This window comes from Ailuropoda melanoleuca, chromosome 1 (genome assembly GCF_002007445.2).
Source record: "Ailuropoda melanoleuca isolate Jingjing chromosome 1, ASM200744v2, whole genome shotgun sequence".
NCBI lineage: Eukaryota > Metazoa > Chordata > Mammalia > Carnivora > Ursidae > Ailuropoda > Ailuropoda melanoleuca.
The window spans coordinates 67,240,692-67,351,599 of NC_048218.1; the positions used below are offsets into that span (position 1 = coordinate 67,240,692).

The window sequence follows — 110,908 nt, forward strand, 5'->3', positions numbered from 1 at the left end:
CCCCCCGTTTCCCCACTCCCCGGCTCCCAGCTCACCAATCACATCATCTGAGAGGGGGGCACCCCTCCTCCTGTGTTTGACGCTTCACAGTATTTAGTGCATTTTGTAAACTATTGATTCCCTGAGTCCGCATTGATCATTTTCCAGCATAATCTTAGTTGTGGGGGAGCTGCATGTGTGAGAAAATTAAATTTACCGTACATTAGTTTTAAGCATTCATGTTTCAGATGGATCTTCTATTCAGAACTTCTGCTACCATTTGCTCTATGCTGTGCTGCCTGCCACAGGGGAACAACTTTGCTGTCACTCGTCAGAGGTTTGGTCCTCCAAAGGGGATCGTACTTCGGCCATCCATCCCTCAGGGAGTAGTGGTTCCCAGGGTAGCGCCACAAGGGGAGGACTCTCAGGAGCAGGACTGAAGCGAGGGCAGGAAGTGGGACAGAGGAAGTTACGTGCAGGGTCTTATCTCTGTCCAACAAGCAGCCCATTTAAGACACAACAGAGGGGCCCCTGGGTGGCTCAGTTGGTTAAGCATCTGCCTTGGGCTGGAGTCATGATCTTGGGGTCCTGGGATCGAGCCCCATGTCTGCCTCCCCGCTCAGCAGGGAGTGTGTTTCTCCCTCTGCCCCTCTCCCCCGGATGTGCACGCTCGCTCTCTCTCTCAAATAAATAAAATCTTCAATTTAGAAAAAAGACACATCCGAAAAGTGAGCAAGAAACAGGCAAGGGGCTGTAGTGACTGATACCCTTTGGAAATCTTTTACATTGGTGTGATAATTTTCCTATTTTGCCCTTTTCATTGACATCTATAGAACAATAAAGGACGTTCTGAATACCAGGAATAATTTTGAGTACATGAATACATACTGAATCTCCGTTGCCCTGTGTTGGGACTAGTTCTGTTTTCCCCAGACTTGGGGGTTTTCTGCGCCCTCCTTCCCATACACTCAGCAGCCCCTCCACTGAAGGCTGACTTTTCTCTGTTCCAGCACTGCTCACTCATTTACAAACCCTACGTGTCTGTCTCCCGCTCTGGGCCAGTGAACTCAGCAAGAGCAAGACCCTGCCGCACTCTTCTTTGTGGCCCAACGCTCTGGGCTCTCAGGGCTCGAGTGGTGTTCAGCACTCGGCCACTGAATGAATGAATGCGTGGCGGGTGGCGTACAGAAGAAAACAAGCAAACACATAATAACCAGCTGCATTTTTACTTATTCAAGCCGGTCAGGCCCCTGGCCTCCTGCCCACTGTAGCTCTGACTGTACTGACCAGGCAAAAGGAAAGCCTTTCCCCCTCCAGCCTCCGCAGACACCTCCTCATACATGAATTTTCCTCAGCACTGCAGGGGAGAGGGGAGGGGAGAATGGCTGCAGTGGGACCCCGCTTGGTCCCCGTGCGCCAATCAATTCCTCCAGAGAAAGGAGGCAGCCCTTGAGAGAGGCAAGCGGCGGCAGTCACCGTGTCCCGTTCTGCAGCCAGACCTAGCTGATGGGGCAGAGCCGGCCTCTGCCAGGGGGCGGCTCTGAGCCACCTCACCCTACTTGCCCCTCCCCTTGGTTAGGTAGGAGAAGTTTGGAAGCTGCAAAGGTCTGAGTCAGCTGATTAATTCCAGAAACCACCAACTTCAGCCATCAGCTCTGACGTGAACGGGAAATGGCGGGCATTTTTTCCACTCTTGAGATTTTCCCTTTGTAAACAACCCAAAACTGGAGATCACAAGTGAGGTATTACCTCAGAGGTCCTCTCATCCAATGCCCTCATTCCCTCATTTTCCTGAGAAGGACAGTGAAGGCCAGTGAGGCAGTTAACTTGCCCACAGTCACGACTAACAATGGGTTAGTAGCAGAGCAGCGGTCAGGACAAGAGCTCTCGCCCCAAACTTGGACTGAGGGTGTTAAAAACAAAATTCAACTGAGTAAATTTAAAGATCAAATTGGCTTTACTCAATGATTCATGAATCAGGCAACATCCCATCTAGCAAATACAAAGGAGCTCCAAAGAGCTACACAAAATGGAAGGCTCTTCAAAGAGGCAGAAAGAGGAAGAGAGAGGTGTATTATTTCAGCCAAGGTCACCTCCCTTTCGGGGAAAGGTGGAGGTCTATCACGCACACTACCTTACTACTGCTGACCGGAGAATTCCAGGTTGACTGGTTAAAGGTCACATTCATGGGAAAGACTAAACTGCAATTAGGTTAGGTACAAAGTCTTGGTTTGCTGATATGGGCTTAGTACAAGTGACTCCATTTGGGGCCTGGTTTTGTTTTGTTTTTAAAGATTTTATTTATTTAAAGAGAGAGCACAAGCAGGGGGAGAGGCAGGCAAAGGCAGAAGCAGACTCCTCACTAAACAAGGAGCCCGATGCGGGACTTGATCCCAAGACCCTGGGATCATGACCTGAGCGGAAGCCAGACACTTAACTGACTGAACCACTCAGGCGCCCAAGAGGTGCCTGTTTTTTAGTAAGAGGTAGAGAGTACCTGACTGAGCTTCTTCTGAAGGCCATCGAAGCTTATCAAAGAAGGCATTTCCTTCTGGAGGAAGTGTGGAAGGAGGCATTTTTCTTTTCCACTTGAGAAGGGGTGAGGTGGCTGCTGACATGGCCACGCACCCTGCTGCCATGTTCCTTCATCCTGAGTGACTGCATGGGGCACCTACCAGTCCCTGAATCTGGCGAGTTCCGTTGGAACAGAGGCTCAAGCAGAGAACTAATGAGGGTCCTGAGGGCAGGTACAGAATCCTGCTTGGGATTACAGGGAAGTCTGGGCTGGGTGTTGACAGCTGAGCAGGAGTATGCCTGGCGGGGAAGCCGGAAGAGCTTTCTACTTAGAGCTCTAGGGGCCGGAAAGGGCAAGTCTCGGAACTGGGAGGAGTTCAGTGTGGAGAAACGCAGGCTTCTGGGAGAGAGAATGGGGCGGTAAGTCTAGAGGGGGAGACTGGATGTAATGAGTTTTGTAAACCTGACTATGGCGGCTGGATTTTATCCCATGGGAAATCAGGAGCCACCAGAGGTTGTTTTTTTTTTTTTTTTAAGATTTTATTTATTTATTTGACAGAGATAGAGACAGCCAGCGAGAGAGGGAACACAAGCAGGGGGAGTAGGAGAGGAAGAAGCAGGCTCATAGCGGAGAAGCCTGATGTGGGGCTCGAGCCCATAACACCGGATCACGCCCTGAGCCGAAGGCAGACACTTAACCGCTGTGCCACCCAGGCGCCCCTCCGCCACCAGAGGTTTTTAAGGAGGGGAGAGATTTTTAAGGATTACTAGGGCTGTGCTGTAGAGGACAGAATAGTAGTTCGGGACACAAACTGATGAGGGCCATTCCTAAGGCAGAGTTAGTTGGACTTGTCAAACTGGACACAAGAGGTAAGAAAGAAAGAAGTGCAGAGATTCGCAGGCCTCTGGCTTGTACAAAAGTTCTTTCTTATTCTCTGATGGTTTCTTTATTATAGATACCATCCTGTTGACATTTTATGTAAGCAGTATTATTTTGAATCTCCAAGGTTACCAGCCAGAACCTTTCACCTCTTTGCTTTCTCCCCGTTTGTTATTCCTGTTTCCTCCTGGGTCTTTGTTTTTAAGTTTGTTGCTTTCATTTTGAGGCTTTCTGAAGCTGTCTGATGATCCTTATTCATTAGTATTTCAATAATTTAAATTTAGAATTCTGGTGAGTTTTTTTCCCTTAACATTTTTATTTATTTATTTATTTAGAGAGAGAGTGCGCTGGTGAGCTGGTAGAGGAGCAGAGGGAGAGAGAGAATCTCAAACAGAGTTCCACACTCAGCGTGGAGCCTGATGTGGGGCTTGATTTTACAACCCTGAGACCATGACCTGAGCCAAATCAAGAGTCAGACGCTCAACTGATTTTCCACAAACTTCCTCCATGCAGCCCAGCTGCTTCAAGGGAGATTCACTCCACCCCCAGATCCAGGGTGGACCTAAAGCTACTTCTACAAGAAACACACAAATGGCTTCCTAAAGCCTTGAGACCTAACAGTGACCCTTATTGAAAGTCTCTTGAGATAGTAAAGGAGGAGTTATGTTAAATTACATTAAAACTTGCTAAAAATTCTCTTTGCGCATCTACATTTCCCCAGCATCCTACTCCTCAAAGCAGCTTTTTCCCTTCTTTTCCCCTTGCTTCCTTCAAAACTCCCTGCTCATTTAGGGTTCCCCCTTTCCTCCCCTTCCAGATCTTTTCTTTCCTTCTCAGGATGGCTCCAAGATCTTTCTTTCTTTTTTTAAAGATTTTATTTATTTATTTGACAGAGAGCCAGTGAGAGAGGGAAAACAAACAGGGAAAGCGGGAGAGGAAGAAGCAGGCTTCCAGCGGAGCGCGATGCAGGGCTCGATGCGGGGCTCGATGCAGGGCTCGATTCCAGGGAGCTGGGATCACGCCCTGAGCCGAAGGCAGACGTTTAACGACTGAGCCACTCAGGCGCCCCCTCCAAGAGCTTTCTTATGCAGAGAAATCTTTTGCTTCTCTGTCATCTCTGCCCATAAACTTGCTCTGAATACAAAGAATCCCCTTTAAAGCAGGGCACAGAGGAAAAGGAAAGGAAGATCTGGTAATGAGAGCACTTTGAGTTCTGGTGTTTTAGTATCTGCCACACACGCATGTGGCATTTATATGAAATGGATAGAAAGGGGTAGGAGGGATACACGGCACACCGTTAATGATTTGGGGAAGGAAAGTGAAGGCAAAATCCAAGGGGCGTTCCTTTATAAACTCCTGTGATTTAAATCTTTCACATAGGGAAATAAATTCAAGTACTGCTTAAATAATTTTTACTTAAGTGTGGAAAGTCACTCTTTGGTACCCTTCCAAGTGGGGATGGGGGTTGGCAGGAGGAAAGTTCTTTTGATATTTACACATCCTTGTTGAAATGTTGCAATGAGCATCAATTACTTTTACAATTAAAAAACAAGCTATTTAAAAGAAAAAAGCAATTATGATATTATGTAATAAGCATAGGAACACAGAGGAGGAGCCCTCGTCCAAACAGGAACGGTAGTGAGAGCAGGAAGAGGGAAGAATTTACCCAGGTCAAGAGGTGGAGTGGGTGGGGGGTTAAAGGCCACAGAAACACTGTGGAGAGAAGCACTAAGGCATGATATATTTTGGGCAAACATGACATTGTCATGTCCTGGAGTCATACTGGAAAGTGGTGGAGGTGGGTAGGGGAAGAAGAGGGGTGGCAGGAAATGATCCATTTAAGCTCAGCCATCAGGCATGGGCGAGGCTCATTGGTTATCAAATGTTTAGAAAATAATATTAACTGAACAATACAGGATGTAGCTCTCTTTTTGGCCTTGCAGTTCATATTCAGCTATACACGTCATTTCACCTCCACTTCTTAATTTTATTTAAAAATTTTGAAAAATTATGGGCACCTGCGTGGTTCAGTCGGTTGAGTGTCTGACTCTTGATTTGGGCTCAGGTCAGGATCTCAGGGTCATGAGATAGGGCCCCGCATTGGGCTCTGTGCTAGGTGCGGAGTCTGCTTAAGATTTTCTCTCTCCCTCTCCTTCTGATCCTGCCCGTCCCTCCCTCTCTAAAAAAAAAAAAGAAAGAAAAAATTGAAAAATTGGGGCACCTGGGTGGCACAGCGGTTAAGCATCTGCCTTCGGCTCAGGGCGTGATCGCGGCGTTATGGGATCGAGCCCCACATCAGGCTCTTCCGCTATGAGCCTGCTTCTTCCTCTCCCACTCCCCCTGCTTGTGTTCCCTCTCTTGCTGGCTGTCTCTCTGTCAAATAAATAAATAAAATCTTTAAAAAAAAAAAAAAGAAAAAATTGAAAAATTAATACATGTACTTAGTACAGAAATTAAGTGGCACAAACGGGTACATAATAGAAAGAAGTCAGCCTTCAGCTTTTCATCTCCAGTCCATTGCTTTCCTACCTTGAGTCAACCATGATAAGATTTTTCCAAAATTGGAATTACTTGTTTTTAGAAATGTTTCAGCCTGGTATCTGGACTGTACCATATTATCCCAATTTGGAAGAAGCTACATACAATGCAGACCTATCTAAATGTCTTGAGTCAGCAGAACAGGTCTAAAGAGAATAAGTATAACTTTCCCCAAAGTTCACCTACACAGAAAATTCAGTTTCAAATGTTTAAGAGAAATATGCCTATTTTTAAGAGTAAACTAGGTTAAAATTATAAAAAGTTAAAAATTCTCATGGGTCAGACCTTACAGCTAAAAGCTTGCCCAAAGTAATGAAGTAAAGATTGAAACCCAAGATTCCTGACTCCCTGCTTAAGTACTCACTCTTTTATTGCACTTCAGGGTAGTTCTGGAAACCAGGACAATCGGAAAGTAACTGTGAGGTGCCTGGGTGGCTAGCTGGTTAAGCGTTTGACTCTTGATTTTGGCTCGGGGCTCAGGTCATGATCTCAGGGCTGTGAGATCAAGCCCTCAGTAGGGAGTCTGCTTCTCTCGCTCTCCCTCTGTCCCTATCCCAGCTCTCAAGCTCACTCTCTCTAAAATAAATAAATTACTCTTNCTCTTAAAAAAAAAAAAAAAAAGAAAGTAACTGTTATAACAACTGTGAATGGAAATATAAATCTCAAGTTACCTCTGCTTTTAAATAGCCAAGGGAACATGGATACCTAGCTCTGGGCCCTATTTAACTAGAATCTTAACATAACAAAAATAAAGTTTTTCAGAGTATATTCTGTATGATTCCATTGTATGAAGTCCAAGATAAGCAAAACTAATATTCTGTGATAGAAATGAGAACAGTTACCTCTGGGAGGGCAGAAGATTTGACTACAGAGGGGCCTGAGGGAACTTTCTGAGTTAAGGGAAAAGTTCTATATCTTGATTTGAAGTGGGTATTACATGGGTATATACGATTGCCAGAACTCACTTGAATTGTACACTTAAGGTACATACACTTTATTGTTGATAAATTAAACTTTGATTAAAGAGAATTTGAATGAAATGAAATTCATTTGAAAATCAAGTGAAAGTTGCTCACTAGGAGATGCAGTTTTTGGCCTAAGACAGAGCCAACCAGTCGTCTACTTTAGTCCTTTGAGTATGTTTGTGATTGACTTAGTGACTCACCAGTGATTCACTGTGCACCAAAGGAAGGAATGGGCTCAATAAATGTGGAGACTTGGAACATTTTTGTGTCATTTCTTCAGTATGTCTGAGCTCTGCAGGAATTCATCAAGCTTTTAGCCGTGATCTGCTCTCACAGTTGGCATGCTAATACTTTATATATTTCAGAGATGATTTTGTAGTTAAAGCCCATCCATCATCATGTTGAGCTTCCAAACACCTAATATTAGGTAGGTAAAATAGGTATTATTATTGATTTTACAGTTTGTGAAAATAAGGTTCAGAAAAACCAAATAATTTGCCCAAGATCCCACAGCTTTTTTTTTTTAATTCAAAATACTGTTGTGTTTTTTTTTTTTTCCCTTCCCTGCAATTATTAAAAGACAGAGCAGAAATGTTAATTCAGGGGGCGCCTGGGTGGCACAGTGGTTAAGCGTCTGCCTTCGGCTCAGGGCGTGATCCTGGCGTTATGGGATCGAGCCCCACATCAGGCTCCTCCGCTATGAGCCTGCTTCTTCCTCTCCCCACTCCCCCTGCTTGTGTTCCCTCTCTCGCTGGCTGTCTCTATCTCTGTCAAATAAACAAAATATTAAAAAAAAAAAAAAAGAAATGTCAGTTTAGGTTCAAGGAATTTGAAATTCTGTATGTAGAATTTGTTCCATTATGTCATTTCAGAAAAATCTAGGTCTCTCAGAGTGAGAACTAGATTCAGAATGACAGTACTGGAGAATACTGTGACTTCTAGGAACACAGTGAATTGAATATCGTGATGTAGGGCCAGAACTAGGATAAGGCAAACAAAATACTTAGGCCCCCAAATTTAAGAAGGTGATTTCAGGTTCAGGCAAATGCCAGTCCTGCATGGTTGTTAACATTACTTTGTTATTACCAATTTAAAAATAAGGAAACTGAGTCTTAGAGGAGGTTAGACTGACTTGACTAATGTCTCACAAACAGTAAAGAGCAAAACCAAAAATTAAGAAGGCATCTTTAGGCTTCAAATTCTACTAAGCCTACTCTTCAATAATGCTTTGTGATTTAGCCATAGGAGGATTAAGACGATGAGGTTTTTAACTGATTATACATTTAATAAACAATCGACCAGATGGCTTCCAAATTCAAGTTCAAACTTAGGCAACAGTACCCATCTAACAATTCCTGATTAAAAACTCTCACCAAAGTAGGAATGGAAAGGACATCCTCAAATTAATCAGAGTTTCTATGAAAAACCTACAGGTAACATCATACTTATAAAAGACTGCTTTGCCCTAATATCAGAAACAAGGCAAGATGTCTGCTCTTTCCACTTCTCTTTCATTTTGTACTGGAGGTTCTAACCAATGCAATAAAGCAAGAAAAATAAATAAGGCATTCAGATTGAAAAAGAAGAATAAAACTCTATTCAAAGATGACAAGAACCTCTATGTAGAAAATCATAAGGAATCTACAAAAAAGCTACTAGGCATAATAAATGAGTTAAGCAAGCCTGTAGGATACAAGCTCAGTATACAAAAATAAATTGTACTTCTTGTATATATCAGTGACAATTAAAAATTGAAAATGTTTTAAAATGTTATAAAACATATGAAACACTCTAGAATATTTTAAGAAATTCTAGAAACAATCTAGAAATAACTCTGATATAAGATATGTAAACCTGTAGAATAAAAACCACAAGATACTCCTGAGAGAAATTAAAGAAGACTGAAATAAGTGGAGCTGTGTTCATGGTTCAGAAGACTCAATATTGGTAAGATGTGATTCCCCCCTAATTGACCTACGGATTCAATGAAATTGCAACAAAATCCCAGGAGGCTTTATTGTAGAAATTGACAGGCTTATCCTAAGATTTATATGGAAAAGCAAACTAGAATAGCCAAAACAACTTTGAAAAATAACAAAGTTGGAAGACTTAACACTATCTGACTCTAAGATTATGAAGTTACAGCATTTGAGACAGTGCAGTGTTGGTATAAAGAGAGACAAACCAATTTGATGTAACAAAATAGGGTCCATGGTAGACCCATACATTTATGATCAGTTCATTTTAGACAAAGGCTTAAAGGCAATTCAATAGACAAAGGGTAGTCTTTTATTTTTATTTTTTATTGAAGTATAATTGATATACAATATCCTATTAGTTTCAGGTGTTCATCATACTGATTCATTACTTTAAAAAAATTTTTTTAAAGATTTTTTAAATGTATTTGTCAGAGCAAGAGAGAACAAGCAGGGGGAGTGGCAGGCAGAGGGAGAAGCAGGCTTCCTGCTTAACGAGGAGCCCAATATTAGACTTCATCCCAGGACCCTGGGATCATGACCTGAGCTGACGGCTCAGACGCTTAGCCACCCAGGCACCCCTGATTCATTATTTTTGTTACTGAAGTTATTTAATTTTGTATTGTCATTACTTTAATAATTTAGCAAATATGTTTTATAAATCTTTTAAATTTGCTGATTCCTTAGTTCTATACATTACAAAATTATCCCCACAATAAGTCTAGTTACCCTCTGTCTCCATACAAAGCTATTACAATATTATTAACTATATTCCCGATGCTGTACATTTCATCCCCATGACTTGTTTGATAACTGGAAGTTTGTACCTCTTAATCCCCTTCACCTACTTCACCCACCTCCCAACCCTTTCTCCTTCTGGCAACCATCAGTTTGTTTCCCGTGTCTATGAGTCTGTTTCTGTTTTGTTTATTTGCTTTTTAGACTCTACATATAAGTGAAACCAAAGATACTTGTCTTTGTTTGTCTGACTTTTATACATCCGACTAGAGATATGGACACTTAGGTTTCTTCCACATTTTAGCTATTGTAAATAAGGCTGCAGTGAACATAGGGGTGCATATATCTCTCCAGTGTAAAGGATAGTCTTTTAAATAAATGGCATGGAAAACACTGGATACCCATTGCAGAAAAACAAAACCAAAAAATTTTTGAGACATTTTGCACCACATTTAATCAAAAACTAACTCAAAATGGATTATATGCCTAAATGTAGGAGCTTAAACTATGAAACTTCTGAGAAAATATAGGAGAAAATATTTGTGACCTTGGGTTAGACAGATCTTAGAGAGGACATCAAAAGCATGATCCATAAAAGAAAAATTTGATAAATTGGACTTTATCAAAATTAAGAACATCTGCTCTTTGAAAGACACTGTTCAGGGGTGCCTGGGTGACTCAGTCGGTTAAGCATCTGCCTTCAGCTCAGGTCATGATCCCAGGGCCCTGGGATTGAGTCCTATATTGGGCTCCCCGTTCAGCAGAGTGTCTGCTTCTCCCTTCCCCTGCTCCTGTATGCTTGTGTTCTCTCTGTGTCTCTGTCTCTGTCATTCTCCCTCTTGAAAGAAAGAAAAACACTGTTCAAAGAATGAAGAGAAGCCACAGATGGGAGAAATTATTTACAAACCAAAGGTAAAGGTTTGTATCCAGTATATATAAAGAAATCTCACACCTCAATACAAAAACAACCTAATGAAATATGGGCAAAAGATTTGAACAAACATGTCACCAAAGAAGGTATACAGGTGGCATTTAAGCACATGAAAAGATGTTCTGCATCACTAATCATTAGGGTTGTACAAATTAACACCATAAGGAGCTACCATGATACACCTATTAGAATAGCAAAAATTAGAAAGACAGTCCATATCAAGTGTTGCCAGTGACGTGACGCACCTGGAACTCTTACGCACTCCTGGAGGGAGTGTAAAGAGGTAAAACCATTTTGAAAAATCACTTGTAATTTCTTAAAAAATTAAAAACATATGCTTACCATTTCACTCCTACATATGTACCCAAGATGGATGAAAGCATATGTCATACAAAGACTTGTATGAGAATTTCACAGCAGCTGTGTATGTACTAGGCCAGAACTGAAAATGACCCAAATGTCTATCAACTGGTACATGAATAAACAAATATTGTGGTATAATCCAAACAATTAATTACTATTCAGCAATAGAATGGAATGAACCACTCATACATGGAACAACATGGATAAGAAGCAAAATAATTATGCTAAGTGAAATAAGCCAAAATAGACCATTCTGTTTTCCATTTATTCTAGAGAATGCAAACTAATCTATGACATAAAGCAGATTAGTGGTGGAGTGGACTGAATGATGGTAGCCTCCAAAATATATGTCCACATCCCAATTCCCAGAAACCGTGAATGCTACTTGCTTGGAAAAAGGGTCTTTGCAGATATAATTCAGGATCTTGAGATGAGATCATTCTGGATTATGCAGGTGGGATTTAAATTTAATATGAAGTGTCCTTGTGAGAGGAAGGCAGAAAATGATTTGAAACAGACAGAAGAGAGGCAGACCCTGAGAAGGGGACAAAATGTGACCACACAGGGAGAGACTGGAGTAACTGGCCACGAATCAAAGAATGCCAAAAGATACCAGAAGCTGGAAGAAGCAAAGAATGGATTATCCCCTAGAGCCTCTAGAGGGCATGGTGGTGCTGACACCTCGATTTCAGACTTCTGGCCCCCAGAACTCTGAGTGACTAAACTTCTGTTGTTTTAAGTCGCTCAGTTTGTGTAATTATTATGGCGGCCTCAGAATACCAATATTCCCTGATAGGAGACAGGAGTGGGGGGAGGGGAAGGTGGGAAGGAGAGATTACAAAGAGGCAAGAGTAAACTCTTGAGAATGATAAATATTCTCATTATCATGATAGTGGTGATGTTTCATGGGAGCATACACACATCAGAACTTACAAAATTGTATACTTAAAAATGTGTAGTTTAAGTCCATTGCACATTAACAAAGCTGTTAAAAAGGAAAAAAAAAATAAGACATAAAGGGCCTAAAACAAGACTCCACTTGGAATGTACTGGCCTTTTCTGAGTAGTCCACGTAACACTGATACATGGTGTATTCTCGGGAAACTGATCAAGACAGAGATCCACCGTGTGAAGCACAGCTGAGTAACCTCAAATATGACAACTGGGAGCACTAATATTCAAAGATATGAAATATTGCTATATGCAAGAAAAAACACTCTTATAGGAGCTCCATTAGAACTAGGACAGATCTGGTACAAAGAACTTGCTAAAGTCAGTGTTGTCCACAGATAAAATAGCTGTTGGAGGAGCTAGTTCCTGGGAGACTACCCAGATATCGTAGAGTGGGCACGTCTCTGACGCTTTCCTCTGTTGGCGCCTGTTTTTCTTGACTTCTTATCTTTTCCAATGCCTGCTTTTCTCTCTCCTCTGATGTGTTGCTGGAGCATATGCTTTTAATAGTTTCCAGAAAAGGAACAGCTAGGACAAAATTGTGTTTTGTTTTTTTTTTTTAAAGATTTTATTTATTTATTCGACAGAGATAGAGACAGCCAGCGAGAGAGGGAACGCAAGCAGGGGGAGTGGGAGAGGAAGAAGCAGGCTCCCAGCAGAGGAGCCTGATGTGGGGCTCGATCCCATAACGCCGGGATCACGCCCTGAGCCGAAGGCAGACGCTTAACCGCTGTGCCACTCAGGCGCCCCGGACAAAATTGTTTTAGAATCTCGCCTGTCAGATTTGTCTTTTGGCTGGGGATAAAATTCTAGGCGAAATTGGAGGTATTTCCCTTTTGCCTTCTAGATTTCAGTGATGTTGAGAAAGCCAATGCTATTGTTTTTAGAATCTTCTCTTTATCCTTAGTGTTAAGAAATTTCATAATGCTATGCTTTGGTTTGGGCCTTTTTCCCCCCAGTAGGCTCCATGCTCAACATGGGGCTTGAACTCACGACCTTGAGATCAAGAGTCGCATGCTGTACCAGCTGAGTCAATCAGACACCCCTGGGCTTTTATTTTCCCCTTACTATGTAGGATATTCATGGTACTCTGCTTTGGGTTCATGTTACCCAGTTCTGGAAAACTGTCTTCTACATATATGTGTATATATTTTCCACTATTTTTCCTTCCATTGGTTTTTAATTCCTTGCCTGGTCACTAGCTGTATATTAGACTTCCTGGATTGCTCTTCTAATTTTCGTATTTCTCTCCTGTGGTCCATCTTTTGTCCTTTTGTTCTATTTGCCAAGAGCTTTTTCTTACTTATCTTCTAGAACTTCAATTGAGTGATTAATTTGAACTGTCATATTTTAAATTTCCAAGACGTGGTCTTATTTCCTGAACAGTCCATTTTAAAGATAGCATCTTGAGGGCGCCTGGGTGGCTCAGTGGCTAGGCATCCAACTCTTGATCTCAGCTCAGGTCTCGATCTCAGGGCTGAGTTCAAGCCGTGCACTGGGCTCTACACTGGGTGTGGACCCTACTTAAAATAAATAATAAAATAAACTCTTTTAAAAAAAAGATAGCATTTTGCTTATGTTTCATCAGAGTAGGATCATCTGCTCCCAGTCTGAAGATGTATTTTTTTCTGAAGTTATTTCCCAAATTATGTTTCCTCAAATTTTTTCTTCCTGTTTGATCTCTTTTATTCATGTTGGGCTCTTTCCTCTTACGTCTGCTGATTATTAGCTGTTAAAATGAGATATAATTGTCTATAGATACAATGTGTTGGTGGAAGGATGGATGTGTGTAGTTTCTTGGGGAAAAGGTGGAGGGTTATGTTGTAGGAGTTGCTCACCTGGCTTTAATTAATAGGGTTGTTGACTGAGAATTTTCTTGTTGGTGGACCCTCCAAATATACCTGTAGGACTTTTTTCTGGAGTCGTGCTCCCAAAACCGGTATTTTAATCTCTTGCCTGAAGGAGTAAGTCTGACTGCCAATATTTTGGGAATTGGACAGGGGAAGGGGCTGTAAGGTCTCATCAATAAGCACATAGACTTTTAACTTGTTCCTCATTCTCAGTATTATCAACTTGTGTCCCTGCATTAGAAACCTCTCTCGTTCAATCTCTAGTCTTATAGGGTGGAACAAGGGTTAGTCACCTTGTTGCATCGTTTGGGAATTCTTACGTAGACTTTGAGCCAAACCCCTTGTTTTTTTAAGAATTTATTATTATTATTTTTTAAAGTAAGCTCTACACCTAATGTGGGACTCGAACTCATGACCCCCAAGATCAAGAGTCACATGTTCTATTGACTGAGCCAGCCAGATGTACCTCCCCGCCCCCCTCTGCAGCCCCTCATTTTCAACTCATTGACTAATTGCCTTCCAAAGTACCTAGGTACTATGGTATCTTTCTGGGGTTTGGAAAGACCAGTTAGCCATGTCCATGTCAACAACCCATTCCTGGGAGTTTAGGTTTTGGTTTCTTCCTTCATCTAAGTCTGTAAGGGTAGGGATACTATTTGTCACATCAGAATCCAATGTACCATCTGGCCCCAAAGGAACACTTCACAGATGTTTGTTGAAGGTCTAGCTAACTGAATTGAAGTGAGCACTAAACTTTCTGAGCATTAATTTCGGCATCTGCAAAGCTGGCATAGCCATCCCTGACTGTAATTTCACAGTGTTTCTGTGAACCTCAAACAGTGAAAACATATGAAAACACTTTGTAATATGGAAGAACTTCTTGTGCAGCTTGGCTTTTGGACCAAGGAGGGATCTTATGCCACTATATTTCATTAGAATTTTCATTTTCATGTGTATGAACTTGTATTTTACATCCTCATCTGGTAGAATCATCTTCTCCTTCTCCCACCATCTCTGGTGAATTATAAATCAGCTTCCACTCACTGCAGTAGCTCTAAGGAGCCCCTCCCAAGTATGGATTCTGGAGTGATCACACCAATTTGTCTTTCTCTGAGGGGGAAAACACTGAATAGAAGTTGGCCTTCATCTTAAGGCAATATTTTAACAAAATTTCATCCTTATCTAGTTAATTAATAAATCCTTTAAGAACTAATCTGTAGAAGCTGGTTCATCAAGTATCAGATATTTATAGTTGAGACTAATGTATTAGTACTAGGATTATGGAGTGAGAAATTCAATACTTTTTTTCATCTTATTTTTGGTTGCAAGTAGACATCAGAGGTGATGTTGGTCACAATTGAAGAGTACAGTGAATTGATACATAGATGCCATATCTCACCCAATACACAATCTAAAACTTACTTTTCAGGGCTTAAAAACTGTCTATTCACAATGCAATTAATTAGCATATGATTGTGTAGCTTAATATAAATATTTGACAGAAGGTATAGGGTGGTGGTATCACCATGGCAAAAAAAAGAANTTAGCATATGATTGTGTAGCTTAATATAAATATTTGACAGAAGGTATAGGGTGGTGGTATCACCATGGCAAAAAAAAGAAAAAAAAAAAGCCCAAATATGTGGCCAGAACACGGTCTTTCTGTCACTTCTGGTCTTGGACTTTTTTTTTTTTTAAAGATTTTAATTTATTTATTTAACAGAGAGAGAGAGGGAACACAAGCAGGGGGAGTGGGAGAGGGAGAAGCGGGATTCCTGCCNAATTTATTTATTTAACAGAGAGAGAGAGGGAACACAAGCAGGGGGAGTGGGAGAGGGAGAAGCGGGATTCCTGTCGAGCAGGGAGCCTGATGCGGGGCTCGATCCCAGAATGCTGGGATCATGACCTGAGCTGAAAGGCAGACGCTTAACGACTGAGCCACCCAGGTGCCCCTGGTCTTGGACTTCTTAACACATAATTCCCAATAGCCAGAAGAAAAGTGCATCTTTAAAAGTTTGACCTAAAAGAAAAAGATACAAATAAGTAGCAACTGCTACAAAGACTCATTTCTCTGGCCAATTATCAACAAGGTGTGAATAAAAAAAATGAAACAGAATAAGCCTCTAGCTCTCTCTAGTAGATAAGGTGCAGTGGGAAGTCAGACAGAGACAAGGTAATTACCCAAAAGCAGTATTAGTTCACTCTTGTCAAAGAAGCAATCCAATATCATGAGGAGATTTCAATTACACATAAATGTATTGTTTTCCTGAAGAATTTTTAAAATCGTATTTCAGTAATTCTTAAAATGATTCAACAATTCAATGAAATAAATAGGTATTCAAATGGTTCAAAGAACAAAACAAAAATCTCTAGTTTAATTTTACACTCTTGCTCTATTTCCAGTATATTTAAATTAAACATTTTAGTCTTTAAAAACTCTTACTGAATCTACTTCCTTTTCTCCCTAAGAGGTTCCTGAAAATAAGAATGTCAAGAGAAAAATCAACATCCCTCTCAAATGAACAGGTGCTAACTCTCCTAAAAATAAACCTTCTACTTCTCTCCATTCATGAAACAGACAAAGGCATTATTGTTCTCTAGTTTTATTATTTTTCAATCTTCCCAACACATGAACAATTAAGTCATTTTGAGATTTTTCAGTGCATTTCACAGCAAAAATGAACAAGGGAATCATTAAAATGGTTGTACATAAACCAGTTATTTTCTTATAATTTACAATTTGTTGAAAAAATTATTGTTTTGCTGTTTTCATCCTATAACCCCTTCAATAAAACACAATTTATCAGAGCACAAAGCTTAAACTTCTTGTGATGATGCAAGAGATACAGCCACCGACATGGCTGATGAATAACAGGTATGTTACACACACTGATTGGAAGACCACATCAGAAGAAACAGAGTAAGGCACCACTCTTGGAAAATTAAGGTAGCTTGCAGTAACAAGTGTGGAGCACCGTTAAGTAGGTGCTCAATAAATACTTGAATGAATGATGAAAGCCATAATTAGCACTATCCTTTTAATTGCCAGCAATTCTTCAACCTCAATAAAATACTTATTTAAAAAAAGATTTGTACCTGAATACAACTTCCTGATAACCTTTTATTTCATATTCTTTCTTCAGCATTTGAGTTTCCTTGAAAAGAAAAGAGAACCATACCATACATGCACTCAGCCACATATGTAACTTCTGAATTACTGACAAATATGAATAGCTGTTTTAAATTTGAGTGAACAGAGGTAAGATGAAGCATACTTATCCAGAGGGATAGCACATAATACTGGATATTAACCTACAAGTGAAAAAAAGGTAAGGAAAAAAAGTAACAGTTTTATCCTTTAACGTTTGCTATGTTCTTTAATGACTCAGTTCTTGAGAAAGGCCAAAATCTCATCATATTGACATGAACACATTTAAAAAAATTGTCTCTCAAGTGTAGTATTTAATAAAACTAGGTATTGAAAAATGTTCTGAAATTTTTCAAGTCAATGTTGTTTTCAAGTATATTAAAATGCTCAGAAGAAAAATTCTCCATGGTTATAATTCTAATCAATTTATAAATATACTTTTTAAAAGAGAGTTCCAACAGAGGTGGATAATGGATAAGCTCCTCAGACACAGGCACACAGTCTCTTGGAAGGAACAGAATGCCTTGTTACTACAACCTGGTTGACTTTTTAACACTGATTTCAGGCACAATGGCTGAATCCACTTCTGGGTCATCGTCCTCCTCCTCTTTGTAATAAGAGTAGTGAACACTTCAGTTACTGATAGAAAGCAAAGCACAAACTCTGAAAGAGACTTCACTTTTCACTAAAAAGAAATCACTGAGTTCTCACTGTTGTGTCTATCTGCTGCCCCCATGCAAAAAGAGGGGATTCAAACTTAGCAGGGACTGGATAAAAGATTAATCACCTAATAACTCCCGTGAAAGGTTTTCAGATGATATTGCTCGTGTCACATGAACAGGTTGGTGAGAGGCCCATCGTGCTTCTTCGACACTTTGGTCTTGCTGCAGTTCTACGGTGCCTTGACAGCTACATTCGTGTTTAGCTAGATTCAGTCTGTGCAATCGGGAAGTAGGTCACTCAGTGCAATGACTCCGTTCTGGGAGGGTTTAGGGTCAACAGAGAAGAAGTTCATTTGGTCGGGTGTTAGTGTGTGTCACTCTGCTGGTTGTGCTGTTGGAATTATTTTCCAAAGGGGTTTATGATAAACCCAGCCGTCTCCCTGAAACAAGTAAAAAAGTAAATCAAAGAACGATTCCTCTAATGTTTTCACAATCAGTAACCCAAACTAGAGGCAACACCTTCACTGATGTGGAATTCTACTCTCACATTTAAAAACAAGAGTTTTTGTGACAGAAAAAAAAATCTCTGTGCTGAAGACATTAAGTCATACCAGTGGTTTAGCTAGGATTAGGGGAGAAGTTCTGGTCCGGGGATACCTAGTTGATGCCCGATGATCATTTGTAGCAATTCTGCCAATTTTGCCAAGACAATGCAGACTGAGCACAAAGAAATGGTCATCAAGGTACTAGCTGTTCTCTCCACCTAACTGGCATCTCTAGTATCTGAGTACTGTTTTCTAGTTCTTTCCTGACTCTACTCTCCTTAGTTTTCCCTGGCGCTTGTGAACAGAAGGATATTGCAAGGAGATCAGGTTAGAGTCAGAGAATGAACTAGAACCAGGGGAAGAGCAAGTGAGGAAAAGAAATGCATGAAGCCGTATACGGGGGTGCAGGACTTGACACAGACTGGAGTTCAGTGTTCACAAGACTAGACGAAGTAAGTCAGACTGGAACCCGTCCTTAATGCATAGTTCCTCCAATCTATTTATATTAAAGAATATTTTAAAAATATTCTTAAATATATATATTCTATCTTGTTCGTAAAATGACTTAAGGCCAGCAATTACTTGGCTCCTAGTGACAAGGCTTCATTCGCTCCTTGACTGCATTTTAGTGGGACTAAAGCACTCTTTGAGCACTCTTCTTGACTAGGCCTCATCCATGGCCTACCGAGCTCAATTTTAGCAAATAACTCTGGTAAGCCAGTTTACCAAGAATCCCCCGACCCCAAATTCTTGATTTTGAAACTCTTCTTCTCCCACCCTTGATATCTAATCAAGTTCCTCTCTCCCTACCTTCATCCTCTTCTCTATTACAATAGTTCTGAATGAAGAGTTCCTTGACGTTTTTAGTAAGTATCAAAATAATTTTCCTTTAACAATAACAACCATTAGGGGCGCCTGGGTGGCTCAGTCAGTTAAGCATCTGCCTTCGGCTCAGGTCATGATCTTGGGGTCCTGGGATCAAGCCCCATGTCGGGCTTCCTGCCCAGCGGGGAATCTGCTTCTTCCTCTCCCCACCATGCTCTCTCTCTCAAATAAAATCTTAAAAAAAAAATAGCAACCATTATGTTGTTTATATTAAATCACCTGGTTGATAATTCTCAACTCCTTATAGTCCTGTTCCTTGAAAAAGATATCAACTAATCACATCACAGAATGCTAGAGTGGTAGTGGCTCTTAATAATATCTGTCCAAGAATAAATGAGAAGTAGCGACTTTACATGTCATGTTATTAGCAAGCATCAGGGTGCCTATCTTTTAAAATTTCATTAATTGTACCTTTTTAAGATTTTATTTTTAAGGGATCTCTACACCCAATATGGGGCTCAAACTCACAACCCCAAGATCAAGAGTTGCATGCTCTACTGACTGAGACAGCCAGGTGTCCCTGTATCTTTTAGCCCTTATAGCTCCCTGCTCTTGACTCCCAAAGTTCACTTTTAATGATTTAGAGTTCCTCCCTTAGAAATTCTCCTCCTAGAATCTGCTCCCGGTACATCTGCTTTCTTTGAAATGAAAAAAATCCAAAGTTACCAGACTATCACTGAATAATAACTACAAAATTTTATTTTTTCATATAAAAGAATAGATATGTAAAGTACTTTTCCCTTTATTATTCCTATCCATGAAAATGGCCAGTACTTTTAATAGATACTCAATGATTAGAAAAATGAAGGTAATGAAGCTACTATAATAAACTATGGATTTTTAGGGTTAATAACAATCCAAAAATCAAGATCAAATTACTTTTTGCAAATTCCTTCCTGACAGACCAATATTAAGGTTCAGTGGGCTTCTTTAGACTTGGCTATCGACAAGAAAACGTTTCTTTTTTTTCTCTCTTTTAAAAAAGATTTTATTTATTTACTTTTAGAGAGAAGAGAAGAGCACCAGCGGGGGTGGGAAGGGGCAGAGGGAGCAGCAGTACCCCGCTGAGCAGAGAACCCAATGTGGGATTTGATCCCAGGGATCATGACCCAAGCTGAAGGCAGATGCTTAACCGACTGAACCACCCAGGAGCCCTTTTTCTTTCTCTTTCAGTAATCTCTCCACCCAATGTGGGGGCTCGAACTCATAACCCTGAAATCAAGGGTTGCATGCTCTTCTGACCTGAGCCAGCAGGCACCCCTGACAAGAAAACTTTTCTTGATATCTCACCTTACTCTAAGTTCTACTAAAAAGTAATAAACAAAACAAAACAAGAACCTTTAAATTTAGATAAGACTCCAAAAATTTTTTAGTCCAGCTGCAAAATCAGGGCATCAAAGTCTTCCACATAAGCCATGGTCTCACACAGGACAGGTGATGCATTACTATAAAATGTACTCCCTTGTTATTATTGGATGTTTTTGATTGTTGTACAATTCCTTCCTAAGCTAAGCTTAAAATTCCTGGTAGGTTGGACCTACCTTAGGTGACTGCTATGCAAACTGATAAAAACTTCTACGTGAGAAAGCTAATACATATCCGAAGAAGTTTACAACAAAGGCCCTAATTTTCGGTTTTCTAGGCTAAACACCCCACTTCATTCTTTCTTCCTTAAATGTTGCAAAGATTCTAGTCACTTCACCACCTTTGTGTAGCTAATTAATTTTCTCATGTCTCCCTTTAAAATGTCTCTCGGGGTGCCTGGGTGGCTCAGCCGTTAAGCGTCAGTCTTCGGCTCAGGTCATGATCCCAGGGTCCTGGGATCAAGCCCCCATCGGGCTCTCTGCTTGGCGGGAAGCCTGCTTCTCCCTCTCATACTCTCTTTGCTTGTGTTCCCTCTCTTGCTCTCTGTCAAATAAATAAAATATTAAAAATAAATAAATAAATAAAATGTGGTCTCTGGAGGTGAACAGAGTTTCAGTGTCGTTCAAAAGGCAATAAATTATAAACTGTATAATCTCTACTGTGATTGGAGATTATGTTAGCATTTTTATTTGTGGTCAATTTAATCCCAAAATCTACTTCATCTGAATTGCTGGTAAACTATCTTAACTTTGGCAAGCTGTGAAAAGCTCACGAAAAAGCTCATGGTTAAGCTGGACTAGTTTCAGAAATAAAGATGTATAAGTGATAACAATTCAAGAAAGCCTAGTAAGCCAAAGTTCTCACTAAGTAGATAATGACTTTTAGTCTGAAGACATGTAGGACAAACCTCTTTAATAAAATATTTGGTTTTCCAGGGTGTGCCTGTTTCAGTTCGATGCCTTTCTTCAGTCCTCTGGCGTTCTTCCAGGGTACGTTTATGCTCTGTGGCTTTATCAATTTCAGATTCCCTCAGAGAGTCTGTCACATCTTTCCACAATCGCCTGTAATTAGAAAAACCACACATCTTACAAGTGTTCTTTAAAAAAGTATAATTAAATAGTTGATGCCCTTAAAATTAACAGTAATTTTTGCAAATGATGTTTCCTGAATCAGATATATAATTTCATGTTTGTGAGTTACAAGAACACAGAATATTATGGTGCTGATACTAATGCCCAAGATGCTGCTGATTCTACTTTTTCTTTTCAAATTAAAAATAATTTGTATTTTACCAAGTAATAGTAAGATTATTTTTAAGAAACTCAGGAAATAATAAGCAAAAAGATAAATACATTTTTTAAAAGCTAAAAGGTAAAGAGACAACTTCTACTTCTGGATATGATGAGGCAATGGGGACCAGACTTACCCTCCTGCCTTTAATCAGCTAGGAAACCAGACAAAATGTATTGAAACAATGGAGACTGCAGATACTGAGCAAAAGGCAGCACAGGACAGTGATTCCTGGGAGCAGGGAAATAAATGAGGGGAGTCTTATGGGTGCTCCAACTCACTGGCTAGAGTTTACAGGCACAGCAGAGGGACAAAAGCTCAACTAACTCCAAGCAAAAGAAAACTGCCCAGACAACTCGTTGGGAAAAAGAAGAGTCTGTTCAACAAACGGTGCTGGGACAAATGGGTATCTACAAGCAAAAAGAGGACCTCAGCCCTTAAATCATAAGAAAACTTTTACAAGAACACATAGGAGAAAATCTTTGAGTCTGGGTTAGGCAAAGATTTCTTAGATACAATACCAAAACCATGATCCATATAAGAAAACACTGATAATCTCATCTTGAAAAAATAAAAACCTTATACTGAAAAAAACCCACTATGAAAATTTAAAAATGAGCAACAGACAAGGAAAAAAGATTTGCAAAACATTCCAATAAAAAATTTGCATTCAGAATTCATGAACTCCTGCAACCCAGGAAGACAATCACACATTTCACCAAAGACGATAAACAAATGGGTAATTAATTAGCACATGAAAATATGTTCAACATCATTAGTCATTTGGAATATGTGACTGAAAACCATAATAAGACTATTTCATACCAACTAGAAGGGGTGTAATGCGTATAAGGCAGGCAATAACAAGTGTTGATAGGATGTGGAGAACTAGAACACTTATACATTGCTGGCAGGAATGTAAAATGGTTAGCCATTCTGGAAAATAGTTTGGCAGTTTCCCGAAAAGTTAAATATAAAACTTCCAGACAACCCAGCAATTCCAGTTTCAGATATTTATCCAGAGAAATGAAAACATATCCACCCAAAGATTTGCACGAGAGTGTTCATAGTGGTATTAATCATCATAGTCCAAAACTGGCTATGTCTATCAACTTGTGAATGGATAGACAAAATGTGGTTCCATACAATGCAATACTATTCAGCAATATAAAAAATGAACTACTGATACATGTTGTATCATAAATGAACCTCAAAAACATTATGCTAAGTGAAAGAAGCCAGACATAAGATATCACATATTACATGATTCCATTTATCTGAAGTGTTCAGAAAAGGCAAATTTATAGATGGAAACTACAGTCCCTGAGACTGGGGATAAGAATGAAATGGACCTCAGCTGTAAATGGAAATGAGGGTCTTACGGGAGGATAAAGATTGTGAAACTGATTTATGGTGATGACTGCACTGCTCAGGGAAGTTGCTAAAAATCACTGAATTATACACTTGAAACAGGTGAATTTTATAATATGTAAAATACATCTCGATAGAGTATTTATTTTAAGATTTTATTTATTTGTCTGAGAGAGAGAGAGCGAGCGCAAGAGCAGGGGGGACCCTGCAAGGACCCTGATGTGAGACTTGATTCTAGGACCCTGGGATCATGACCTGAGCCGAAGGCAGATGCCTAACTGACTGAGGCATCCAGGCGTCCCATCTTGATAAAGTTTTTAAGTGGCAATTTTAGTATTATAGTATTAAAGTAGAATTCAAAGCAAGAACTATCACCAAGGATAAAGATCATTTCATAATGATCAGGGCTCAGTGCATAAGAGGACATACAATCCCAAATGTGCATGTGCCTAATACAGAGCTTCAAATAACATGAAAACTTACAGAACTACAAAGAGAAATATTCAGTTATAATTGGTAATTTCAAAAACTGATCTCAATTACTGATCTCAACTGATGGAACAAGTACACAGAAAATTAGTAACACAAAGTACTAGAAAGATACTAACAACCCACTTGAGGTAATCGATATTTACAGAATACTGTCATCTAACAGCAACAGAATACACATTCTTGTCAAGTGCAATGAAACATTTACCAAGACAGAATATATTCAGGGTCATAAAACCAAAGCTCAATAAATCTGAAGGATTGAAACCACACCAAGTATATCCTTCGGCTAAAACGAAGTTAAATTAAAAATCAACAATGGAGGGGCACCTGGGTGGCTCAGTCGTTAAGCGTTTGCCTTTGGTTCAGGTCATGATCCCACAGTCCTGGGATCGAGCCCCACATCGGGCTCCCTACTCAGCAGGGAGCCTGCTTCTCCCTCTCCCACTCCCCCTCATGTTCCCTCTCTAGTTGCGTTTCTGTCAAATAAATAAAATCTTTTTTAAAAAATCAATAATGGAAAGATAGCTGGAAAATTTCCAAATATTTGGAAATTAAACATTACTAAATTACTTCATGAGTCCAAAAAAAAAAAAACCAAGGAAAATCAGAAAGCACATATCAAAAGTTCAAAAGTTGTGAGATATAGATAAAGCAGACCTAGAGAGAATATATTAAATATTTATAAATATTTAATTTCCTAAAAGAAGAAAAACTGATGGCCTAATCGGGTCAAACCACGGTTGGCTGTCCACTTTTGTGAATAAATTTTTATTGTAACATAATTATATCTATCTATCCTTTCACTGTCTGTGGCTGCTTTCATGCTTCAGTGGCAGAGCTGAGGGGTTGTGGTAGAGACTATCTGGCCCAATAGGCCTAAAATATTTACTCTCCGGCCTTTTATAGAAGGTTCGCTGATCCCTGACCCAAGCTTCCCTGTTAAGAAACTAGAAAAAGGAAGAGCAAATGATGTAACAAATAAGCATAAAAGAAGAAATAAAAAAGAGCAGAATGCAATGAATGACAAAATAGAAATACAGACAAAAAGCAATGAAATAAAAACTGGTTCTTTGAGTAAAATTAATAATCCTTTAATAAATAATCCTTAATAAAAACCTTTAATCCCATTGATCAAAGAAAACATTACCAACATAAAGAATGAAAGTGGGGACATCACTACAGAGCTTACACACACATATTAAAAGAAAACTAAGGGGATATTATAAACTATATGCCAATAAATTTGACAAACTAGATGAAATGAATCAGTGCCTTAAAAGACACAAACTACCAACCTTCACTCAAGAAGACAATCTCAATATCCCTAAAAAGGTACTGAATTGTAGTTTAAAACTTCCTCAAAGAAAACAACAGACCAACATCTCCCAAGAATGTAGATATAAAAAATCCTTAATAAAATTTTAGCAAAGAGAATCCAACAATATCTCTTAAGCATTTGTATGCTTTAATAATAGCTGGATTTTTTCTTTTTTTAAAAAAAGATTTTATTTATTTATTTGAGAGAGCAAGCAAGCATGAGAGAGAGTACGAGCAGCAGGGAGGGGAAGAGGAAGAGGGAGGAGGAGGCTCCCCGCTGAGCAGGGAGCCTGATGCCGGACACAATCCCAGGACCCCAAGATCGCGATCCGAGCAGAAGGCAGACACTCAACTGACTGAGCCACCCAAGCACCCAATAATAGCTGGATTCTTTTAACTGTTTCTACATTCACTCTGTTCTGATACACTGTTTTAAATTATATAAAGAAAATCTAAAGGCACCTGGGTGGCTCAGTGGGTTAAGTGGCTGACTCTTGGTTTCTGTTTAGGTCATGATCTTGGAGTCCTGGGTAGCCCCGCATAGGGCTCTGTGCTCAGTGTGGCGCCTGCTTGAGATCCTCTCTTTCCCTGTCCCCCTGCCCCTCCCCTGCCACATGCACACACACACACACACACACTCTCTCTCTCTCTAAAATAAATAAAATCTTTAGGAAAAAAAGAAATAACATACATGAAGGAAATCCAGAGAATAAATAAATGGTAAAATTGGTGGTACTTTCTCTCTAAATAGATAAAAATAAATGTTAAGAAAATCTGGACTCACACGGATACATAGCTGGAAAAGAGAATATTTTAACTATTTTTCAAGTAATTCAATTCTTTGGCATTGTATCAAATTCAGCAGGTGGTAGTTTTTAAATCTTATTCATTTATTTATTTATTTAATCTTAAGCAGCCTCTGCACTGGGCAGAGCCCAATGTGGGGCCTGATCTCACGACCCTGAGATAGTGACCTGAGCCAAAACCAAGAGTCAGATGCTTGACTGACTGAGATACCCAGGCACCCCAGGTGGTTGTTGTTTAAAGGTTGCCTGCAGTGTGGAAACCGAAAGATGTCAATGAATTTTTTATACTGCGCTACTTGGAAATTCGTTGGTCTAATTGGCATCTTGACTGGATTTTTTTTTTAATTTAAATTTTAGATAGTTAACACATAGTGCAATATTGGTTTCTGGAGTAGAATTCAGTGATTCATCACTTACAACACCCAGTGCTCATCGTAACAAGTGCCCTCCTTAGTACTCAACACCCATCTAGCTTATCAACCTCCCTCCATCAACCCTCAGTTTGTTCTCTATCATTAAGAGTCTTCTTATGGGATGCTTCCCTCTCTCCTTTTTCCTTTCTCCTTTCCCACATGTTCATCTTTTTTCCTCAAATTCCACATATGAGTGAGATCATATGGTACCTGTCTTTCTCTGATTGACTTATTTCACTTAGCATAATATACTCTAGCTCCATCCACATCAATGCACATGGCAAGATTTCAATTTTTGATGGCTGAGTAATATTCCATTATATATATCACATCTTCTTTATCCATTTATCTTGACTGGAGTTTTGAATGGATCCTGAATGATTTGCAGTATCATACATTGTTCACTTGAAAAATGATCTTCCAGATGTTGACATTTTATTATGTAATATGAAAAAATCATTACTATCACCACAAATTTCATCAGAAAACCCTTTACTCGGGAAGCTTTCACACTCAGGTGGCAGATACAAGTTTTCCAAAATTCTGATTTTTGCCTTGAAGCTTAAGTAGTTTTTCCAGTTTGAGATACAACTGACATACAGCACTGTTATGTAAGTTTACGATGTATAGCACAATAACTTGACTTACATGTGCTACCACAGTGAGTTTAGTTAATATCCATCATTACATATAAATACAAAAGAAAAAAGTTTTTTTCTCCTTGTGATTATAGAGTTCCTAGGATCTGCTCTTTCAATAACTTTCAAATACACCACACAGCAATGTTAACTGTAGTCTTCATATTGCACATTACATGCCTAGTACTAGTTTATCTTAGAACTCGAACTTTGTACCTTTTGATCACCCTTATCCAATTCTTCCGCCCCCCACCCCTGATCTCTGGTAACCTCAAATCTGATCTATTTTCCATGAGGCTTTTATTTTGCCTAGATTGTACATATAAGTAAGAACATACAGTATTTGTCTTTCTCTGACTTATTTCATTTAGCATAATACCCTTAAGGTCCATCCATGTTGTCAGAAGTAGCAGGATTTCCTTTTTTCATGGTTGAATAAAATCCATTGTGTATATACTACAACTTTTTTTTTTTAAGTTTAAAACATTTTTTAAAGTAATCTCTACCCCCCACAGGGGGCTCAAACTTACAACCCTGAGGTCAAGAGTCACATGCTCTTCCAACTCAGCCAGCCAGGTGCCCCTGTATACTATAGCTTCTCATCCATTCATCCACTGAGAGACACTTAAGTTGTTTTCATCTATTTATTTACTTACTTTCCACTTCCTCCCCCTTCTCCTTTTTATTTAAAAATTTTTTTTCACTTTATTTACTTTTTCATCAATGTAAGTTTACTCTTTAATTCCCATCCTCTATTTCCCCCAACCCTCACCCACCTCCCCTCTGGTTACCATCAGTATGTTTTCTGTAGTTAAGAGTCTGTTTCATGGTTTGCCTTTTTCTCTCTGCTCATTTGTTTAGTTTCTTAAATTCCACATATAAATGAGATCATATGGTATTTGTCTTTCTCTGACTTATTTAAGCTTAGCACTATACTCTCCAGTTCCATCCATGTCATTGCAAATGGCAACATTTCTTCTTTTTTATGGTTGAATAATATTCCTCTGTGTGTGTGTGTGTGTGTGTGTGTGTGTGTGTGTGTGTGTACCACATCTTCTTTATCCATTCATCTATTGATGGACACTTGGGCTGCTTCCATAGTTTATAAATAATGCTGCTATAAACATATGGGGGCATGTATCCCTTTGAATTAGTGTTTTTGTATTTTAGGGTAAATAGGCAGTAGTACAATTACTGGATCACAGGGTAGTTCTTTAAAAATTTGAGGAACCTCCATACTGTTTTCTGTAGTGGCTGCATCAGTCTGCATTCCCACCAACAATGCAAGAGGGTGTCAACATTTGTTGTTGTATCAGTTCTTTATATGTTTTGAATACTAACCCTTTATCGGAAATGTCATTTGCAAATATCTTCTCTCATTCTATAGCGTGCCTTTTGGTTTTGTTGTGCAGAAACTTTTTTTATTTTGATGTAATCCCAATAGTCTATTTTTGCTTTTATTTCTCTTACCTCAGGAGACATATCTAGAAAAATGTTGCTATAGCTGATGTCAGAGAAATTACTGCCTGTGCTCTCTCTCTTCCAGGATTTTTATGGTTTCAGGTTTCACATTTAGGTCTTTAATCCATACGTTGTTTCCATTTAAATTTTATTATTAGCAAAAAATAGTGTCAATTGTTTTCCTTGAAGTGCCATGTTCGTGTCATTCATTTATAAGAAAAATGTCTGCCCAGTATTGAAATTAGAACAGTCATGGTTTGCCAATCATTCTTTTAAGCAGAAAGGGAAGAAGAAAGGGGGGGTAAAGAGAAGGGGGAATGAACCGTAAGAGACTATGGACTCTGGGAAACAAACTGAGGGCTTCAGAGGGGAGGGGGGTGGGGGAATGGGATAGGCTTGTGATGGGTATTAAGGAGGGCATGTATTGCACGGTGCACTGGGTATTATACGCAAGTAATGAATCATGGAACTTTACATCAAAAATTAGGGATGTACTGTACGGTGACTAATATAAAAAAAAAGAAAAGAAATGAAATAGTGTTCCAGGAAAAGAGCAATTAGTTCAGCTTGAAACTCAAACAACTGCCCAAGTGCTTTTCCTCCAGATAACCATCATACTTCTCAGTATATCTACCCCCAGTGCTTTATGTGTACTACCAATTTGTCATGTAGAATATTAAAAAGATGGGTACTCAATGGATACTCAAAATAAAACTAGCCACCTGTACTTTTTTTTTTTTTAGATTTATTTTTATTGAGAGAGAGAGAGAGACAGCAGGCATGAGCATGACTGGGTGGGGCAGAGGGAGAGGGAGAGAGAATTTCAACCAGACTCCATGCCAAGTGCAGAGCCCAAAGCCAGGTTCAGTCTCATGATCCTGAGATCATGATGTGAACAGAAACCAAGAGCCAGAGGCTCAACTGTGCCACCCAGGTGCCCCTGTACTGCTTTTTAAAGGACATTAAAAAACAAAAACAGAACAAAAACCTGGCATCTTAAAAAATGCAAGTACATGGGCAGTGAAGAATACAATGACTACGTGTACAGTGTGTGCCACTGCCTTGGTTAGTGCTAAGAGCAGCAGTGCTACCCACCACTGCTTATGTACCGCCAATCCAAGTGCCAACAGAGTGAAAGACCAAATAACATCTTAACATTACTATGAAAATAAAATTGAACTTGCAAACCTCCTGAAAATCTCAAGGACAGCTGGGGGTCCACAGACTAAACTTTAAGAACCTCTCCTTCTGGGGACATGGGGGGGTGGTCAGCCTGTTAAGGGATTGCCTTCGGCTCAGGTCATGATCCTAGGGTCCTGGGATTGAGCCCTGCATCGGGCTCCCTGCTTAGCGGGGAGCCTGCTTCTCCCTCTCCCTCTGCCCTTCCCCCCGCTTGCGCTTTCTCTGTCAAAAGAATAAATACACTCTTTTAAAAAAAAAAAAAAGGAACTCTCCTTTTGAATCACTGTACTGTACACCTGAAACTAATTTCACATTCTATGTTAACTATCCTGGAATTAAAATAAAATAAAAAGAACCTCTCCTTTAAGGATAAATCCCAAGAAGAACACTTTTCCCCAGTGATTACTGCTGTTTCTTGATGCAATCTGAGTCTGGTGAATAGGTATTTAATCCCTTTACACATGTAATTATAAATGGTTTAGTTCTATTTACATGATCTTAACATGTTATATGCTTCATTTCCCTTTTTCTTTTTAAATTGATACAGCAATACTTCTACAAGATATAAAATTTAAACAGTTCAAAGGGGGCACCTGGATGGCTCAGTTGGTTAAGCTTCTGCCTTCAGTGCAGGTCATGATCCCAGAGTCCTGGGATCAAGTCCCATTCCCACGTCAGTTTCCCTGCTCAGCGGGGAGGCTCCTTCTCCCTCTCTCTCTGCCCCTCCTCCCTGCTTGTTCTCTCTCTCTCAAATAAAAAAACAAAATCTTAAAAAGGGGAGGGGGCGTCCGTGAAAGGTAAGTCTCTTTCCTATCCTAGATACCAGTACTCCTCTCTAGAAGCAACCACTCTGAACACATCTAAGAAACTTCATATATTGCCAAAATACCCACTAGGGAGGTTGTACTAATTTATATTTTAACCAGCAGTTTGAAAATGCCTATTTGCTTTTTCTCAAGAGACGTTATTGTTTAAAAAACTATTGTTTAATTTATATTTCTTTGAATTATAATTACACTGAGTAATTTTTCATTCTTAGTGGACATTTTTTTTTTCTATTTTTGAACGGCCTCTTTATGTTCTTTGCCCATTTTTCTGTTAGGGCATCTGTTTTTTGTTAATAATTTTAAGAGTTCTACGATAAGGAGGATAATCCTTTGACTGCAAACTGGTGAAGTGACTTGCCTAAGGTCGCAATCTAGTTAAAAGGCTTAGATTAAGATCCAGAGCTTTGGACTCTTTCCTGGATGGATGTGAGGATAAAATACCTGGATTCAAATGGATCTTGCTTCTCCAGAGGTCTTACTCTTTTCTTTGTTACTGCCAATTTAGTCAAGTCCACATACTTTGTCTCTCCATTGCTGTAAGTGAACTCAAGAACACTATTCCATTCGCCTTGCACTCTGCATACCACAGTATTGGTGACGTTGTGCTTCACTTCACCTGTAACCCTAGAAGCAGGAAGAAATAAAAATATGCCCTAGTAAGTGAAACTGAGCTTGTTTCTTAGTATTCTGAAACCCAAAAACATACTTTCTGAATTCTGTTTAAGTTGGTTACATAGCTCACTTCAATTTGTCAGTGCCAGTGTCAGACTCTGTAAATCCCATGACAGCTAACTAGATAGTTTTTTCAAATAATGTCACTTTAATCTTTTAGAAAGAATACTGGGAATCAAACCAGAAACTAAGTTACCATAAATGATCACAAAGTGTGATCTTTAAATGCCTGTTAATACTAAGACTAAACAGAAATATGAAAAACATTTTTTATTACAGTTTTAAAATGTTTCAACATTACAATTTAACTTTTTATTTATTTATTTATTTTTAAGATTTTATTTATTTATTTGACAGAGATAGAGACAGCCAGAGAGAGAGAGAGGGAACACAAGCAGGGGGAGTGGGAGAGGAAGAAGCAGGCTCAGCAGAGGAGCCTGGATGTGGGGCTCGATCCCATAACGCCGGGATCACGCCCTGAGCCGAAGGCAGACGCTTAACCGATGTGCCACCCAGGTGCACTCTACAATTTAACTTTTTAAAAAAACTAGTCCTATTTACTTTAAGTCTGGAGTCCCTATATCTGAATTCTGGATATATCGATTCTACATAAAATCACATAAGCCTAATTTTAAATTAAATATAGAAACCAGATAAACCAGTAAGAGGTAGAAAAAATTGAAAAGAAATTAAAAATTTTAATACTTTCTTCCCAAAATAGAAAAATTAAAAAAAGAGTACCGGTATACAAAAATTATCATCATCAACACAGAACTCCAAGAGAACTCAAACACTACTGCTGTTGAAAGTTTAAAGAAGAGTAAGTTACCTGGCTAGTTTATCAAAAGACGACAGGATACAGCTCAAATGAAGATCAGAATAAACTTAATGAAGCATTTTGTGTTCACCATAGGACACAAATAACAACAGGATCAGATAAGATAGTGGTTCAGAAGTTATAGTGGGCAAATGTCAGGGTCTTATCAGTGCACCCGTGATTGTGATTTATCTGCATTCAAAAGGCAATCCACAGGACCAAAGCCCAAAGGTTCAGGGTACAGGAAGCCTAAGCAGTATTTGTCAGGTGTAAGCCAAGGGCCTAGGAACCCGAAGGACACAGTAAAATCCATCATTTTCGATCAGAAGCTAATTAAAGGTCTGCAAACTCAGAACTCAAGGCAGAGATATAGGGGCCAATAAGCAAATGATCTATGAACCAGATTTTGGAGATCAAGGTAAGAGGGGTATTGAATCCAAGAACAAACCGAACATTCAAAATCAAAAGTTATATGAAAAGATAGCTAACGGGACACAAAGAACACAGGGCTACAAGTCTGCTTGATTACAATACAGGTGGGAACTCAGTTATACTTCAAAGCCTATGAACTTCAATAATTCCACTGTGAAGGGTTTCTTGCCCGACTGAATGTTTCTTGTGACGTCCATGTTTCCTCTCTGACCCCACCTGCCAACATTGTTCCCTTCTTTGAAAATTTTCTTCTAACCCAACAGGGTATGAGGAGATGACACTGAATACTTACCCCTTCCCTTCTCCATCCACACATACCCAAAACCAAATTCTGAGAATTAAGGGACCATAAAATGTTCCTCACTTGATCCTTTACTGCCACAGCACAATCTCTCAAGTCATCCTCTCCCTCACGTGCCTTTCCACTGGTAAGAGCACACCCGGGTCCCTGTTCATACACGCTGGTTACGTGGGGTCTTTGCTGCTTGGTGCAGCCACAGAGCAAGAGCAGCACGAGGAGAGCTGGGGCAGGGAACAAGAATCACACATACCAGAGGTGCGCCACGAGGAACATGCAGAAGCAACACGAGGAGGAAGAAGGGCCTCACCTCATTCTGCTTATAGTAATTCTTCGTAACAGCCTAATGCAGGGTTGGCAAACTTCTGTAAAGGACTGGGAAGTAAATACCAGGATTTGCAGGCCAGACTGTCTGTCGCAACTACTTAACTCTGTCACTGTAGCATGAAAGCAGTTATAGCCAGTAAATCAATGAATATCTAAACATATAAAGCATGTAGATCTAGGGGCGCCTGGGTGGTTCCATCAGTTAAGCATCTGACTCTTGATCTCGGCTCAGGTCTTGATCTCAGCGTTGAGAGTTCAAGCCCTGTGCCGGGCTCCATGCTGGGCATGGAGCCTACTTAAAAAGGAAAAAAGGCATGTAGATCTAGATCTTGTATCAACCAATAACACAGAATATGTGGTCCTTAAGATGCTCAGTAAAGAGCTAAATCTTAAGTTATCATCCTACTCATCTTTAAAGTGAGGATGACTGATAATTGATAAGGCATTATTCTCTCACCTTCTAAAAACATGACGAGTTAGCCTTTTAGAAGGTCTAGACTCTGTCTCTACAGCTATTTGGAATACCAGAAAATCACTGGCTATATTAACCTGGCTTCACATATAAAGTTTTCATTGACTGGGGCGCCTAGCTGGCTCAGTTGGTGGAGCATGCAACTTTGATCTCAGGGTTGTGAGTTCAGGCTCCACATTGGGTGTAGAGGTTACTTAAAAATAAAAAAATAAATCTAAAAAAAATTAATAAATAAAGAGAAAGTTTTTATTGATTGAAGGTTAAGATTTTAACTTTGGGTTTTATTGATATATATATGAAATACTCATATGAAGGGTAATTACATTTTATGCAGAACTACTGAAGAAGACATTATCTATGTTTCTAAACGCCACTATACAAGGATACCCGCAACAAATCCCTTTAAATTTTAATACCAGGAAAAGTTTGTCTCTCTTGGAAAAGTGATAGGTTTCCTTTATCAGACAATAAGAAGTATGTTGAACATCATGTTTCTTTTTTTTTACTTTAACGTGGATCAGAATTAAATTTTCTTTTCAGGTATAGTAATTATCTAATCCCCTTTCCGTTGCTATGATTATTATAACAGACTGTTTTTAACTGTTATATATGACATTTTTCCTAAAAGCCTTATAAATGGTTTCCAGAGATAGGGTGCTAGATTCTGATACTACACTGAAAGCTTCTTGAAGGCAGAGGCAGTCTTTCTATACTGCACCTTCAGTATGCAGGAAAGTGTGTCACTTGGCAGACAGTTCACATCATCTTAGTATCATACCACTAGATAGAGTGCTGTTTCTTTTTATCTATATTGATAATCCTGACCTTGCTTTAGGATGATTTTTATAAAATCATCATCATTCTAACGTGAGTGTGGAAAATGGGATCAGGAGATAGACTCGAGCATGAGGAATAGTTAAGTAGGCTCACTTGGCTGCATTGGAGAGAGTTGTGGAAAATGAGGGAGTAAGGGAAGACAAGTGGAAGATAATATATTTATATCAAATGCAGACAGCAGATAATGTGTCTGCTCTGACTGCAGATAGCAGTAAAAAACTAGGCTGTCTGTGGAGGGAGGCACGGCCACTAATAAAGGCATGAAGAAAGCCTTCATCATAATATTTTGTAACATCAAAAAAGAAGAGATATCAAAAACAGAAAAATCTGTTTCCAATAGGAATCTTTTAAATGAGAAATTAGATGAAACCACTGATCTTGGGAGAGATCAGAATGGAAAAAATGAGGAAACTTTAGAGTCAGCTGAAAGTATCCGTCAAGAGTTATGGAAAGAGCATATATGTGGATGCAAAGGAAAGCGAGAGACTATGTTAGAGAAAAGGGCAGTAATTCCAAGTTAGAGAAAAGGGCAGTAATTCCAAGTGACAGAAAAATCAAATGTGTGTGGCCTTGTCAATAGGTAAAGGGTATGAAGGGGGAAAAGAAGCCAATTTAAGTAAGAAATTGAAACAAACAAGAGAGCACATATGATGACTGACCATTAACAAAAATGAGGATCTCTATTTAAAATTATTAGGGATCTTCCAAAAGTCAAAATATGAAAACCAGGTATCAATCAATAAAGCTTTTAGAATGCTGGTAGATGCTTCCTCTAGGAATCTAGAGGAATCTAGGAATCTGCTGCAGTCATGCAGAAATGCCACATTTGGGCCCTCTGGAATGACAGTCCCAGCTGGCCTCGTGGTCCACAGCCAGGTCTACTGCCTCCTCTCACAAGTGAGCTAACCTTGGATATCCAGTTGGGTCAAACCCTTAGATGGCTAAAGCCTCAACCAACATGAAGGACATCATGTGAGCATCACCCAACTGAGCCTAGTCAGTCCACAAAACCGTGAAAGATAATTGCTGTTTCAAACACGTACATTTTAGAAAAGTTTATTACTGGCAGTAAATAACTAGAATGTCATCCAGAGCTATCCTAGATGCCCTCTGACTCCTCTACAGCCTGTTAGTCCTTGAAGGGTCAACTCTGAATGTCTAATCGGTCTTTCTTCTTCTAATCTCTCTTCATTCCCCTTGCCCCCCACCGCCCCAATCCACTCTTCACCTGCCACTAGACAGCTCTTTTTAGAAATAAATACTTAAAAAAAAAATGACAAAACCAAACTGAGAAGCATTCTATAAAATTAACCTGTCATTGTCGTGAGACAGAGAAAGGCAATGGAAATATTCCAGAAGACTAAAGAGATATAACAATGATATGAATGCATGATCCTGGGTAGGAGAAAAAATATTGCCAATTACTGGGAATACTGACAAAATTTAATATGGACTGTATATTAGATAATAGTATTAATTTAACATAATGTTAAATTTCTTGAATTGGACAACCATTCTGTAGTTGTATGAGAGAATTTCCTTGTCCTTAGGAAATTCAGGCTAAAATATTTTACTTTTTAAAAAAGATTTATTCATTTGGAGGGGGAGGGAGTGCACCTGCATGCAAGTGGGGGAAAGGACAGAGGGAGAGAAAGAAAAAATTCTCAAGCAGACTCACTGCTGAGCAAGGAGCCAGACACAGGGCTCAACCCCAGGACCCTGAAATCATGACCTGAGTCGAAATCAAGAGTCAGCTGCTTAACTGACTGAGCCACTCAGGTACCCCAGACTAAAGTATTTTAAAGGGTCATGAGGTCTTTAACTCTCAAATGTTTCAGGAATAATAATAATGATAATCATATGTGTATATATAGAGAAAAAGATTTTGATAAAGCTAATGAAGCAAAATCCTAACAACTAGGCAAAGGTTATATGAAAGTTTGCACAACTCTTCTGCAGGTTTGAAATGACTTCAAAATAAAAGATAAAAGTAATTAAATAATATATATCACTTCCATGCTTAAAATTTTAACTGGCTCCCCACTGCCTTCAGAATAAAGATCAGATTTGTCAGCAAAATAGTATACTGTATTCTTATATCAGAGTTAAGAGATATTTTCAAATGCAAGGACTGAACAGGAATACAGATAAACATACTTAATTTGAAAGTAAAAAAAGGTACCACGACTTAAGTTGAACGTTCATAGTTTAGCTCCAACAAAACATTCCAACACAACCTTCTGAACATGTTGGTGCTTACAAGCGTCACTGTCCCCCAAGAGGCTGACCTCCACTGCCCTAAGACCTGGCACCCATGTTGTTAATATCCATTGATTTACTCTCGCTTGTGGCTCTAGTATTTTCATCTCACATACTACCAACTATTTGGCACTGAACAGAACATACTAATACCAAAACTACCTTCCTAGTTTTTCATGTCATTAAGAATGACTGTCAAAGAAATGAAGATGTTACACTGCAAGAAGAGAAAAATGAAGAGAGCCTGTTAACAGCTGTGTTCAAACCTCTACAGGGCTCTCCTAGAGGAGGAAAGGGATATCAAATGAGTGAAGCTCTAAAAAAATCAGATCTAAGAGTTTGTGTCTAAGAGATTAACCAGTAATATATTAAAGGAATGGGTACAATTTGATAGGGTTGACTAGATTCTATCTCCAAGAAGAGAGAAACACTTAATCATATTTCCAAAGAAAAATATGCAAAAATTTACAAATCACTTACTATGTACACTATCTAGATGGAACAGAAGGCCCAAAACAGTACAGTTCTATCAAAAAGCTTATAGCCATATTGGGGGAAATAAGACAATCAATCAAGAGAATAAGTTGTTGTATATATAACTTTTTTTTTAGAAAAATGTTTTTACAGGTAATATGAATCTTGTAGGATTTCAAATAACACACACAATATGCACATAGCACATATACTCTCAGAATGAAGTTTCAGGGACCAGAAACAGTTGGCAAAAAGACAACTAAAATCACTCCATGTCTCCTTATCCAGAAAATAATACTAAGGAGAAAAACATAAACAACAGTCCACACCTTAGTGTCACTGACAATAAGATAGTGCTGGCTTTGGAAGATTTATCACCATAGTTGTTTTCCCTGAGCATTCTACTCAAGAATATAGATAGACTGAGGAATACTTTAACCAAGGCAAGAATGGTACAGGAGTATAGATTTCAGCTTTAACTTTATATAAATAAGAGGAGTCTGAATGGACTGCTGCTTGTCCCTCACTCACTGTGAGTTTTGTGCAAATAATAAATGTTTGAACACAGACTGAACAAATCAGTTATCAGGCATATTGCAAAGGGATACATGCACCTAGTATAAATGTTAGTCTAGTGATGTCTAAAGCCCCTGCTGGTTATAAGGTTTGAATCCTGTGATAACTGTAATAAGAGGAGAAAGTAGAAGCACATAAAGCAAAGTGTTAACCATAACAATGCCTTCTCTAAGGTAAGAGGTGACTATTCTGACAATGTCTAGTGGTTCTATTTGGGTGATAGTTCTGTGTGTTTTAATTCTCTGCTTTAGAAGTCTGTATTTTTAAAGGCCCATTCAATGTCTGGGAACCAATCAATCTTTAAGTACCAGTTGTCTAAGAATGAAAAAGTAAAATAGCTATATGCAATCGAAAGTCTCAGACATTGCTGGAGGGTGTGTACTTTGGTAATAACCACTTAAAACTGTCAGCACCTACTCAAGTTCAACTTCCATCCCCTACGACCCAGTAATTCCACTTCTAGGTATCTGTCCAACAGAAATTCATACATACATTCATCAAACAATGTTCTAGTAGCACCATTTGCAATGGCCCCAATCTGGAAACTACCCAAATGCCCATCAACATTAGAATGAATAAGTGAATTGTGACACAGTCATACAATGTAGTACAGTCTTCAGTAAGGAGAATGAACCATGGTACATGCGGATGACTCTCAAAAACGTAATACTGAGCAAAAGTCAAATATGAAAGAACACAGTATATGATTTCATTATAATATATAGTTCAAAAACAGGCAAAGCTAATCAATGGTGTTTCTCCTAGAGGAGAGCATAGGCCAACCTCTACGACATCCGCCACAGCAACCTTTTTCATGACACATCTCCAAAGGCAAGAGAAACAAAAGATAAAAGGANAACAAATGTTGGAGAGGATGTGGAGAAAGGGGATCCCTCCTACATTGTTGGTGGGAATGCAAGTTGGTACAGCCACTCTGGAAAACAGTGTGGAGGTTCCTTAAAAAGTTAAAAATAGAGCTACCCTATGATCCAGCCATTGCACTACTGGGTATTTACCCCAAAGATACAGACGTAGTGAAGAGAAGGGCCATATGCACCCCAATGTTCATAGCAGCTTTGCCCACAATAGCTAAATTGTGGAAGGAACCGAGATGCCCTTCAACAGATGACTGAATTAAGAAGTTGTGGTCCATATATACAATGGAATATTACTCAGCTATCAGAAAGAACGATTTCTCAACATTTGCTGCAACATGGACGGCACTGGAGGAGATAATGTTAAGTGAAATAAGTCAAGCAGAGAAAGACAATTATCATATGGTTTCTCTCATCTATGGAACATAAGAACTAGGAAGATCAGTAGGAGAAGAAAGGGATAAAGAAAGGGGGGGGAATCAGAAGGGGGAATGAAGCATGAGAGACTATGGACTCTGAGAAACAAACTGAGGGCTTCAGAGAGGAGGGGGGTGGGGGAATGGGATAGGCTGGTGATGGGTAGTAAAAAGGGCACGTATCGCATGGTGCACTGGGTTGTTATATGCAACTAATGAATCATCGAACTTTACATCAAAAACCAGGGATGTACTGTATGGTGACTAACATAACACAAAAACATTAAAAAAAAAAAATCAGGGTAGTGGCTACCCTAAGAAGGAAGGGTATAAATGGTTAACTTGTGTGCGCGTGTGTGTAACTGTAAGAGGGCATGAGGAGGGTCTCTAGGATGCTGGTAATGTTCCATGTTCAAATTTTTACTTTGTGAAAACCATCAAGAAGAGATGTATTTTTCAATAAAGGGTTATAGACAGAAAACTATTCCTACTTTAGGACAGTCAGAATAGGCATGAAGGGTTTAAGGAAGAGAGTCAGTATCCTTTTGAAGATTCTACTAGACAACTGGTCTTCATGTAGTTTGGATGATCTGGAACAGTGCGAAGAGACAGAGAAGCTGAGAAGGGGGTATTCACAGTATTAGTGCCGAAGAACGCTGGCTTCCATCACTGCGCTACTTCAACTATTTCATATGATTAGATCTATTTTCATGCTAACTTGTACCAACAGCTGCCTTCACTGGGGCCTGGATCTAGTCAGAACCCCTTGAAAGGCAGAAATTGCACCAGAGACTGAATGTTCATTTGTTAGGAATTCTACTCTGTATCTTGTTAGCTACTTAACCAGGAAAAATTTATAAGAGTAGATAGATCTGTCACTATTTCAAAAACCAGATCAGGATGGAGGAGGCTGGGTGGCTTAGTCAGTTAAGCATCCGACTCTTGGTTTTGGCTCAGGTCAGGATCTCAGGGTCATGGGATCAAGCCCGGCATTGGGCTCAGCGTTCTGTGCAGTATCTGCTTATCTCTTTCCCTCTGCTCCTCCCCCACCACTGCACTCTCACTCCATATTTCTAAAGTAAAATCTTAAACAAAAAAACTAGACCAGGATGCCCAGAATGTCTTAAGAAAATAGACATAAATAAAGCTCCAACTCCATCCACCTAAACAAAGCAGGAAAAGAATAAGGAATTATAATACAAGATCAAACTGATAGAGTAAGAGCCAGGTATCACTAAAATGTTCTTACCGGTGTAGTTTGCCACCATAAAATGGCTTAGTATGAAAAGTGATGCTGGCTGAATACCCAGTTTTTGCACAGTTGACATTGACTTTACCACCCAGCTCTACCCAAGGAACAGTTAAAATTGACCGGGCATATGCACAAGGTAGAGAAAATGTATACTCTTCTCCATGCTCCAACAGACTGAGGATACCTGAATATGAAAACATGAAGGTAGTTAACATCTTAAAAAAAAAAAAGAAGAAGAAGAAGAAGAAGAAGAAGAAGAAGAAGAAAAAGAAGAGTTATAAAACATCCATATTATTTCTTCTCAGGTTTAGTAAATAAACATCATTGTTTTGCTTAATTTTCATTTAACTTTGGATTAAACTAACTTCCCTTACAACTGTATTTGATAATATTCCTGGTAATAAATGAATGACTTTGCCATCCCTTTGGGGTTCATGGGGCCAGAAAATGCTACAGTGGAAAGAGATCAAGATTTCTAATAGACTCTTAAAAGTAAAACCTTAAGTCAGACTTTAAGAACATGTTAATACTGCATTATGTTACAGTCTGATCATTAGTACTAATAACTTTCTCAGTTTGGGAATAAATGTCTAATGCTATAGAGCCACAGAACGTAGTCTCAATTTAAGGAAAAAAAAAGGGGGTTCTTCATTCTGTGTATATTACGAATAAAAGACCTAATTCTATCATGAAAACTATGGTCATAATAATAACTTTGTTTGCCAAATTCTGAAGTATTTGGTGTGAGGCTACAAGAGATAGCAGTGACAGTTTTCAAACAAATATTATTCTAATGGGGCTTGTTTTATATTGAGTGATGTTATATTAAGGATTTAAGAAAAAATATAGGAGGAGGAATTAATGAATAATCAGTTTATACTAGATAATGAAGAGACAACTAAGGATATCTGAGTTACTACTAACCCAAGCTCATTACCTCGGTCACTATCAAACTAAATACTGAACTGAAAATATACTACTAGTCTGAACTCTAAATGGTTATCTTTCTCTTTATGAATGCTCATTAAGTACTCTGTTCTTAATGTTCACAAATAAGGGCAAGAGTCATCATAAATATTTTAATATAGTTAATTTTTAGGATAAGCGAACAGACAAACCGAGATTCTAAAGCAGTCTACTTTACATAAAGTAACACCAATTATTTTCTTGTATTACCTTTACGGTCTTCACAAAGGGCGACAATAAATCAAGAATTATCAAGCCATTTCATAAGAAGCCTGGTTCTGGCTGTAATACATTTATATATAATGGGAGCTGTCAGAAGGCATATAGACAATACACTTGGGTATATTTTAAGGGTTTAATAGTAACTGCTAATTCATTTTAAGTTAGAAAAGGTATGTTTTGATTACTTTTCTAAAAATATGTCATCTTATAACCTAGGTTTCTGATCTCTAAGATTATATTTACCATAAATACCACTTGGAATATAATTTAAAATTGGAAGAATTTAAAATCAGTCAGTTTTGAATGTATATAATAGTTAGGACAAGAGATTCAAAGAATTCTAAAACCTCACTTATTCCACCATTAAATGGAATGTCCCAACAAATAAAAACAGAACATGTTCCTATTAGAACAAAATGAATTGTCGTTAAGTCCCACTCTGATTTTATTTACTTTCTATTGAGATTACTATAGAAATTTTATTTCTAAAAGGCAATCCATAAATATATAATTAGCACATAAATACTAAAAATTACCTATTTTATACAGCCTTCATTATTAATGCAAGGTTAAGCTATTAATGCTTTTCCTTATTTCCTGAAGCATTTCCTTTCTTGAAGAGGCTACCATCAACAGAATCTCATCAGTAAGAGCTAACTGTCTGCAAGGAGAGTATGTTAGAGGAGGGGGTTCTAAATCTGGCTAGGCCTTAACTTTTGTGACCCTGAACATGTCTCATCACCTCTAGACTTGTTTTTTTCATCTATAAAACAAACTGATTTATGAAGATCTTAGAGCTAATGTTATGAAGCTTATAACTGAAGGTGGCAAACGTTTTTTTAACTAATAAAACATGAGTACTTTCTAGTGTTATAAAAGCTTTAACTTAAAATTATTATTTGGAAATTGGTAAGACTCATATCACAACAGATCTTATTGAGGAAAACTGAAAGGGGGGATAAAGTTCTTTTCTACAGCTACAGTAACACAGTCTCAAAATGTTAATATCATAGACTTAATTATGCCATGCTAACGTATTTTTGAACAATTATTCCATGCACAAAGGTTTTCCTTTAGCATTAAAATGATAGGTTTTTTTTCTGCCATTGTATTTTCATTAACTCTACAAGTATTTCTGTAGAAGCTTTTTGTTGTTGTTTACTTTTTGGCAATTACCTTAAATTATCTTTTCATAACTTTTTGCTGAAGTGGAATTAAAGACTGGCGATGTATTTTAAAGTATTACCTCCTCAGGTAATACTTGTGTATTTCCTCAGGAAATACAAAAGATCAAGCTAGAAGATATTTCTAGGTAATACATTTCTTGAGTGCTTTTTATAATAATGAAAATATGGAAACAACTTCAATGTCCAAATAGAGGAAGGTCAAATAAAAGATGGTAAATATCTCATTACATAGGATATTATACAGTCACTAAAACATGTTTTAAAGTATTATCAATGACATGGGAAAATGAATATTTATTGCAAAAAAGCAGGACACAAAACTATATATAGAGAACTAATCACAACTTTACAAAACAAAAATAAAAGTATGAACATATACACAACAGAAAAAATACAAAATGCTAGCTAAATTTATCCTTCTCTGGATGGAGGTATTAGAGATGGTTTATTTTCCTCTTGATACTTTTCTAAGTTTTCCAAATATTCTAAAATAAAAAATTTTATATTTAGAATCAGGGAAAAAAATTTAAGAAGATAATTTATATTTGTCCATAAATATGAGCCCCCTTCCCCACCATTCTAGAACACACTAAAAAATGGAATAAAAAAGTAGCACATGTAACATTTCAAATTTTTATTTATCTAGCTTCCCCAAATTTAAGATTATAGTTTGATATTAAAAATTAGAGAACAGTTTTACTTACCTTCTCCAACCATTGTCACGCCTATCGACATGCCTAAGAATTTGCTCTTAGTCCAAACATGCGCATTTACACACATCTTCCTCTCCGCACATTCTGCATAAAATCCTGAGACTGGAGGATGATGGGAAACCTGCTCAGCAACAAATCTGACTGTATAACAGTCTGATCCCACCTGGCTCAAAGTGTCCTCTGACAGAGGAGCATGATTTGTAACTGCCTGGGTGGAAGAGCTGCTGATAACACTGGATGCCACCTCGCTTTTCGGCATCCTCCAGGAGCAGTGAAATGTTTCTCCAATGATAGGATTGTACGGTTTCTTAGCAATGGCTCCTTTACGGCCTTCATGAAATGAGGTAAGGTAGTACTCAACAAAACGAATCATTCTATCCTCAGCTGTGGCTCCATTAGTGATGGCTATAAATAGGTCTGGATGAGACATAAAGTCTGCATACATTTCCAGCAAAGAACGCTTCTCTAGGATAAATGTAGGAAGCACCACCTAAAACAACAACAAAAATCAACCAAACAGTAAAACTTTAATCATGTATAAATCTGTAGAAAACGATTCTTACCTTTCTGAAAACATTTCATTCTAGAGGAGTATTCAAGTCACAGAAGTATTTGGTCTCATTAAAAAATAAGCATGCTTAAAAGGAAATGAAAATCAAGTGGTTAAGATTAAATACCAATTCAGGAGTTCAAGAGGATCAAGTCTGAGATGTTTTTTTAAAAATCCTCTAACTCCTAGACTGGATTAAAGTATCATCAGGGAAATTATGGTAAAACTCAAATGTTAGCCATGATTTTTTTCCTTTCCTTTTTTTTTTTTTTTTTAAAGATTTTATTTATTTATTTGACAGAGAGAGACAGTCAGCAAGAGACGGAACACAAGCAGGGGGAGTGGGAGAGGAAGCAGGTTCCCAGTGAAGCAGGGAGCCCAATGTGGGGTTCGATCCCAGAACTCTGGGATCAGGCCCTGAGCCGAAGGCAGACGCTTAATGACTGAGCCACCCAGGCGCCCCTCCTTTCCTACTTTAAAAATAAATTACAGATGACTGATTAAGATGAGAGAAGAGAAGAGATATTTTCACTCCCTGAAACTAGACAGACTACAGAGATCACTGATCAAAGCAAACATTTTACCTTACACTTAATTTTAAGCACAAGAGAACTGTTTTCAAGAAGGAAACTTTTATTTTTTATTTATTTTTTTAATTAAAGATCTTATTTGTTTGAGAGAGAGACAGCATGAGCAAGAGAGCAAGTGAGCACAAGCCTGGGGGGAGAGGCAGAGGGAGAAGCAAACTCCCTGCTGAATAGGGAACCCGATGCAGGTCTCTATCCCAAGACCCTGGGATCATGACCTGAGACAAAGGCAAATACTTAACTGAGCCACCCAGGAACCCCAAGAAGGGAACTTTTTAAAAGTAGGCTCCACATCCAATGAAGGCCATGAACTCACAACCCAGAGATCATGCTCTACTGAGCCATCCAGGCACCCCTCAAGGGAACTTTCGCTTTTCATGAAGATGGTGCCAACGGTGAAGGAGGAATCCCCCGCCCCTTCCCCACCCAAAGCAGGGGCCAAAGCAAAGGCTCTGAAGGCCAAGAAAGTGGTGCTGAAAGGTGCCAACAGTCATATGCACAGAAAAAGAAAATCTGCAAAAAGAAAATCTGCATGTCACCTACCTTCCAACGCACCAAGATACTACATCTCTGAAAGTAGCCCAAATATTGTTGAAAGAGTGCCCCCGTGAGAAACAAGCTTCACCACTATGCTGTCATCAAGTTCCCCCTGATTACCAAGTTAACCATGAATAAAACAGAAGACAACAGCACACTTGCAGATGTCCAGGCCAGCAAGCACCAGATCAAACAGGCTATGAGGAAGCTCTACGACATTGAGGGGCCACCCTGATCCGCCCTGATGGAGATAAGGGGTATGTTCAAATGGCTCCTGACCATGATGCTTTGGATATGGCCAACAACAAAACTGGGATCATCTAAATGGAAGTCCAGGTGGCTGAATCTAAATTTTTTCACTGGAAAAAACCCCAAAACACACAAAAAGGGTACTTTTGACACCGAAAGCCAGGTTAAGTGTAAGGAAGATTACTTTATCTTTTTTTTTTTTTTAAGATTTTATTTATTTAGAGAGAGAAAGAGTGCTTCTGAGCAGGGGGAAGGGCAAAGGGGGGGAAGAGAATCTACAGCAGACTCTTGAGCTGAGCTCGGGGCCTGATCTACGACACTGAAATCAGGACCTGAACCAAACGAGGTCAAGAGTCCGACCCTTAACCAACTGAATAGGTCGGTTCAGGCACCCTGTGGATTAGTTTTCTTTAGAGCAGAATTGGAGAGGCACTGCAAACTGGTTCAACAAATTGAGAAAGTAATCCTATATTTTTCAAGAGCCCAAAGATATTCATATCCATTTAGCCTAGTAATCATTCTTCTAGAAATTTAGCCTTAGGAAACAATATAAAGAAAGAAAAAGAAATGTGAAAATAAAATTAAAATCTAGCAACTGTGGTTGCTTTTAACTGTGGTTCTAGCAAACTTAAATATGGAACTTCCACCTGATAAACTTTATGTAATTTAAAAAGATGGTTATGGGGGCGCCTGGGTGGCGCAGTCGTTAAGCGTCTGCCTTCGGCTCAGGGCGTGATCCCAGCGTTCTGGGATCGAGCCCCGCATCAGGCTCCTCTGCTGGGAGCCTGCTTCTTCCTCTCCCACTCCCCCTGCTTGTGTTCCCTCTCTCGCTGGCTGTCTCTCTCTGTCTAATAAATAAATAAATCTTTAAAAATAGATAAATAAATAAATAAAAATAAAAAGATGGTTATGGGGGAAACAAAAGATGGTTATGAAGATGATACAACTAATACAAAAGATACTAATGTTTTAGGTTCATTTCATGGTGGACTGAACACAAACATCTTAATTGCACTTTCTTCTGAAATCCATTAAAATTATATTGAATATATTTTACATAAAGACAAACCTAAAGATACCAGGAATGTAGACAAAAGCAACAACTTTTATTTAAGAGTGTGTGCATGAGAGCTGGTGGGAGAGGGAGAGAGAGAATCTTAAGCAGGCTCTACACCCAGTGTGGACCATGATGTAGGGCTCAATCTCATGACACTGAGATCATGACCTGAGCCCAAATCAGTTCTTTAAACTGTTTATACACACAGAAGACTGTGTATAATACATTTCAGAAAGAAAGAATATTAACTGAAAAAAGGAAATGTTAACAAAATTGGAAATAAACTACATTATATGAAGAAAGACTGGAAAGAATTCTCAAAACTGAGTGTTGTGTTGTTAGGGTAATGAAATCACAGGAGATTTTTTCCTTTATTTTCCCAAACTTTCTGTGAACTGTATAATTATACAGAATCCATAATATTATTTAAAAAGGAACAAGATGAACAGTTATTACTTATTCACAACATGCAGGCTGGGAGCATGGTTACCTTTCTTGCTGCTGTAGTTCCAGCACCTAGCACAGTGTCTGGAATATAAGAGGCGCTCAAAAAGTATTTGTTGTATCAGTGTTTTGTTAGAAAGGAAGGTAGATGTGACTGCAGTTCAGTCACCAAGATTTTTAAATGTTACTCAAAAAGTACCATTCTTTTCAATGTTATGCTAATGTTCATAATTCATCGTTGGTTAATGTTGATGATTTTATACATAAATACTATATATGTATTTATATCTTTAATTAACAAGGAACAAATGTGGGGAAGCTGTATTATATATAGTTATCATGCCTAGAGAAAGCTTTACCATCTGGATTACTATCACAGCATATTCTTTTCAAATGTTCTTATGCCTCATAAACCCCCATATTATTTTTATGACTTATAAACCTAAATCTACTAGGGACAGCAAACACCAGAATAACCAAACCTTTCATATCATTATTCATTTTAACTGATTTTATAGCTAATAGTTTTTTCTGAACCACTAATATGAAAATATTTCTAGAATAGAAATGACACCCAGTTGAAATGTTAAGGTTAGATGAAAGAGGAAAGATTAATGGGTTTCTTTAATTTCTAAAATGTCTGTTTCTTAGTAGGCTTTTAACTCAATCCATTTTCTTTAAAACTCCCCTGTAATCACTGCAAGTAAAGAAAGAAATGTGTTTTGATTTTGAGATGCTTCAAAGTAAAGATGAAAGGCAAAATGCTTTCTATTTAAGTTACATCTTACTTAAGTCACTTTTAATCTACACTTTCACTATCTTCACTGACATCAAAATCCTTAATTTGAAATATATATCCTGATGTCAGTTCTGAAATTCCATACAAATCCAAAGTAGTGTCAGTAGTAATTCTAAGTACATAATCCCACAGTAGTAATATTTGACATACATAGGTTCTGAACCTAATTTCCTTTTCAAATTAACGTCACAGATTGATTGCTAAAATAAATGAAGACACGGTAATTAGATAAACTGGAAATGGAAGACTGGCCTAAAATTAAAAAATGTAGATTAGTGTTTCTCAAACTTTAACATATATAAGAACACACGGGGATCTTATTAAAATATAGATCTGGTCCTCTAAGCTTGGGGTTGGGGGCTGAGAGTCAGAACTTCTAACATGTTCTCCAGCAATGATGATGCTACTAGTCTTCAGACAACAATATTTTTTTTTCCGGTTTTAGTCAGGTATAATTGATAAATAAAACTGTAAGATATTTAAAGTGATTTGATAATATGTGTCCATTGTAAAAGAATTCCCACATCTAGTTAATTCAGACCACACTTTTAAAGTAAGCAAGGCTACAGACCAGGGGACCGCAAAGTATGGCCTTTGGGGAAAATCTGGCCTGTTTTTATAAATAATATTTTGTTGGAACACAGCCATGCCTAGTCCAACATATTATCTGTGGCTGCTTTCATACTATAAAGGCAAAGCTGAGTAGTTCCAACAGAGACCTGTGTCTGCATAGCCAAAAATATTTATTATCTGGCTCTTTACAGAAAATGTTTGCTGACCTTTGTTATAGATAACATCCAAAATGTACTATCCAACATGGCAAGTAAGAGTAAAGTAGAAGTGTCAATGTTTTTCATGGTTTTCTGGGATTATACCCTTTTCTTTAGATTCTCCAGTTCTGTATACCAATGGACCTCTTTTATTTGTACAGAAACAAGATTATAGGTGTCTACTTGCCATGTGATTTCCTGCTGCACAAGATAATTGTCATATTTTTTATGAAATAAGAAATGCTCATCAAAAGACTAAGAAACCAGGGGCACCTAGCTGGCTCAGTCCATGGATCTTGGGGCTCTAAGTTCAAGCCCCCACCCAGGGTAGAGACATTACTTAAAAAATAAAATATTGAAAAAAACAACACATTAAGAAACCAATTCATAAAGAATAAAAAGCCCTAACAACATAAACAATTACAGGTCGTCCTAGTGACCTACTGATCTCCATGGCCAGTTATCCCGGTACTTACTCTCGTTAAATCCATGCCCAGCTTCAGCTGTGACAAGAGATGCAGGATGACACTACGCTGCTCTTCCACAGCTCCCAGGTCATCCTCCTTGTTGTCACATGTATCCTCTACCTCATCATCTGCATTGATTTCTTCAGGTTCCTTGAAGTCAAAGCAAAAATCTAGCGTTATAAGTGCTTATTAAGATCCATTAAGAATAAAAGTCTCTTTTCTGTCACTGCTTCTTTGTGCAAGAAGGCTCTTGTGTTTTCTTTCTTTTCAATATAGAGATTGGATTAAACAGCAAGCTTTGCAAACAGATAGGACAGACTTCATTGCTAATTAAAGGACAGACTTCACAGCCACGTTACAAAAAAAAAAAAGAAGAAAAGCATGAACAGCAGACCTGAACACATTTATATTGGGCCTAAATGAATCTGGGAATGAGCAATAATCTTTGTAAAAATATGCCTTACATCACTTAGCCATGAAACAGATTTCCATCATATGAGTCCATTATCATTTACATTGAACATATTGTGGTTTTGACATAAAAATAATATATAAAATACATATATTTTGTAAACATGGGATTTTTCAAAAAGAGTGAAAAATGTCTTATATTGAATCTCAGGCTTTGCAGGATTGGCCACCTGTTTGGAGCCACCACCAACACCTATAATTTAAGTTGAAGATGCTTTGAGAATAAAATATTTGCCCCATTTTTTTTAAGATTGTATTTATTTATTTGAGAGAGAGAGAGTGAACATGAACAGGGGGAGGGGCAGAGGGAGAGAAACAAGCAGACTCCGGCTGAGCAGGGAGCCCGATGTGGGGCTCAATCCCAGGACCCTGGGATCGTGACCTGCCGAAGGCAGCCACTGAACCAATTAAGTCACCCAGGCACCCCAATATTTGCCCTTTTTTAAGGCTAAAACTAGGGACGTCTGGGTGGCTCAGTCGGTTAAGCATCTGCCTTCAGTTCAGGTCATGATCCCAGGGACATGGGATAGAGTCCTACATCAGGCTCCTTACTCAGCAGGGAGCCTGCTTCTCCCTCTGCCTCCCACTCTCCCTGCTTGTGCGTGTGCTCCCTCTCTCTGACAAACAAATAAATAAAATCTTTTTTTTTTTTTAAAGATTTTATTTATTTATGTGACAGAGACAGCCGGCGAGAGGGAATACAAGCAGGGGGAGTGGGAGAGAAAGAAGCAGGCTCCCAGCAAAGGAGCCTGATGTGGGGTTCGATCCCAGAACGCCAGGATGAGGCCCTGAGCCGAAGGCAGACACTTAACGACTGCGCCACCCAGGCGCCCCCAAATAAATAAAATCTTAAAAAATAAATAAAGCTAAAACTATACAAATAAAATTTTAAAGTGTACATGTCAAGTCTTACTACTATAATCTATATTTTGATATTCATTCATTCTTGGAGATGTCAGGAAGAAACTGCAGGGTTGAAGAGAATTCTAGGTGCAGATATGGAAACCCTACAGTTGCTCATGTTGTCTTAATGACACAAAAAGGTTCTCTGCACAGTTCTTTGATCAATCATTTTCTCTTGAAAAACTGAAAATGTTTACCTTCAACAGCATCTTAGTTCCAGATAATTGGTTAAAAGAAATTTAATTTCTTAATCCTACTTAACCAATTTCAAATAACAGTTTCAAATTCCAAGATTCTGTAGAATCTTTATGTTCACTTCTCATGTGTATGTAGGGCGGGGTCCCAGCTCTGTCAGTGGTACCTCTTTTTGTACTTTTGTACAAGAGAGCTTTGGTATTACAATAGACTTTAAGTTATAAGGATTTTAGTATATATGCTGCCAAAGCGAGCACTAAGTTATGAGGATTTTAAAAAGGAAATGATTTTGATGTCTCTGCCTCTGATTTTCTCTTCATACAATTAAATCCTATCAAGTGAGAAGCCCATCTGTTCACTGTAGCTAGGCAAAAAACAATCCTAATCAGGCATAAAATCAAGAATACAATGTTCTCAAATATTAAAAATTATTAAGAACAAAATATAAAACACAGCAACAGAATTAAAGAATAATGGGTTTCTGTCATTCTTTTGTCTTTTTCTCCTTTTTCCTCTTCCCTTTTACCAAGCAAACCTACTATGCTCAAATTCTGATAATTTAATTAATGGTCTATTCATTTCCTCATGTTAAGACAACACAGACAACTATGGTTTGTATGTATCAGAACTACTTCTGTTTTTACAACCTTAAGGAGAGATCCCAAAAGCTTTCTAAATTCCCCTTTTCAATGGCTAGTGAGTCTGTCAGGAAGTATTTCCTGTCGCCTACTCTAATCAGTTGTACAATATGGTCTAATAAAGTTTTAAGTATACTTGTGAATCTTTATTCACTATACAATGGGGGAAAAGTTGATCATCCTCCTCTCTACATATGGATACCAAATATAATTACTCATTTGAGAAATGTCGAGAAAACCCCTATCAGGTCTCAATTAAATAATGTTCTCCAACCCTCTGAAGAGATACCATTACATTTGGAGTCAGAACCTAGGACACAGATTAGTAATACAAATATAACCTTAACATTACTATATAATACAAAGTTTACTTTGCACTTTGGAACTTCCTCTAATGAAAATAATATTAAAGAAATAAAACATAATCTAGCAGAAAAAATATTTAAAAGAGTATAGTTCTTGCTGTTTTTAGAAAAACAGTCATATTGTTTATTGGAACAAAAAAAAGAGGAATTCAATTAATTACTGATTCTAAATATTGGTGTGAATGCAAGAATTTGGAAGCTTTCCTTTCTTTTTGAAATGTCTCTTCTTAAAGGTCATCATCCATTTCGTAAAGAAAAGCTTAAGTTTTAAAGCATTACCAAAGTTCAAATGAATGTGCTCAAATGTGTAATTGTCCTATAAATCCAGAATGGTTAGCAGACAGTGGCAAGAGCTGTTGGGTTTCTAAGAATTCATAGTATTTGGACACTGCATGGCAAAAGGAAACCCCAATATTCCACCAAACTCCTACTAACCCTATCTTTGTCCTTCTGATTTCTGACTTGGGCACAAAGGAACTGTGGGCTTCATTCTAGCCTTACTAGGGTTTACTTTTTCCATACCTGGCAGCAAAATCTCCCCCACTACATGTCTGTCTCCAGCTTGCATTAACACTCATATTTCAAGAAGGCATGTGTGAAATTTTTAGAAAATTCAGGTCTATTCTGATGTGCTTGAGTAGTCTAGTGTCTTTGCAATTAAAAATAGTATCTGTGCACTTATTTCTTTCTACTTAGACTAGGTGATATATCTGGTCTACTCACTATTTCAAAAGATTTGGAGAGTGCCTGGGTGGCTCATTCGGTTAAGTGTCTGCCTTCGGCTCAGGTCATGATGCCAGGAGTCCCAGGATCAAGTCCCACATTGGGCTCCCTGCTCTGCGGGTAATCTGCATCTCCCTCTGACCCTGCCCCCTCTCATGCATTCTCTCTCTCAAATAAAATAAATACATACATACATAAATCTGGAAATATAACAATTTTCTCCTCCCCATCTGTGTCCCACCTTTAACTTATGCCTCTCTAACCCCCAAAACGCTTTGTATTCTCATTGAGAAGAGTGAAGATGTTAGAGTATATGATTTACAGTTTGTAATTTTCACTTGCAAATTATGTCTCTAGTCCTGCTCTCTCTCCAAAGCTTTGGTTTCATTATTTCTAATTGCTTTTCATATATGTTTACAATCATATATCCTCCTCTCACATAAAATTCATCATGTTCAGGGGCTCCTGGCTGGTACAGCATACGACTCTTGATCTTGGGGTTGTTGAGTTTGAGCCCAACACTGGGTAGAGAGATTACTTAAAAATACAATCGTTAAAAATTCAACATGTTCATAAACCATACCAATTTTTTTCTCTCAAAGGCTCTTTCTTCCTAGTCTTCCTAACTTTGTGAATTCTACCTAGTCATTTAGGTTCACAAACTTGGGAGTTATCTTTCATCTAACCCTACAACCAGTCAATCACAAGTCCACCTGACTTTCATTTGAAATGCACATTACCTATTCATTTGTCTTCATTTCTACCTCCATAGCCTTCTATCGACACTTTAATTCTAGGTCGTATCAATACCAATTTTCTTAAACACCCCATGCTCATGATTTTCTCATCTATTACATTAAGACTAAATTCTTCTGTATGATTTTTATGTTCCTTGGAGGCACAATTTACATTGTATTTTATGGAGCAGTGGCTCCAGGGATTATCACTCTCCAGAGAATGCAGTGAATGGTCATCTGGATTTATAAAATCCAATCACCCTGTGATCATTTTCCATAAACGAGGTGCTCTGCTATATTCATTTTATGTTCATAACAATCTTGTAAGATATTATTACCCCTGCTTTACAGATGAGAAAATCGAAACTAACTGGCTAATTATTGGTCCACATGTCAGTAAATGACAGGACCTGGGTTTAAAACCATCAGATAAGCTTTCACCACGATAAGCACATTTGCCTTGTATCCCTGGCTCCTGTTATTCCTCCACCTTGAGATTATCCTACTACTCCTCTCCTCTTCAAATCCTGTCTTCTTTCAAAGCCTGATTCCAATTCCACCCTCTCTCCAAAGCATTCCTCATCCACTCTACTCAATACACCTCTCTTTCTTTCTCTCAATGCCCATATCCCAACAGTCTAAACTGTATCAAGACAGAAAAAAAAAATGCTGCTTCATGTTATCCTCTCATTGTTTCAGTGTATATGTAATTCTGATTCCAAGCAGATTATTAAGTCTCTTCAGTGAAAGAATTATGTCTTTGATTTTTTTGTGTCTCCTCTAATTCCTAACACTGGACTTGTCATACACTAGAATAGCTTAATAAATACTAACTGCTTGACTCTAGAAATGATCTGGTCAAAAAGTTAAAGGAAAAAAAATTATTTCATACTGTTTTTCTTCTGTCCACACTAATGCCATCGCCTGCCTCGTTAAGCCAAGGTCTTGGCCAGTTTTGGAAGCCTCTGCATCATGTACTACCACTTTTTTTTTTTTTAAGATTTATTTATTTATTTGGTGGGGGAGCAGAGAGGGAGAGAGAGAATCTCAAGTAGACTCCCTGCTGAGCACAGAGCCAGCTGGGGGCTCGGTCTCATGACCCTGAGACGAAATCAAGAGTCAGACGCTCCACTGAGTCACCCAGGCGCCCCATGTACTTCTTTTAAAAAGTAATTTATTAATATATAAATAACCATAAGCTGTGCATTACTCTTGACTCAATATTCCACTTGGGACTATAACCTAAAGAAATAATACAAATTAAGAGGAGGGAAAAAACAGCAGATAAGATGACATAGTGTTATTTATAATAAAAAAAATAACAAAGAGCTTAGATATTTAATAGCTTACTTCAACGTTTAAAATTGTAATTATATAGGCCAGACAAAATGCTTAGAAGTATCAAGTAAAAAGAGCTTAAAATAAAACTATGTAATTATAATGACCATAAAAAAAAACACAAAAGGCAAAAGATCAATATGATTTTTTACAGTGGTGGAACTATGACTAGAATAAGACATTTTTTAGCTTCTGAGAAATATGGAATAGATAATACTTACAAAAATATTATAAAACCCTGAGACTATGCTATTTTGAGTAACACTTAAAAAAAACTGGTTTGAAAAAGTGCTTACAACAAAAAAGACTAAGTAGGAGGTTTTTAAACTTGTAAATTAAATAGTAAGCATCTAATAATGTTAAATTAAGATTTAAGAAGAAATGTAGGAGAGAAATATTATGCAAATAATCTTATATTAGATAAGTTATTCTCTAGAAAAATAAAAACATGCAAATTGCAACTTTTAAATACAGTTTTATCAAGTGAGCCCAAACTAAAAAAGGCACATAATTTATCAGAAACCAGGGATGTACTGTATGGTGACTAACGTAATATAATAAAAAAAAATTAAAAAAAAAAAGGCACATAATTTAACCTGCAAAACACAACGAGTACTGGTATTATACAACAGACCTCTTCTAAAGCCAGTGCTGTTTAAGTTAGAAAAACAATGTCTAGAGTCTCAAGAATGTTGCACTGGTGGTGTTAGGATGACTTGCACGCTCTGACAATGGAAAGAGAACTGAACCTTTCCAGTGATTCCTAGTTTTTACATCAAAACCATATTTTCACATTACCTTACCCTTGCTAATGGTCCAGACTCTTCAACACACTGCTCTTCTGGGACCGCCACTGGTTTACTTTGCTCAGTGGCAAAAGGCTGGTCAGCTCCATTTTTATAGTGGTTTGATAAAGGTATCTTTGGTTCTAACCACTCGATTGTCGTTCCTGATGAAGTAAGAGAAAACTTTCGCTGAAACTTGCTCATAATCTGGAAAGTTCAGCAGATGTGGATTTTATTAAACAATTTTGTTTTGAGCCCACAAGACTAAAAGCAATTCAACCTGCTAAGAGACTCTGCAAACAACCACTTGTAGCTCATTAGCATGAGCACCATGATTGGGTATTTTACAACAGAGCAACTTACAACTTGAAATGAGACACCTTTTAAAAGAATTCACCCTGAATGGGACTGAACTTCTGGGAAATCTGTACAGTATAATGTATTCCTGCCCTGAATAGCTGACTTGCTACCCTTTCTGTAAAACACACTGTTCCTCTCCCTAATGATCAAAAAATATGCAATTAGGGAGTCACAATTACGGGAGGAGCCTGGAATTTTGAAACAGAAGAATTTTCTTCGTTTTGGGACTGAACGTTACTCTCAGTAGCAATTTTCTAACCATTCAAGATAACCACCTTGATCTAATGTAAGTGTTGCAAATACATGTCCATTCCTCTTGTTTTTTAATCCTATAAAGAAGGTCCATATACTTTTAAACTGAAAGGCTTTTCTACTAAATAAATAATAGCTGACCCAGTGAAAGACAGTGGTCACATTTAGAGACCTGTCATCTTCTCAGTTAATGACTCAAATGTCTCTTATTACCCTCAACTAGTTTAACAAAGTGGATTCTATGCCTAATCAATAATGGAAAATGTTCCATTTGATTTCAGAGGCTGATCTAGGTTTCACAGAAGCTTGATTATTAGAATGCTACAATTAGAGATGTTAGACTACTATAGCAGAAGTTACAAAGACTAGGGAATTTACTTGGTCTATAATGAAATATCAGACTTCAGTGCAGGAATAAATTACTAAGTACCTACCAGGCTACCAGAGCATCCTGCCTTGCTACTCAGGCCAGTCTCTCAGGGAATAACCCAGTTCAAGAGCCCAGTTTCAAAAGTCCAAAGAAATGAAAACGTTTTGCTCCTACCTTAAAATGTTTATTCTTACTATCAATATCTAGATGTCTTTACTTCTAAAAATAAAATGCACAAAACACTAAATAAGAGATCCATTTTAAGAGATTGCTCAATTGATTGGAAACCACAATACTCTTTATCAAACCAATCATTTGGTCTCAAGACTCCTCTAAATCAATGATCCCTTGGACAACATACATTAAGACCTTATAGGACTAAACACTAATTTAAATTTAGATTTCATTTCTTTTGTCATCTCAAAATTTGAGTGAAAAGTAATTCAGTTTTTCTTTCCACAGTTCTATTTTTATTCTCAACTGACTGAAGATTAAATTTCTACAGATCTAATTTGGAAAATGACTGCTTATGTAAGAAATACCAATACTGGGGGCGCCTGGGTGGCACGGCGGTTAAGCGTCTGCCTTCGGCTCAGGGCGTGATCCCAGCGTTATGGGATCGAGCCATATCAGGCTCCTCCGCTATGAGCCTGCTTCTTCCTCTCCGACTCCCCCTGCTTGTGTTCCCTCTCTCGCTGTCTCTATCTCTGTCTCTGTCGCATAAATAAATAAAAAATCTTTAAAAAAAAAAAAAAAAAGAAATACCAATACTGGTTAATCAATTCCACCAAATATTCACAAATCCATGCTCCAAAACATAGTAATGAGGGAGAACAACTTTTACTTTAAACACTTCTATAAAGTTTACAGTCTCTTTCATTTTTTAACTAAAAAATGCAAATTTATATTGTACATGCTTCACTAATCATGAAGCAATCATTTAAAAATAGTTGTGTATTAAACTACACAAATGAAATTTCTAAGAATTAAAAAATTATATACATTTAATTAATCAAGTTTTAAGCATCTAGTATCTAGCACTGTGCTAGCTGATATGCTTTGTAAAAATTAAGTAGCATCAACTGAAAACAAACTATCATTTTCCTGACATTATTATTATAAACACTAGAATTAAACCAAATTTCACAGCTCAAGATAACTCCTCCAATGTTCAACACAGGAGAACAGTCAAGTAAACCAAAGAATTATCCCTTCAAAGGAATATAATGCAGCCAACAAAAACTGTGTTTACAAAACGCATAACATAAATTGGAAAATATTCTTGATATTACATTAAAAGTATAAGATAAAAACATATTTTCTAATAACGATATTTTCTAATAACGATGGGTAAAACAAACAAAAACTAAGGAGGAAAGAAAACTTGGTGGTGTATGTACTACTATTATCAGTGGCAATATCTGGTTGGTAGGCTAATGCATGATTTCTTTCTTTTTTTCAATTGTATAATAGTTCCTAATTTTTTTTTTTAAAGATTTTATTTATTAATTTGACAGCGAGAGGCAGCCAGCGAGAGAGGGAACACAAGCAGGGGGAGTGGGAGAGGAAGAAGCAGGTTCCCAGCGGAGCAGGGAGCCTGATGCGGGGCTTGATCCCAGCTGGGATCACGCCCTGAGCCGAAGGCAGATGCTTAACGACTGAGCCACCCAGGCGCCCCAGGTATGTGTGTTTCTTTCTAAACAGGAAAAAATTTATATATTACTTACAATTTCTCCAAGGCCCCAGTCCATATTCACAACTCACAACTTATGCCAGTCCATCTCTTCTGAACACCCTCTCCTCGCTCTCTACCCCTAAGCTAATTGGTTTTTATAGCTTTTCCAAGCCTTTCCCAGACCGTTTTCTGTCAGAAGTATTGGTCCATTCATATATTCGCCCAAACCATTTTGTTCCCGTTGTAAACAACACTTCCCGTATTACAGTTAAGTATTTACATGTTCATTCCCAACTGGACTATGAGTTCCCTATGGGAAACATACATGGCTTACTCGTCTATACCTACAACTGACATTAAACATAGTTTATTAGCTTGAAATATTGATTTAAGTAGGCATCCATGAGGATGGAAACCATATTGTATCACCTCAGATCTGACTACGGTAGGGGTGCCTGGGTGGCTCAGTCCACTGAGCGTCCTATTCTTGGTTTCTCACCACAAAAAAGTGAGAATTGTGTGATATGACTGAGGCATTAGCTTTGGTAATCATGTTGCAACGTGTATATGTATCAAATCAACATGCTTTACACATTAAACTTACATATTATATGTCTATTATATCTCAATAAAGAAACATGAGTTTATTCATCTCATTAAATAGAAAAACTCATTTTTTTGTCCTCACATGCAGTAACATTATTTTCCCCAGTAGATTAATTTCAACAAATAAGTACTCTCAAATACTAAATGTACACCTTATTTTTCAAACTGAAAAGTGACTGACAGACTTTAATATCTCTGGGTCAGTATGGATATAATGAACAGCAGACTAAGCCAAAAGTTAAGAAATGGTCCCGATATCTCTATTAAGGTTGACTGGATGAATAACGATGCCACCAATTTTAGCACAAACAAACGAGATGTAGGTTTTGAGTTCAGTTTTCGACATATGGAGTTGAGGTCTCCAAAGAGATATTCAATTATATTAAACATTAGGCCTAAAATCATTTTAGATTCTAAAAAGGACACAATAAGACTTTCTTTAACATTAATGTGATAATTAAAAAAATCAAGAGGCTCGTTGTTTTTTTTTTTTTCTTCTTCTTAAGATTTTTTAGGAGTTAGAATTACAACAAATGCAATCTTTCCATGTTTTGGCCCTTAAGGTTAAATCCTACTCTTAATCTGTAACTTACCTGAAGACAATGAGCCCTTCTGATGCGATGCATGCTGCAACTGGAGAATATGAAAGCAGTCGTTTAAGCAGTTCATAGTTGCCATGGAAGTAGCTTTGAGCATTAAGAGATCCTGGTCCAAGGAACTAAGATGGCCAGAAGCAGGAAGGCATTCAATTCGCCTAATTAAGTCTCTCTGTTGTCCTTCAGCATGAGACATCATCTAAGGAAAACAACAGTTCCGTGTGTCCCACTCATGATTTCTATGTATCACGTATACATACAGTTTCCATTTTAATTACCATACTCAGCTTCTGAGCCATTTTTAGGATATATTAGGCTTAGAAACCTACTTTATGTTTGGCTATTCTGAATTAATGAGCACTATTTAACAGTGCTTATCAATTGTGCAAAAGATGGTAATCTTTGGCAGCTGCACTTTTTCTTTAGAAGCAACAAAGCTCAAAAGCCTTGACAAAACTTTTATTAATAGTATACATTCGTACAAGTCATTAGAAGAACATTCTGGATCTTCTTCAATAGCAGCATTAAATATTTCATTACAAAGTAAATTAGTTCCCAGTCTGGGCTCTTAACCTCTTTCATCTCAGCACCTCTAGTCAGGCTCAATTTGAACCTACATTGAGAATATGATGGTTCTCCTGCTTCCTTTTCTCTAATCTAACTTTCTGGTACCATTAGCCTGATTGTACAGCAAGTGCTGGATATAAACTTTTCAGGTTAAAAGAGTTTAATACACTCTGCTTTGATCAAGAGCTCTGTTTACTTTTCCTAAGAGAGCCAATAGAATAACAATGCTTGATAAGCAACCCAATATTTTTAACTGAAAATTGAATTTATTATGCTTAATTACTCAATTGTGAGCAGAAGGTTCTCAGATTGCCTATCTTTTAGACACTATTTTAATTCACACAGAACCTCTGTAACAGAGAAATTCTTTTAGCTTTCAGAGACACTGTTCCAGATGATTTTTAATACAGTTCATCAGAGGGCTAGTAAAAGAAAGATGTAAATATCCTACCAAACAAATCAGGTGTCGTACATGAAATAGACCCTGAAAACGTATGTCATAGCAATAGATCAAACATTCGCCCTTATCAGAAAAAAAGGTTTCTAAATGAAAGAGTGGATATGAAGATACCTATATGTACGTATTTATACATGCATATACGTATGTGCTTTGTGTGTGTAANGTATGTCATAGCAATAGATCAAACATTCGCCCTTATCAGAAAAAAAGGTTTCTAAATGAAAAGAGTGGATATGAAGATACCTATATGTACGTATTTATACATGCATATACGTATGTGCTTTGTGTGTGTAAAATATTTTGTATACAAATGGTAGGACTAATGTCTAATAATCCAAACTTATGAATAGTACAATCACTCTTGCCAATAGTTGGGCAATATTTATTGGAGTTAAATATAGAGTTAAATAATTTATAATCTATGATCCAACAATTATGTAGATATGTAACCAACAGATATGTATAATGTGTTCAGCTGCACCCGCCAACCTCTAGAGAGGAGAGAGCATGGGCTGGATGATGAATCACCAACAGGGAATCATTCAGTCATGCCTACCTACAGAAGCCTCCATAAAAATCCCAAAAGAGGAGGTTCAGAGAGCTTCTGGTTGGTGAACACTTGGAGGTACTGGGAGGGTGGTACAACCAGAAAAGGCGTGGAAGCCCCAGGCCTTTCCCCCGATATCTGGCCCTATGCATCTCTTGTATCTGTCTGTTCCTGAGTTCTTTATAGCAGGTTGGTCAGAGGCACAGGTGAGAATGTGAACTTGCAAGTGATGTCTAAAGTGAGGGCAGTCTTGTGGGATCTGACACTACCTCAGGTAGACAGTGTCGAAATTGAGTTAAACTGTAGGACACACAGCTGGTGTCCAGAGAGAATTAGAGAATTGCTTGGTGGTGGGAAAACCCCAACAGTTGGTGACCACAGTACAGAACTGTAGAGTGTTATAGCAGAAAAGAAGAGAAACATAGGAGTGTTTTTCCTTTACAGAATGACTGTTAGAAACTATAGATATTCAGACTTGGAGGTATGTGGTAGACATCCCAAAAATTAAAAAAAAAAAAAAAAACCCTATCACTTCAAAAAAAGCCAACAGTATTTATTGCCAATTATAAAATCTGAGCTTTAAAATGAAAAGAATTTTGGGAAACCTTTATCTGTTACCATGTAAGCTTGACAACTGAAATACTAAAAGCCTTTTCTTGAGATTGGTGAGGACGCTAATGAATGGGAATTTCTGACATTGCATGATAAAATAGATCAACATCTACAAGACTTGCCTCACTCTGTGAGATCATATTTTCCAAATGACTGATGCACGGTGTTACAAAATCATGCACAGATTAAAGATACATTCCAAGTGCCAAGACAGACCAATAGATTTTCACGCAACAGCATATGGAAAGTCCATGGATATATATTAGATTCTGCACTGCATCTAACACTTAGAAAATTGCTACTATTAAGTTTTCATGAGTACCAAAGAAGAATAACCACAATTATCTTAAAAGGCAATTAAAATATTCCTCTACTTTCCAATCACATACTTGTGTGAGGCCACTCACTACACAGATTATCTATTAGCTCTACCAAATTTAACTCAGGAATATTTAGAACCTAACAACTAGATCCTTTACTAGCTAGAATCATTTGGTACTCAGTTTGGAAAAAAAAAAACAAAACAGGGAAATGGTGAGATAAGGCAACATCAAGGATTTAACAATTCTGTATTTGTGTATGTTTGAAATTGTCTATACAAATCTTTTTTTTTTTTTAATCACTTGTCTGGCCTTATAGTCTTCTCAGTAGGCTTAAAAACCCTTTTGATCATAAATGTTACATCAAAGGAGTCTGTACTTTTACTTGAGAAATGAAAGATATAGACTGAAAAATGAGAGTGTACCTAGGAAACTTAGAACACCACAGAAAAGAAACTTAGGACATCACATAAAACCAGGGAATATTTATGACTTCAAATTATCTCAGCATAGTAGACAGAAAACATTTGAAGGCCCCAGAAGACACAAACAGGATTTCAATTTTTTGTGTGTGAAAAAAACAAGCAAGTTAGATCATTTTGGCATTTTAATTTGACTTCAATTCATACTTACTTCTCTGACTTCCACAAGATGGTCTGGAGGTAAATGAGCTCTTTTGTTCACTGATTGTAGTTTGGAATGTCCAACATTAAAAAAAGAAATGGTATTTTGACTTGGTCTCCTCTGGGAGATAGGAGAATTACCACTAGACGCAAGTGAGAAGCTTCGTGATTTCAGAGGTGGATTATTCTATTAGACAAAGAAAATCATTCATTTTCCAAAATTCTGGTTAACTCTCACCTATTATATATACACTTTAGCCTTACACATGAACAGATTTAAAAATTAAATTAACCTCAGACTTGACAATTTTTGAAAAATGCTAAAATTTAAGATTCTCAAAGTTTAAACATTTGACACATCCAACAGTAAAGTTGTAATTTATTTAGAAAATTGATTACAAGTTTGTGCTGTCGAGAATATTTTTTCACATTTTACTAATATTAGAACAAGAAATTTCTAATTTCAGATTTCTAAATACCATGACTGAAGCAAAAATATTCAATATAATACATTTTCTAATCTAACATGCAAGTACCTTTAGAACAAACTAATACTTTCTGATCACTGCCAACGACTACAATCTTGCAGTAGGAGTAAAGCTTTTGTGATGAACTTCCTGCAGACTGGGCAGTAGGCCTAAATCACAAAAAACTTTTTAAAATTTACTTATGGGGAAAAAGCACTAGGGGAAAAAGCACTAGGAAAAAAAATTTTTTTTAAAGTCAAGCTATCACCTAGGTATACCTACATATGGAATCCTTCAACTATGCTGCCCAGGTATTAGTTTTTAGGTATCTCTAACCTCAGATTTCAAGTACTGAGACCATCCTCTCCACCTTAAAAAATAAAAAAAAATTCCAAAGAAGATACACAAATGATCAATAAGCATATGGAAAGATCATCAACATTATCAGTCATTAGGGAAATGAAATCAAAACCACTTCTCATATTCCAGGATGCCTATTACAATTTTTTTTTTTTAAAGGGCAGTAACAGGTACTGGTGAGGATATAGAAAAACTGAAACCCTCATACACTGCTGGTGGGAATGTGAAATGGTCAGTCACTCTAGAAGACAGTTTGGCAGCTCCTCAAAAAGTTAAACAGAGAAACATCATATGACTCAGTAATTCCATTCCTAAATATACACCTCAGTGAAATCATGTGTTCACACAAAAACCCAGACAAAAATGTTATTCATAATAGCTACAAAATGGAAACAACCCAAATGTCCACCAACTGATGAATGGATAAACAACATGTAATGTATCCATATGCTGAAATATTATTTGGCCATAAAAAGGAATAAAATGAGACATAAAATGACATGAATGAACCCTGAAAGTATTGTGCATACATAAAAGATTAAAGAATAAATAAAACTGGACATTTAATAATATTTGCTTCTACCTCTGAAAAAAACTATGTGAAGTGTAAAAAGCCAGACACAAAAAACCATGTACTGTATGATTTTATTTATATAAAAGGCCCAGAATGGACAAACCCACAGAAACAGAAAATGGATTAGCGTTTGCCAGGGGCCTAGAAAGGGGAGAATGCAAGTGAATGCTCATGGATACGGGTGTTTTGGAGGGTGATGAAATGTTCTGGAACTAGACAGTTGCGATGGTTGCACAATCTTGTGTATATATAAAACCAACGAAATAGCACACTTTAAAAGGGTAAATTTTATAGTATATGAATAATCTTGCAATTTAAAAATATAAAAAAAATACAATAAAACATTCTTTCCCCCTTTTTCTGTGCTAATATCATGAGTCCACATACCTTGCCAATAGCTTCAGTGTGATGCTGTGTACATATCTGAAGTCTGCTAACCCAATGTTGTCGCTCTTTAGCATCTGTGGCTGATAAAAAGAACCTAACAGTTATTCGCTTTTATATTTATTTTTGGAATACAACTAACTGTCTACAGCATGAAGAACAGATAGATAATTGAAAACCAGGGATTGGTCCTATTCTCCCTAGAGCAAATGTCCCCTATTGGATGGAGGGAGGAAAAAGGCCCAAGCATCAACTCTGTTAAGTAACATAGTAGCTGGATATGGATATTTCAGAAAGAGGATAAATTACATGCAGCTAGGCAGGAATATAAGACTTGACATGTCTTAAGTTTCTCAAAAAATATGCTCTTACTTAAAGAAATAACCTTTATTAAGCATTTAATGTGTACTCAATATTTTCAGGTCTCTTGCAGCAAATCCAGTTAGGGCTAGCATTATACTTTATGTGCATTAATTAAACAAAAAACACAAATTAAATTAACCTAAACAAAAGGTATACTTTTTAAATGAATACGAACATTTAATAAATCCCACCTATGTGTATTAGTTACTAGAAACTTCAAAGAGGGCATGTAAACCAAATCAAGAAAAGGGGTAAAAAAACAAATCCATGGCAGACATAGAAAATACCATTTAAAGAATCTAGCTATGTTTTTAGATTTTTCAGTAGTCAGGGTTTGTCTACACAAATATTTTACAGGGGCCAATTGTAAATACACTTCTTCATTGTGCCACTTGAGAAAGGTTATTTATTAAAACAGATTTCATAAATTCACAAGCAATTCTAAGATTTTTAATATCGTATCTGCATCATCGATGACAGTAGTTTCTGTTTCCAAAACTCAAATGAAAGCAGGGAAGTACATCAAATTCTCAAGGGAAGAAGAAAATCACACTATCAATTCTGGTATCTCGATCATACCTCTGAGTTTATACTGTTCCCCACTGGCAGCATTTACGGTGAAGGTGTGAGAGTCCTCATCACTAGGCGATATTACAGCTCCGGCAAGCTGCAAAGTACCTCTGGGTTTCTGATTTCTAGACTGTTCATTCACAAAGTACTCCAATAACCCAGCTTCATTGTTTAAAACAAAAAACCTGTAATGATTCAAAAAAAGAAAATGTCATAATTTTTAAACATTCCCCCTAGTCAAACTAAAGCAAACTATATTTCAATCACCACATTTTGGAGTTTTTGCTATTAAAAAAATAAAACTCAAGGGGTGCCTGGGTGGCTCAGCCACTTAAGCGTCTGAATTTTGATTTTGGATCAGGTCATGATCTCAGAGTGGTGAGATCCTCTCTTTCTCCTTCTCCCTCTGCCATTAACCACCCGCCCCCTCCCTCTGCCACCACCTACCTTCCCCTCCCTCTCTAATAAAGAAATAAACAAACAAATAAAATTCAAAAGCTGTTCAAGAAGTACTTGGAAACACGAGGCCAAATTTCCTAGCAATAAAGCTTACTGAAAAATTGAATGAATTTAATAAATGACATAAAACCTTCAGCTGATTTGACTTATTTCACTTAGCATTATCTCCTCCAGTGCCATCCATGTCGCAGCAAATGTTGAGAAAAAAAAAAAACCTTCAGCTGAAGGAGAGGCACTTAATATTAAGGGAAGAGGCATACCAGATAATGCAAAAAGGAAACAGAAAGTATCCTTTCAGAGGAAGATTTCTCTCCAGAATCCATTAACAGGGAAGGTAAATTGCCCAAAGACAAATGATAGCAAGAATTTTTACTTAAAATTTACTGGAAACAAATTAAAACATGAACTCTGAGAATAATGCTGGGTAAGAAATAAATCTGATTCAAGATTTAATCAGTGAAATATACAATGAGAATAATGTCAGGGTAGAAAGATTTTGTGAATGTATCATTAAATAGGTCACAACTAAAGATTACTTATCCTGTTTAAAAATGTAAAAGCTGCAACTGGAGATGGAGAAACATAAGGAACTCGAAACTAAATGATGAAATACTGATAAACTTTGGAAAAGAATTTGATGTTATGATTTGGTTCCAGATTAATTACTTTATTCAGATTCCAATTTAAGTAATTCAATAGTTATTTTTTTTAAAAATCTAAAAAGTTTCAATTTAAAAAAATTAATGTTTGGGTTCGGAGCAGTTTGGTATTCTATATGTTAGTGAGTTCTAGAACACTAGACTGTAAGATTGAGTTCAAGGTCCTAGAAGGTATTGTCTTAAGCAACAGGCAACCATATCATATCAAACTGAGAGAAATGAAATCAGCCTTCTCTTCAAGGAAAGAAAAGCTGCTTGAGAAGCAAGCAAAATTTGGAAGTGGCTGCCTGAAAAGGGAGATGGGAAAGCAAAGAACTATTGTTTTTCTTGTTCATCTTTTAGCATGCTTCTGATTCTAAAATTATGTCCCCATATTTTAATTTTAAAAATTAGCATTTCTGAGAGCTTTTAAACTTTCATTTCATTAATTACTAGAAGAGTTATACACTTTTTCATGTATTTATTGACCACCTATAGTTCTATTTAGTGAACTGCTCATAGCATTTTGCCCATTTTTAATAGGGTTATCTTTATTTTCCAAAATATTTGAAGAGATTATTTGAATTAACACAAGATAGTCGCTGACATCATCTTCAATTTCTAAAACATAAGCATCAAACACAAAATGCACATATGAATCTGCTATGGTCCGAACATGTGCCCTGCAAATTCATTATGTTGAAATCCTATCCCCTACGATAACAGTATGAAGACACAGGGCTTTGGGGGAGGTGTTTAGGTCATGAGGGCAGAACCCTCAAGAATGAGATTAGTGCCCTTATAAGAGGGACCCAAGAGCTCTTCCTTGACTCTTTTTCTGCCATGTTCTCACACAAGAAGTCTATGATAGGAAGAGGGCCCTTACCTAACAATGCTGGCACCATGATCTTGAACTTCCAACTTCCAGAACTGTGGGAAATGTTTATAAGCCACCCAGTCTGTAGTGTTTTGTTATAGCAGCCCTAATGGACTAAGAAATGAATCTACTACAAAAAATTCATCAAATAAACAGAAGGGGGGGTTAGTAAGAAAGCAACCTCATCAATATACTGAAAACCACTGAGTTGTACACTAAGTGGGCAAATTGTATGGATTGTGCATTATATTTCAATAAAGCTGTTAACAAAAAGAACGAACAAACAAAAATGGAAGGAAGGAAAGAAATCTCTTTCCACTCTTCTAAATGGTAAGTACAATTCATTTCAAACAGACAAAGGAAAACGGTCTCTTCTCTAAAAGTAGTCAAAGAAAATTCAGACAAACCGTTATGTTTGGAAATCTCAAATTTGCTGTGAATACTATTTCTTATCCCAAAAGCAGTACCACATATTTACAATATGGGAGGCACTCACCTAAATATACAGAAAATAATGGTGAGGAGGGACTGGTAAAATCATAGAAATAACCAATAACTTAACAGCATGGTGTCTATAGTTAACATTGTATTGTGTATTTGAAAGTTGCTAAGAGAGTAGATCTTAAAAGTTCTCATCACGGGCGCCTGGGTGGCACAGCGGTTAAGCGTCTGCCTTCGGCTCAGGGCATGATCCCAGTGTTATGGGATCGAGCCCCACATCAGGCTCTTCCGCTATGAGCCTGCTTCTTCCTCTCCCACTCCCCCTGCTTGTGTTCCCTCTCTCACTGGCTGTCTCTATCTCTGTTGAATAAATAAAATAAAATCTTTAAAAAAAAAAAAGTTATCACAAGAAAAAAATTTTTCTAACTATGTATGACAGATGTTAGCTAGACTTATTGTGATCATTTCATAATATGCACAGATATGAAATCTGTTTTATGTTGTACACCTGAAACTAACATAATATGTCAATTAGCCAATAACTGATCATCTTTTTAATATCAAGATGATACTATGGGCCCACTGCAATAAGAGAGCACTTTGGGCATCTTTCATTATATGTGGATTAATCCAAATGTTCTCCCTTTATGCCTTTTATGGAAAGAAATTTTACAAGGTGTATAGTCTGGAGGTAGACAATCCACATAGTGAGGAAACGTAACAAAGCCATTTTGCCCAGAAGGGTAGTAGACTCTTGATGGAAGTATTTTGAGCAAGTTGGCCTAGCCAACAAACAAAGAAAATGTAGAAACAAAAGTTAAATATAACAGGGAAACAAGACTCATCATGAGCCTTCACATGCAGAAAATTCACCTAAGTTGTTAAAAGAAAATGCTGTTAAGATTGGCAAATAATTGGTTTTTTGTTTTTTTTTTTTTTTGCAATTTCAAAATAATAAAGACTGTCAATTTCGGGAAATGACTAATCTTTGAAATAACCCACAACTTACTGTGAAATATCATCAAAATGCAACTTTAATCTAAAAATATTTTGACTTGGAAGTCTCTTACAATGACAAAAATAAACTTGAGAAGATTTTTGGGAGGAAAGGCAACTGTGAGCCTTATTCTGGCCATGCCAGGACTTTAATGCTGTGCGTCTACAGACTTCTGAGCCAAATGGGAAGCAATCTCACCTTCAGAAATGAAAAGTTAAAGCGGCAGGAAGTGGGTTCAGGAGAGGGTCTTGCTGTTCTGTACTTTCCTAGCGTACCACATTCCAGAAAAAGCAGTTATTTATAGAGTCCATGGTGGATTTCTCCAAGCTACTACAAGCTGCCCTTAGTCAAAACAGAAATGGACTGCAGGGAAATGGTCTTGAATATCTGCCACAGGTGCAGTGCTTTTGTCTTAAGCTACACCTACAGCACATGGACAAGAATGGCTAGGCATGCCAAAGAAACTGAACAACTAAGCCTAGGGTCCTTAAACCTGGTCTTAACCTTTCTGTTCACCTTTGATCATTCAATCTACATGTCTCATGCTGAGGACCCAGTATATCTCTGCTGTGCCAAAGGACCTCTAGTCCAGCTGACATAAAATAAAAATGGAAGTTTTTTTATTTAAGTAGGGCTACAGCTGGGGCACCTGGCTGACTCAGTCAGTTAAGCGTCTGACTCTTGGTTTCAGCTTGGGTCATGTTCTCAGGGTGGTGGGATCCAGTCCCAGGTCAGGCTTCGCGCTCCCCAAAGTTGGCCTGAGATCCTCTCCCTCTGCACCTCCCCCAACTCACATACGTGTGTTTTCTCTCTCAAATAAATAAAATCTTCAACAAAATAATAATAAAGTGGGCTTACAGCACACTGACAAGGTGAGACCTCTCTCTGATGGGGTAAATTGGTAAAAGGTTCTGTGTTCTCACAGTAGCAAACAGGGATGAGTTTACCAGAACTTTCTGGTGCTGCTATAAACTCATCTCTTACACAGCTTGAGGGATTATGTCAGGAGAGGCAGTGCCCCTCCCTACCCTTGAATGTTTGCTTGGATCTTCTAACTCCAGGCAACTGGCCACCAGGATCTTTCTGGTGGGCTCCCTCATGTAATGATAAAACACCTGCCACTTCTTATGGTCTCAAGTTGCCATTCACCTAAAATGCCATCTTGAAACTATACTAAATTTTATGTTTGTGTATGTTTTGGAGCTTTCTTACTCTTTCCCCTTCTGAGAGTTTCTCAGTATTATTCAATATTATATGAATGACAGTTGTTGGATATTGGGGGAGAAAGCTAGACTATCTCCCTTTTAAGATAGAGAACAAAGAATAGTGTTAAAACCAAAGGGACATAAAACTTTTAAAAATGAATATTCTGGGCGCCCCTGGGTGGCTCAGTTGGTTAAGTGTCCAACTCTTGGTTTCAGCTCAGGTCATGATCTGAGTCATAAGGTCAAGCTCTGTGACAGGCTCTGCCCTTAGTGGGGAGTCTCCTTGATATTCTTTCTCCCTCTCCCTTGCCTCTCCTCCTGATCACACTCTCTTTCTCTAAAATAAATAAAATCTTTTCAAAAATTAATATTCTGTATAACATTTGAATATATAAGCCTTCAAAAAATTTCAAAAACTTGAAGTGAAAAATACAACATGAAAAGACTCCCTTAACTTTGCTTTTTTTTTTTTTTTAAATAAAAGATGGGAACCCTGGAGAACTGCCCTTTTAACTTCAATGGGGATGATTCCCTTCTAGGTTTTCATATCCAGCTTTGACCTGCCATATGATCTCTAACTTCCTGTATGTCAGTCTTATTTGGATTACCTAATGTCACATCCAACTAAACACAGCCCGAACTGCCCTCTCTGTTAAACAACTACCTTTTCATCAGTGCTCCTCCTGTTCTTTTTTTTTTTTTAAAGATTTTATTTATTTATGCGACACAGATAGAGACAGCCAGCGAGAGAGGGAACACAAGCAGGGGGAGTGGGAGAGGAAGAAGCAGGCTCATAGCGGAGGAGCCCGATATGGGGCTCGATCCCACAACGCCAGGATCACGCCCTGAGCCAAAGGCAGACACTTAACTGCGGTGCCACCCAGGCGCCCCTCCCGTTCTTTTAAATGTCTGGATATCATTATTTTACAAATTATGCCCCATTTTCAAGTTGTTTAAGGTAGGAAAGAAAATTCAGCTCCTGTTATTTTATCGTACCCAAAAGCAGAAGCATCCAAATGACATGTGAACTAGAAGCAGCATGATGATAATGTAAAAACATAGACTTTGGAGTCAGACCTGTCTGGGTTCAAATTCCAATATTATCATTTTTTAAGAAGTTTAAAACCAACAGTGATATACCACTTTACACCTATCAGGAAGGCTATTATAAAAAAAAAAAAAACACCAAAAAACAGAAAATAACAACTGTTGGTGAGGATGTGGAGAAATTAGAACGCTTGTGATGTGGCTACTATGGAAAACGGTATGGAAATCCCCCCAAAAAATTAAACACAGAATTACCATGTAATCCAGTAATTCCACTTCTGGGTATATACACAAAAGACATGAAAGCTGAGACTTGAACAAATATTTGTATAGCAGTATTCACAGCAGCATTATTCACAACAGCCAAAAGGTGGAAGCGCCCCAAGCATCCATTGGCAGATGAACAGATAAAGAGTATGTGGCACACACATGCAACAGAGTAATAAAATCTTAAAAAAAAAAAAAAAAAAAAAAAGGATATTATCCAGCCTGAAAAAGGAAGGAAATTCTGACATATGCTACAACATGGATGAACCTTAAAGATACTAGCTCAGTGAAATAAGCCAGGCACAAAAGAACAAATATTGTATGACTTCACTTATGAGGTACCAAGAGCAGTCAAAGCAAAGTAGAATAGTGGTTGCGAAGGGTGTGGGAGAGGGAGAAATGGGGAATTATTTTTTTTTAAAGATTTTATTTTTTTTAAAGATTTTATTTATTTATGTGACAGAAAGACAGCCAGCGAGAGAGGGAACACAGCAGGGGAGTGGGAGAGGAAGAAGCAGGCTCCCAGGGGAGGAGCCTGATGTGGGGCTCGATCCCAGAACGCCAGGATCATGCCCTGAGCTGAAGGCAGACGTTTAACGACTGCACTACCCAGGCGCCCCAGAAATGGGGAATTATTATTTAACGGGTACAGTTTCAGTTTGAGAAGATGCGAAAAGTGCTACAGATAGATAGTGCAGAAAAAATGAATGCATTTAATGTCACTACACTGCACACTTATACATGGTTAAAATGATAAATTTTGTTTTGTGTATATTTTACCACAATAAAAAAAATAAAAGTCTAATCCCTCTTCTCCACAACTACCAATTCTACCCCGGCTTTGCTCATTACTGACTGCCTGTGTGACCTTGGACTGGTTATTTAAACTCTCCAAGGTCCCAGAGAAGTTTGAGAATCCTGCACAAAATAGGCATCTAAACATAAATTTGTTTGCTGCCTCCAAACCATCCTAAAAGCTTAATCACTACAAGTATTTTAAAAAGGCCAAGGCAGGTGAACAAGTAATTATAAACCTAATATAACAGTAACTTTAGTCTATTGTCAACACTTTGATGAAGTATTGGGGAAACTGAACAGCTACACACAAAAAGAATGAAACTAGACCCCTTTCCTACACCACATACCAAAAACAAACTCAAAATGGATTAAAGACTTAACCATAAGGCCTGTAACCATAAAACTCCTAGAAAAAAACACAGGTAGTAAGCTCTTTGACACTGATCTTAGCAATATTATTTTGGATCTGTCTCCTCAGGGAAGGACAACAAAAGCAAAAATAAACAATTAGGACTACAACTAAAAAGCTTTTGCACAGTGAAAGAAGCCATCAACAAAATGAAAGAGCAACCTACTAAATGGGAGAAGATATTTGCAAATGACTTATCCAATAAGGAGTAACCATCTAAAATATATAAAGAATTCATAAAATCCAAAATCAGAACCAAACAATCCACTTAAAATGTGAGCAAACAACCTGAATAGAAATTTCTCTAAGGGGCGCCTGGGTGGCACAGCGGTTAAGCGTCTGCCTTCGGCTCAGGGCGTGATCCTGGCGTTATGGGATCGAGCCGCACATCAGGCTCTTCCGCTATGAGCCTGCTTCTTCATCTCCCACTCCCCCTGCTTGTGTTCCCTCTCTCGCTGGCTGTCTCTATCTCTGTCAAATAAATAAATAAAATCTTTTAAAAAAAATTTTAAAAAAAAGAAATTTCTCTAAAAAAGACATATAGGGGTGTCTGGGTGGTTCAGTCAGTTAAGCATCTGCTTTTGGCTCAGGTCATGATCCCAGGGTCCTGGGATCAAGCCCCACATCAGGCTCCCTGCTCAGAGGGGAGTCTGCTTCTCCCTCTGCCTCTCCCCGCTGCTTGTGTGCACTCTCTCTCTAAAGGATAAATAAAATCTTTAAAAATATATAAAAAATAAAAAGACATACACAGGGCGCTTGGGTGGCTCAGCTGGTTAAGCATCTACCTTCGGCTCAGGTCATGATCCCAGGGTCCTGGGATAGAGTCCTGCATCAGGCTCCCCACTCCACAGGGAGTCTGTTTCTCCCTCTTCCTCTGCCCCTCACCCCTGCTTGTGTGCACTCACGCATGCCCTCTCTCTCTCTCGCTAGCTCTCAAATTAATAAAAAAAAAATTTTTTTTTTTAAATAGATGGCCAACAGGCACATGAAAAGATCCTAGTACCACTAATTATCAGGGAAATGCACATCAAAACCACAATGAAATATCACCTCAAACCCGTCAGAATTGCTAGAATCAAAAAGATAAGAAATAAAACATGCTGGCAAAAATGTGGAGAAAAGGGAACCCTTGTGCACTACTGGTGGGAATGCAAATTGGTACAGCCACTATGAAAACCAGTATGGAGGTCACTTAAAGATTAAAAGTAGGAAAACAAAACTGGAGGTATCACAATTTCAGACTTCAAGGTATATTACAAAACAGTAACCAAAACAGTATGGTGCTGGCACAAGAGCAGACACACAGGATCAATGGAACAGAATAGAAAACCCAGAAATCAACCCACAGTTATATAGTCAATTAATCTTCAATGAAGGAGGAAACAATATACATATAACGGGAAACAAGACAGTATCTTCAACAAATGGTGTTGTGAAGACTGGACATCTACATTCAGAAGAATGAAACTGGACCACTTTTTTAACACTATTTACAAAAATAATTCAAAATGGATTAAAGACTTAAATGTGAGACTTGAAACCACAGAAATCCTACACAAGAGCACAGGCAGTAACTTCTCTGGCATCGGCCATAGCAACATTTTTCTAGATGTCTCCTGAGGCAAGAGAAATAAAAGCAAAAATAAACCACTGGGACTACATCAAAATAAAAATCTTCTGCACAGCCACAGAAATACTCAACAAAACCAAAAGCAACCTACTGAATGAGAGAAGATATATACAAATGATACATCCAATAAAGGGCTGGTATCCAAAATATATAAAGAACTGATATAACAAGTGCTGGCGAGGATGTGGAGAAAAAGGCACCCTCTTGCACTGGTGGTAGGAATGCAAACTGGTACAGTCACTGTGGAAAATAGCATGGAGGTTCTTCAGAAAATTGGAAACAGAACTACCCTATGTTCCAGTAATTGCACTACTGGGTTTTTACCCCCAAAATACAAAAACACTAATTCAAAGGGATACATGTACCCCTATGTTTATTGCAGCATTACTTACAACAGCCAAATTATGGCAGCAGCCCAAGTGTCCACTGACCTATGAATGGATAAAAAAGAAGTGTACAAACTGAGGGCTTGGAGGGGGGGGATTGGGAAAGGCCGGTGATGGGTATTAAGGAGGGCACACATTGCATGGTGCACTGGGTGTTACATGCAAATAATGAATCGTGGAGCATTACATCAAAAACTAAGGATATACTGTATGGTGACTAACATAATAAAAAATTATTATAAAAAAAGTGTACATATACATACAGTGGAATATTATGGCCATCAAAAAGAATGAAATCTTGCCATTAGCAACAACATGGATGGAGCTAGAGAGTATAATGCTAAGTGAAATAAGTCAGAGAAAAACAAATACTATATGATTTCATTCAAACAAAACAAAACAAAACAAAGAGCAAGACAGACAAACCAAGAGATAGACTCTTAACTATAGAGAACAAACTGATAGTTACCAGAGGAGAAGTGGGTGTGGGTGTGGGTAAAATAGGAAAAAAATAAAAATTAAAATTAAAAAAATAAAAACAGAACTACCATATGATCCAACAATTCCACTTCTAGGTCTTTATCTGACAAAAATGAAAACACTAATTTGAAAAGACACATTACCCTATGGTCATCACAGCATTTACGATAGCCAAGATATGGAAGCAACCTAAATGTTTTTTTTTAACTTTTAAAAAAATTTATCTAAAGTCAATTTAATTAACATATTCTGTATTACTACTTTCAGAGGTAGCTGTCTTTTGATAGACAAATGGATAAAGAAGATGTGGTATAGATATACTACTAAGCCATAAAAAAGAAAGAAATCTTGCCATTGGGGACTTCATGGATGAACTTAGAGGGTATTATGTTAACTGAAATAAGTCAGACAGAAAAACAAATACTGAATGACTTCATTTATGAATGTAATCTAAAAAACAAAACCAACAAACAAAACAGAAACAGATTTATTGATACAAAGAACAAACTGGTGGTTGTCAGAGGAGAGGAGGAATGGAAGGATAAACAATATAGGTAAAGAGGATTGAGAGGTACAATCTTCCAGTTATAAAATAAGATAAAAGGATATAATGTCTGGCATAGAGAATACAATCAATAATACTATAATAATTTGGTATGGTGACAGATGGTAACTAGCCTTACTGAAATGACCATTTTGTAATATACATAAATATCAAGTTACTATGTTGTACACCTGAAACTAATGCAATATTGCATGTCAATTACTCTTCAATAATAAAAATATTAACTTCTGAAGCATTCGGAGGGTACCACCTGGACAGATGTCAACTCCTCTCACCCTCTAAAAAGGAGAATTCATCGGACTTTAAATAACTGTAAATCCTTCTCTAAAAGGTTCCCCATCCATGTTTGTACAGAAGTAATATCAGAATATAAAATTATCAGCCCCACTTCCGGTCTCTTAGGAGGGATGTAATACAGAATAATCACTTACCTGTACTGCCACCCAGTGACAAGGTTGGTGTACTTCATTAAGTAGCCATAGACATTTTCCATGTGATCACTGTTGAAAAAGATCAGAATGCACCAAAGGCAATAACAATTAGAAGAAATACCAGGAAGTTAACTGAACAGTTTTAAAAATAGCTGTAGACACATATGCGTTTTACAAATGCCTCAAACTTTCTTCAGAAGTAAGATTTATAGGTTAACAAAGAAGTACTTAATCCCCCAAATTTGATATCCACAGGCCTTTATTTTACCAGATTTCTTCAGAACAAGTATAAGCCCCTGTAAGTTATTATATAATGTTTCAAATATGAAATCATTATAGAAATATAAAAATTACATAAATATAAAACAAATATACTTTAAATATAATTATAAATAAAAATAGTATAGAACAATTCAATACTAAAGAAATAAAATAGTTTTATGGTTCTAGAAAAAAAAAGGTCTCTAAACTGAATGAATACTGCTTCTTCACTCTGGTGGGACACACAATAAGAGACCAATCTGTTCTGTCTCTGATTCCTAGGGCTTCCAAAATGAAGGTTCTGGTTTTTTTGTTTTTTTTTTAAAGATTTTTATTTATTTATTTGACAGAGAGAGAGACAGCCAGCGAGAGAGGGAACACGAGCAGGGGGAGTGGGAGAGGAAGAAGCAAGGCTCCTAGCAGAGGAGCCTGATGCGGGGCTCGATCCCAGAATGTCGGGATCACGCCCTGAGCCGAAGGCAGGCGCTTAACGACTGAGCCACCCAGGCCCCTTGAAGGTTCTTTTTGATGAGAGTGTGACACCTCACTCCCACTCCACCTCAGACAGGTATGAAGCAACACTCTGTGAGTTTTACCATTGGAAGACTTTATCTGAGGCCTTATTACAACTGAGTTTCTTAATTTCCTGCCCCATTTTTTCACTTATTACACATCTGTTCTGCTATAGTGGTTCACAGAAAATGCAATACCTCATTGATATTTCTTTTCCAACATTTTAAGGTTCCTTATACTTACGAAAAGTAGAGTGAGACATACACTGACATATCTTGTTGATATATTCATTTTTTATTCATAATTTACATTAGAATTCCCTTAAAACTCACCTGAAGTTTTAATTTTAAACTATAAAATGCAATGGATAGTCATCATTAATTTTCTTTACTATCCCTAAGTCACAGAGCATACCTGGTAAAATTTCAGCTAACCAGCATAAAGGAAACTGAAAGTGTGAGGCAACTGGCAACCTTTAAAACATAGAAATATTAAAGGCAAAAAGCAAGGAAGAGCTGACACGAAGTTCAAAACAGATTTAGATTGATCTCAAGGACAAAAATGGCTGAAGATAAAGACCCTCTCACGAAAATGAAATGAACAAACTGATTATAAGATTCTAGTAGCTATTACTAGGGAGTGAGTAGGGGGATGCCTCAGGAATAAACTCAATGTTGAGTGTCTTTCCAATCTCATTTTTTCTAAATGCTTGAAAATAAAGATCAAATCTAAAAATAAAGAACTGATCCCATGACTATGTTCTTTTTTTTCCTATATTTTTCTTTCATTCCAAGGCTAGCAAGCAATAGTATTTATTAAGTGAAACTACTCAAGCCCTTTGGGTTTCATAAGGTCACTAATCTCAAGAAGACAAAGGTTGTCCACTTCTAAAATGCCAACCCAAAGTTCTGACAGTTATGTTATGTCATGTTAAAACTGACAGTACCAGCTGAATTCTCATTTCAACACTTTCTAGCGCCCATATCTAGAAGAAAGGATTCTTCTCTGGAAACCCAGCCCCTTAGAGGTTTTTGCTAGAGTTCTTCTAGTTGCAACCCCAGGTCACAGTAAAGCTATTTCTTTCAGTTCACTGGTACTTAAAAAAGCATGAAGATATTTTTCTTGTCTGGCTCCCACATCTTTCCCAAGCTTCAGGCTTAAACAGTTCTTTGGGGTCACAGGAATCCCAATGCTCATGGATTTTGCCCAAAAATAACCTCCCAGAGTTCTTCCTCTGTTTTAGGTATTTAACACACACCTCAGCTTCTCTCAACTGTTTTTGCCCTCAAAACTTATTCCTTCACTTACATGTGGACTCTAAAAATAAAAAATAATTTTTTAAAGAATTATTTTATTTTTAAGTTATCTCTACACAAAATGTGGGGCCTGAACTCACAACCCTAAGATCAAGAGTTGCATGCTCCACTGCCTGAAACAGCCAGGCACCCCAAAAATAATTTTTTAAAAAAGAACTCATAGATACAGAGAACAGACTGATGGTTGCCAGGGGTGGAGTAATAAGTAAAACGGATGAAAGTGGTTAAAAGATACAAACTTCCAGTTATAAGTCCTGGAGATGTAATGTCCAGCAGAGTGAGTATATTAAAAAATACTATATTGCATATTTGAAAGTTGCTAAGAGAGTATATCTTTTTTTTTTTTTTTGAAGACTTTATTTATTTATTTGACAGAGAGAGAGACAGCCAGCGAGAAAGGGAACACAAGCAGGGGGAGTGGGAGAGGAAGGAGGAGGCTCCCAGCGGAGGAGCCTGATGCAGGGCTCGATCCCAGAACGCCAGGATGACGCCCTGAGCCCAAGGCAGACACCCAACGACTGAGCCACCCAGGTGCCCCAAGACAGTAGATCTTAAAGGTTTTCATCACAAGAAAAAAAAAAGTGTAATATGTATGGTCATAGATGTTTACTAGATTTATTGTGGTCATCATCTCACAATGTATACAAATATCAAATTAAGTTGTGTACCTAAAACTAATATAATGCTGTATGTCAATTATATCTTAAGAAAAAACTTACTTGTTCATTCTAACCTGTATCTTCATAACCTGAATATTTACTTACTTACTTACTTATTTATACACATTCTGCATCAATCCACAAAAGCCTAAGGTGCCACATAACCTGAATTAAATATTTCTTCAAAGTACCAAAATATTCATAATTCACCATTTTTGGTTTTCTGGACCCTTATAATCTAGTTTCTACACCAAGCCTCCATAACTATGACTATAAGGATAGAATAAAAACATTACACCTCAGTTATAGTTCAATTCCTCTGGTTCTAGGACAATTATATTCTTTAAATGCATAAGTGAACTGTGGAAAGAATCCTTCTTAAAACCTCAGTATATATCTACAACTGAAAAAAACAAATAAAAATTTCATTTCTAGGGGCACCTGGGTGGCTCAGTCGTTAAGCATCTGCCTTTGGCTCAGGGTGTGATCCCGGAGTTCTGGGATTGAGCCCCGCGTCAGGCTCCTCCACGGGAAGCCTGCTTCTTCCTCTCCCACTTCCCCTGCTTGTGTTCCTTCTCTCTCTGGCTGTCTCTGTCAAATAAATAAATAAAATCTTTTAAAAAAATTAATTTCTAAGTAATGGAAGATAATGCCTCATCTCACTTACCTTTGTCCAGTCCCTCTTATTACTAAAGGTAATCCTCATTTTGGTCACACCTAAGTTATTTCTATCAGTCATTTAATAGCTATCAATAAATTTTTAAGGCCACAATTCCAATAGCAGCATTCCCGAAATAAAATCAAAGTATAGCCTTATACTTCACAGTAATGTTTTATGTTCTATTTTTAAATGTTAATATTTTGTTGATGCTTGTATCTAAAGAGTTACCTTTCTCACAAAAATTACAACGGCGATATTGATATGGCATGATACTCAAATGTGCAATTAATTATAAACTGCCTGCCTGCTTTTACTTCATGAAACAGACATGCGAGGCTGCAAAGAATCAACTTATGAACACCCTATTCTTTGAAAGGGCTGGTTGGCTCTTGTCCTTCCCCTTCCCCAGACAGTGCAACCAGCAGATGTGGAACAACTGTGCCATCTGGTGGCCAGTATAAAGAGCTTTGTGAGTGAGCCCCTTTGTTCACTCTTCCCTTTCTCCTTTTCCCTCCTTATAACTGACTCCTCATGTACTACCTTTAACTCTTATGCTTTGCTCCCATTTAAAATAAGAGAATTTTGAAGAGGTAAGATGGCAGAGGATTAGGGAGACCCTAAGCTTGCCTCCTCCCTCGAACACAGCTTGATAAATAGCAAATCATTCTGAATACCCAAGAAATCAATCGGAGGTCTTGGAGAACAAAGCTGTACACCTACAAACCAGAAAAACGAATGTAGGAGCTGGAATGTAGGAGCTGCAGAGAGTTTGTGAGGAAAAAAGAGCCATGGGCGGTGCCCAGGGGAGGGCACCGTGACAGTGGAAGGAGCATCAAGAGAGGAGGAGGAGAGAGAAAGCATAGGAAAAAAGAAAAGAAAAAAAGAGTAAAAACACACGCAGGGGATTGCACAAGAAAACTATTCCCCAAAACCACTGATAGGGAAAAACCAGAGAATTACAACACTGCCAGTTTTCTATAAACAGTGAAGCGTGATTCTGAAGTTTCCAAAGTCTGAGACATTGCTGGGTTTGCGCTCTAGTGGGAGAGCAGAGCTGAGCCCCAGCAGGAGGCAGCCTGAGGATTTCCCCCAGTCACACAGGGAGAAGTGGTACCCCAGCTTGGAGTGCATTTGATAGAGGTGACAGGGCCTCCCCGTGGGCAAAGGGCCCTGCAGGCACCATCAAGCTGTCCCACTCACCAGCGCGGAACAGCCTCTGACTTAGGGCTGCAAACCCTGGCACCAGCTGCGCATTGTGATCTACCATAAACTCCAAACTGCTGAGAGATGGCACAGCTGTCTCCTGCGACAAGCAGGAGATATGGCATGATATTGTGGCACTGGCTACAATACAGGGAGACCCTCCCCCAGAGGATCAGTGCCGGTCTGTGCCCCAGGGGTTGAAACACAACCAACACCTGAGATAAAAACACAGGAGTACTGCACCGTTTGGCAGGAGGACAGTTAGGACACAGACAGGGTGAAGGCGGGGATGTCACAGAAACCAGTAACACAGACAGGGTCACTGTTTGGGCATCTGTGAGGGCTAACTGAAGAGGGGTGGCACGCATTCCCTGCTGTGGAGAGGAGAGAACAAGTCAAAGCCATTCCCCCATTCCCAGCTTGATCCATCTCAGTGAGCTAAAGAGCTCCACCAAGTGGAGAACTGAGCCACTACATCAAGCCCCACTCCTCTTTGCCGTGCAGGAGCATCTCCACTATGGCAATTCCACCTGAGAATCAGAGCAGCGGGGGCCCCCCCCCAAAAGACCAGCACAAACTCCCTTACACACAGAATCTACTGATCACAGAGTGCTGCAAAGCATCAGAGCTAAGGGAAACAGAATCTAGCTTCCTTTGGCTTTTGTTTCTTGTTTTATTTTGTTTTTGTCTGTTTTTGTTTGTTTGGTTTTTTGGATACAGGAAGAGCAATTTTTAATTTTTTAATTTTATTTTATATACATATTTCTTTAATTTTTAATTTCTTTCTTCTTTTTCTTCTCTTTCTACCTTTTTTCTTTCTTAAAAAGATTTATTTAGAGAGACGGAAAGAGAGAGCATGAGCACAGGAGGGCAGAGGGAGAGGGGGAGAGAGAATCCTCAAGCAGACTCCCCACTGAGCACGGAGCCCAGTGCAGGGCTTCATTCCAGGACCCTGAGATCATGACCTGAGCCAAAATCAAGAGTTGGCCGTTCAACCCACTGAGCCACCAGGCCTGGGCCCCTACCTTTTTTCAGTCGAGCTTTTTTTAACAAGCAGACCAACATACCTAGGATCTAGCTTCCTTTATGTATTTTTTTTCCTTTTTCCTCAATTTTTTAATTTTTATTTTTTTTAATTTTCCTTTTCTTCCTCTCTCCAAAACGACAAGACAGAGGAATTCACCTCAAAAGAAAGAACAGGAAGAAACAATGACCAGAGATTTAGTCAATGTAGATGTAAGTAAGATGTCTCAACTAGAATTTTAAAACAACAATTATATGGATACTAGCTGGGCCTGGAAAAAGCACAGAAGACTCTAGAGAATCCCTTACTGCAGACATTAAAGAACTAAAATCTTTTCAGCCAAAATTTAAAATGCTGTAACCGAGATGCAATCCCAAATGGAGGCTATAAAAATAAGGATGGACGAATAAGAGGAGCAAATAAATCAGTGCTATAGAAGGTAAAATCATGGAAAATAATGAAGCTGAAAAGAAGAAGGAAAGAAAGGCAATGGACCACAAAGGTAGACTTAGGGAACTCAGTGACTTACTAAAATATAGTACTATCTGTATCATAGGAGTTCCAGAAGATGAAGAGAGAGGGGAAAGGGGGCAGAAGGTGTATTCGAACAAATTATAGTTGAAAATTTCTCTAATCTGGGGAAGGATACAGACATCAAAATCCAAGAAACACAGAACTCCCATTAAATTCAACAAAAGCTGACCATTGCCAAGGCATATCACATAGCCAAATTCACAAAATACAGACAAGGAAACCGAGTCCTGAAAGCATCAAGGGATTAAAAAAAAAAAAAAAGTCCTTAAAGAAGGGAAGACAGATCAGGTTTGCATAGATCTATCCACAGAAACGTGGCAGGCCAAAAGAGAGTGGCATGAAATATTCAACAGGCTAAATGGGGAAAACATGCAGCCAAGAATTCTTCATCCAGCAGGGCTCTCACTCAGAATAGAAGGGTTAGGGACAAAGTCCTTCCCAGACAAACAAAAACTAAAGGAGTTCATGACCACTAAACTAGCCCTTCAAGAAATATTAAGGGGGGGACTCTGAGTGGAGGAAAAAAATGACCAGAAGCAACAAAAACTAGAAAGGACCAGAGAACATCACCAGAAACACCAACTCTACAGGTGACACAATGACACTAAATGCGTATCTTTCAATAATCACTCTCAATGTAATTGGACTAAATGCTTCAATCAAAAGACATAGGGTATCAGAATGGATAAAAAAACAAGCTCCATCTATATGCTGCCTACAAGAGACTCATTTTAGACCTACAGACATCTGCAGATTGAAAGTGAGGGATGGAGGGGCATCTAGGTCGCTCAGTCAGTTGAAGGTCTGCCTTTGGCTCAGGTCGTGATCCTGGGGTCCTGGGATCAAGCCCCTCATTCGGCTCCCTGCTCAGTGAGGAGTTTTCTTCTCCTCTCCCTCTGCACCCCCCCCAACTCTTGTACACACTCTCTCTCTCTTTGCGTTATCAAATAAATAAATAAAATCTTTAAAAAAAAAAAAAAGAAAGTGAGGAGCTGGAGAACCATCTATTATGCTAATGAACGTCAAAAGAAAGCTGGAGTAGCCATACTCAGTATCAGACAAACCAGATTTTAAAACAGAGACTGTAACAAGACATGAAGAAGGGCATTATATCATAATTAAGGGGTCTATCATTCAAGAAAATCTAACAACTGTAAATATTTATGCCCCCAACTTGGGAGCACCCAAATATATAAATCAATTAATAATAAACATAAAGAAACTCACTGATAAAAATAACAGCAATAGTAGGGGACTTTAACACCCCACTTACAACAATGGACAGATCATGTAAGCAGAAAATCAACAAGGAAATAATGGCTTTGAATGACACACTGGGCCAGATGGACTTAACAGATATAGTCAGAACATTTCATCCTAAAGCAGCAGAATACATATTCTTTTTGAGTGCACAAGGAACATTCTCCAGAGAGATCACATACTGGGTCACAAATCAGCCTTCAAAAGTGCAAAAATATCAAGATCGTATCATGCATATTTTCAGACCAAAACTTGAAATCAACCACCAGAAAAAATTTGGAAAGACTTCAAATACACGGAAGTTATAAAAATTCCTACTAGGACGCCTGGGTGGCTCAGTCGGTTAAGTGTCTACTTTCCGCTCAGGTCATGATCAAGTACCACATCAGGCTCCTTGCTCAGCAGCGAGTCTGCTTCTCCCTCTGCCTGCCACTCCCCTGGCTTGTTCTGTCTCTCTGACAAATAAATAAATAAAATCTTAAGGAAAAAAAAAAAAGGAACATCCTACTGAAGAATGACTGGGTTAACCAGGAATCAAAGAAATAAAAACATACATGGAAGCAAATGGGAATGTGGCAGTCGAAAACCGTTGGGATGCAGCAAAGGCAGTGCAAAGAGGGACATATACTGAAATACAGGCCTACCTCAAGAAGCAAGAGAAGTCTCAAACACACAATCTTACCTTATACCTAAAGGAGCTAGAAAGAGAACAGCAAATAAAACCGTAAGCTGGCAGAAGAAGGGAAATAATAAAGATTAGAGAGGAAATAAATGATAAAGAAACTAAACAAAACAAAAACAGAAGAACAGATCAACGAAACTAACTGCTGGTTCTTCAAAAGAATTAGTAAAATTGATAAACACCTAGCCAGATTTACAAAAAGAAGAGAGAAAGGACCCAAATAAATAAAATCACGAAGGAAAGAAGAGAAATCACAAGCAACACCACAGAACCACAAAGAATTATAAAAGAATACTATGAAAAATTATATGCCAATAAACTGGGCAACCTGGAAGAAATGGAGAAAATCCTAGAAACTTACAAACTACCAAAACTGAAACATGAATACAAAAATTTGAACAGACCCACAACCAGCAAAGAAATTGAATCAGTTCTCAAAAATCTCCCAACAAACAAAAGTCCTGGGCCAGATGTCTTCCCAGGGGAATTCTAACAGACATTTAAAGAAGAGTTAATACTTACTCTTCTCAAACTGCTCCAAAAAATAGAAACAGAAGGAAAACTTCAAATTCATTCTACAAAGCCAGCATTACCTTGATTCCAAAACCAGACAAAGACCCACTAAAAAGGGTAAGTATAGGCCTGATGAACACGGATGCAAAAATTCTCAATAAAATACTAGCAAATCAACTTCAACAGTACATTAAAAGAATTATTCACCACAATGAAGTGGGATTTATTTTGGGACTGCAGGGGTGGTTCAATATTTGCAAATCAATCAACATGATACACTGATAGTCTATAAAAACAACTGATTTGAACTATGACAGGTGGCATTATTTTAGTTTACGTGAGCCTCATCTTCTCCGAAATAATAATGATTATTTCAATTCCTAAGTCTCCGTTACTATAACACACTTATTTCTTACCCCTTCTTGATCAGACTTAAGAAAGCTCTGTAGAAGCTTTTAAAGTTAAGCTACTTTCTGAAGAGTTTCAAATCCTTTCATTTCAGTTCAGCACAATTACTCAGTACCTTCTAAAACACAAACCACTCCGCAAATCCACTGAAAAGAATGGGAAAATTAAAAAGGGAATTTCTCTCCATCCCCACACCATAATCTAAGAGAAATGTATCTCCTTAAAGAAAAAGACAATGAAAAGGGCTCCTATTGGAGGAGAGACACATTGGGACTGTGTTTTTAGCTGTCATATAAAATGGGAAAGGTATTTCACTAAAGACACAGGATTCACTAAATAAAGACACAGGAGTCGATAGTGACTGAGGCTGAAATGACTGGACATGACTGATTAGATGTGAAGTGAAAGAGATCAACAGTGAGAGTAAGGGTGAGACAGAAGAGACAGGGCTACCCCCGGATTTCCAGCTGGAACAACTGTGCAGATACTAATACCTTCACTGGGAAGTTTTGGGTTTGTTTCAATTTCACATGTTGAATTTCAGGGATCTGTGGGACTTACACAGCGAGATATCCAGTAAGGTAACATGATTTGGGTTGGACACACAGATTTGGCAGTAATCGGCACATAAGCATGTAACTGGTTTTGAAGTTATGAGAGCAAATAAAATCACCCAAGAAAGATTATATGGAACAGAGTCTAAGAAAGAACCCTCAGGAAAAGTTTTAAAGGCAAGGGAGTGCAGAGAAGGTATAAGTAGTTGAGAACAGGAAGAAAACTGGGAGTATTTCAAATAAATTTGTGGTCAAGCATGTTCAAAGCTACTGAGGGGTGAAATAAGACGAAGACTAAGAAGTTTCTATTAGATTTAACAACCAAGAGACAAAGATCAATGGAATGATGAAGGCATAGTCAGCTGGCAGTAATAATTAAGAGAGAGTGGGAGAAACAGGACTGGTTACAAGGATGTGGGCTTAACACAGGGTAGTTCTAACCACCCAAAGAGAAGGAGACAGAAAGACTCAAGACTCAGGAGAAAGAGGAAAACAGGAGGGAGGTGGCTTCCAGAGCCCAGGTAGAGGAATTAGTCTTGGATACCCTAACACATTGAACTGCAGACAGGAATTTAAGCAAGCTGTAATCAGTTAAGCCACAGATCAAAATTCCTATTTTCTACTAAACAAAAACTGTCCTCCAAAATTAGCTTAGTTTTGGTCCATTCCCTTGATAGCATAAATAGCATGATGAAGGGAGACAGCAGCCAGCTTAGCTAAGGAAAAAGCAAATGACAGCAGATGGGAGTGACTGCAACACATGTACTTCCTTCTGCTGTAAAATGATATTTTGTCGAGCAGTGACTGCTTCTTACTCCTCCTAGTATTCCTTGCAGCACCTCATGTATAGCCTAGGATATAACAGGTGTTCAAGAAATCTCTGCTGAATGATTTAAGCCATGGGAAGAGAGAAGCAGAATGTTTCTATAAAACCACCAGACAATTCTGAGTTGCTGGCAAAAAAAAAAAGAAAAAAAAAATTCAACTCACAGCCTATATACTCAAATCAATCTCAGATAAAACAAATTCTAATTCCAACTGTGTTTTAGTCTATACCCAAAAGTATGAAGTCAAGTGAAAGGTACTCCCTTCCTGCTAAGAGCTTTAAAAATGTTAATGCTCTTTACATTGGGTTATGCATAGAATTGCTGAATCACTATATAGTACACCTGAAACTCATATAACACTCCATGTTAATTATACTGGAATTAAAATTTTTTAAAAATGTTAATGCTCTTGGGCCCAAGAATTTTACTTCCAGGTATCTAGTCTAAGAAATGATTAAAAATGTAGACATAATATGAAACTGTGTCCACTGTAGCACTATTTATAATAATTAAAATAATAATAATAAAGAAAAAAAAGAAATGGAGAGGAAGGAAACAAAAAAGCTCAATGAATGACATTAGGAGAATGATTAAGAAGTATCACAGATTACACTATATGTTAAACCACTGGAATTTAATACTTAAAAAAAAGAAGTATCATAGAATAGTATTCATCAAGTAAAATGTGTATGAGTTTCTAAAAACATGGGAAAGTATTTTAAGGTCATTAAAACTTCAGACTACCAAATTTTATATAGCCTATAAAAAATGTACACAGAACAAAACTACACAAAGTAGTAATTATGGTTATTACCAGATAGGAGGAATTATGGATGGTTTTACTTTGCTCCCTTTACTGTTTCACATTTTCCAACTTTAATATCATATTATTTTTACAACCAAAACATTTTTTAAATGTTCAATTATCGAAGCGCCTGTGTGGCTCAGTCAGTTAAGCAACTGCTTCAGCTCAGGTCATGACCCCACAGTCCGGAGATCAAGCCCCGCATCAGGCTCCCTGCTCAACAGGGAGCCTGCTTCTCCCTCTCCTGCTCCCCCTGCTTGTGCTCTCTCTCTGTTTCAAAGAAATAAATAAAATCTTTTTTTAAAAAGTTCAATTATCTCGGGGCGCCTGGGTAGCACAGTCGTTAAGCGTCTGCCTTCGGCTCAGGGCGTGATCTCAGCGTTCTGGGATCGAGTCCCACATCGGGCTCCTCCGCTGGGAGCCTGCTTCTTCCCCTCCCGCTCCCCTGCTGTGTTCCCTCTCTCACTGGCTGTCTCTCTGTCACATAAATAAATAAAATCTTTAAACAAATAAAATAAAAAGTTCAATTATCTTGAATAGGTGGCATAATTCAGGCATAGAGCTATTTCTATCTATTATTAGGTATAGATGAAATTTTTTAAAAGTTTCCAATGTGACCATTAAGACCATTGTTCTTTTGGGATGTAGAACTGTTTCGTACAAACACTTACTTCCCAAATTAGGTTACACATGCCCAAAACTGGGCTGGGTGGTTAGAGAACTAAGGTAAAACCAGACTGCATTCTAGAGCAAATTCAGTTGACTGTAAGAAGTTAAAACATTTTTAATATCAAAACTCTTGTAAATGTTAAAAACAAAACAAAACAAAACAAAACTTGCTCCCTCCTGACACATTTCCATGTGGAGAACTTCTCCAGGGAGCTCCTGTCCTCCCCTCCCCATTCTTACCCTGACACCTTCCACAGCTGGGCATGAACGGTTCACCCTTTCTGGGCTTGTTCCCTTGGATCTGCCTCCTACCCAAAGAAGACATTCTTACCTGCTGTGACAGAGAAAAGACCTGAGTGTTCCAAACTGGCTGTGACTAGGTAAATAAGTGTGCCTAATTCCAGGGTGGAAATAGCAAACCTACCTTACCCTGTTAACTGCTGCTGCTTTCTTCAGTGAGTTTTTCCAGTAATAAAACTGTTTCTTAACATCCATTAGGATGTCTATTATCAAAACCAAACAAAAGACAGAAAAGAACAAGGGTTGGTAAGGATGTGGAGAAACTGGAACCCTTCTGCACTATTGGTGGGAATGTAAAATGGTACAGCTGCTGTGGAAAACAGCAACAATGGGTCCTCAAAAAGTTAAATGTCGAGTTACTATAGGATCCAGTGATTCCATTTCTGGGTATATATCCAAAAGAATGAAAGCAGGGACTTGAACAGGTATTTGTTATACCAATGTTCACAGTGGCATTATTCACAATAGCCAGAAGATGGAAACAACCCAAATGTAAATGGATAAATAAAATGTGGCAAATACATGCAATCAAATATTATTCAGTCTTAAAAAGGGAGAAAATTGTAACACATGCTGCAACATGGATGAAACTTGAGGCCATTATGCTAAGTAAGCCAAATACAAAAAGACAAATATTGTATAATTTCACTTATATGAAGTACCAAGAGTAGTCAAAATCACAGAGACAGAAGATAGAACAGTGGTTGCCAGGGGCTGAGGGTTGGGGTGGGGAATGGCGAGTTATTATTTAATGGGTACAGAGTTTTAGTTTGGGATGATGAAAAATTCTAAAGAATTGTAGTGATAGGAGTATCTGGGTGGCTCAGTTGTGCTAAGCGTCATGATTTCAGGGTCCTGGGATCAAGCACCATGTCAGGCTTCCCGCTCAGCAGGGAGTCTGCTTCTCCCTCTCCTTCTGCCCCTCCTGCTCGTGTGCGCTCTAATAAATAAATAAATAAAATCTTAAAAAAAAAAAGAGAATAGTAGTGATAGTTGCATAACAATGTGAATGTACTTAGTGACACAGAATCATATACCTAAAAAAAAGATGGTAAATTTCATATGTATATTTTGCCACAATTTAAAAAAAAAACTGACAATTTTATGTCCTGATTCCTGTGTCCTATTTCTCAACTGGTCCTGAACTCAGGGTATTATTTACTGACCTCTGAAAGCAACAGACACAGAGTAGAATATAAAATTGTCATGAATTTTGAAGATAATACAAAAAACTCTCATGAAAGTTATACCAGCCACGGACTACTTTAACTCACAAACTAGATCTATTTAAGGCACCTACTATCAGGAAGAAGGGAACCTGGGCGGCTTAGTTGGTTAAGCATCTGACTCCTGATTTCAACTCAGGTCATGATCTCAGGAGTGACCTGAGCTGAAATCAAGGGCTGGGCTCCATGCTCAGCAGGGAGTCTGCTTGAGATTCTCTCTCTCCCTCTCTCCATCCCCCTCTCTCCATCCCCCTCTCCCCAGCCCCAGTCACACTTGCATGCACAGGTTCTCTCTCCCTCTCTGTCTCTCAAAAAAAAAAAAAAAAAGAAAAAAAAGAAAAGAAAAAAAGAGAGAATATTCAGCAAGAAAGTTTGAGAAGCATAGCTGTAAAATGTTTGCCCATACAGACCAAAGAAAAAAAAAATCCTAAACATAATCTGATTGTTATAGACAACTAAGAAATCCCTTATGCAGATAACAGGCCAGACAGAGGTTCAGTGATGATGGGACACAAAAAAATTTCTACATGGAAAAGTAGAAAGTCACCTCTAATACCTCAACAAAGTTAGAAAGCTGTTTATTATAATGGAAAGAACATGGCTTAGTGCCAAACAGATACAGGTATGAACTTCAGTGTGACCTTGGGTAGTAGGTAAGACATCTGGTCCTGAGTTTCCTCATCTGTAAATGGGGGTAAGAAAATCTGTTTTGCAGATTTACAATGAGGAAAGAAAAAAAGAGATAATATATTTCAACCCATATAATTTTGAAATGTATTTTAATATGGTTAACACTCAACAAAATACTCGTTCTCTCCCACTGCAGAAGTCAATTCCTCCATAGGCAAATTCCTCTGATCTACGCTCATTTTCTAGATCAGTTTTCTAGATCTGTCCTCTCTTCTTAATCTGCTATTTTCAGGTCAGAATGATGGGACCTAAAAAGCCCTAAGACTTCCACATCTTTTATTCTGAGAAATAATTACTGTTACTCTCCTGTAGTTACTTTGTCAACAACGATGAAGTGTCTGAGATGTTACCCTACTTGCAAGCTAACAAGTTAGCCCAGTTTCATGGATACTGGCAGAAGGCATGAGACTCCTGAGTCAGAGACAAGAGACTTCAATAGCCACAGCAAGACTCCCATCACAGAGGGCAACACAAAGAGGACCAGAGATGACTGCACACGCAGGAGGCTGTGGTACAGGTGAGGAACCTCTTATACAGGGAACCCAGATCTTTTAGTGGACAATAAGTCAGCGTGATCTCTGCAGCAAGGAGACCTTATGTTTATTAAAGTGGATGGTAAATAAACCTGACTTTTGCTTACAAGGGAGATAGTATATCTTCCAAGACTGTTTGCTATATAAATTTTTGGGGAGAAAACAGTAAGGAACAAAGGAAAAACTATCTCCCAACAAGCATTACTGTGCATTACATGATCCAACCCTGTCTTCCAGCCACCAGTTTCTCTCCTCAGAGATGAGGACTTCTCTCAATTTCCTGTGTACGTCGTCAGAGATACTCTATGCTCCTACAAGTGCACGTGTATACACACACACACACACACACACACACACACACACACATTTTAAACAAATGCTTGCAATTATACACAGTTCTGTACCTTGCTTTTCTCACAATTTTCTTAGGGATGGTTTCATACTGACATATACGGCTCTAACTCATTCTTAACATCTGCATAGTCATCCATTTTATGGCAGTATCATGTAGTTAACCAGTTCCCCTACTAACAGAGTTTTATTTCTAGGCTTTTATTATCACAAATAAAAACCTGATCTCAGACTTCCAGTCTTCAGATACGTAAGAATAAACCTGGGTTATTTAAGCCAGCCAGTGCACAGTATTCTGTTATGGCAGCCTGAACTAATACAAATAGTAAGATACCTCTGTGGTAAAACTAAAAGTGCAACAAACATGTATTTGCTGAATTCTTTTTAAAAAAATCTCTGGGGGGCACCTGGGTGGTACAGTCAGTTAAATGCCCAACTCTTGGTGTCAGCTCAGATCATGATCTCATGAGACTGAACCCAGGCTGCAGTCTGCTTAAGACTGTCTCTCCCTCTCCCACTGACCCTCCCCCCCCTCCCCGCCTCAAATAAATAAATAAATCTTGAAAAAAAAAAAAAACCCTCTCTGGAAGCACACACAAGAAGCCATTTTTAGGTAGAAGATCTGAACTAGTAGAGGATGGGAAGAGATTTTTCATTGGACACCTTCTAATTATTTTTTTAATAAAGTGAACATATTACCTGTTCCAAAAAATTACATTAAAAATACACTTTTCATTTATGTTATAAATATGTGAAACATCTGCAAAACTGATAAAGAAGTTTTCTTTGTAGAACTGACGATACAGGCTCAGGCAGCACTTTAAAAAGGCCTCTATCAAGGATAAGAAAGCTGTTTTCAGAAGCAACTACTGGTGGCATTTCATCTCACCATTTACATCATTCTCATTCCCTTCTTCCCTCCTTCTCCCTCTTCCCGTCTCGCTTTGCTCTGTCTCTCCTTTTTCTTTCCCTATTTTCCTTCTTGTTTTTTTTTTTCTCTCCCTACCACCTTTTCACTAGGGTTTCCAGCTGCGGCCAGCAGCAATCACAGACTTCAGTTTCTCCCCTCCAGGGCCTTTCTGACCAACCTCAAGAACAGCAATGGAAGTAAACGGCAAAGACAGCCAAAACTCAAGTACAGGGAGACACAGAGTGGGAAATAATGCTTTGTTACAAGACCTAATAAACCCAAAAGAGAATCCTATCTTTCGCACCCAAACTAAGTTGTTCTAAAACCCAGATGGTAATGCCAAAACAGTAATGTAACTATTTAATCAGGCAATTTGGTTTTAACTTAAACCTGAGTAAGTCTGGACACAAATCACTTTATTAAGCAAAATCAGTACAAGGGAAGATTCTCAGCTAACGAAGACGTTCCCTCAAACAAAGGGAACAAAAGATGTTCCCTCTCTGCAAGGTAGTATAATTTACATCAAGAATATTCTCCACTATTTTCAACAGCAAAAACAGGAGAGTTTAAAAAGACATAATTTCTCACAAATCTATTTTATGGACAACAACTTCTGAACCTAAATCATGCAATTTATTCGAAAAGGACTAAAAGACTAATTTGCATGTTCTAACATTAAGTTGTTTGCATAGTTTTGATACAGTGTAACTGCTATGTAAAATATGAACTCAAATGGACTGTACTTAGACCTACAGAGCAAAAATATAAAACATTAAGAAATCAGAGTATAATAAACCAAATCTTCTTCCTCAAGGTTTGGTATAGTTCTAATTTTTGTGGGTTTTTGTTTGTTTAAGGTTTTATTTATTCATCTGCCAGAGAGAGTGAGCAGGCATAAGCACAGGAAGCAGCAGGCAGGGGAGAAGCAGGCTCCCCTCTGAGCAAGAAGCCTGATGTGGAACTTGATTCCAGGACCCCGGGTTCATGACCTGAGCTGAAGGCAGATGCTTAACAGACTGAGCCACCCAGGCATCCCCCCACTAGATTTTTGGAATAATATTTTATAGTTTTCAATTATGTGCCTCTTAAGTTGCCTTTCCCTTATTTTTACTAGCATCAATTGCAAATTTCAGATGAGGAAAAAAGAAACTGGGGTACAGAAATACACATTCAACTTTCCTTTAATCCCTACAGAGAAAAAAAGCAAACATTCATGATTTCTTCAAATCAAACTCGAAAGAAGTGGTCAAACCTTGAAGACAGTAAATGTTAGGTTATATTTAGGCAGATCTCCTTTCTCCATTTGCAAATAGGTACTTTTCCTTGTAACAGAGTATTCACAGCGCTAGACACCAGATCTGACTGTAAAAATTATTTCTATACTATACATTGTAGACTTCTTTCCATTTCCTGAAACCCGGAACTAAGAGCTAATGAGGAAAAGAGATCTGCCTGTTTGTTAATGGTGCTTAGCCAGCATGGAGGCCAAAATAAGAAAAGCAGGTCTGTTATATACCCCAATTTGCTTTTCAGTTCCTCCTCTGGGTAGTTCTCTTCTGTCCATTTCAATAAACAAGTGGCATATTTGCAGATTTGTAAATTTTTCTAAAAGCTGACACGAAGAATGTGAAAATAATGGAAACAAGCACATTTTATAAACTTTAAACATTTATTACGAAAATGAAGGAACAATCCAAAATTAAGAAATGTAATTTCCTTTTAAATGGTGAGCAAAGACCACAACATATGAATATAAATTACTGTGGAAGAAAATTTAAGGCTAAATTAATCAATTTACTTCTCAGCTTGGGGCATCATGATATATACTCTGCAAATGCAACTGAGGCTCTTCCCTTTTTCTTTCTTTCTTTTCTTCCTTCCTTCCTTCTCTTCCTTCCTTCTTTGTTTTCCTTCCTTCCTTCTTTTCTTTTTTTCTTGAAAGACTTTATTTTTAAGTAATCTCTATACCCAGTGTGGGGTTTGAATTCATAAGACCAAGATCAAGAGTGACATGCTCTGGGCCGCCTGGGTGGTGCAGTCGTTGGGCATCTGCCTTCGGCTCAGGGCGTGATCCCAGCGTTCCGGGATGGAGACCCACATCAGGCTCCTCTGCTGGGAGCCTGCTTCTTCCTCTCCCACTCCCCCTGTCTGTGTTCCCTCTCTTGCTGGCTGTCTCTCTGTCACATAAATAAATAAAATCTTAAAAAAAAAAAGAAAAAAAAAAAAGAGTGGCATGCTCTACCAACTGAGCTAGCCAGGCACCCCTCTTTTCTGATTCTTTTTCAGATTTCTCCCCAAATAAGCCTTGGGAGTCCTTACTTTTCATGGTTATGAATGGATACATTAATCTGGAACTAACAGGGCTTCACACATGGTAGATGCTCAAAAATATTTGCTGCATGAGTTAGAATACTAGTAAATGATGAACCCACCACGGTCTAAACTATTTATCAGTAATTATTCATTCCATGGGGCACGTGGGTGGTCCAGTCAGTTAAGCATCTGATTCTTGATTTCAGCTCCGGTCATGATCTCAAGGCCTGAGTGGGCTGCAGGGCTCTGCAACCAGCACAGAGTTGCTTGAGAGTCTCTCTCTGCCCCTCCCCCATTTGCGCACACATGTGCTCCCAAGTGTGTGCTCTCTCTCTCAATAAAATCTTTTAAAAATAGTAGTAATTACTAATGGAGCACCTGCGTGGCTCAGTCGGTTAAGCATGTGCTTTCGCCTCAGGCCATGATCCAGGGTCCTGGGATTGATCCCCGCATCAGGCTCTGCTCAGCAGGGAATCTGCTTCTCCCACCTCCTCTGCTGCCCACAGTTCGTGCTTGCTGTCTCTCGCTCTCTCTCAAATAAATAAAATCTTAAAAAAATAATAATTATTATTCATTCCTTTAGAGAGTTTATCTTTTAAATACCTTTATGCAAATAACTACCTAGAAATAAAAGTTCTTCTACTTACTAGTTACGTAGCCTTAGCCAATTCATTTTGCTTCATTTTCTTCAATTGTAAAATGGGGATAACAATGTCCTACCTTCCTCTAAGAGCTGTTGTGAGGGTTAAATGTGACAACAGAAGTGAAAACATTCTTGATACTATAAAGGCAATTATCTACCTTCCCAATGCCCCACATCTCTAAGGTCTAGCTGGTTATGCAACGTCAACATTCTGGCAACTTTAGCTCAACGTACCTAAAACCAAATGCATCATTTGACTCCCCAAACCTGTTTCCCCTATAGATTTCTCAAAGTTTCAAATCTGGATGACGGATGCCTATTTTCACTTCCTTCCCTCACTACAAGCCTCCATCCAATCAATCACCAAGGTCTGTCGACCTTCCTCTTAACAGTTTCCTTCTTTTCCTGCCTACTAACACCTTCCCTGTATTATCTTATGTCTAGGTCACTGCGACAGGATCTTCTAGTAGCTCCTCTTATTCCCTGACAATCAGTTTCAGTCCCAAACTCTCAGCTTTAGAAACAGATTTCCAACTGCCTATTTGTCAAATCTATCTCAACAGAAGATGACAACCTATAGAGTCTATTTATACTAACATCTGTAATAGGCACCTTCTTGTATGGCTCCCAGTGATCCCCACCTGCTGGTTTTCACACCCCTGTGTGGGCTGACCTTTATCACCTACTTCTAATGAATAGTGAAAAGTGATGGGACTTCACTCCTATGTTTAAGTTACAAAAGACTGTTAAGACTTCCATCTTGATTGCGTTCTCTTGCTTTCTCACTTCCTCACTCTGATGAAACATGCTGCCAAGTAGTAAGATGCTCCGTGTGGGGGCCCATGCAGCCAGGAACCAAAGGAGGCGGCTGGCAGTCAGTTTATAAGGAACTGAGGTCTTTGTCCAACAGGTCAAAAGAACTGCATTGTGCCAAGAGCCACGAGTGAGACAGGAAGTAAATTCTTCCCAGTTGAGCCTCAACTGAGCCTTCTGAAAGACCCAGAACCAGTGGACCCACCTAAGCTTCACGACACTGTGGGATTAAAAAATCTTGCTGTTTCAACACACTAAATTTTGGGGTAATTTGTAACACAAAAGTAGATAATACACTATCTCACATATTTCAAAATAAATTCAAAACAAATACATAGTTACCAAATCATTTTAAAACTATAAGAAAATAAATATTTATAAATAAATAACTTTCAGGCACCTTGGTGGCTCAATCAGGTAAGCATCTGCCTTCAGTTCAGGTCATGATCCCAGGGTCCTGGGATCGAACCCCATGGCGGGTTCCCTGCTCATCAGGAGTCTGCTTCTCCCTCTCTGCCCTTCCCCACACTCACTTATGAGCACATGTGCACATGCTCTCTCTCTCTCAAATAAATAAAATCTTAAAAAAAAAAAGAACTTTCTAGGGGCGCCTGGTGGGCTCCGTTGGTGGAACATGCAACCCTTAATCTAACATTGATCTCGGGGTTGTGAGTACAAGCCCCACATTGGGCATGGAAAGTACTTTAAATAAATAAATAAATAATTTTCTATAATTTGAAGTGAAAGGGGAAAAAAGTGTAAGAGTTCTGACTGATAAAAGTTTTCTATATGCCTGAAAAACATATAAAAATTAAAACACAGCTAGGAAAACCCCTTATACCAAGTTTAGCAAATAATTTAACTGTACAAAATTAAAACATGTTGGGGCGCCTGGGTGGCACAGCGGTTAAGCGTCTGCCTTCGGCTCAGGGCGTGATCCCAGCGTTATGGGATCGAGTCCCACATCAGGCTCCTCCACTGAGGGCCTGCTTCTTCCTCTCCCACTCCCCCTGCTTGTGTTCCCTCTCTCGCTGGCTGTCTCTCGCTGTCAAATAAATAAATAAATACAATCTTGAAAAAAAAATTAAAACATGTTGCATATGTTTATATATTATATAAAGAACTAATATAAATTTCTCTGGAACTACCGTGAAGAAATCAGTAAACGATAGTGACTTCAGGGAGGGAAACTGGGCAGGTGGGACAAATATGAAAGGTAAGCATTTCACTGTATATACTTCTTTTACTTGTTTAGAAAAAAAAAGGCAATAAAACATCTTTAAAGTACTATTGGTATTAAAAATTAAAAATATTAATTGACGTAATATTTTTCAGGTATACTTCAAGTATATTAACAAGAAAAATAATGAGAAAAAATAGAAAAATGAATAAAACATATAAGCAGACACTTCACAAAAGAAAAAATGTAACTAATCATTAAAAAAAGTAATTCAAAATGGATCAGAGACCTAAATGGAAGTGCTAATATAAACTCTTAGAAATAAATCCATTAACCTTTGCAGTCCTGAACTTGGCAATGGTTTCTTAGATGTGACACCAAGCATAAGTGGGGGAGAAAAAAGAAAAAAGAAAAGAAAAGAAAACTGATTGGGTTTCATGAAAATTAAAAGCTTTTGTGCTGTAAACAATATCATCAAGAAAGTGAAAAGGTACTCCACAGAATAAGAGAAAATATATCTGATAAGGGAAATGTATCCAGAATACATAAAAATCTCATAAACTCAATAATAAAAAGATAAGTAGGGCACCTGGGTGGCTCAGTTGTTAACTGTCTGCCTTAGGCTTCATGATCCCAGGATGCTGGGATCAAGCCCCACATAGGGCTCCTTGCTTTGCGGGACGCCAGCTTCTCCCTCTCTCACTCCCCCCTGCCTGTGTTCCCTCTCTCGCACGCTCTCTGTCAACTAAATAAATAAGTAAATCTTAAAAAAGAAGAGATTAAAAAAAAGATAAATACTCCAACTTAAAAATGGGCAAAGGATCTGAATAGACATTTCTCCAAAGATGATACACAAATGACCAGTAAGTACGTGAAGAGACACTCAATGTTATTAGACTTCAGGAAAATGCAATTCAAAGCCACAATGAGATACCATTTCACAACCACTAGGAGAGTTAAAATCAGAAAGACAAGTGCTGATAAGGATGTGAAGAGATTAAAATCCTAATACACTGCTGGCAAGAATGTAAAATGGTGCAGCTGCTTTCGAAAATAGTCTGGCAGTTCAAGAAGTTAAACATACAATTACCGTATGAACCAGCAATTCCATCCCAGATATACACCCAAGAGAAATGAAAATACATGTCCACACAAAACCTGAACACAAGTGTGTTATTATTATTCATAATAGCCACAAAATGGAAACAACCCAAATGTCCATCAACTGATGAATGGATAAGCAAAATGTGGTATATTCAAATAACAGAATATTATTCAGCCATAAAAATGAAGTAATGATACACATTATAGCACTTACAAACCTTGAAAACATTACGCTAATTAATTTTCTAAGTTTGCAAAGCCAAAGCCCAGGGTCTGCATCAAGGAGTCTTTACTGAATTTCAACTACTCAATAAGACATAACCAAAAATCTCCATTTTTAAAATGGGATAGTAGCAAATTACAGATAGACAGTTGGATGTATTGGCTCCCAAATTCCAGAAATAGCTGAGGCCATGGAAGAGAATGAGATAACAAACAGAAAACACACAGCTTAAGAAGATGATGAAATATCATACCATACTTTTAAGGAAAAGAGCCAACCAAAGATACTGCGAAAGGAACAGTCAGAGGGATAAAGGAGAAACCAAAAGAAAAGACTAAAGTCAAGAAAAGAGAGGTGCTTGGCTGGCTCAGTGGAGCATGCGACTTTTGATCTCATGGGCTTTGAGTTCTAGCCCAACGTTAGGTGTAGAGATTGCTTAAAAATAAAATCTCAAGAAAAGAGTTGTAACAAATACACTTACAGAGAATGGGAATATGACTCTAAAAAAATTCATCATTTTCATTCATATCCTTGGTGAGGATAGAGCCAACTGTCTATAGAGTTGAGCAATAAATGAGGATTAAGAAAAAGGAGGCAGTTGAGTGTAAACGACTTTAAAGAGGAAAGGATTAGGTTGGGTTTTATTACTGTGGTTGTTCTTAAAGTCTAGAGACTGAGTCTCAGGGGAAGAAGCCAGGAAAGAGAAAGCAACACAGGACAATGGAGAAAACTGCTTGATCAATGTCCTAGAGGACAAAGGAACAAATTAGATTGGGGCTAGGTTGAAGGATCAGATCAGCCTTGGACAAACCTCATTAAAATAAAAATGTCAGTATGTAAATGAAGTAATGCATTATATAGCTGCACCCATGGGGAGAGTTCCACATAACTGCATTTTCCAGATATTTAAGAATCTTTTCTTTCAGCTATTTCCTTTGAAATTTTTCACCACTGTATCATATGGTTCTCTGCCTTCTTAAACATAGTGTGCTTTCCTGGATGACTTAGGTCATTGTGACTGATTATTGTACTAGGAAGTAATACAGCTGAGTCTGCATGTTAATTTTTCAAATCTTCTTGGACTGTCCTACATTTTCAGTTGCCATTTTCACTGGTACATTTCCCGTGATAATCTTTTTCACTTGTGCTTCCAACAGATTCTGGTTTGAAAATTACATAACCATTAAGTAAATACCCTAAATAAGGGATAATACGATTCTGAATCAAAGTACAGGAGTAAAGTGCATGGTTTTATGACAACTAACTCTAGCACTAAGAAACCTGTTTCACTTTTCAATTCAACTGAGACTCTGTTTCAAAAAGTTGAGGATATCAGAAGACTGACTTCTGACTTGGAATATTACTTTATTTTCCTTCCTTAAGTCATTATCAAAATATCCCTACCAAGTAATTGATAATTTTATATGGTTAGTCTAAAGCCACTAAAAAAACAAAAAAAGATCATGCTGATTCCAAAAGTGAGCCTAAATATCTCACGATAACTAAATATACTTTCTTGTCCTGGAATTACTTACCAATACAAAGTTATAATTTTCTACACTTCACTTCTGTATGCTAATATAGTCATGCATGTTTCACATACGTGGACGTTATTCATGATAAATGTATATCCTTCACAAAATCTTGGCTTTAATTCCTTTCAAATTTCACAATACAAACAGCACAGGGCTGAAAAGGCCCAGAATTAGGTACACAGGCAGTCAGTTAGCCAAAATTTAAGAATTCATTCCTTTAGTTTCAATACCATGAAATAGCCTGATTTCATTCATTCTTAAGATTCTGGTGATCTAGCAATTCTATTTCTGGGTATTGATCTGAAAAAAAAAAATGAAAACATTAACTTGAAAAGATTATCTGCACCCCCATGTTCAATGCAGCAGTATTTACAATAGCCAAGGCATGGAAGCAACCTAAGCGTCCTAAGTGTCCAGCAACCTAAGTGTCCTAAGTGAACAAATAAAGAAAATGTGGTATATAAAATGTAATATTACTCAGCCACAAAAAAAGGAAATCTTGCCATTTTGCAAAAACATGGATGGACCTTGACGACATTATGTTATATAAGTTAGACAAAGACAAGACAAGCAAATACTGTATGGTCTTACTTACATGTGGAATCTAAAAAACCAAACAGAACAAAATAAAAAAGAACTCACAGATACAGAGAGAGATCGGTGGTTGCCACAGAGGCAGCGTGGGGTGGAGGGTTGGGCTGTGAACTGGGTGAAGGTGGTCAAAAGGTATAAGCTTCCAGTTACAAAGTAAGTCCTGGGGATGTAATGCACAGCATGGTGACTAAAATTAATGATACTATATTGGGCATTTATAAGTTGCTTAGAGAGAAATCTTAGAAGTTCTCATCATAATAAAAAAAAAATATTATAACTATGGGGGAGCCTGGGTGGCTCAGCTCACTCAGTTGGTCACCAATTCTTGATTTCAGCTCTGGTCGCGATCTCACAGTAGTAATACTGGGCTTCCAGTTGGGCTCCAGACTCAGCAGAGTCTACTTGAGCTCCCTCTCCCTCTGCTCACCCAGTGCCGATGCACACTTGCACGGGCACATGTATCTCTCACTCACTCTCCCCCGTGCTCTCTAAACTAAATAAATAAATCCTTAAAAAAATAACATTGTAACTATATATGGTGATGGATGTTCACTAGACTTACTGTGATCATTTCCAGAACACACGCAAATATGGAATCATTGTGTTGTATGCCTGAATATAATTAAGCTCCAAGTCAAATATACTTCAATTAAAGATTATGGATGGTTATACCCCCCTCTACTTTACATATCAAAAACAGAAACAAAACTACCACTGCTTCTCCAGCACTCTCTTCCTGTTCCTTCAATTTTTCCTTCATATTAATAAAAATTAACAAATGTAGAATTTCTCAACAAGACAGTTTGTAGGGCCGCCTGGGTGGCTCAGTTGTTAAGCGTCTGCCTTCGGCTCAGGGCCTGATCCCAGAGTCCTGGGATCCAGCCCCGCATCAGGCTCCCTGCTCTTCTGGGAGCCTGCTTCTTCCTCTCCCACTCCGCCTGCTTGTGTTCCCTCTCTTGCTGGCTATCTCTCTCTGTCAAGTAAACAAATCTTAAAAAAAAAAAAAAAAAAGGAAGAGTTTGTAGATGGCCTGACCAACTCAAACTGAAACATCTTAAGGCTCACTGGTCTAGAGTATCAGACGCAGTAGCATCCGTACCTTTGCCCCTGTATTCAAATTATTTATGTATATCTCCCCTTCTAAGTCACAAACTGAGGCAAGAATCTTCTTACTCAATGATTCCATTCAATCACCTGACAAATACGTTTTCAGCACCTAGCATTTGCTAGCTTCTGGAGAGAGCTGAGTTAGGCAGTTCCTGCCCTCACAGTCAAGCAGAGGAGGCAGGCCTGTAAACAAATTACAACACGGGCAAAAAAAGGAGTACAAAAAAATTAAATCGTAGGAGGGATTAACCCTAGGGATGTTAGAGGAAGTTCAGGAATACATTTCTGTATCCTCCAAAAGGCCTTCATAAATACCTGTTGAACGGACGCATGAATGAATGAATATCTTGCTAATGAAAGATGAGACCCCAGGTCCAAATGAGATGTTGCTTCTGGAAGTCCGGGGTAACTTTACCTTTAAACGACTGCAGAAAGGCAGACTCCGGCATACTTACCCCCACCTGAGGAAACCGCCTTGGAGAAAGTGCCATACCTGTACTGCCAGCCTTTTGCACTGCCACCGCGGCTGCTGCTGCTGCTGCTGATTCCACCCCCACAGCTGCTGTTGCTGCTGTTCTTGTTCGGGGTCACCGCTGTGGCCAGGCCCTCCAGCTTTCCTTCACTCTCTGAGACTTTCATTGTTGACACTGGTTCACCCCCCTGCATCTTAACTCCGAAGTCCATCTGCCCTTCTGGGGCGGGAGAGAACAACTCTGCAGAGTAGTTTTGTAGGTGATAATTTTTAAGATTCGATCTGAAGGTGATTCCAGTGACTAAATCAGGCCGCGGCTGGAGTGGGAATCATCAAATGGTCCAGGCTTAGGAATACAAGCATTCCTACCGAAGGAAAACTTTTAAGAGGGCAGGGGTAGCAACGAGGACAGAGATCCTTTAAATATGTATCTTCTTCCCGACAAAAGCAAGGAGGAAAAAAGCTCACCCTGCCAGAGGGTTTGGTGGCATACTCAAAAGAGAAGCTGAAGCAGCGTGGGGAGGTCGCGGGCTCTAGCCAAGAGGGCTGGGCGAAGGACGGAGGACCACGGAACGCGACCCGAGGCCTGACCTCTGAGCGGACGGCCTGACCACCCTGCTCCCTCTTCTCCTCCAGCGGGTCCTCCGAGGGAGGGTTTCGTCCAGCCCGCTCGACGGTTCCCGCCGCAGCCCCCGAGACAGAGCTGCGGCCGCCCGCGCGCAGCCCCGGAGAAGGGACTGCGAAGGAGGCTCCCAGGGCCGTCTCTTCTCCGACCCGTGGCGAGCCTCTCGGAGCGACTTCCTCCAACCCCCCCGGCCCTGGGACCTCGACTGGGCTCCCAGGGGCCGGCGGGTCGCGCGCCCTCTCTCTAGCTCCAAACGTGAATGCCACAGCTGCGGCCGCCGCCCCACCCACAGCCCCACGGCGGGTCACCCACCCGCCTGCTCTTTCCCCGCCTTCCCTTCCGGGGTAGCGTGAGCTCACTTCCCCCAGAGCAGAAGCGCCTGGCGCCATCTTGGCGCAGGGCACGCGGCCCTGAAGGGGGCGGGGCCTCAGGGTGGCTGTCGTGGGGGCGGTTGACCCGGAAGAAGGGAAAGGACAGGGGCGCGCGGGAGAGCTGGCTTGGGGGGGTAGGGGGGAGGAGGACACAGCCAGGGAGCGAGAAACAAAGAAGTGGTCTAATGCCGTGCCCTTGTGAAGTGTGACTTCCGGCCTTCCTAACCAGGTCCCGTCCATCCATTTGAGGGCCCAATCCAGGCATTTTAGAAAGAAGGCTTAGAAAAATAATGTCATTTATAAGAAATTACCAAAAAACCTCTTCATTTTAGTAATTTTGCAAAAAATGCATCACATAGGAATAGGGCAAATCAGTGTGGAAATTAGAGTTCTCAAAATCAACTCTTTCTGACTCCAGACAACTCATTCACACTCTTTAGACTTTGGTTTTTGGGTCTGTAAAATAAGAGTAATGACAGGTGATTTTTTTACATCCCATATAATTGTAAACTCTAGTTCCTCTAGTTTCTAACAACTTGACTTGGGAATTGAATGTATACAATATGCAAAACGCTATGTAAAATGCAAAGAAGTATTACTCAAAAGTACAAAAGTAAAGTAGTAAAATAAATAAATAAGGCTATGAAGAAAATTAGACGATATAAGAAATAAGTGGGATGGAACAAAGAACCTACTTTAGGAGAAAAGTTGAGAAAAGTCATCTATGAGATGATATTTAAGGTGAGAAATGAAGAAAGATGAAACTGAGAAAAAATTAAGCTTTATTTATTCTGGGAAATGAGAGACGTGGCAGCCTGGTGAGCAAGAGACAGAGTGGCATAAAATGAGAGTGAAGAGGTAGGCAGACAAATTTGGATTTTATTGTAAGTGCAATGGAAAGTTATTAAAAGTTTTAATCAGAGAAGGATTATGATCTGATCTATGTTTTTAAAAGATCTTTCTAGTCGTTTCAACAAATAGTGCTGGGTCATTCTATATAAAGAATGAAATTGGACCCCCACCTCAATCATACACAAAAATTAACTCAAAATAGATCAAAGACATAAGTATAAGAGCTTAAACTATAAAACTCTTAAAAGAAAAACAGAGGAGTAAATCTCCATGACCTGGAATTAGGCAAACCTTCTTAGAGATGACAGCAAAGCATAAGAAACAGAAGAAAAAAATAGCTAGATTAGGCTTCATAAAAATTAAAAACTTTGGTGCTACAAACAATACCATCAAAAAAGTGAAAAAACAATTCAGAGAATGGGAGAAGAATACTTGCAAACCATATATCTGATAAGGAAGTTATATTTATAATATGTAAAGCATGCTTCTAACTCATTAATAAAAAGATAAATAACCCTATTTTTAAAAAATGGGCAAAGGAGCTGAATAGACATTTCTTCAAAGATGATATACCAAAAGTCAATACGTACATTGGGAGATTCTCAACGTTATTATTCACCAAGGAAACTCAGATCAAAAGCACAATGAGATGGTTCTTCACAACCATTAGGGAGGCTATAATAAAAAGATAGACAATAACCAATGTTAATGAGGGATTTGAAGAAACTGGGCCCCTCACACACTCCTGGTGGAAATGTAAATATGGTATGTCCATATAATTGAATATTATTTGGTCATAAAAAGGAATGAAGTGGTGATGCATGCTTCAACAAAGATAGACTTTGAAAGTATTACACTAAGTATCAGAAGCAAGACACAAAAAGCCAGATATTCTGTGATTCCATTTATATGAGGTGTCCAGAATCAGCAAATCTATAGAGGCAGAAAGTAGATTAGTGATTGCCAGTGGCTGGGAGGAGGGAGGAATGGGAAATGACTGCTAATAGGTATGGGGCTTTGAGGCATAATTAAAATGTTCTAAAATTAGATACTTCTGGGTGCCTGGCTGGCTTAGTCAGTAGAGCATGCAACTTTTGATCTCAGGGTTGTGAGCTCAAGCCCATGTTGGGTGTAGAGATTACTTAAAAATAAAATCTTTAAGGGGCATCTGGGTGGCTCAGTCAGTTAAGCATCTGCCTTTGGCTCAGGTCATGATTCCAGGGTTCTGAGATTGAGCCCCACATTGGGCTCCCTGTTCGGCAGGGAGCCTGCTTCTCCCTCCCGCTGCTCATTCTTTTTCTCTCTCTCTGAAATAAAATAAATAAAATATTTAAAAATAAATAAAATAAAATAAAACCTTAAAAAAATAAAATAAGACACCTGCAGTTGTTGTACAATCTTGTGAATACACTAAAATTCACTTAATTGTATACTTTAAATAAGTGAATTTAAGGTTCATGAATTATATCAAAATGAAATTATATTTTTAAAAACAAATTCTCTAGTTACCATGTAAAGGATTGATTTTAATGGGAGAAAAAGAGAAAGCAGGGAGACTTGTTAGGAGACTTCATAGAAAATGAAGTGAGAAGTGATAATGGCTTGGACTAGGGTGATGACAATGGGGATAGGGAAGTAAATGGATCCAAACTGTATGGGTGTTGGATAGCTATAGCACTGAAAGTCTATTGAATTTGAAACAGCATAGTGATATTCTTACAGACCTCTCCAATACCAGTCTGTTCTTCACAACTCTGATAGTGCCCCTTTGAAACTCAGAACCCTCCATAGACCTTTCATTATTTTTGGAATAAATTGCAAACGCCTCTGTCCAAGAATAATTTGTATTGGGGCGCCTGGGTGGCACAGCGGTTAAGCGTCTGCCTTCGGCTCAGCGTGTGATCCCAGCGTTATGGGATCGAGCCCCACATCAGGCTCCTCCACTATGAGCCTGCTTCTTCCTCTCCCACTCCCCCTGCTTGTGTTCCCTCTCTCGCTGGCTGTCTCTATCTCTGTCAAATAAATAAATAAAATCTTAAAAAAAAAAAAAGAATAAATGGTATTGTCATAGCTACAGGATTTAGAGTTATCCTTTCATAGTACAATACTGATGAAGGTAAATATCTCTATATAATCAATAAGGTCAGCCAGCTGTAAAAGTAAGCCACCCTAATTCATGATCATCCAGACTCCAATCAAGGAAAAGAAGTATTTTGAGTGGATGCCCTCATTGGATCAATGACACGTGTGAAGGAGGAACATGCTAAGCCAAGGACAAGAGACAACAATGGGCCTGGAAAAATCTTCAGTTTTAGAGACCCAGGAACTATTTTGTCATTGATCCATGTGGTGATAAGACTTGGGGACTAGCTCCAAGTCTTGCTAATCAAATGCACAACAAATGATGTGTAACTACTGGAAAGACAAGGGTTCATAACAAAAAATGCAGTCTAGTGTGTTCAGGTTTGAGTTCCTACACTTTTTGTGCAAGACACTCAACAGGATAAGTTAAATTTTTACCAGAAGTTTACATGATGTTCATGGAATCAGAGCCAGGAGAGTTGATTGACAGACCATTTTGGTTTTTTTTAAACCAAAAACTTTTTTTGTTGTACAGTGGGGTCTGAGTCTGTTTCACTCAATATCTAAAGAGAAGGGAGAGCATATGATTTGAACAAAGAAAATAAATGCACTTTTTTGAAAGTGTGCAAAGGATATGTTCATCCTATGAAGAGTTTATTGTGCATTTCTCAGTGTTCTACCTGGATGATGGATCAGTGCATCCTTCCACATGGAAAGAAGCTGCACAGCATAGTGGTCAAGAACATTTTATTAACATTCATTTAAAAAGCTTTACACGCCGGGGTACCTGTGTGGCTCAGTCGGTTAAGCATCCAACTCTTGATTTTGGCTCATGACCTGAGGGTTATGATATCCAGCCCCGTGTTGGGCTCCATGCTGGGTGTGGAGCCTGCTTAAGATTCTCTCTCTCCCTCTCCCTTTGCCCACTCCCTCACGCACACTCTTTCTTTCTCTTAAAAAAAAAAAAAAAAAAAGCTTTACACCCATGGTATGCCAGGATATGGGACTTTTTTAAAAAGTTTCCCTTTAAGGTTTGTTTCTTGGTTGAGAAGGTGTAGGGCTTTGGTACTTGTTGTTGTTGTTAAGCACTTTCAGAATTCATGATTTTGGTTGAGGGCTAGTAATATTGTGCCATTTTCTTCTGCACAAAGATGGTTTTTGATATGTGTCAGACTGACAATAATTGGATACTAATTCCACTGCATGTGACCTTGGGCGAATTACCTGAGCTCTTTGTACCTGTTTCCTTACCTGTAGAATGGTAGTAATAATGACATCTCTGCTATGGATTGAATTGTGTTCCCCTAAAGTTTGTATATTTAATTCCTAATCCCCAATGTGATGGCATTTGAAAATGGGGCCTTTGGGAGATAATTAGATTTAGGTAGGCTCCATGATGAAATTAGTACCCTTAATAATAAGAGACATCATAGAGCATCCACCCTTTCCCTCTCTTCCTCTCTAACATGTAAGGACACAGGGAGAGGGAGGCTGTCCACAAGCCAAGTAGAGAGTTCTCAAGAGAACTCAACCATATTGGCACCTTGATCTTGCACTTCTAGCCTCCAGGACTGTGAGAAAATTAATTTCTGTTGTTTAAGCCACCCAGTTTATGGTACTTTGTTACGGCAGCCAAAGCTCAGACAGTCTCCCTTTCGAGTGATTGTCAGCATTAAATGAAATGACACGTGTAAAGCACTTAGACCCATGTCTGACACATGGCATGGCAAGTGCTTGGCAACTGTTACCCATTGTTATTAGGAGAATAGGGTTCACCTGCCAAGTAAAATGAATGCTTTTGTTGAAAGGAGAGAGCACCTTTCTCCTGGACAACTCTGAAGACACACCAACCAGCATATTTCTGAAGACATAGTCCTACGTATTTCTGTAGAAGAATGCCAGCTTTGTCCTCCCAATGAAACAGAGTTCTCTAGAGGTACCCTGATCAAGAGAGATCTGTCAGGGTCTGTAAATACAGAGCCCCAGGAGCATTAGCTGGAATCACCAGCATGAGGGTGTGTTTGAGAAAATGCAGGAGCCCTGGGGACCCCGTTCCAGGGGCATCTCACAGAGGCCTTCCCTGACCACGCATGCTGGGCAGAGGAGCCACCCCTCCCCACTACTCCTGATCCTGTCGCCCTGCTTAGTTTTCCTCACAGCACCTGACATCACAAGCTTTGCTCTGCATTTTCTGTCTCCTCACTGGAGTGGAAGGTGCATAACGAAAGCCTTCATTCTTTGTCCCCACTCCTGTGTCCCCACTACTTCTACACTGCCTGATACATTTGTCAACGGAGTGAATGAATTTGCTATAGGGGCCAACATGAACTTTGGCATCAGCCTTCAAATCTTGGCTCTGTGCCACTTAGTGTGTTTAACTTTGGCAAGTTACCTTGGTAAGCCTCAGTTTTTCTCACCTGTAAAATAGAAATAGGAGGAAATAAGAAAATACATAGAAAGTTTTTAGCACAGTGCTGGTATCTAATCAGCGCTGAACTGGCTATTTTCATTTTCTTGTTCTCCCCCTGACCTGAGGGGAGGGAAGGGTGATTTATTCCCTTAAAGCACAAGAGACCTGCCTTCTCTGTGAGCCTGCCAGTATGAAGGGGCCACAGAGAAACTGGGAGCAGAGCAGCAGGGAGCAGAGGAGTGAGGAGTAGTCCCGATTCCACGATCCCATGAGAGGCGCTATGAGGATAAGGCTGCAGACCCACCATTAAAACAAACAGACGCAAAAAGGCAGGGGTTGGAGAGGAGAAAGGAAAAGAAGAATTCTGAAGGACAAAATATTCACACTCACAATCGATGTTACTGCTACGGTGGTGAAACGGAGTTTCAGATTAGCAGCTCCCGGCTCAAGCAGAAATCCTTTAGCAATTTCCCACTCCAGTGGGGGTGACTCTGCTAAAGGCTCCCAGAGAACAAGCATTTCACTGGACACACTCCCCTGCCCAGCTCCAAGCTTGTAGTGGGAGTAAAAGAAATAGACACACTCAGTACTTTGGTTTGAGAGCAAGGGGGAAGGGAGGGGAGGAGAGAATGGAATAGTTGCTGCGCTCACATTTTGATAAAATGACATTTTTTCCTCCCATTCTTTGCATCTCTCCCCTGAATCCCTATGGAGCCTACAAGTATTTCACTTAAATACCCAGCAGACAGCAAAATTAGCTCTTAAAACTGTATTATAAAATGAGAACACATGTTCCTTCAATGTGGCGTGTTCATCCTGTCCATTTTTAGACTCCTTTGGCTAATGCAGGTGGTCTTTTGCTGAACAGCAGCCCATAAAAATGCAGAGTTCTCTGGAGTCACGGGCCCTTTCCATCACCAAGTGGTGAATGCCATAGGAAAGGAGAGAAAGAAAAGCCCACTGACACTCTAGCATGAAGTCACCTGGGTATGAATTCTGGGGAGCATTCATGTGGGTTAGCTGCAAATTTGTTGTTCCCATCAAATGAATCAGTTGACAAGAAAACAGTGATTTACTTGACAAGACATACACCAAATATTTCTTTTAAAAAAACCATCCCATCACCAAAAGAAAGAAAATACAAGGGTAGCACTTTTCAATTTTTTCAACTTGTGCTCCACACAATATTGCAGGATGTTAATCAGGGCTATAGGATTTAAAATTTTTCATGCTGCAATTAGATACATTTGAAAAACACTGATTATATATATATTTTTAGTTAGACTAGTTCCTTTATTGCACAACCGATCGGAAGATTGAATATGATAATGTACATCATGAATCTTCATGACGGAGATAAATGGTGCAATATTTCCCAAACTTACTTGACCACAGAAACCTTTTACATAAAACATCTCCCAGAAGTAGTGTCCACAAGGTTCATAGATCAGGCTAGCATTAGAAAGCCAGTGGCATCTTATGAAGAAATCCATCCATATCAAGTTCACCTTATTGTGCATGTTTCAGCGTCCTGTCCCTCCCTAGTTTCCCTGCTTCTGCCTGGCTGGGAATTCCTCCTGTGAGAATAATTCCCCAAGATGGTGACTTAGGCCGGAGGTGCCCATAAAGCCCCTGGCTGGGAAGGAGTTGCACCCTCAAGGCTCTAAGCATTGAAAAGATGTTGATGCTTCTCATACCTAATTCCAGATTAAAAAACACCACCCTGGAGGCACCTAGCTGGCTCGGCGGTAGAGCATGTGACTCTTGATCTCAGGGTTATGAGTTCAAGCCCCACACTGGCCATAGAACGTACTTTAAAAAAAAAAAATCAATCAATCCATCCTCATCTGTGGCTTCGCCCTTCCAAAAAATACCAGCCTGTGAAACAAATGAATAGGAGCCTCACAAAGTGTGAGTTTTCTCCATGAAAGACTGCTCTGAAATGTTCCATCAAACTTGAAATCTTTGGGAGGGGCAGTGCTTTGCTGGTGTGCTTAAGAGTCACCCAGTTTGCTCATCGGGTAGTCCAGCAGTGGCCCTGGGAGGAAATGCCTTGCTGCCTGGGGAAGTGGGTCCTAAGGATCCCTTACTGCTCTACCCTGGTACAGATGGACTTAGTTCAATCTCTTTTCCATCTGTGAGAGGAGACTCAGGATGGTGAAGTAGGAGAAAACTTACAACAGGAAGCCAGGGGAGCGAGGGGGACCAGCCATTGAGGACAGGCCCACAGCAGCGGGGATTGAGAGAGGTCTACTTGGATGGCACGTTGCCTTTTGGATGGTTTAGGCTTAGGCCCTCTGTTTAGTCTTTTCTCCAGGATGCTGACTATCTGCTCCTGTAGGTTCTGTGCTTAATGTCTCTATGGGGCTATGTTTGCATTTACATGACATCTTTAATGTGAATCTTTGCTAACACAAGAACAGGAAATATTTCTTTTAGATAAGAACTCATCCCATCCCACCCCCACCTGAGACTGTGAGCACCTGGAGGGCAGATTGCTAAATGCCAGGGCACCTGGGTGGCTCAGTCCTTAAGCGTCTGCCTTCGGCTCAGGGCGAGATCCCCTCATTCTGGGATCGAGCCCCACATCAGGCTCCTATGCTGGGAGCCTGCTTCTTCCTTTCCCACTCCCCCTGCCTGTGTTCCCTCTCTCACTGGCTAGCTCTCTCTCCATCAAATAAATAAAATCTTTAAAAAAAAAGATTACTAAATGCCAAGCACCTAACACCTAAATTGGCACAGAGTGGCATGACGGAATGATAGGGTCCTTTCAAGAGGGCAAAATAGGGGCGCCTGGGTGGCTCAGTCGTTAAGCGTCTGCCTTCAGCTCAGGGCCTGATCCCAGGGTCTTAGTATCAAGCCCTGCATTGGGCTCCCTGCTCCACTGGGAGCCTGTTTCTTCTTCTCCCACTCTCCCTGCTTGTGTTCCCTCTCTTGCTGTGTCTCTCGCTGTCAAATAAATAAATAAAATCTTTAAAAAAAAAAAAAAGAGGGCAAAATAGCTTTCCCTTCCTTGGCTTGGCATCTCCCCACAGTGCTCAGGCCAGAACTCTGCATTCAACAGGCTCCCAGCTGGTTGTTATTTTCTGGGCTGGCTTTGCAGGGAGGTGGCTCATGCCGCCCTTTTTCCTCAGCCCCAGCAGCCCCAGTGCCAACTGTGGTGATGGCATTTGTGATACTGTCACTCACACAGGATCAAAGGATCAAATCCTCCCCTCTTCCCTCACATTGGCCACCAGTGCTCCGTGGAGGGTAATTTATTTTTCTAAATACCAAACTAATAGAACATCTAAATGAAAACAAGCTGCTTGTAGTCCAGGTGGAAGCTGGAAGATGGCTGAGTCTCTTAGGGCAGGGAACAAAGAAGCAAGGTCACATGATAAACGATCTAAACAGTTACTCCCTATAATAAGTTTATTGGTGAAGAACTAGAGGTTTGGTAACATGCATGGTAAATAAGAAAGATATATGATTACGCAATAGAACGAAATTAAGTCAGATTTATTCAAAGGTTTCCTATGTAGAACCCAAAGAAGAACTGTCAAGAGAGTTATGGTTTCTCCTTTTCTAGAAGAGTTTAGGCTGAAGAAAGATCCCCATCTTCCAAGCTGAAATGAGGTCTGCTCAGAGGAAATTAAGATGGTCTCAGATTTTCAAAGCGCACGAGTGTTCTTACTTCTCTGAAAACCTTTACTGTAGTCATCAAACAAATACTTATTACACATGGATTCTATGCCAGCTGCTGCTAATTGCAAAATATGTAACCATAACCAAGACGCAGTCTCTGCTCTCAAAGCCCACATGGAGAACCAAGAAGCCAGATATTCAACAAGAAATTTAAAATAAGTGTGA

At 38.6% G+C, this 110,908-nt stretch overlaps 1 protein-coding gene across 1 annotated transcript; it reads right to left on the reverse strand.

The window, feature by feature from the left end:
* Window positions 1–16,272: 16,272 nt before the first annotated feature.
* On the reverse strand, window positions 16,273–100,967 carry OSBPL11 (oxysterol binding protein like 11). Its single transcript, XM_002916768.4, has 13 exons — window positions 100,738–100,967; window positions 74,834–74,902; window positions 64,213–64,388; window positions 63,274–63,353; window positions 61,496–61,672; window positions 58,354–58,555; window positions 54,516–54,661; window positions 48,352–48,492; window positions 42,874–43,372; window positions 39,792–39,978; window positions 30,529–30,711; window positions 21,198–21,351; window positions 16,273–17,935 (listed from the first exon to the last, which is right to left on the reverse strand). Exons 1-13 carry the CDS (start codon window positions 100,926–100,928, stop codon window positions 17,870–17,872), a joined length of 2,271 nt encoding a protein of 756 aa, XP_002916814.2. The 5' UTR covers window positions 100,929–100,967; the 3' UTR covers window positions 16,273–17,869.
* Window positions 100,968–110,908: the final 9,941 nt, after the last annotated feature.

Coding starts and splice junctions, on each gene's coding strand:
- OSBPL11 (XM_002916768.4), bottom strand. CDS start 100,928: ATGGACTTCGGAGTTAAGATGCAGGGGGGTGAACCAGTGTCAACAATG. Junction 74,903..100,737: donor GCAAAAGGCTGGCAGTACAG/GTATGGCACTTT, acceptor CTTTTTCAACAG/TGATCACATGGAAAATGTCT. Junction 64,389..74,833: donor GTCACTGGGTGGCAGTACAG/GTAAGTGATTAT, acceptor GAATCATTACAG/GTTTTTTGTTTTAAACAATG.